We start from the raw sequence: 121,896 nt of genomic DNA on the forward strand, positions 1-121,896 counted from the left end.
ATGGTTCAACATTCGCAAATCAATCAATGTGATTCACCACATTGACAGACTGCAAAAGAAAAACCATACGATTATCTCAATTGATGCAGAGAAAGCATTCGATAAAATTCAACACCCTTTCATGATGAAAACTCTAAGCAAATTGGGTATAGAAGGAACATTCCTCAATATAATCAAAGCAATTTATGAAAAACCCATGGCCAGTATCCTATTGAATGGGGAAAAGTTGGAAGCATTTCCACTGAGATCTGGCACCAGGCAGGGATGCCCACTTTCACCACTGCTATTTAACATAGTTCGGGAAGTTTTAGCCAGAGCCATCAGACAAGAAAAAGAAATTAAAGGAATACAAATTGAGAAGGAAGAAGTCAAACTATCCCTCTTTGCAGACGATATGATTCTTTACTTAGAGGATCCAAAGAACTCTACTAAGAGACTATTGGAACTCATAGAGGAGTTTGGCAAAGTGGCGGGATATAAAATCAATGCACAAAAATCAACAGCCTTTGTATATAAAAGCAATGCCACGGCTGAGAAAGAACTGCTAAGATCAATCCCATTCACAATAGCTACAAAAACAATCAAATACCTGGAATAAACTTAACCAAGGACGTTAAAGATCTCTACGATGAGAATTACAAAATCTTAAAGAAAGAAATAGAAGAGGATACCAAGAAATGGAAAAATCTTCCATGCTCATGGATTGGAAGAATCAACATCATCAAAATGTCCATTCTCCCAAAAGCAATTTATAGATTCAATGCAATTCCAATCAGGATACCAAAGACATTCTTCTCAGATCTAGAAAAAATGATGGTGAAATTCATATGGAGGCAAAAGAGACCTCGAATAGCTAAAGCAATCTTGTACAACAAAAACAAAGCCGGAGGCATCTCAATACCAGATTTCAGGACATACTACAGGGCAGTTATAATCAAAACAGCATGGTACTGGTACAGAAACAGATGGATAGACCAATGGAACAGAATTGAAACACCAGAAATCAATCCAAACATTTACAGCCAACTTATATTTGATCAAGGATCTAAAACCAATTCCTGGAGCAAGGACAGTCTATTCAATAAATGGTGCTGGGAAAACTGGATTTCCACGTGCAGAATCATGAAGCAAGACCCCTACCTTACACCTTACACAAAAATCCACTCAACATGGATTAAAGACCTAAATCTACGACCTGACACCATCAAGTTATTAGAGAACATTGGAGAAACCCTTCAAGATATTGGCACAGGCAAAGAGTTTCTGGAAAAGACCCAGGAGGCACAGGCAGTCAAAGCCAAAATCAACTATTGGGATTGCATCAAATTGAGAAGTTTCTGTACTGCAAAAGAAACAGTCAGGAGAGTGAAGAGACAACCGACAGAATGGGAAAAAATATTTGCAAACTATGCAACAGATAAAGGGTTAATCACCAGAATCTACAAAGAGATCAAGAAACTCCACAAAAACAAAACAAACAACCCACTTAAGAGATGGGCCAAGGACCTCAATAGACATTTTTCAAAAGAGGAAATCCAAATGGCCAACAGGCACATGAAAAAATGTTCAAGATCACTAGCAATCAGGGAAATGCAAATCAAAACCACAATAAGGTTTCACCTCACCCCGGTTAGAATGGCTCACATACAGAAATCTACCAACAACAGATGCTGGCGAGAATGTGGAGAAAAAGGGACACTAACCCACTGTTTGTGGGAATGCAAACTGGTGAAGCCACTATGGAAGTCAGTCTGGAGATTCCTCAGAAACCTGAATATAACCCTACCATTCGACCCAGCCATCCCACTCCTTGGAAGTTACCCAAAGGAATTTAAATTGACAAACAAAAAAGCGGTCTGCACCCTAATATTTATCGCAGCACCATTCACAATAGCCAAGACCTGGAACCAACCTAAATGCCCATCAAAGGTAGGCTGGATAAAGAATTTATGGGATATGTACTCTTTAGAATACTATACCGCAGTAAGAAACAACGAAATCCAGTCATTTGCAACAAAATGGAGGAATCTGGAACACATCATGCTGAGTGAAATAAGCCAGTCCCAAAGGGACAAATACCATATGTTCTCCCTGATCGGTGACAACTGACTGAACACCAAAAAGGAAACCTGTTGAAGTGAAATGGACACTATGAGAAACGGTGACTTGATCAGCATAGCCCTGTTAATGAACAACTTAATACATTATCCCTCTTAGTATTTTTTTTGTCTGTTCTACTTAATATGACTGGTTTAATTCTGTAATTAATACACAGTTATTCTTAAGTGTTGAAAATTAACTGAAATGTGATCCCTGTTAAACATAAGAGTGGGAATAAGAGAGGGAAGAGATGTATAATTTGGGACATGCTCAAGCTGACTTGCCCCAAATGGTAGAGTTAGAAACATACCAGGGGACTCCAATTCAATCCCATCAAGGTGGCATGTACCAATGCCATCTCACTAGTCCTAGTGATCAATTTCAGTTCACAATTGATCATAATGAAAGGACTAAGAGTCAAAGGGAGCACATAAACAAGTCTAGTACCTGCTAATACTAACCGATAGAATAAATAAAGGGGAGAGTGATCCAACATGGGAAGCGAGATACTCAGCAGACTCATAGAATGGCAGATGTCCTAAACAGCACTCTGGCCTCAGAATCAGCCCTAAAGCCATTCGGATCTGGCTGAACAGCCCATGAGAGTATTTCAGGCATGGAAAGCCAAGACACTCTGGAAAAAAAAAAAAAAAACACCTAAATGAAAGATCTCTGTGCGTGAGTGAGATCCCAGTGGAAAGAACAGGTCTTCAAAGAAGGAGGTACCTTTCTCTGAAGGGAGGAGAGAACCTCCACTTTGACTATGACCTTGTCTAAACAAGATAAGAGTCAGAGAACTCAGAGGGCTTCCATAGCCTTGGAAACTCATGACTGGTGCATAGGGAGATTACTGATGCCATAGACAGGAGTGTCAATTTGTAAAGTCAACAACAGGAGTCACTGTGCACTTACTCCTCATGTAGGATCTCTGTCCTTAATGTGCTGTACACTGAGGCTTAATACTATAACGAGTACTCAAACAGTATATTTCACTATGTGTTTCTATGGGGGTGCAAACTGTTGAAATCTTTACTTAATGTATACTAAACTGATCTTCTGTAAAAAAAAAAAAAGAAAGAAAAAAAGAAAGAAAGAAAAAGAAAGAAATTATCAATTCCCAACTTGACTCTCACTGGGATTAAACATGACAATAGGTCTGATCTGATTTCATCATCATTTAAAAAATGATCTATTATTTTTCACTTTATATTTCTGTGTGGGAGCAAACTGTTGAAATCTTTACTTAAGGTATACTAAGCTGATCTTCTGTATATTAAGAGAATCGAAAATGAATCTGGATGTGAATGGAAGGGGAGAGGGAGTGGGAAAGGGGAAGGTTGCCGGTGGGAGGGACGGTATGGGGGGGGAAGCCATTGTAATCCATAAGTCGTACTTTGGAAATTTATATTCATTAAATAAAAGTTAAAAAAATGATAAAAAAAAAACAAATAAGCACCCTTCTCCATAATTATTCATTGCATTCTTGAGGAAAATTCCTTGTGCCAATCTAGTTTCAATAAGATAAAACTCTGCTTGGTTCCTGGTGTTGTTTTATTTGGGGTTGGGTGGCTTTGGCAGGGGGGGACAGAGTAATCTAGTTTATCATTAATCCTATGAAAATGCTCACCCTGGTGTTTCTCTGAACCTGTCAGTCTACAAAAGGACCTACGGGGCATGTACCATGAGATATTTTGAAAATAATTTTCCAGTCAAATGAGTATGGGGTACAATTGCACTTGATAACAGCATAAAAATATCAGATAGTAAAGGACATTTAAGATAATATTTTGAAACCTGTGTACTTTTTACATCTTAGCCAAACATCTCCACTTGAATCATTGACAGGAGCTTTAAATTTAATCAGACCAGTTCTATCTCTTGATCCACATACCAGCTCCCTTCCCCCAGATCTGCTCCTCCAGGTGTCCCTTCCAGGAAATTCAAATCCATTACACATTCCAAAACTTTGTGTTGTTTTGTCTCTTCTCCATCAAACCTCAAGTTCAGCATCAGCAGATCTCTTTGGCTCAGCCTTCAAAATGCATTGGACTCTCACCAGATCACTAGAATCTGGGACTCTCATCTCTCATCAGATCACTGGGACCATCTCCAATTCCTGCTCCTTGACCTGTTTTTCTCCTTGGTCCACATACAGAAGCATGAGAAGACTGCTGTCAGTGAGAGCCTCCTGCGTACCTTCCCAGTCCCTCCCCAGACTCACTGTGTCACAGCCTCCAACTGACTTAGTGTCTGCACAGCCACCTGCAGAGCTCTAGCCTGCAAATCATGGCCCTTGATCGACCTCCCACCAGGTCCCTCCAAGTCCAGCCATCACCTCCTAGTCAAGCCCTCCTGGCACCATGTCTACAACTGCAGCCATGCCCCTGCTACTTCCTTTCCTGGAACTCTGGCTGGCTTCAAACAGGCATCACAGGTCAGGTTCCACGTCTTGCTATTATTTCTGAGGGAGCTTGCTCATCACCACCTGCCATGGAGTATGCAGTCAACTCTCTATCCTCATGTTACACATCTGCATATTCAACTCTGTGGTTACATTATTCCCTAAACAGTATAGAATAGAACTATTTGCCCAACATTTACATTGTACCTGGCATTATAACTGGTTTATTAATGATTTAAAGCATAGAGGATGATGTGTGCAGATTATATGCAAATACTAAGCCATAGTATATAAGGGGCTTGGACTTCCATGGATTTTTGTGTCTGTAGGACTCCCAGAATAATCCCCTGCTGATATACAGGGATCACTGTACTTAGCTATCCATGTATCTTCTTCCTTCTCCCAACAACATGTATATGTTTCATGAGAGCAAGGATATCACCTAGCTCACTATTCCACCCCTGCACCTAACAGACCGCCAGGTCCGTAGTAGATGATCAAAAAACACTTATTGAAATAAGAGTGTTGTTGTGCCTGCTTTGATCAGATGGAGAGAATATTATCTTAAGAGCATAGCTAGGACTTGAGTTCTGAGGCTGATTTTCTCACTTGGTGTTTTCACCCCTGCTTTGAACAGACTACCAGGAGGTCTATTTGTTAAAGGGTCTAAAACACATTGTGACTGGGCTAATTTCAACACGGTGATACTCAAATCTCAATCAAAATTCTGGATTCAGATGCTAGAGTGGTGTCCTCACAGTTAACTAGTAGTTTTCCCAAGGTGCTCTGATCACAGTGGCTCCTCACTGCATGGAGAACTCTTCTTCCCAAAGCACATTCCACAGGATATTTCTTCTACATGAGACAAGACAGAAACAGGGCTAACAAAATGAAGGCCCTCCAAGCCTGTTTTTGTACCATTTCTGACCACATGCCACTCTACCCAGCTCCAAACCAAGCAGGAGCATGTTGGCTCCACACCCTAACCTCAAAGTTCACCTACTGCCCTGGTAGGGACCTTCCCAACCCTTCTGCATGCCCAGAAGAGCTCAGTTTAACCAAAACATGGCCTTCCTGGGGAGGTGGTAGTGAGCAGCTCCAACATTTTGAGTGCGCCAGACTTACAGAGAGGGAGAAACAGACAGACAGAGAGATTGGTCCTCCATCCACTAGTTCACTGCTCAAATGGCCACAACAGCTAGGGCAAGGTCAGACAGAAGCCAGGAGCCAGAAACTTCTTCCAGACCTCCCACACAGGTGCAGGGGCCCAAGCACTTGGGCCAATTTCTGCTGCTTTCCCAGGCACATTATCAGGGAGCTGAATCAGAAGTAGAGCAGCAGGGACTTGAACGAGTGTCTACATGGGATGCCAGTGCTGCAGGTAGTGGCTTAACCTAGTGAGCCACCATGGAGCCTCCCACTGAACACTGTTCTTAGTGCGATGAAATCTTGCAGTGTCTGCTCTGTCCCTCCCAAGATGTACCTCATCCTATTTCCCAGCACATCCACACTGTATACCTGTCCATTAGTTACTCAGTAGCCATATGGGTTGTCGGATCAACTGTTAAGATATTTCAGAGCTTGTGTTCAAACCACCCTCACATAAAAGCCTAATGCTATACCACAACATCTACATCATTCACTTCACTTCATCTCATTGCGTTGGCATTGTATCATTTCACATCTTCATAACAAGAATGCTGACTTAAGCATAAGATATTTAGAGAGGGAGAAAGAGAGAGAGAGCAACATCCACATAACTTGTAAAAATTTTATTTGAGAGACACAGAGAGAAAGAGACAGACAGACAGACAAGCAGACAGACAGACCTCTCATCCACTTGTTCACTCCCCAGATACCTGCAACAGCCAGAGCTCAGTGGGGCCAGCCCAAATTCAGGAGTCAGGAACTCAATTCAATTCTCTCACATTAGTTCCAGGAACCCAACTGGTTGTCCTCACCATTGCCTCCCAGGTTGTGCATTAACAAGAAGATGGAATTGGAAGCCAGAGCCAAGATACAAGCCCAGACACTCCAATATAAACAAATTTGTAAAGAAGGTATTATTACGATTCTTATTCTTTGACTATTTTTCCAAAGATTTAATTCCCTGAAGGAGCTAAAGGTAAATTCTACTTCATAAATCTCAAAAGGCAGGTACCAAGAACCACAGCATAGCCAGGTGCTAAGCCTTGTGAGAAAGAAAAGTTGTTGAGCCATATTACGATCATACAAAAATTAGCAGCTACTCCATCTCACCAAAAAAAAAAAGCTTTTTATTCTAACTGAAAAGTTTTACTCTAGTATTTTGATAATTGTCTGTAATGCAAATACCTGGGGCTGACTTCTTATAGAGAAAAGAGATTTATTTAGATTTATTTAGATTACAGTTTTGGAACTTAAAAATTCAAGGTTGGGTGGCCCCATCAGCTCAGCCTCTGATAAGGGCCTCATGGTTAATAATATCACGATGACAGTGGGAATTTGTGGAGAGATCACATTGTGAGACAGGAAGCCAGTCTGATATAATAAAGAGGGGCCAGCCTCACTCTAACAATTCACTCTTTTATTTCTGTTTTTAAGATTTATGTATTTATTTAAAAGGTAGAGGTTACAAAGAAAGAGGGAGAAATAAAAGAATCTTCCATCTGCTGTTTTGCTCCCCAAAATGGCCGCAACAGCTGGAGCTGGGGCTGGCAAGGTCAAAGCCAGGATCCTGGAACTCCATCCATGTGGGTGCAGGGACCCAAATACATGGGCTGTCTTCCAAGGCCTATTAGCAGAGAGCTGGATCAGAAGTGAAGCAGCCAAGACACAATCCGGCACTCATATGGGATGCCAGCTTCACAGGTACCAGCTTAACCTGCTGTGCCACCAAGCTGACCCCACTAACAACCCACTTTTGTGAGAGCTAATCCAGTCTGTGAGACCAGCACTAATCCCAACTAAGGACAGCACTTCTGTCACCAAACTACCTTGTACTCACGTCCACCACTGGCACCACCGCACTGAGAGCCAAGCAGCCAGCACATGGACGCTTTGGCCACACACTCAAACACCATCCCTACCTTAACAGTATTATCAGTTCAGTTTTGCCAGTGACATCCTTCCCCTAATGACATATGCCCAGGTCACACAAGAAAAAAGGAGATTCCACTTTCATGAAGAGCAGAATCTGGATTGACCCACTTGTTCCATTCATGAGCACACAAAAAAGAAAAAAATGTAGTGTACATGAGTGAAATTCACATTTTGAGATTTAACTGTTGTTCACATCCCTTATTTATATGCTTGAGGAACAGTGTTTTTTGCTACTTACCACTTGTTGAATTCTTTGTTTGGTGGAGGGTTAAGCTTGTGATTATAAAATAAACTGAATGTTTGTCACTGTAAAAATTAAAAGAAAAAATAAGAAAGGAAGGAGGAAGGATTGGAGCATGGTGGGGAAGGGAGGAAAGGATGGAAGGATAATTGCACACTTAAATCCGTCTATATGAAATACATGACATCTGTTCAGCTTTTATAAACTTAAAACATGTAAAATTAAAAAAAGAAAAAAATTAAAAATAAGAGTGTAGTCAGTGGGCAAAGAGCAGAAACGAAGCGACAACTCGATCCTGTTGTGGGGGTGAGTGTGTGAGGCTGGGAAAACTCCACTGCATCATGAGGTGCGGCAGCTTCAATGAGCCGAGGAGGTGGAGGCATCAGAGAGTGCCCAAGACCAAACAGCATAGTTTTATCCTTACATAGTACAAATTCTTGCTGTTTCCAGAAAAATATATCACTAAAGCATTTAACAATTTTGATTAATACTCATACTACCTATGCTCCTGAAAAGATTCCTTTCTTTTTGTCTCTTCTAGAAGCTTCTTATTTATCCCAAATGTGGTTGCCATATTTAACAAATGATAATACAGTATATCTGGTTAAGTTTGAATTTCTAACTAACAATAAATTGTTTTTTGTTTAAATATGTCCACATAGCATCCTGAACATAAAGTAAAAAATTATTGCTTATCTGAAATTCAAATGAAACTGGACAACCTATATTTGTTCTGGCAATAACAACAACAAAAAAAGTATTCTCATGTAGGGATTTTAATTCTTCTGCTCATTGGATGCACTATGAGAAAGCTCAGCAGTCTAGCATTCTATTTATCTGGAGAGCAGATCTGTGAATTTACTTAATGAATTAGAAATATCTAAATCTTTCATCAGTCAGATTAGGTTTTTGTTTTGTCTCTTACAGTCCTTTCATTTTATCACATCTCGTTATTCCAACGGAAAATATGGTTACTTTGTCCCTTGAAGCACCTGCCTCTTGATATCATTATGTTTTAAGACTTGGAACAGCTAACTGGGGTCTATTCTGCTGACTGCACAACAAGAAGCCCCACTGGCAAAGAAGAGGCCACATTTTATGGAACAACTCAGAGGAGTTGACTCAGGAACAATCACCATTTCTTCATAGCCCATAAGAAGGTTAAATGTCCTATTGTGCCCATGATGCAGATGAGACAGTGGGCACCCCTCCTGAAATCACTATTCCTGAAATTCTGCTAGCTACAACTTCCGTGACTTCCACATGCTCACATACTTAGTATGATACCAGTTTTTCCAGGGGCCATTGCTTTGTTAACTTTCCTTTCCTTTAATTTTTTTAATTTTAATTTTAATTAGCTTTTAACAGAGTCAATATGATTTGTGGATACAATTCTAAGAACAACATAATATATCCTTCCTCCCTCCCTTCTGCCCTCCCTCCCCATCTTCTTCCTCCCACTCTCCTTCCTTCTCCCTTTCTTTCTTTTCTTTCAGTTTTTGAGATAATATATTTTAAATTTACATGACAGTGAATGGGCTTAATACTTCACCAAATAATTTTAACAGGTAAAAAGCAAAAAGACCTTAGTTTAGTGGGAATACAGACAATGGCTAAAAACAATAATTGAATGGAAAAATGACCATTTCACCCATATACAGTAAGTTTTAAAATAATCACAGATCATTAAAACTATCATGGTATAACATTCTTAAACATTGGTTTAACAAAGCCATGAAACAAAGCTTTACAAAAATATATTTTCAACAAAACTGAAACACACAGACATTTTTTCTTTCTTTTTTTCCTTTTTTATTTAATTTTAGCTCCCACATACAACAGAGAGCATGCAATATTTGTCTTTCTCAGTCCAGCTTATTTCATGCAACATGTTTTCTTAACTTTCAATATTACATGTTCCCCCTCCAATTCTTGAGTTTCCCATGTCGCATTATTTCCACTGATTGTCTTAATCTTTCATAATTTTTTGAGTCCTTTTCTTCTGGGACATACAGTACTATTTTAATCTACAGACTCCAACAGTCCTTTATTTTGAGAAAGTTTCTTACTTTTTATACCCTCTAAACTTTCTGCTTGGCTTGTATTTAGTGTTTTAGACTTCAGATGCATTAATTGGAAGTTAATATCCCTTAGTAACTGTTATAAACCTTTGTGCATACATGGTCTCTCTTTTATTATTTTTGACTCTTTTTCTTTATTACACCATTACTCTTCTCCATAGCCATCTATTCTATTCTATTTCATTTATATATACTTCTTATAAATTATCCTAAGTTTACTTATTTAAATATGTGTACTTAAAATATATAGTGCTCTACTGTGTGCAATTTGTAGCCTACAAAAAATAATACTGTGAAATAAATCTGTAAATCCTGCTTCTTCCTGTTTTACACTATGGTATGTTTTGAGAGCTATCCAGTGCTATGTGTCAGTCCTAGTCTGTTATTTCTGGTTGCTGCACAATATCCTACAATAAGTCCAGTGCCTTACTCCCCAATTCTTCTGCTTCCACCCACCCAGCCTATTTCCAATGCTTGATAAAACAATGATTTAATGATCATTTCTGTACACATTTCTTCCTTGCCTTGTACAGAATTCCCCTGTAATGTGTCAGCAGGAATTGGTTCATGAGTCCCAGAAATATGCACATTTTTGATATAACTAGGATGTTGTCCTGTTTGGGCAACCAGTTGAAGCTGCCACTGATGGTGTTTGAAGATTGCCTGCTACTCATACTTCAGTAGCACTTACCAATGAATCTGTTTTCTGATTTTTGCTGTGCACCTGGGTGCAAAGTTGTGTCCTGTTGGTGTTACTTTACATCTATCATTTTCCAGGAAAGCCAAACAGCTCTTCACATGCTTATTACTCATTCAGATTTCTCTTTCTGCGAAATGTTTTTTTATACCCCTGTCCATTTGCTATTGAGTTTACTATATTTTTATTTCTGAATTCTATTGATCTAGATGTCAATTGCTTATTAACATTGAACATTGCAAATAGCTTTATCTAACCCAACATTCACTTATTAATTTATAGAGTAGAAATATTACTGCTTTTTATATGAATCTACCTTTTCACTTAAAGTTTTGACATTAGTTTCTTTTAAAAGAAAATGTTCCTAACTGTTGAAATCCTTACTTAAGGTATACTATGCTGATCTTCTGTATATTAAGATAATCGAAAATGAATCTTGATGTGAATGGAAGGGGAGAGGGAGTGGGAAAGGGGAGGGTTGTGGGTGGGAGGGACGGTATGGGGGGGAAAGCCATTGTAACCCATGAGTCGTACTTTGGAAATTTATATTCATTAAATAAAAGATAAAAAAAAAAAAGTGTTGACTGCAGAAAAAAAAAAAAAGAAAAAAGAAAATGTTCCTGCTTGAAACCCACAAAGATATTCTCTTATATTTTCTCCTATTTGGCTTGCAATCTCATCTTTCATATTTATTTTTTTAATTATTTATTTATTTATTTGAAAGATAGAGCTACAGTGAGAGAGGGAAAGACAAGACAAAGGAGAGAGATCTTCCATCCACTGGTTCACTCCCCAAATGGCCACAATGACCAGGGCTGAGCCAGGCTGAAGCCAGGCACCAGGAACTCCATGTGGGTCTCCTACATGGGTGCAGGGGCCCAAGCACCTGGACTATCATCCACTGCTTTCCCAGGTGCATTAGCAGGGAGCTGGATGGGAAGTAGAGCAGCCTGGTCTCAAACTGGAGCTAATATGAGATGCTGGCACTGAGGACAGTGACTTAACCCATTGTGCCACAGAGCTGGCACCCACATTCAGGATTTTAATTGATTTGGAGCTCACCCCCATATCCAAAGTTAAATGGTATTTAATAGCCAATTTTCCAAAGATCATCAACATTGAGACATACCTCCTGCCAATTTCTGTTGCTTCGGCTATCACATATCAAGTTTCCCAAATAATGAGTTTTCTCTCTGCTCTGCTGGATTCTTGGCTGGTCTCACATAGAATCACACTTTTCATGATGATAGCTTTGTAAAATGATCTGCACTCTATATCTTTGCTCCACTTTTCAAAAGTGCCTAACCTTGTGTAACTTTGCTATTTTTTCTTTTTTAAAAAATATTTATTTATTTGAAAGAGTCACAGGGGTGGGGTGGGGAGAGAGAGAGAGAGAGAGAGAGAGAGAGAGAAGAGAAAGAGAGATCTTCTATCCATCAGGTCACTCCCCAAATGGCTACAATGGCCAGGACCTCCATCTGGGTCTCCCATGTGGGCCGCAGGGACACAAGCACTGGGGCCATCTTCCAGTGCTTCCCCAGGAGCATTAGCAGGGAGCTGGATCAGAAGAGGAACAGCTGGGACTTGAACCAGAGCTCACTCATACGAGATGCTGGCATCACAGGTGGCTACTTAACCCACTGTACCACAATGCCAGCCCTGACCCTTGTTCCTTCATATGAATTCCAGAATCAGTTTCCCAAGGGTCCAGAAACATCTGTTTGGATTTTAATTGAAACTGATTGAAATGTGTAGACTAAACAGTAATGTTTTTATCATTATTAAGTATTTCATCTGTGAGTTTACTGTATACAATCATACATTTAGTGTGCAGATAAAACTAAGACACTTTTTTTTTCTAAATAATTTTAATACATTTTTTACCCAAATATATAGTTCATTGTTTGCTAGGTAATTTTCTAGAGCTATTATTTCATTTTTACCTTAATTGATGCTGACTTCTTTCCACTATTTGTCCAGATGATTAGCAGTGGTGTGTAATGATCACATCCTGCTTCCTTTCTCTTGTCCTGGGTGTCACGAGGGTGTGTGTTGGGGTGGAGACTCGATGCCTACAAATGCCTGTGGGTCTGCACGTGAACAGCAGCCTCAAGGCTGATGGAGCCCTGGCACTTGTTCCTTATAGATATACACTGGAGTTTCTGCCTATACCAGGCACCTTCCACTCTGTGTCCAGCAGATAACTATGGGCCCAGACTGTGGGACCCTCCCACCAAAACTGCAAAACCAACCACTGGAAAATGTGGCCTGAGAAGAAATTCTAGAAATACGCTTCCACTCCTGTGTTCTTCCTTCATTCAGTTTGAATTTTCCTGTATTGGGCAACTATGTTTATGTATAAAATGAAAAGGCTCTTACGAAATGAAAAAATACAATGCTCTTCTTTCTCTTTTCTTTTTCTTGCTTTTAGCCATTTCAGAGCCATTAATATCTTTATTCTGCTGTTTCTGACCAGAATGTCTCTTAGCATCTTCAAGTCCATGTTTCTCCCTGTCCACTGCCTTCTCTGGAGTTTAATCCGTTGATGGCAGATGGACACTCAGCATCCACTCTTGCTCCTGCCAGGCTGCTGCCCACCCTACAACCAGAGTGATCTTTCCTAAAAAGGCAAAGCTAGGGGCCAGTGTTATGGCATAGCAGGTTGAGCTGTTGCTTGCAATGCCAGCATCCCATATCAGAGTGCAGCCCTTGGATTGGAACTATAGTTCCTGATAATGCTCCTGGGAAAGCAGCAGATGATCCAAGTGCTTGAGCCCCTGCTACCATGTCAGAGACCCAGATGGAATTCCAGGTTCCTGTCTTCAGCCAGTTCCCAGCAGTTGCAGTCATTTAGGGAATAAAACAAGAGACTGAAAATCCCCTCTCTGTCTCTGTCTCTGTCTCTGTCTCTCTCTCTCTCTCCATATATATATATATATATATATATATATATATATAAATAAATGTACAAGGAGAAACGCAAGTCTGCTCCCATCATATGCCCTCCTGGAATGGCTTGTAGGATAAAATGACAACTTCTCCAGGGCAGTCATGCCTTCCATAGGGGGTCTTTGTCTCCTGCCTCCCTGCTGTGCTCTGCTCCCCACCCCCCACCTCCTCTGCACTTCCCACCACACTGGACTTTTCTCACTTCCTTAAACCCGCCAACCGCCCCCTCACCCGCTTCCTTCTGGCTAAGACATCACCCCCAATCCTTTTCCCTTGTTACATTCCTCAGATTTCAGCATTAACAGCTGCTCCCCCAGAGTCTCTGGGGACCCTGTCTTCCCTAGCCCATGTGCTTCCACAGGGCTGCGTGTTCTCGAGATGGCACTGTGCTCCCTGTTTGCACGTCTGCTCACGTGGACAGCTGGCTGAGCCTGCCCAACGCGTCGTTCTCCGACTTGGCAACCTCTACATGCCCCAGGTCTGGAGTGGGACTGCAGCATTGTCAGTCATTAGCAAATATTTACCGAGGACAGAATGAGCTGCACAGCACACCAAGCCCTCAAGACCCATAGATAAATAAATTAAGATTATTTTCTTCATGGAGCTCACATTCTAGTGATATAAATGAGAGATTATGTAACAAATAATATAGCAAACTGTGAGAAAAATCCATGAAGGACTTTCTATTTATAGCAATGCACCTGACATATATTAATGTAATAAAGGATAATGTTTTTAAAAATAGTTCTAATGGGAAAGCTAACTGAATAAACTTCATAAATTTTTAGAATAATGACCTCCTGAGGCTGGCCAGCCCACAGCTGCCCGCTGTAGTTGGTATTCTCGGTCTTCCTCAGCCCTCTCCTTCTCAGACCTATTTGCATCATGCCTTGAGCAGAGCAATTTGGTGGAACTAGTTTGTTGTCTCTGAACATCATTTTAATGTGTAAGAGAGGCCTTCAAAAAGTTCATGGAAAATGCATGCAATGAAAAAAGTATGCGTGGCCTTTCGAAAACTTTTTTGCACTAAAATAGACTTCTTTTTTAATTTGATTTTCCCTTGCACTTTTTGAAGTGCCCTCAAAGATTGTTTCCAAACTAGACTTAATGGCAAGCTTCTGAAAACTCAAATTCCATCCTGGAGGTTTATTTCAGGAGGATTTTTAAAAAGGCCAGTCACACTTGAAAAGGGTCCCAGTGAAATGCCTGGAATGGAACTAACAAGAAATCCCATAAAATTGTGTGCTACCACCACCATCCACAGTATACCCTAGTGGTGGCCTCTGGAGTGGGCATTGTGGCATAACAAGGTAAGCCACTGTCTGTACACCTGAATCCCATATCAGAGGGCCAGTTCCAGTCCCAGCTCCTCTGCATCATGTTAATGAATCCAGGGAGTCAACAGTTGACAGTTCAAATGTTGGGGCCCCTGCCACCCATGTGGAAGACTTAGGTGGAATTCTGGGCTTCTAGCTTTAGCCTGGCCAGCCAGGGCTATTGTGGATATTTGGGAAGTGAACTGATAGGTGGAAGATGTGTCTTCTCTCTCTCTCTCTCTCTTTCTCTCTCTCCCTCTCTCCCTCTCCCTCTCTCCCCTTCCCCCTCTCTGCTTTTCTCGCTCTCTCCCTCTCAATCTCTGCCTCTCCCAATCTCTCTCTCTCTCTCTCTCTCTTCCCTGCCTCCATAGCTCTGCTTTCTTTTTTAACTTTTATTTAATAAATATAAATTTCCAAAGTACAATTTTTGGATTATAGCAGCTTTACCCCCATATCCTCCCTCCCATCTCCCACTCCCTCTCTCATTCCATTCTTCATCGAGATTCATTTTAAATTATCTTTATATACAGAAGATCAACTTAGTATAGACTAAATAAAGATTTGAACAGGTTGCACCCACACAGATACACAAAGTTTGAGTAGTAGTTTTACCATTAATTCGCATAGTACAACACATTAAGGACAAAGATCCTACATGGGGAGTAGGTACACAGTGACTTCCGTTGTTGATTTAACAATTGACACTCTTATTTACGACTTCAGTAATCACCCGAGGCTCTTGTCAATGAGCTGCCAAGGCTATGGAAGCCTCTTGAGTTTGCCAACTCCAGTCTTATTTAGACAAGGCCATAGTCAAAGTAGAAGTTCTCTCCTCCCTGCAGCATTGTGCTGCTTTTAAAGTAGATGAAAAAATAAAATAAATAAACATTTAAAAACTAAATAGTGGCCTCTGCCTCTTGTCGATTTGTTGGGATCCTTCTTAAGCACAATTTCATTGTTTGACCCTAAATATGGGCTTATGCCTAGGAAAAGAGGAACACACACATCTGGTTTCAATAACTACTATTTAAGAATAGAGCTCTTGGTCACAGCCTTTCTCAACTTCCCATTTAAAGAAACTATGGAAAAAATAAAACAAGAAAGATGAAAATTTACACTGTCTCCAGAGTATGAAGACTATTCACTAAAAAGACTTTTCACCCCTCCAAGAACTTCCTAATCCTCTAAAAGCAATGCTGAAGACAATGAATTCAACACACATACACACCACAACATAAACAGAGGCTCCTAGAAATAGAGGTTTCAAAGGGCATATGATTTCTCTTCTCCCCAAACCCACACTGCTGGAAGCTACCTGGATTTGTTACAAAGAAATTTCTACACAATTATGTAGGAGAAAATAATTACCAAAAAAAATAGCTGCTTAGTTTTTAAAGGAAAGAATTATAACTCCAAGATAACATCATTAGTTGTGCCCTCAAGTATGACACTAATTTATTTTAATGATCTTCAGTTTCATCCATTTTGCTACATATGTCAGGATTTTATTCTTTTTGTGATTGACTAATATTCCATCGTACTTATGTGCTATATTTTCTTTATCTCAGCCTTTTGGCTAAGAACAAGTGTAGTATACGTTCTTATCAGTTTAATATTTTCTTTATCCATTCAGCCTTCAATGGACACCTACATTGATTCCATATCTTGGTTATTATGAATAGTGATGCAATGATTATGCAAGTTCAGGTATCTCTTCTGTATGTAAATTTCATTACCCTCAGATAAAAACTCAGAAGTGGGATAACTGTGTCATCTGGTAGATTTATTTCTAGTTTTCTGAGGAACCTCCATACAGTTCTCTATAATGAATGTACTAATTTGCATTCCCACCAGCAGTGTGTAAATGTTCCCTTTTCTCTACATTATCACAATATTTGTTTTTTTTTTTTTTTGGTAATAGCCATTTTTAAGTTAAAGACATTGACATAGGCAATGAGGCAATGATTTTTTTAAAAGATTGCAAAAGCACAGTACACAAAAGCAAAAAATAGAAAAATTGGGTTATATAAAACTGAAAAGCTTCTGTACATCCAAGAAAAGGATAAACAGAGTGAAGAGACAATCAACAGAATGGAAGAAAATTTTTGTGAACTAACATATTCAGAATATGTAAACAGCTCAAAAAATCAATAAAAACAAAATTTTAAAATGTTAAAAATGTTAAAATCTGAAAATGTTGGCCCGCGCCATGACTCACTAGGCTAATCCTCCGCCTTGCAGCGCCAGCACACAGGGTTCTAGTCCCGGTCGGGGCGCCGGATTCTGTCCCGGTTGCCCCTCTTCCAGGCCAGCTCTCTGCTGTGGCCAGGGAGTGCAGTGGAGGATGGCCCAAGTCCTTGGGCCCTGCACCCCATGGGAGACTAGGATAAGCACCTCATGTTCATATGTTATGGGCTCACAAAATTTATATGTTAATATTCTAACCCCCCAGAACCTCAGACTGTATCTGGATACAGGGTCTTTACAGAGTGAATTCAGTTAAAATGATGTCATTAGGGTGATTCTTAGTGCAAGGTGACTGCCGTTCTTGTAAGAGAGTATCTGGGCTGGTGCCACAGCTCAATAGGCTAATCCTCCACCTGCAGCGCTGGCACACTGGGTTCTAGTCCCGGTCGGGGCACCAGATTCTGTCCCGGTTGCCCCTCTTCCAGGCCAGCTCTCTGCTGTGGCCAGGGAGTGCAGTGGAGGATGGCCCAAGTGCTTGGTCCCTGCACCCCATGGGAGACCAGGAGAAGCACCTGGCTCCTGCCATCGGATCAGCACAGTGCACTGGCCGCAGCGCGCTAGCCGCGGCGGCCACTGGAGGGTGAACCAACGGCGAAAGGAAGACCTTTCTCTCTCTCTCACTGTCCACTCTGCCTGTCAAAAAAAAAAAATTAATGTTAAAAATAAGCAAAGGAATAAATGGACAATCTCAAAAGAACAAAAGAAAGTGGACAAAAATACACGAATAAAATTCTCAATGTCACTAACCAATAGGAAAACACAAATCAAAACCACAATGAGACACCATCTCACTCCAGTTAGAATGACTATTTTCAAAAGACCCAATATGCTCTTAAGACAAAAATTGGAATATATGCCAAGCAATTAAGTTACATATCAAAGAATTGAAATTTCATTTTAAAAACCTAGTTATTAAATACAATAATCAACAGAACAAGATCTTGGTTATCCTTTGAGGCTGGCCAGCCCATAGCTGCCCTCTGTAGTTGGTGTTCTCAGTCTCCCTCAGCTCTCTCCTTCTCAGACCTCCCTCTCCCTCTCCCTCTCCCTCTCCCCCTCTCATAATCAAATAAATACATTTTTGAAATAAAATACATGTGACGGGGCCAACGCTGTGGCATATCTGGTAAAGCCGCCACCTGCAGTGCCAGAATCCCATATGGATGCCGGTTCTAGTCCTGGCTGTTCCACTTCTGATCCAGCTCTCTGCTATGGCCTGGGAAACCAATGGAAGATGGCCCAAGTCCTTGGGCCCCTGCACCCACGTGGGAGACCCAGAAGAAGCTCCTGGCTCCTGGCTTCAGATCAGCTCAGCTCCGGCTGCTGCAGTCAATTGGGGAGTGAACCAGTGGATGGAACACCTCTCTCTCTCTGCCTCTCCTCTCTCTGTGTAACTCTGACTTTCAAATAAATAAATAAATCTTTAAAAAAGAAAATACATGTGACTGTTTAAAGCAAATATAACATCATTTGGTGAGATTCAAAATATACATAAATGTAATACATAAAACAACTAGAGCATAGATAGTAGCAGAAAGGGTAGTTATATTGAACATGATTACAAGGTTTCTAAATTTCATGAAGTTTAGAACTACAATTTTAAATAGGTTGTGAAAAGTTAAGAAGACATGAGTCTTCCAAAAAAATTAATGAGAAATACATAATAAGAAGATACTATGCCTGGATTTCAAAATTGTTTTGCATCAAAAGAACTCCAAATTCCATTTTTCCACAGACTTTTCAAATCTCCTTGTACGTTCATAGACCCACTTACAAAGATAACGTAAAAGGGTAGAGATTAAATGGCTTGAAAGTTAATTAAAGATGTAAAAGTCTAAAATAAGACAAGAAAGAAGAAACAAATTAACAAAACCTAGAGTATGAATAACATATCAATAATAACAATTATAATCATTTTTAAAGTCACTAAATGCTCCCATTAAAAGGCAGAATTTAAAAGATTAGGCAGAAAAAGCAAGACCCAGCTACATTCTAGCTTAAAAGGCACATTACAAAAATAAAGAACTAGGTAGATTAAATGTGGATATGTAGTGTGACAGCTAATTTTATGTGTCAACTTAAAGAATATCCAGATATCTGAGCAAGTATTACTTCTGGATTTGTCTATGAGGATGACTCCAGATGAACTTAGTGCATGAGTCAGTACTTTAAGGAAAGAAAATCCACCCTCACCAATGGCATCTTCCAATCCCTTAAAAGCCTAATTAAAAGAAAAAGAAAAGGCTAAGGAAGGGCACATTCGCTTCCTTTTCTAGAGCTGAGACACCTATCTTCTCCTGCTCTTGAACATCAGAGTCCAGGTTCCTAGTAGAATACTTGCATCAGTAGGTTACCCACACCCACCATCTTCCTACAGTGCCACAGTCCAATTTGCATGTGCTTGAGCTACAACTGAATTACACCATTGGCTTTCTGGGGTCCCTACCTAGCAGATAGCAAATCTTGGGAATTCTGTCTCCATAACCCACAAGCCAATTCCTGTGTTAAATCCCTTCTTATAAATCTCTATCTATCTATCTATCTATCTAATCTACCTACTCATCGAACTTATCTATCCATTTATTCTATCATCTATCTATCCTTCCACTCATCTTTTCTTTCTTTTCTTTCTTTATTCCGTCCTTCCTTCCCTCCCATATCCGTGCACCCATCCTATCTATCCATGCATTTATTCTATCATTTATTTTCTTTCTCTCTTTCTTTTATTTCTATTTTCTTTCTTTCTTTCTTATCTATCCAAATCATTTATTATATTATCTATCTATCTATCTATCTATCTATCTATCTATCTATGTATCATCTATCATCTATCATCTCCTGTTGGTTCTGTTCCTATGGAGAACCCTAATACAGATAGGAAGAAGATGAACTGTGAGAACAGTAAGTGTATTAGGGCTGAAGTGACAACATTAACATCAATGGAAACATACTTTAAGACAAAATCAGAAGTGAAGAGGTATATTTCATAATGACAAACAATTCAATGCATTACGAAGACACAACAAACATAAATGTTCTTGAGGCTAGTATGGAGTTTAAAATACTCTGAGCAATCATTTACAGAAGTAAAAGGAGAAATAAATAAGTTCCACAATGATCATTTAAAATGTGACCACTACTCTTCAGTCAGTTAATAGAACAACTAGACAAATTGTAAGTACATAGATGATCAAAGATTATCAGCCATTTTTCCTTGTTTGGCAATTAATTTTCTTTGATTGGCAGGATATTAATATGCAGTATTCAAATACCTATAATGTGTTCAAAAACTGACCAGGTGCAGGGCCACAAATTAAGTCTAAATAAATTTTTAAAATCTTAAAATAGCAAAGAATTTTTTCTGACCATAAAACAATAAGATTAATTTAAAACAGATAATTAAGAAATCCATATATATTTGAAAATGAAAGTGCATACTTCTAATTGGTCCATAAAGCAAATACGAAATCAGAAGATAAATTAGAAAACATTTGTAGCATGTGATTTAAAGAAGTGTTTACAAAGCAATTCATAGCTTTAAACACCTACATTAAAAAGAACACTCTAAGCGTTGTTATTTTTATTACAGGGGGCTTCCATAACCTTGGCAGCTCATGACAAGAGCCTAGGGTGATTACTGATGCCATGTCAATTTGTTAAGTCAACAACAGGAGTCACTGTGCACTTACTCCTCATGTAGGATCTCTGTCCTTAGTGCGCTGTACATTGAGATTTAATGCTATAACTAGTACTCAAACAGTATTTTTCACTTTATGTTTCTGTGTGGGAGCATACTGTTGAAATCTTTACTTAATGTATGCTAAGCTGATCTTCTGTATATAAAGAGACTCGAAAATGAATCTTGATGTGAATGGAAGGGGAGAGGGAGTGGGAAAGGGGAGGGTTGCGTGTGGGAGGGACGTTATTGGGGGGAAGCCATTGTAATCCATAAGCTGTACTTTGGAAATTTATATTCATTAAATAAAAGTTAAAAAAAAATAGGAGCAGCAGTATTAGCTTCCTTCCTAGAACTGACATGATGCTCTAGATGAGAACATCAAAAGAATTGTGGATGTCATTCAGCATTGCCAGTATTACAAAGATGTGTTGATACTGTAGTCCAGTGACGTCAGAGCCCTCATGATATGAACCTGAAACAGCCACCCTGCTGCTTTCAGTAAGAAAAGCTTTGCTGACCTTGAGTGCCTGGATTATCTGCACAGGGCTAGCGAGAATATTCTAATTGTCTGCTGCAAGGGAGCTCAGAGACAAATTTATATTGCACCTCCAGAAGCCAGCCCTCCAGAAGAATCCTAGAATCAAACAACTCCCTGCCTTTGTTTCTCTTATCCCTATCTTCTATTCACATTTCTTGTTCTAGGTTGTGTTATGTCCTTCATTGTGACAGTTCACATTTGTTTAAAAGCTGCTTTTATTTCAAAATAAGTCCAATTGTATTGTCACTAACACAATTAGTGATCACCATCTTATTAATACAATTAGTTATCACCATCTTTGGCACTGTGTTTCAAAAGTCATAAAAATAATATCATGCAGCCATTTTAAGTAACTGAAAAATATCATATAAGACTTTTTTAAGGAAGAAAAGAAAGGAGAGAGGAAAGTAGCGAAGAGCATTCTAGAACTCCCACCCATCAGAAAAGAATGTCACTTTTTGCTGACTCTTTTGAATCCAATCAAATACAAATGCAATGAAGCACCTGCACTCGGCAGCCCATTAACCCAGTGTCTCCACAACCAATGAAGAAAGAGCAGACTTCAGGCCCACTGACAGTGAGCATCTGAGATCATATATCATGCAGTCTTTCCCTGCTAGTTTTAATGAGATTGCTGTTTTAATGAGAAAAAGTAGTGACTTCACCCCTTTCTTTCTGTACAATGAAAACGAGATAGACGATATTTTTGTCACTAACTCTACATGGATTATGAGATAGATACTATGCCACCAGAGTCAAGAAATTAATAAACTGAAATTCCAGCACAAAATATTATGGTACCAAAAAAGCAAGTGTTTCCAACAAACAGACATTTAATTTGACTCTTTACCAGTAACACTTTGAATATCTATGATTCTTGCAACACAGTATAGATGGAAAGGGACAAAAATGTGCGAAGTAGACAACTGTGCAACAAGACCGGTCAGGTTCCCAAGTGTAGATCAACAGCCCAAACCCAGATAGGTGATAATGCCAAGAGCATGTGTAGGAGAGACAGTCACGAGGACCACCGCAGGCAAGCACTGCAGGGAAGTGAACAAAAGGCACCAGCTGTCCAGTCATCCAAGGAGACCGGCCTCAGGCTGCGTCCTGGGACTTCTAAAAGCCTAGTGGCAGATGTGCCCTGAGTAACACAAAACAGTTCCATCAGGGCAAAGTGACTCACTGGGACTTGGAAAACAGACATAAGAGGGTACTTCCAATAGTTTGTGGAAAACAGAATGCAAAGATAAAGTTTGTTTTGTGCAAAACAAATTTTAAATCCACACAATGCTTTTTTCATAGTATACAGTTTTCATGAACATAAAAACAAGAAAAAAAAACTTGTATATGCATGGAGTTCAAAAAAATGTTTGCTCCAAAATAAACTTGTCTTTTCATTCCATTTTCCATGAACATTTTTATGTCCCCTGGTATTTTTCAGAACTTAGTAAGAGCAGCAAAACGCTGTGGATAATGTTCTCCTTACCCGGAGGCCAGTGAGGATCAGGTATTTCAGTCCCGGAGATCTGCTTTTGTGGACACATGGAGCGATTTTCACCTAGCTTTAATCACCAAGTATAAACAACCCAGTGGCTTCTGTCCAGGTGTTATATATTAAGTTCCCTTTCAACTTAAGCACAGACTAGTCAAAAATAGCAAGAGGCAGAGAAAAGGGCTTCTCAAACTAAATGTAATCAATCTTGCACTAAAAAAGAAAAACCACTTTTTACACAGGCACTAAAACTTTAAAATACCCTTATCACTTTGTGTCAGAAGGAAAACGAACAGCAGAAAGAGGAGCATTCTTAGAAATGAAATCCTGGCGACACTTCTATCTGATTTTTGAATGAAAAAAAAAAAATAAAGCCAGAATAGAATTTCTTTAAAACTGTTTAAAATCTTACTTGTAAAAGCAGTTGGGAAAACAGCTCCAAATTCGCTGAAGGCTGACAACTTGGAAGAACTCTCATCTATACACAGAACATTAAAAAAAAAAAGGGAAAAAAAACTTTCCACAAACTTTCAGCCCACGTGATTCCAACTTTAGTCCTGTAGAAACTTCTCCTTTTTCCTTGTTTATCCATATTCAAAACTTTCATGCTAATGTACCCAGATTTATTTATGATAATCAGGTAGTTTGCATCTAGTTCTTCTCTGGGTAAGACTGAATCTGAGTAATATCTTTTTGTGAAAAAGTTGAACTTCTGTTCTAAAACAGTCTTACGGTAAAGACAAAGACTTTTTTTAGTTGCTGTTTGACATCTTTGTCATTACTCTCTCTTAATTCCAGGTGTCATGGTTCAATGGCATAAATAGCAAACAGAAAGCCTGGGAGAGGAGGAAGAAGAAACCCTGGCACCAGCAGCTTCAGATGGAACCTCCTTCAGGGGCTGCCAGCCCCAGCAGAAAACCAGACCAAAGGGGAGGGGTCTTCCACAAAGCACTCTTTGGTGTAGTTTTTGACATTTTGCATCACCTTTCTTTATGTAGATTTTGCTAACAAGATAAATTCCATACATATATTTTAAATATTTGAGACCTGAACAAATTAGTAAGATAAATCTGTTTTTAGAAATCAGTATTCATGCATCAGAAGAAACAAAACAAAACAAAAAACCCACACCTAAGCACTAGAATGTCTCTGGATTCAATATTATTTCTCTAGTTAGTTTTAACCATGTCCCATTGGAGCAATATAGAAATCCTTTTCTCTCCAGTTTTCAAAAAGAACCAATATTGTTGTGATTAGTGGAATAATTGAGAGGAAAAAAAATCTTAAGAAATTCCTTTTGTTATATAAGAACTTCACACGTTGCCAATAAATTTGACTATGTAAATGAAGATTATTAGTTTTTATAATTGTTATTCAATTTGATCAAAAGGAATTTGTCTAGAATAAAAGAAAAAATAACTCTCCTTAATGTTTGCCTCAGAACATGGAATTTTTGTCTCTAAATGCAGCCCCAGTTTTCAATATCAATAACATAGTTTGGCCAAAACTTATTGACATCACTAGTGACATTGACGGATCACTCAGTGCTTCTAATTCTGAGAATGCTTTTCCAGAACAATGATGAAAACTATGTCAAATTTATTCTTCAAAAGTAGTTCTTGGGATCAGTGCTGTGGCTTAGTAGACTAATATCCCATTGGCAGCACCCACTGATGTCCCAGCTGTCTGCTTATAGCCTGGAAAAGCAGTAGAGAATGGTGCATGTGCTTGTGCCCCTGCACCCACTTGAGAGGCCTGGAAGAAGCTCCTGACTCCTGGCTTCAGATCAGCCTAGTTCAGCCACTGCGGCCACTTGGGGAGTAAACCAGCAGGTAGAAGACCTTTCTCTTTGTCTCTCCCTCTCTGTGTCTGTGGCTGTGCCTGTCAAATGAATAAATAAAGTCTTTCTAAAAAATAGTTCTGAAATACAGAAGTACAATAAGATCCACAATCGCACTACTGGGATTTCCAAAGAAAATGAAATCATATCAAAGAGATGCCTGCACTCACATGCTTATTGCAATATTCTAGCTAAGATAATCAATCAAGGTATCCATCAACACAAGACTGGATAGAGAAAATGTGGTGAGGGCAGGAATTTGGCTGAACAATTGAGAAGCCCACATCCCATATTGTTCAAGTGTTGGCTCTGCTCCTGATTTCAGCTTCTTGCAAATGCATACACTGGGAGGCAGCAGATGATAACTCAAGCAGTTGAATCCCTGCCATTAACATGAGATTGAATTCCCAACTTCCAGCTTCCATCTGGCCTAATTCAGGCCTGGCTATTGCAAGCATTTGGGAATGAACCAATGGATCTCTCTCTCTCTCTCTCTCTCTCTCTGTCTGTCTCTCTGTCTCTCTCTCTCTCTTCCTCTGTGTATGTGTATGTGTCTTAAATAAATAAATTATATTTTAAAAAATATGCTGTATATACAACGGAATATTATTCAGCCATAAAAAAGAGTGAAATCCTATCATTTGTCACAAAATGGATGAAACTGGAAAGCATTATGCTAAGTGAAATGTTCTCTCATGGGTGGAAATTTTAAGGGAAAAAAAGTTTATCTGAATGTAGAAAAATGATTACTAGAGGCTGGGAGGGTAAGAGGAGGTAGAGATAAGAGGGAAATAAGATAACAACTTCCAAACACAGAAAGAATGAGAATGTTCCAGTGTTCCACAATACAATAGGGTCACTATGGTTTACAAAAATTTACTATATGCTTTATGACAAACCAGAAGAGAGGAGCTGGAAGGCTGAAACATGAAGAAATGAATACAAAAAATAGAAATGCCAATTACACTGATTTAACCAATATACACTATGTACGTGTGTTTTTGAAATATCAAACTTTTTTCCATAAGGATGTACAATTATTATGTTAGCAAAATTTAAGAAAAAAGTTACATTGTACTCCATAAACATGCACTTATTTGTCAAGTAAAATTAATTGAAATGAAGTGAGGAAAAAAGGAGTTTCTAGAGATGCTAGTTTAACAATAACGATAATAACAAGCAAACAAACTAAACAATCCTAAAAGCTAAGCCAAAGCATTTAGGCTGGAATCTTTCCATTAAAGTCCATGCTGTTGACAATAGATGGCAATATCAAACAAACTTAAAATATGCAACTTCTAAGAAAACTGCAGTGGGAAATTAGGCAGCACCAGCTTCAATCATTTGGTCATGCACTTTCATTCAGGAGCAAGATATGTTTTCCAAAAATGCACCAACCCATTTTTCCCCTCTTTTCTTTCACAGTTTCAGCACTGTCCTTGTTTATGAAGTCTGGAAAAGAACAACATAAAGTTATTATTGTGGTTTCTGACAGGTGCTCATGGCCAGCTTTAATGTTAAGCAGTGTGGTCCCAGCTTCAGCTGGGATGAATACCTGTAACCAAATATATTTGAAAAACAAACACCTAGTGCTCTGTTGCTATAGAAATAAAGCAAGCAATAACAGAAGATAAGGTTCTCTTTCCGGATATGCTGCCCAGGTTCTTTCTTTAAAAGTGCTCTACTTCTGCCTCAAGCAACAATCAGAGAGTCAAAAAGTAACTGACTGTAAAATTTTCAAGTTCAAATTTTACAGTACTCCTTGGCAAAATTCAAATAAGGTCCCATACTATTATAAATTCTAAAATGTAAATGATGCTTAAAATACCCTTTGCAACCCAGTCGGATCAGAATTTCTTGGTGCATAACTGAAGTGCTATTATAGATTCAAGGAACAATATTTTGAGGTGTACTAAACCTTGGAAATTTCCTCAGAATCCAGGTGTCATTACAACAGAACAGGGCGGAAAAAAAAAAACAGACTATCAATCAAATAAGTCAGAGTAATCATTACTCCAGCAATTTCAAAAACATTTGCATGAGGAGCTTTGCATTGCTTTACATGTACAAAGCTGTCCTTCCCTGCATAGTTAGGAATGAGAATTCCACTGTAAGCAAGAAAATAAATATTAATTCCAATAGTCAAAATGGGCCTTCATCATATTTTTTTCACTTGGGTCAAGACAATTCTAGACAATGATTACTTTAATGGAGACATTTTGAAATGATTCAACTTTTAAGTATGGAAAGCAATATAATGACACCTAAATAAATTTAAGCAAGTTAGAGACTGGTGCTGTGGCGCAACGGGTTTACCACCCTGTCCTGAGGGGCTGGCATCCTATATGGGCGCCGGTTCTAGTCCCAGCTGCTCCTCTTCTGATCCAGCTCTCTGCTGTGGCCTGAGATGGCGGTGGAAGATGGCCCATGTCCTTGGGCCCCTGCACCTGCATGGGAGACCCAGAGGAGGCTCCTGGCTCCTGGCTTCGGATCGGCACAGCTCTGGCCAATGTGGCCATCTGGGGAGTGAATCAGCAGATGAAAGACACCTCTCTCTGTCTCTACCTCTTTGTAACTCTGTCTTTCAAATAAATAAAATTAATCTTTGAAAAAAAAATTTAAGCAAGTTAAACACAAAACAATATATCTGGGCCAGCACCATGGCTCACTTGGCCAATCCTCCACCTGTGGCACCAGCACCCTGTGTTCTAGTCTCAGTTGGGGTGCAGGATTCTGTCCCGGTTGCTCCTCTTCCAGTCCAGCTCTCTGCTGTGGCCCGGGAAGGCAGTGGAGGATGGCCCAAGTGCTTGGGCCCTGCACCTGCATGGGAGACCAGGAGGAAGCACCTGGCTCCTGGCTTCGGATCGGCGCAGCGCACCGGCCATAGCAGCCATATGAGGAGTGAACCCACGGAAGGAAGACCTTTCTCTCTGTCTCTCTCTCTCACCCTCTAACTCAGCCTGTCCAAAAAAAAAAATACATCTGGTCTTCTAGTATACTGAATAATTCCTTTTATTCTCAGGGTGGACAATTTACCTAGTATTTATGACACTGGTTAAGATGTCCATGTCTCTTGGGGCCAGCGTTGCAGCATAGTAGGTAAAGCCATTACCTGCAGTGCCAACATCCAATATGAGTGATGGTTCAAGTTTTGACAGCTCCAGTTCCTATCCAGCTCCCCTCTGATGTACCTGGGAAGGCAGCAGAGGATGGCTAAGTGCTTGGGCCCCTGCACCCACGAGGGAGACCCAGAAGTTCCTGGCTCCTGTCTTCAGATCGGTGCGGTTCCAGCCATTGCAGCCATCTGGGGAATGAACCAGCAGGTGGAAGATCTCTCTCTTTCTCTGTCTGTTCTCTCTGTCTCTCTGTCTCTCCCTCACTCACTGTGACTCTGACATCCAAAAAAAAAAAAAAAATGCCCATGCCCATGTCCCATTGTCTCATATCAGAGTGTCTCAGTTTGGTTCCTGGCTCCGACTCCTTTCACAGCAGACTCTGGGAAGCAGCAGTTGTGACTCAGTGGAGTTTCTGCCAGCCACATAGAAGACTTGAACTGAGTCCCCAGCTCCTGGCTTTTGCCCTGACCCAGACCAGCCCTTTGCAGATATCTGGAGAGTGAATCAGCAGATGGGACCTTTCTCTGTGTCTCTCTCTGTGTGTGTTTATCTGTTTCTATCTCGGACTCTTGAGTAAAACAAATAAATATTGTCATATTTTAGAGGCAAAGCAAAGAGCAGGTGCGCTACAGGTGCTCATGATGGACAAAGTAAAGATTATGTGCAATTCTTCAACAAAAGCTGTGGTTTAGGTTAATTACTTTTGCAGGACCTGGTTTCATTTTCTCTCTCTGAGGTCGGTGGATCTGTGACATTTCCAAACTGCCTGGAGGATGAAGTGAAAGCAGATGAAGGAAGTGGTTCAGTGTTGACTACAATTCAGATGGAGTTGTTAACCTCATTGCTTATGGCTTGGAGAATTTAAAACTATGAACTTGGTCTGGTAGTGCCTGGAGTGTTTTGGTAATTTTCACATTAGTATGCCACTATCGTACTAGTTCTCCTATTTCCTGTTGTAGTTGACAACATCACCATGTACCCAGAAGAAACGCCCCAGGGATCTCAGTCCTCCTTTTTCCCTTTGTAGGCAACTATGTGTTTGCCAACAAGTCACACAAAATCCATCTGTGACACAAATTTCCCTTATATTTGCTTCCTTCTCTTTCAACTATTTTAATTGAAGCCTTCAAAACATTTTGACAGGAATTTGCAAAAATCTCTTATTCCCTTCATAGTCCAACTCCCCTCTTCCTGAAGCTAACAATGTATGAAATAGGCAAGTCGTGCACCTAGAGCATGAGAGCCACATCGCTAAACTCCGGGTAAATCTGGATCCAGTTCACCCTTCCTGGCCCTTTTTATTGCTTCTCAGCCACCCTGACTCTGGGCACCACACCCTCTCAGCTCCCTGATCTCACTTCATCCCTGCCTCTGGCTATGCTGAGAACCTCACAGAAGAGAAAACAGTTACTTAAATATATGAGGGTAATTCAAAAAGTTCATGGAAATGGGATTAAAAATGTGAGTTTATTTTCATGCGACTTTTTTTTTGTAATTTGTGGAAACTATGCAGTATGAAAAACTCATGCCAAGACTTCAAAAAAAATCACAACAAAATGAACTCATACTTTTAAACCCATTTTCCAAGGAATTTTAAAGCACCCTCACAGTCAAGACATTTGTTTCTGTTTTAAAGTAATAAGGCAAATAAGATGAAAGTTATGTAGTCCCGGTCAGGGCGCCGGATTCTGTCCCGGTTGTTCCTCTTCCAGTCCAGCTCTCTGCTGTGGCCCGGGAAGGCAGTGGAGGATGGCCCAGGTCCTTGGGCCCTGCACCCCATGGGAGACCAGGAGGAAGCACCTTGCTCCTGGCTTCGGATCAGCGCCATGCGCCGGCCGCAGCATGCTGGCCGCGGCGGCCATTGGAGGGTGAACCAACAGTAAAGGAAGACCTTTCTCTCTGTCTCTCTCTCTCACTATCCACTCTGCCTGTCAAAAAATAAAAAATAAAAATAAAAATAAAAATTAAAGTTATGTAAAGCATTAAGTACAACAGGAGCCAGCACACATATGGGATGCCAGCACACAGGTCAGGGCTTACCCTACTACGCCACAGCACCAGCCATGTAATGGACGCTCCTTACCTGTCCTACATGGATATTTTCATAGCAGACAACAAGATAAAATTGGTTTAATTTGCACCAAAGCCCAGGTAGTTGGGCAGAAGGAAAAATGTTCAAGAATCAACACTCAGTAGTGAGTCCTTCAATATTCATTAATGAACTCAATAAATATTCAGAGTATAATTTACAAAAATCATAAGTAATATGTATTAATAAGCCAGAAAAGCATTCTATCTAAACAGTTATGTTTCAGATCTAGCAGAGAAAATTAGCAACTGACTTTAAAATGAAGATATCCAGGCAAATTTAAAGACCTCATTGAAAAATATTTTCCTGATATTTTCTTCTTAATTGACCATCCTCCTAGAATGCTGAGAGAATTTAAATAATTTGAGGTGAGTTACCAAATTGTCTCTGTCATTTTCATTTTACAAGCAATACACTAAAAATCTTAATCAACTACTAAAATCTGGTCAAAAGTAATCTGTTAATAAAAATTTTGCCATTTTATTATCACATTATCATCATAAACTAGTATTATCAGTTAATATTTGCTCATTTTACTTTATCTGAGCATGCTTCAGAAAGAATGTGGAAATGGAATGAAGGCAGAAATATATTTTGATGCAAAAAAATTTTGGATTCATGCATAATTTTTTCATAATATGCATTTTTCCAACAACTTTTATTTTCTTGAAGAGGCAGAGAGACAGAAGAAGAAATCTCCTACCCACTGGCTCACTCCTCAAATGCCTACAACAACAGCTGAGGCTGGGCCAGGCAGAAGCCAGGAGTTGGAAACTCAATCCAGGTCTCCCATATAGATGTCAGGGACCCAACCACTTATGGCCATCACCTGCTACCTCTCAAGGTGTATATTAGCAGGAAGCTGGACTGAGGAGTGGAGAAAACCTGGAACCCAGGCACTCTAAAGTGAGACACTTGTAACCCAAGTGGCATCTTAACTGCCCCACACAAACTTTCTGAACCCCCCTCATATTAACAGCATGAGTAATCTCCAAAAGAAATTCAGTTCTTGCAACGATGCTGGAGCTTGAGTTTCCCTGGGATTTCAAAAATATATATTTCAAGGAGGGAGGTTATGGGGGGAAAAGCCGCTATAATTCAAAAGTTGTACTTTGGAAATTTATATTTATTAAATAAAAGTTGAAAAATATATATATTTCGATTTTGAAACAAAATTTAGCATATACTACTTCAAATTTGAAGATGAAACTGTCTTCCTTTTCACTTGATCCCACTGTCTGTTCTATGGGGCTTTCTAAGTCTGTAATGACATACAACTCCACGGGGATGGCTGGTGAAGCTCTCAGTCATATGATCAACTGTCTTGAGGAATTTTGAAATGTATTATTCCAGGGCCGGCACTGTGGCCAAGGAAGGCAGTGGGGGATGGCCCAGGTGCTTGGGCACCTGCACCCACGTGGGAGACCGGGAGGAGGCACCTGGCTCCTAGCTTCCTATCAGCGTGGCTCTGGCCGTGGCGGCCATTTGGGGGGGTGAACCAATGAAAGGAAGACCTTTCTCTCTGTCTCTCTCTCTCTCTCACTGTCTAACTCTATCAAATAAATAAATTTAAAAAAAAAAGCAGGAGATGACCCAAGTCCTTGGGCCCTTGCACCCACATGGGAGACCCAGAGACGCTCCTAGCTTCTGGCTTCATATCGGCTCAGCTTTGCCATTGCAGCCAATTGGGGCATGAACTAACCAATGGAAGACCCCTTTCTCTGTGTGTGTGTGTGTCTCTTTCTCTGTGTAACTCTGACTTTTCAGATAAATAAATAGGGCCAGCACCATGGCACAGTAGGCTAATCCTCCACCTGAAGTGCCTGCATCCCATAAGGGCTCTGGTTCTAGTCCCGGCTGCTCCTCTTCCAATCCAGCTCTCTGCTGTGGCCTGGGAAAGCAGTGGAAGATGGCCCAAGTCCTTGGGCTCCTGCACCCATATGGGAGACCAGAAGGAAGCACCTGGATCCTGGTTTCAGATAGGCCAGCTCCAGCTGTTGCAGCCATTTGGGAAGTAAACCAACGGACAGAAGACATTTCTCTCTGTTTCTCCCTCTCACTGTCTGTAACTTTACCTCTCAAATAAATAAATAAAATCTTTTAAAAAAACAAACAAATAAATAACTCTTTAAAAAATAAATAATAAATAAAAAATATTATTCCAAGATAGGAATTTAAATTTGAAAGCAGAATACAGCAATATTATTACTTTTGTGTTTAATTGTAGTTATATTGGTTTATAAAGTTATAGATGTGTATCAGATGACTAGTCTATAAATACATGAATTTAAGAAAAGGATTTTCTTAGTTCTTTTAGGTTGTACTACATTAAATTGATCTCTGTGAAAAATAAAAATGGGAAAGGAAGAGGAAGGAGGAAGAGGAAGAAAGGTGGGAGTATTGGGGGAAAGAATCATCATGTTCCCAAATCTGTATATACTAAATGCATGAAGTTGTATTCCTTCAACAAAGTAAAAAAAATGGAAAAAAAAACTTGACAGAGAAAATCTCAAACCACCCTAACCTGTCTTTTTAGCATAGTAACTTACACTCGGCTCAACTTGAACTCTATAAACTTTCTTCACTCTTCCATTTTAAGGCAGTTTAAACATAAAAAGGAAAACAAGGCAGAGTTTCTTATTTCTCCTGAAACAGCTCAATGCTGAGTCATTTGCCTAAGAAACTACTTCACTAGGGAACAAAGGAAAACTCTGGGCTAGACAGATGGCTTTATTGGCTTAGGTAAAGTTCACATCTGAAGAGCTTGCCCAACTTGTAAAACCACATTGTCCAAATGAGACCATGGTGCAGTGCGGGCGGCACACAGATAACTAAGCTGCTTAAACAGCCACCACCACGGGGCACATCTTTCTCCCTGTCTCCTGGGAGAGTCCGAGTGGACTCCCCTGAACCAGAACCAGGCCAACAGCTCCTGTGATCACAGTGCATCTCCTACTGTCATTCTAAACACCTGGAAAATCTTCCACCCCAGACCCTTGTGTTGATCTTCCCCTCTCCCGGCATTTCTTTCCCAATGGGGGGGGAGGGGCACTGTTTCCCAAGGAAGCATTTCTCCTTCAGACCCGGGGTATCTGGCCACTGCATCTACCTCCTTGGCAAGTGAGAAGAGGGTTTTCAAAGAGCCGCTCCATGTATTGCATTCAGGAACTGGAACAAAAGATTAATTATGCACACCTGGTGCTGCCTGTGTGCACACAAACCCACAAGTTTCACTCATGTTTGCTGATGGAGACATGTTTCCACCCTTTATATCAGCTCCGGTACATCCTGCTGTCATGTTCACCTAGTAAAATAAACTGATATTTAAGGAGCAAATGTTCTCTATCCAGTCGTTCATTGATATTTATTCAATTGATATGTGTATTTTATTTTATTTTTTATGTTCACTTTATTTGAGAGATAGATACAGAGAGAGAGAATCTTCCCACCACTGGCTCACTTCTTAATGCCCACAATAGCCAGGCCTGAGCCAGGCCACACCAAAGCCTGGAAACTGGAAGTCAATCCCATTCTCTCACATGGGTGGTCAGGAACCAGTCACTTGAGCCATCACTTGCTGCTTCCCAGAATATGCATTGTCAATAACCTGGATTGGAAATGAAGGAGCCAGAACTTGAATCACACACTCAGGTAAGGGATGCAGGCGATCCAAGCAGCATCTTAACTGCTGTACCCAATGCCCACCTTGTATATGCATGGTTGTAAACTGTGATTTGTTATTTCAGTGGCAATTATTTCCTTTTCTAAATATATCAACTATTGATAATAAAAATTATAGTTGTTGAGCCCTTATATATACATTTTTTAACTTTATTTCTTCTGAGTGACATCAGGTTCATAGCAAAATTGAGCAGAAGTTACAGAGATTTTCCATAACGCCTTGCCTCCACTCTGCCTTCCTTTGCACAGCTTCCCCCACTATCAACATCCTCCAGTAGAGTGACACATCTGTTATCACTGAGGAACTTATTACAACTGATGATGCTAAGAACTATAGCCAGAATTATAGTACCATGTAGTTTCACTGCCAAAAAAAATCATCTGCACTCCATCTCTTCATACATCCCTTCCCCATAACTCTTGACAAACTGTCTCTCTTTTTTTATTTATTTTGACAGGCAGAGTTAGACAGTGAGAGAGAGAGAGACAGAAAGGTCTTTCTTCCATTGGTTCACCCCCCAAATGGCCACTACAGCCGGCGCGCTGCGCAGATCCGAAGCCAGAAGCCAGGTGCTTCCTCCTGATCTTCCAAGCAGGTGCAGGGCCCAAGGACTTGGGCCATCCTCCACTGCACTCCCGGGCCACAGCAGAGAGCTGGACTGGAAGAGGAACAACCGGGACAGAATCCAGCACCCCAACCAGGACTAGAACCTGGGGTGCCGGCACTGCAGGTGGAGGATTGGCCAAGTGAGCCACTGTGCCAGCCCAAACTGTCTCTTTTTTTTAGTATATCATGTGCTTAAAGTCATAGAGCACATTATCTATTAAGATAGGTTTCTTGGGGCTGGCGCTATGGTGGAGCGGGTAAAGCTGCCACCTGTAGTGCCAGAATCCCATTTGGGCGCTGGTTCAAGTCCCGGCTGCTCCACTTCCTATCTGGCTCTCTGCTATGGCCTGGGAAAACAGTAGAAGATGGCCCATGTCCTTGGACCCATGCACCCACGTGGGAAACCTGGAAGAAGCTCCTGGCTCCTGGCTTTGGATCGGCTCAGCTCCAGCCTTTGCAGCCATCTGGGGAGTGAACCATCGGATGGAAGACCCATCTCTCTCTCTCTCTCTCTCTCTCTCTCTCTCTCTCTCCCCTTCTCCTCTCTCTCTGTAACTCCAACTTTCAAATAAATAAAAAATGATAGGCTTCCTTTACTTAGTGGTATATGCATTTAAGTCTCCTCCGATTCTTCTCATGATTTCATAGCTCATTTCTGCTTAGGGCTGAATAATTTTCCAGTGTCTGCATGTACCACATGAATACATTTGCTACAGGACTTCTCAACATTTTTAACATCATATTCTCAATATTCTTAACATGTGATCTAACACCACAGAAGAACAATCCACACAGAAAGTCCCCAACTGAACTAACCATGGAACCCTTTGAATACAGGCAATACTCCAAGGCATACCTCAGCACAGGCTGCAGCTTCCTGCAATGTCTTGATGACTAAGGCATGAAATTAGGCCACTTCTTCTCAGGGTGATTTTTTCCAATGGTATTTTTTAAGAATGTATTAATCACTAAAGGTCAGCTTCAATTCCATTAGTAACAGGCTGCAGAGAGAGCTGCCTGCAGCTTCGATGAAGTACCTGCCAACCTGATGAACTGTGGTGTGCTTTGCTGTGTGCTGCCAGGTTGCTCATCCCCTTCAGCATGGTGTGTGGTAAGCCATGCTCGGTTGTGGAACTCCCCATTCCCCAGTCTGATCTCCATCCTGGGGTCTTAATGCCCACCCTCAGGAACTCCAGCTCTCCAGGGCCAACGTCTCAGCACCTGGAGAAATCTCTTTCCTTCGGCTTTGAGTCTCACTGCTGTGGATTCTGTTGCAGTCATCTGATTAGGATTCATAACTGACAACTAATCGAAGTCCTTCCCCCCACACATCATTTCAGTATCTCCCACAACACATTCCAGTGTCTGGATGGAAAGGACTGTACAATGTGACTGTTAAAGATCAGCAATAGGGTAAGAAAAGGGAATGTGTGACTGGAAGCAAAAGGGGTATAGTGTCCCTCAGTATCCTTGCAGGACTAATTCTAAGACTCCTTTGGATACCCAATCCACAGATGCTCAAGTCCATTATATAAATGGCATAGTATTTGCACATAACCTATGCACATTCTGTCTACTTTAGATCATTTATAGGTTAGTTATAATATCTAATGTAATAAAATCTTATGTGGAGAGTCATTATACTGGTTTGTTTATGAACAATAATAAGAAAAATGTCTACATGTTCAATATACAGGCCATTAAAAAATAAACACTGGATGGTTGACTCCACAGACACAGAATCTATGGATGTGGAGAGCTGACTGTAACTCCCGTTCCTCCCAGACATTCTGGTATTTGAGGCCCTGCTGTCCTGCCAAGAGCTACACAAGGCCTTTATTCTCACAATATCTCTAATTCTCATGAGAACCCTCTAAGAATATTGTTATATATATTTCACATTTTTAAATTTTTTCTTTCTCTCTCTCTCTCTTTCTTTCTTTCCTTTTTTGCTTTTTTCTTTCTTTCTTTTTTTATTTGAGAAACAGAAAGAACTCTATCTTGTTCCACTTCCAAATGTCCGCAGCAGCCCTGGACTGGAGACAGGAACTCCATCTGGGTCTCCCACATAGGTGACAGTGACCCATCACTGCTGCCTCCCAGGATGTGCCTTAGCAGCAAGCTGGAATTGGTAACAGAGCTGGAATTCCAACTCAGGCACTGCAATGTGGGTGTAAACACTAGATCAAACACTTACCTATCTAGAGAAGGATACAGAGGAACAGTGAGAACTTGAGGTCTCGGCTCAATATGGAATTCTAAACATGTCACACCTCACTCAAAGCCCACTGCCTCTCCTGACAACACCCAGGTTCTTCAGAGCAGATCCCACCAGGAACAGACCTCACCATGTGCCAGTCCCTGCACAAAGCACCTGGACATTCTCTTGGGCAAAGCCATTTTTGAAAGCATAAATATTGGTAATTAGTAAGTGAGGACAGCCCCTTCTTGATGTAATTAGTCCCATTTTACATATGAGGAAGCTGAAGCTAGGAAGCTTAAGGAATGGTCACAAGGCACATGACAAGAGCTCCATGGCCTCACAGACATTGGCCTCTGGGAATCATGCCATGCCATGTATATTTGTGGAATTAGAAGTAATAGATTAATGGGTGGATGGATAAATATATGTACAACTTGCTTTGCATTCTGTTCTCTAAAAGGTGTGAAAATTTACTTTCTTGATGACAAACTGAAATTAAAAACAAATGGGAATATTTAATAAGTACAACAGAAGCTATGCATAAATAAACTGTAATGCTCTTAATGAATGCTCATATAATTATCCTCATTTCTCACTATTATCTATGTCATACCTGTCTTTCTCCCATCCTTGGGTGTATGAGAATTTCATCATTCCTGTTCCCTGCTCTGTGGTATTCATGGCATTTTCAGATATCAGGGCATTTTGTGAGAGTGTCAAATGGTATCTTAGGAAATATGGCAGAAATAAATCCTATTAAGAGGAATGTGAACAGGAATGTCTGCACTCCTATGGCCAAATGCTACTTAGACCCTAGAGCTAACATTACACTTGCCAGGAGGCCCTTTGGCCCAGACCCAGATTCCAACACTTTGAGCTTGGTGACTGAATAACAGCTCTGGAGTGGAAGATAGTTGTACCCAGCAGGAACAGGAAGGATGTAGTGGGTGTAGCACAGTTCTTCATTCATTTCGTGCTCAGAATTTGCTGTTGTGCAGCCTGTCTTCTCTGGAAATAAAATTTTGTTAAACAAGAAAGCAAGTTGAACAGTTGGAGGCTGCTTCCACCTCAGAAACTGGTGAGGAGGCGCCCATGCCATGGTTGCTTGCACCATCTGTAAATCACCTGCTGCCTGGCTTCCACCAGTCAGACATTTCCCCTCTGTGTAGCCCCAGCTACCAGGATGGATCAAGCTCCTCAGTGGGGAGAATGTTAAAAGCATTAAAAGTATGCCCCGCAACACAAAACTTTGTTTATAAACAAATATAAATACAAAAGGTTTTCAAAAAGTTCACAGAAATATGTATTAAGAAAGAACTATGCTCTTGCTCCCAAATTAACTTTTAATTTCACTTTCCCACAAATTTTTTTCAAGTTTTTTCATGTTAGGTGAGTTTAAAAATTGAGACTCTATTTAGCAAAACAAGTACACTGTAAAACTCAGTGCTGTTTTGCTAAAATTTTGGATTATTGTGTACATAAATAAAAGTAGAAATGAAACATTGATTGGGTTTCCACCAATCACTTTGACTCCCTGACATTCCAGTTGTACATGCTGATAGAGCCACTTACTGGCTAGACCAGCAATCTTAATGCCTGTGTCCTGGTCCAAACACTGGGAAGCTCAAGTTGAGCCTGCCTTGCCCAAGAAGCAGGGCTATCAACCCCTGTGAAATCCCCTTGATGAGTGGAATTGAGAGTCAGAAGGTAGAATGTTCCCAGAAGTGTCTGAAAACTGGAAGGGTCATAAAAATATAGAGCTTGGCTAGGTAAGAGTCTCAATAATACTTACCAAGCTCAAATTTCTACCTTGTTTTGTGCTAAACATTTATACTTCTTAAAGCAAAGATCTAAAGCCCAGAAAAGTTCAAAAATAGTTCAAATCATGACCAAGTCGCTGAGTCTTCTCCCTGAAAACAGCAGCCCTTAGTGTGCATCAGCTAGCACCAACAAAGCCAAAGTCAGCTGAGTTTTGTTCCCTTCTTTCTCTTTCCTTGTCTCAGTGGTACGCCACTCTTGCTGCAAAGTATCCAAATGACAAGGGCTTGAGATTTATACAGAGATCAGTCATGAGCTGAAAAGTGGTTGCTTTAAAACATACCTTTTTCCATGAACATTTTGAAGATCATGTGCAGGAATGGATTTCAAAATATTTTTGCACGAAAACAAACATTTTTAATTCCATTTTCTCTGAAGTTTTTGAAGAAACTCCATATATTAGATCCCCAGAATTTACTCATCTTTTAACTTAAATTTGAAAAAGAATAAAAACATTTAAATAAATACTATAAAGCACCAAATTTGAAAAAGAATAAAAACATTTAAATAAATACTATAAAGCACCAAGTAGCTGTGAGGTGTCCTTGTTCAATTATTATGTGCATGGTGTTATATTTTTCGTGTAGTGTACATATAGATGACTTCATATGATTCACAAAGCAGCTACACCATAAAATTCCAAACCCTGGAAAGAGGACAACTATTCAATTCAATAGTTGAATAATCCAATTCAAGGATTAATAATAAATCCTTATTTCACATAGTAATAAAACCAAGTTCACCTCGCTCTCTTTTTCATTGCTAAATCTCATAATTGACTACCAGAACTACTTCCTCTCAAATATCTTTAATTTCTTCATGGTTCTTCTTCTTTCATACTTTCCCAATGCTAAGGAAGAAATTCAGAAAGTCAGGCAGAATGGTGCCATTAACATGGTGGTCTCCAACCCAACTGGACAACGATCACTGCTGGTCATGTGTCCATCCTTGCTTCATTTCTATCCTAGTCTAAGTATTCCAAATGTCAATGACTTTGCTCAGTTGCCAGTGAAGTCCCTAATGTCCTTGTCCTCAAAAATGCACTTGCTTTTGATTTTGTCCCTTGCTCCCAGAGACCACCAGGCTTTGAGAACACCAGACCACAGAAAAGAGAAAGGACTTAAAAGCCACCACCTCAGGGGAAGCGAAAGGCAAGGGGTGGAGAGGGAGGTCAGACATAGCAGTGAAGCAGCAATCTTGGGAGAGGGGCCTCCAGCTCCAGCTCATTGAATGTGTCCTTTTCTAAACTTTATCCCTACTCAGCTATTCTAGAAGGGACCAAGTACCTATCCCCATGGTGCTTTCACCACAGAAGTTCGTAAAATGCAAATGAGGTCTTTGCCTATGCTTTCTGTATTGCCCATAAAGACCAGCTCTGACCAACTGAACCTGAGAGAGAATCCGACTATGACAAGGAAAAGGCTGCCCATGCTCAATACAGATGCCATTTTTTACAAGTATGTTCCGTCTGTGACTGGTTGAATGGTTGATCCCTCAATGCAGAACCCACAGGCACAAAGGGCCCATCAATGCTACAAACTAGAATATATTAAATGCTAAGAAAAGCCGGCGCCGCGGCTCACTAGGCTAATCCTCCGCCTAGCGGCGCCGGCACACCGGGTTCTAGTCCCGGTCGGGGAGCCGGATTCTGTCCCGGTTGCCCCTCTTCCAGGCCAGCCCTCTGCTGTGGCCAGGGAGTGCAGTGGAGGATGGCCCAGGTGCTTGGGCCCTGCACCCCATGGGAGACCAGGAAAAGCACCTGGCTCCTGGCTCCTGCCATCGGATCAGCGCGGTGCGCCGGCCGCAGCGCGCCGGCCGCGGCGGCCATTGGAGGGTGAACCAACGGCAAAGGAAGACCTTTCTCACCTGTCTCTCTCTCTCACTGTCCACTCTGCCTGTCAAAAAAAATAAAAAAAAAAATAAATAAATAAAAAAAAAAGTTGCTATAAATGCTAAGAAAAAATATGAATATTGAACAAGAAAGTAAAGGAAATACGATGCCTAGGAATGATATGGGATTTGTCTGGCAGCTCAGTGACCCAGCAGCAAGGGCAATTCCCAGGTGCTTGTTAGGAGAGCATGATCTGAGAGCAGTCCCAGAAAGACTGACCCAGAAGCTGTGGAGCGGGGTTGGGAGGGCCTGGCCAGCTGTGCTTTGACAATGCTTCCCAGCTCCCATTTCAGAGCCAACTAGCTGGGGAGAGGCTAGTTAGTTCTCTGCTCTCAGAGAAAGAATGCTGTAGCATTCAGGAAATGATCTGAGAAAATGTCCAGAGACCATACTACACTTGATACCATTGGAGCACTTCTGTTAGGCTAATCTGTGACTTGTGTGTGGTTATCACTGTAAACACACAAGCCCTTTTTCCCCAAATAACTTTGGGATGTGCATTGTATGCTCAGCCTCCTATGGCCCTAGTGAAAAACCAGTCCACACACAGAACAGTTGCTCTTAGTGATGTTTTGTCTAAAGCACAGCCACAGAATCAATCATAACCGTATCTAAAGACCACTCTAAGATGGTACTATGTTTTACAGTGCTTGTTCAGTTTACATTTAGCATTCCATCTGGACCAATTAAATCATAAATTTGTTCAGATACTGGAGGAAAAAAGTGTTCTTTGAAAATGGTAATAAGCCAACAGGTTTCAAAGCAGGAATGCTTAATATACTACATGTGCATCCAACATGTTATGTGTACAGAATGATGGATAATGATTAAAGAGGAGATGTAATTAGTAATAAAAAATAGAAAAATGTGTTCACTGAATTGCATTATCAAGGTATATTCATCATAAAAACCTTTATTTCATAAATCCATTTGCATGGTTTGATCTACTAACAAGAAACAATTCAGGAGTAGGCATTTAGCTTAGTGGCTAAGATGTCCATGTTCCATATCAAGTGCATGGGTTCTATTCACATCTCCAGCTCCTGATTCTGATTTCCCACCAATATAGACTATAGGAGACAGCAAATGATGGCTCAAGTATTTGGGTCACTGACATACTAGAAAATACTAATCTATTCAGTTAGCCATTAGAATAATTCTATAACCAGAATTATGTTTCCTTCCCAAATAAAATAATTTAATATAAAGTAGATAATAACCAGAGGTTCCAGATAGGGTGTTTTGACTGCCAACACCTGCGTTTTTTACTTTGTAAGTCCTTTCAATTTATTCCATAAATGAAAAAAGAATTTCTGCACCACCATTAAAAGATATCCATTTTATGAAGCATTAATTTTATGTCATTATTATTCATCATGCCATTTTCTGTGAATGTGGTAATCATTTCTGAGAATGTCCATGAGGAGGAGTTCTTGCTACAATATAAAAGAATACATGGTGTTTCCTAATTGCCAATTGCAACCTTTAGCATTTGTCTTATATTTTTCTGTACACCGAGATGTGCATCTAGCACAGTGGTGAAAACACTGGATAAGATGCCCACACCATGGGGCTGGTATTGTGATGCCGACATGCCATATGGGCACTGATTCAAGTCCCAGCTTTTGCACTTTCAACCTAGTTCCCTGCTAATGTCCTGGCAAAAGCAGCAGAGACGGCCCAAGTGTTTGTGCCCTTGCAACCCACGTGGGAGACCTGAATGGAGTTCCTGACTCCTGGCTTTGACCTATCCTAGTGCGGGCCATTGAGGCCGTATGTGGAATGAACAAGCAGATGGAAGGTCTCTCCCTTTCTCTCTGTAAGTATGAACTTCAAATAAAATAAGTAAATCTTATAATTAAAAATGAATCTTAATGAAGAATGGGATGGGAGAGGGAGTAGGAGATGGGAAGGTTTGCGAGTAGAAGGGTGGTTATGAGGAAAAAAACTATAACCCAAAAGTTGTACTTTCAAAATTTGTATTTATTAAATAAAAGTTTAAAAATAAGTAAATCTTAAAAAAAAAGATGCCCATATCCCACACCAAAGTGCTCAAGTTCAATTCCCAGCTGCAGCTCCTGACTCCAGCCTCCTGCCATGTAGACCCTGTGACACAGCATTGATGGTTCAAGTTCTTGGGTCCCTACCACCTACATGGGAGATCTGGACTGAGTCCTCAGTTCCCAGCCTGGGCCTGGCACAGCCAGAGCCATTGTGGGCATTTAGGAAGAGAATCAATCGGTAGGAGATATCTCTGTCTCTCTTTATCTTTCTCTGTCTCTTTGTCTTTCAAATAAATAAATAATTTATTTAAAGGTTTGTTTCTGTGTACTTTACCTGGCATAGGAGGTACAGGTTCCCATAGCCATAGATGAAATGTGAAAAATTTTCGACTAAGAGTTAATTAAATAAAAGTAGCAAAGATGATGATGTAGACCCATTTTAGAAGCTATCCAAATTAAGACTAAAATATTATGTACAACTGCAGACAATCTAACATGACTTAATATTCTTCACAAGAGTAGTACATTTTAGCAGGCAAATACAAAGCTGAGATTTTCTTAAAGCTTCAGTTAAATATTTTCATTTCAAAACCATTCCCTTTGTATTCACTGATAGTTATTAAGCAGCAGTGATAAAACATGTTCCTGTCACATTCTTCCACAGGATTCAAAAGCTTCCCCACAAACTCATGTCATTTTCACTCAAACGACCTTGACACTCCATCTTTTAATGTATTGATTCTCTCCATTTCCTGGGTGAGAAAGATATTTTATCATAAATTATGCCTTGACATTTATAAAGAAAAATAAAATGTAAATATATTCTCACATAGAGGTGTTTTTTTTTTTTGGACAACAGTGTGTGTGTGCGTGCACATGTGTGTGAGACGTGTGTGCATGCATACCCACATATGTATATGTATAACATGTTTTCATATGTGCAGGTGTTGGCACTGTCATGTTGGCCCATTAACAGTAGCAGGAACTGTCCATATTGCTTCTTTTTCTTCATTTGAGTCTCAGTGAAAGGTATGGCTTCACTGGAAGAAAAAAGTGCCTTGAGTCGTCCAGGACAGGGTGGATGCAGAGAAGGTAAAAGACTGCAGGAGAGAAAGAGCAAAGCCGTATTTTTAACCTTTCTTGGCACCGTGAGCCTGACTTCCAGGCCTTGCGAAGGAGCCAGGCTCCACGAGTGAGCAGCAGATGGAACAGGCAGTCATAAGACATTATAAACATTTTTGAAAATGAGTCTACATAGCCAAGCGGCCTGTGGAGAGGTGGTGGGGGAGGGGCACTGTGGGGGGGGAGCAATGCTGAGATTTTTCAGCAGGTGGCAAACACAACTGAATGAATGGTGTGCAAAACGTGGCGCGGGGCAGCCAGCAGAGCAGGGCGAGGGCAAGCAGATGCTCCCCTGTTCCCCAGTCCCTTGTCTGCCTGTGCGGCTGGCAGCCACTCTTCACACTACACCCATTGGTTTAGCGCTCATCCCAGGCCAAGAGCTACAGTGGACTCAACCTCGCCAAAGGCAGAACATTCCATGGAAGTACCCAAGATGCTATTCAGACTGGTACTAAAATCCTCATTACCTGCAGGAGAAAATCCAACTCCTTAGCATGGCATTCAGGGGGCTCCCCAATCCAATTGTATATGAGCTTTCCAGCGTGGCCTCCCACTGCTCCAGTTCCTAAAAGCCACGCTGTGTTGGAGTAATCATCATTGTGCACTCACGCCATGCCCTTCCCTACCTCCTGGCCATCTCTCAGCCCGAGCGGCCCTCCTGCCCACCTGTCAAAATCCTTCAAGCTTCCGTTGAAGAGCCAGATCCTGTGGCAGCTCCTCCAATCTCCCTCACTTGGCCAAATTGCCCTCTCCTATGCCTGAAATGCACTTCGCTCCCTCATTACATCCTTGGTTCCAGATGTTTCTCTGCCCTTCTAATCTTCAAGAACATGAAGAGAAAGTGCCTGCTGAGCCCTGCTCACTGGCAACTTGGTATTCCATGCAGGCCCTTTTGGCTGCCTCTGCTACTATGTATCATCTATTAAACACTTACTGTGCACATCATCTCATTTAGTCTGCCTGGATTTGAATCTTCCATTCACCACTCAGCAGCTGCACAACTTTGAACATGCTTAAACTAGCAGTGCCTCAGTGACCCCATCTGTAAAAAAGGGTCATAGGACAATGATCGTGCCCAGTGGAAAACTGAAGATCAAAGGCCTTATCCCACCAAGTGTGTGGTTATTTCTTGTCCTACAGTAAGAACTGAGAACCCATCACCTATGTTTTTATTATCACTGTTGTTATTATTTACTGTACATGGCCATACTGTAAGATCAGTGTCATCTCAACCTTTACCCAAAGTCACACAGCAATAAAGTTGGAGTCAGGACTCAAAGTCAGGTCTGACTCCCAGGAAAGTGCTCTTGACTCCTTCTGCCTGACCATGACATTTAATATTGTCTCTTAAACACAAGACAAGAATCTCTGATAAGCTTATTGAACATGTAATAAAAGAATTAAAATAATAGACCTAAAGTGCTCTGGGTAAGAATATTAGAACCTGAATAGACCATTAAATCTGAATTTCATCCTTTACAAATAAGGATGTTCAAGTGCATTTATGCATATGGAAAATTTACTGATAGCTACTAAGTGTGGACCCCTGGCATAGACATTTGGATGGGGAAAAAAATTCCAAAGATGTGTGGCTTGTCCCCAAAGAGCTTAAGGGTTAACAGAAAACCTCCAAATCACCTGAGCCTGAGAGGGGCATGCTATGCAGACCTCACCAGTGACAGTCCACACTCTGACTTCTTGCTCAGAAGGCTCTGCGTGTTACCATTGCATCATAGTATTGCAGTAAAATAAGTAATTCAGCTTCACTTGGAAATTTCTGTAGGAAAATATTCTGCTTTAACAACTCTCATATCCTGAAAATTCATCTTTCTTACAGCAAACCTGATGGCTTGAATGTGCCTTAAAGGACCAGTACTTTATAAGGTTAAATATAAAACATCTGAATTGAAGCCAGGCCCTTCTATAATGTCTTCAATGCGAGGCTAGTACTATCAAATCCCATTTTCTGAGCCTCCCTCCCTTAGCTTAAAGTGCCCTTGCCCTCCTCCTACTAAAATTAACTCACCAAATCGAGGGAGTACAGTAGCCATCCCTGGACCATCCCTTAACACAGGACTCCTGAGGTCTTTTATCTCCCCTGTAGAAAAAAATTTTGATGTCTGGTTTTGTCTTGAGGGGTTTCTTGTCCAGGAATTCCAGGCCCTGAGAAGAAACTAACTTCCACCTGCACATAGCCCCAGACTGACTGAAATCCATGTGCCATCATCAAAATTCTCAAAAGCACAATATCTCCAATCTCCAATTAAACGAGAACCAAGAGCAGTATAGACCAACCAGGGACTTGGACATGAGCTAAGAACCTTTACTCTAACCCTTCAGGAAGCCTGGGAATTAAGCCACAGCTACACAGGTCCTTGCTCTGCACGTTATTACAAATACCTACTGTCTTCCACCACTGTGTCAAAAAGACCATGGCTGCCCATACCCCTCCTGTGCAGTTTCTCTCTCTCTCTATGGACTCCTTGTGAGTGAGTCTATTGCAGTGGGAACAATATGAGGATTAAGCAAATCAGACTTCAAAGAAGCGGCAATTAAGTGGGTCAATAATAAAGGTTGATTTGCTTAGCAGTAGATGATGGAAGTGCATATTAGTGCCCCCTCACTGAACTGGCAATGATGTTCATCCAGGTAGAGATCTCCTTCAGGTTTTTATCAGTGAACTTTTCCATGTAAAATGTAAATCTGGGTTTATGCTTGTGTGATTGATTGCTACAACTGATTATAGGTCAGAGAATGGGTTTTAAAATTACAAGTAAAAATACATATAGAGTGATGTCAGCTATGTGGCAGAATAGAGACATCTCTCCCCCAAAACACTGAAACCTTGGCAAAAACTGTCAGAATCAATCTTATCAGAGCTTTGGAAGCTTGTCAAAAGCTTACAGCAACCAGGCGACCTCTGAGCCAGGAGAAAGGGGCTGAAAAAGGTAGGAGATCTCCGTGGCATCACCCCAGCCTCCACTTCTCCAGTTTAGAAGTGGTCTTGAAGACAGCAGCCCATGTTCCCAGCAGCCCATGTTCCCGGTGTGGGTACATGGCTCTGGAGAGAGCAGAGCAGATGTCATTTCCAAGGTGTTGGGTTTGTCTGCTCTAACCTGACACTAATCTCCCCATAGGAATGTTGCAAAGACTTCCTGTGATTTGCCCAATGTGGGGTCATCAAAACAATGAAAGCCAAATGAATAAGCTGCTGCCACCTAGGCCAAAAAACAACACTTGAAGCAAACAACACAAATGACAAAATCTGGGACAAGTATTGTGGCACAGCAGCTTCCACATCTCCTATCAAGGTGGCTGGGTTCAAGTTCATGCAACTCTGCTCCTTTGTTTTCTATTCAGCTTCCTGTTTATGCACACCCTGGCAGACATCCAGTGATAGTTCAAGTACCTGGGTTACTACCACATACATGCAAGACCCAAATGAAGTCTCTTGCTCCTATCTTGAGTCTGGCCCTGCCCTGGCTGCTGCAGGCATTTAGGGAGTGAACCAGTGCATGGAAGATGCCTCTCTCTCCTCCCCTTCCCCACCTCGTCCCATATCTCTCTCCAACACACTGCCTTTCAAAAAATAAAAGTTACATGAACTTTAAAATGACAGTTTAAGAGAAATAAATGACAAAATCCAGGACAGAAAATCAGAGAATGAAATTTGAGGCAGGAATAGAAGTTTTGAAAAGCAATCACATACAAGGGAAACTCAAAAAGCACGTGCTTGGGCTGGGATATAGAATGAGAAAAAAACCTGAAAAGAGCCTAAGTTTTGATCTCCAGGTGGTGGCTACACTCAGTGCAGAGCAAGTCAAACTAAGGCAAAATTGTAAGTGATCTGGCTAAGCCATTAAGAGTGCTCCGGCACCAAGCTTATCTTCAAAGACCTGGAGAGTGTATTTCCTTTTCTTCCATCTTTTATTTTTCTTTACTTTTTCTTTTCTTCACATCATTATATTCAAAATGTCCAGTTTTTACAAAAACTTATGAAACACACAAAGAAGCAAGGAAGTAAGCCCCCATTCACAGGGGAAAAAGATAATTAACAGAAGCCATCACTAAGAAACACACTCCTATACTTACTAGACAAAGACAATTGTCTTAAATATAATCAAAGGGCTAAAAGAAACTGTGAACACAGAATTAATGATGTGAAACTAAAATTCTTGACATAAGGGATCTCTAAAATAAGAGTTTATTGAGCCATTACAGATGCTAATCAGGAAAAGAAAGGACTAGATCCTGGCACGAGTTCCTGCAACTATCAGCAGCAGGGCTACACTGCAGTTGGAAAATATCCCCTGGTCCAGAGCTAAGAGAGAAGGAAACTACACTGGCTGTGGTTGGAGAGATGGGTCATATGAATCAGCAAAGTTTGGGAAATGAAGGGCTGCTAAGGAAAAGTACTTACAGCTTCTTAATTGGCTGGCATTGTAAGTAGAATGCAGGGGTGCCTTGATGATTGACTGAGATTCTGGATCAAAGGTTTCAGCATGGAGTTGTTTTATTGTTGCTGTTGGTTTGGTCTGAAGTTTTTAGTCGAATACCTTCTCTTACCTGTGCCTCATCTCCATCTTCAGCCTTAAATAAATTAAGGACATCTCAAAATTATTCTCTGATCAAAGGAAATCAGGAGAGAAATAGAGTAGCAATAAAGAAATACAAATTATAAAAAATACGTATTATATAAAGAAGCAAATCGAATTTTTTGAGCTGAAAAGTATAGTAACTAAAATGAAAAAATTCACCAGAAGAGTTCAATAACAGATTTGAGCAGACAGAGGAAAGACTCTATTAGCTCGAAGATAAGTCAAATGAAATGATCTAGTTTGAAGAGCAAAAAGCAAAGAATTTTTTTTTAATCAGAGTTTAGGAGACTTACCAGATTCTAAAAAGTATGCCAACATGTAAGAGGACACTTCAAAATGGTCTTGGAAAATGAAATTAAAAGTTTATATTAGTATCCAAAATTTTAAGATTTAGGTAGTTTTTTTCATAATTGTTATGAGCTTTCTGAGGAATCACTCATATGTACAGATTTCAATCATTTTGGCAGCAAAGTAAACTTATCTTTTAATCCCAATTTCCACTTACTTTTTGAAATATCCTTATGTCTAATGGGAGTCTCAGAAAAAGACCAGAAAGAAAGGGACAGAAAAATATTCAAAAAATAATGGTCAAAACCTCCCCAGATTTAATAAAAACCATCAAGAAGTGCAATGGATTGAAAGCAGGATAAATTCCAAGAGGTCAATAACAAAAGTTTAATGTTAGAATCAAATTATCCAAAAGCAAAGATAAGCAGAAAACCTGTGAAGCACAACCATGGGTAAGGGAGGACAGCTGTAACTACTAACCATTGGCTCCACAAAGAGAGCTGTGCAGTTAAACTAAGGAAATCTAAGCTTTGGACCTTGCCTTTCCTGAGCCCTGAGTAGGGTTCTAGCAATGTTTTCATGGGGACATGCTTTCAAATGAAGGAAGAATAAGGTATGCTAACTACGATTGCTGGGACCAGCGCTGTTGGTGCAGTGGGTTAAAGTCCCAGTCTGCAGAACCAGCATCCTATATGGGTGCCAGTTCCAGGCCTGGCTGCTCCTCTTCCAATCCAGCTCTCTGCTGTGGCCTGGGAAAGCAGTAGAAGATGGCCCAAGTCCTTGGGCCCCTGCACTGACATGGGAGACCCGGAAGAAGCTCCTGGCTCCTGGCTTCGGATCAGCTCAGCTCCGGATGTTGCGGCCACTTAGGGAGTGAACCAGTGGATGGAAGACCTTTCTCTCTCTCTGCCTCTGCCTCTCTGTAACTCTGACTTTCAAATAAATAAATAAATTTTAGAAAGGAAGGAAGGAAAGGATGGGAGGGAGGGAGGGAGAGAGGGAGGGAGGGAGGGAGAAACTTAACTATGATTGCTGTGATCACTTGCCTGGAACCCAGCTAAGTGAAGGTGGGGGGGGTGTATCCAGGCTCATGTGGGATGTATTTAGGGGGTGGCAGTCACTTCCTCGTGTTAGCAGAAGGCAGCGGCCCTGCTTGAGGAGCCACTCTGAGGAGCAGCATCTCCACTCCCCACGTCGGTGATACCATGAGGGCAAGGAATCCCTTGAGATCTATGTATGTGACTCAGTCTTATAATCTCATCAGAGAGAAATTGCTTCCACTGCACTTGAGCATGGAGAATGGAAGTTTGGTCTGTTTTCTTCCAAGGTTAGAGTATTCTGTATGTGCAAGATTTTTCTTTTCTGTTTTTAAAGATATAAATTTTATTCAAAAGGCAGAGAGAAAGCGAGACAGAGAGAAAGAGAACTTCCATCCACTGTTTCACTCACCAAAATGCTACAGTGACGGGAGCTGGACCAGTCTGAAGCCAGGACCAGGGCTCAAGTATGCTGCTTTCCCAAGGAGCTGCATCAGGAATAGAGCAGCGGGGACTCAAATCGGCACCTATATGGGGTGCCGGCTTCTCAGGCTTCGCTTTACCCCATGTGCTACAGCGCTGGTTGCACATTTGTTTATTTGTTTGATTCTTCTTTAATGAGTTTAAATGGAACAGGACAATCTGCTCATTTCAAAGGTGACTGAGCTGTTCCATGAAGCAACAGCAACATTGTAAAGATCAAAGAAGTTCTCTCTAAAATTAGAAAAGAAACAGGAACATAAAAAAGATCCAAAAGTTCATCCAAAAAGTTTATAATGTTTAACTGTGCAATTCAATTTACAAAAAAGCCTTGGAATGTTTCTTTGAAATGAATAAAAAATTACAGCCTTCTGACTTGGATAAATATGAAGAGTAACTTCTTTCATCTTCTTTACTTATATAGAAAATAGTCAAGTAATAACAGCATATGAAGTGAAATGAATATAGTCCTCACAATATATAATGCTCATGGTGTGAACACCTGGGGGGCTGAGATAGTTCCCTCAAAAATCTTACCTGTCTTCAATGGAATTGATCCTTTTGTGCTCTTTCTGAAGATAAATAATTACACGGAGCAGCAATCTATTGGTACAAGTTGTTAAAAAACATGTTCCATTCCAAACCTGCAACTGGAACAGTGTTAAGTATCAAGGCAACTGGGAGACTGCTGGCATCCAGAATGCTTCCCACTGTCAGAGCAAATCTGACAGCAAGGCGCCATCTTGCGGGAGATTGTGGGATGTGTATGAAAAAAACACTTGTAAGGGAGCAGTAGACAAGTTTGTTTTGTTTGGGGTTTTATTTTGCCTACAACTTGTCACGTGCTAAATCTACTTTTGCAAAAGCCAATGATATTACTGAAAAAAGTAAAATGAAGAAAACAAAAAAGTACATGAAACATGAAAAATTTTTAGATTTGAATTGCTGTGGAAGTTTCCAATGCTGCTTCTCATGTGTGTTCTGTAACCAAGCACAGAGCAGCAGAGGTGCAAAGTGGGAGCAGCATTATGCTGCTTCACCACCCAGGGCTGCAAGCTGTCCTCCTAAAAATGATTATTGTTGTAGAAAGGGTTTGCACTTTTAAACTGAAAAGAGAACTAGCATACATGTCAAAATGCAGATTCTTCATTGGACCCAAATTCACTACCACCAGTCTGAGAGAAGCATCTTATCCAATCACCACACACTTGTCAGATTTCTGATATTTATTTAAATTATTTATTTTTTGCTTATATTTTGTTTTATTTTCCTCTTACAGAGGAAAAGAGTTTCTGTTCCTAAAACAATGTGTTGCTAAGGACATTTAAAAAAAACCTCTCTACATCTCTTCTTCTCATTATTTACATGAACTTGACATTTCAGTCATTTATACAATGTTACAAGTAGGTGGTGAAGAGTTAAAAATTCATACAATGGCTAAGGTGAAAATATTTTGAGCTTTTTTTTTTAATTTATTTGACCAATGACCTGGCTAATTAGTAGAAATGTAGTCAGCATTGCAGAAGATTGATCTACATATCAACTTGCATCACTGAGAATGAAAAACCAAAACTTGAAATAAAGATCAACCATTGGCTGTCTAAAAATGAAGTTGAAAAAATTAACAGAAGCAAATTGTAAATATTCACATGTAATGATTGAGCAGAAAATTTATTGTAACTCTAGTAGAATTTGTTTTAAAATGAAACTTCTTCTTTATCTCTAAAACACAAGCATTCACAAATTTTAAATCATCTCTGGAAGAGGAATGGAAACTCCTAACCTACTCATTCACACTTTAATTGTATGAGATTATAATTCAATATTGATGAAATAAATTAGCTTATAAAAATCATTTTCTCATTAACAAATTGAATCAATTTTTATCAAAATGCTATTTCCTTAAGCTTTTAACTAAATTTCAAAGAATATTGAATTCAACTTATTTAATTAACCCTGAGAGAAGTACTTTTTTTTATTGTAAGCCACTAATTGTTAAATAAAGCCTGTTCAATGACACTTTGAAGCACAGTAGACAGAGTTTATTCAGGACCATCTTATGTACATCTTCATGTACATATCACTGCAATGAGATTTTGTGCTGGGAGAAAATTGAGCTTATCTTCAAATACAAAGGCAAGTGGGGGTTTACAGCCCAGAGCAGGCCGGAGCTGGGTGGAGGGAAAATTACTAAGAAGAATCAGGATTAAGAGAGATGCTAGCTAACCTGACCTAACAGGATTCTTGCTGAAGACAGGTCAAGGGAGTCAGACATCACTTGGAGAACTGGGAGGGTTCAGAAGCCCAATTAGAAATAGAGAATGGGGGCCGGCGCTGTGGCTCACTTGGTTAATCCTCTGCCTGCGGCGCCAGCATCCCATATGGGTGCCGGGTTCTAGACCCAGTTGCTCCTCTTCCAGTCCAGCTCTCTGCTGTGGCCCGGGAAGGCAGTGGAGGATGGCCCAAGTGCTTGGGCCCCTGCACCGGCATGGGAGACCCGGAAGAAGCTCCTGGCTCCTGGCTTTGGATTGCAACAGCGCCAGCCATACTGGCCATATGGGGAGTGAACCAACAGAAGAAAGACCTTTCTCCATGTCTCTCTCTCTCTCACTGTCTATAACTCTACCTGTCAAATAATTAAAAAAAAAAAAAAAGAAAGAAATAGAGAATGATTGGATACTGATGGTGTGAGATTCTGACCAAACTGACTTTTTAAGGTTCTTCTTAGAACTAGGTTGTACAAGGAGGTGCTTACAAAAAAATGGAGGAGCCTGACTACTATCAGAGTAAGACTAATTTGTTTGCACGATAATTCTAGTCTCATTAACCTTGGCCTGACTTTTTATATAAGAACAAGGTTTGTGGTTAGTCAAAGACTGGCTTAGCTTGCTTTGTGGAAGCTAGCAATGACTGGAGTGTGTCCCCCCACAGTTCACATATTGGTAACTTAACCCGAAGTATTTGGAGGTGGGGTCTTTGGAAGGTAATTGGGATTGGATGGAGTCATGATGGTGCCCCATGATGGCATTAGTGACTTTGTAAGAGGAGAGCTCTATGCTCACACACTTGCCCTGCACACCATGTGAAGCCCTCTGTTGCATGATGTTATAGCCAAAAGGCCTCACCAGATGCCAGCTCCACACTCTTGGGCTTCCCAGCCTCCTTAACCCTAAGCCAAATAAACCTCTCTTCTTTGTGAACATTTCTTTGGTATTTTATTATACCAACAGGAAATAGTCTATGTGAGACTTTTCAAAGCCTCTTGAAGTTAGGCAAGCAAAACAAGAACTCATCACCAAACTTCATTGGCAATACCCATAGATTTGGGTGAATTCCTCTCTTCCAAAGGTCCCTAAGAAGTTTTAAGTTTCTCTGGACCAGCCAGGAAATGACTTTCCTTTCTCATTTGTATGATAGGGGACAGTAAGCCAGGTCCCAGGCTAATTTTCCCTCAGGAGAACTTTGTAGGCATTGGCTCCATCAAGTCCATCTTTATTTATCTATTTAAGTATGTATGTATTTATTTATTTATTTAATTTTTTGACAGGCAGAGTGGACAGTGAGAGAGAGAGACAGAGAGAAAGGTCTTCCTTTTGCCATTAGTTCACCCTCCAATGGCCGCCGCGGCCGGTGCACTGCAGCCGGCGTACCGCGCTGATCTGATAGCAAAAGCCAGGTACTTATCCTGGTCTCCCATGGGGTGCAGGGCCCAAGTACTCGGGCCATCCTCCACTGCACTCCCTGGCCACAGCAGAGAGCTGGCCTGGAAGAGGGGCAACCGGGACAGAATCCGGCGCCCCGACCGGGACTAGAACCCGGTGTGCCGGCGCCGCAAGGTGGAGGATTAGCCTAGTGAGCCGCAGCGCCAGCCTTAAGTATTTATTTATTTACTTATTTACTTTGCATCTACTTGAAAAGCAGAACAACAGGAGGAGGCACTCCATCCTGGTCTCCCACATGGGTGGCAGTGTATCAAGTATTTGGGCCATCATCGTCCGCCTCCTAGGATGTATTAGCAGGAAGCTAGATGCGAAGTAGAGCAGCTGGGACTCAATCTGATTCTCCAATATGGGATGTAGATGTCTCAAGGGGCAGCTTAATCCACTGTGCCACAACTTCCATCCCAACCTTAGTTCCTTAAACCTGTGTGGTCATATGTGACTCTATGCACATCATTCCCAAATATGATCTTGTAGTCAAAGCCTTGGTACAATAATCAAAGTTTCCACTGGTTATAAGAAGAAGTTTTTGGGTCTGGAGCTGTGTCCCAGCAAGTTAAAGCTGCAGCCTGCAGGGTCTGCATCCCGTATGGATGGCAGTTCAAGTCCCTGCTGCTCCACTTCCAATACAACTGCTTCTAATGTTCTGGGAAAACAGCAGAGGATGGCTCAAGTGCTTGGGCCCTGCCACTCACATGGGAGACCCAGAAGAAGCTATTGGCTCCTGGCTTTTGTCTGGTCCAGCCCTGCCTGTTGTGGCCATTTGGAAAGTGAACTAGCAGATGGAAGATCTCTCTCTCTCTCTCTCTCTCTCTCTCTCTCTCTCCGTGTGTGTCTCTCCTTTCTTTCTTGGAAACTCTGTCTTTTAAATAAATAAATAAATATTTTTTAAAAAAATAAGCCTTATCAAATTTATGTAAATAACTATTTTGCCAAGAAAATAGAGATTCTAAAAATAATTTTCAAATGCTGGTGGGACCAGGCAAAATAGGAAAAAAAATAATCATTTTTGTTTATAAAGGCATATTTCACCAAATAGTTATAAACTATAAATGGTTTAAGAGAAAAGGGAAAGGAGTTTCTTAAATCTGGAAAATAAAATACTAAAGGACAAGCAATGTTTCCAAAAAGCCATGTTCACCCTTTGTCAGTTGGTTCACTCCCATGTTGATCAGTAAGCTTTCCATTACTTTAAATAAAATACCAGAGAAGAGCTTGTTGGAAAGGGAAAGGTTTACTTTGGTTTACAGTCCGGAGGTTCACAATTCAGGAATAGGCAGCCTCATTAGTCTGGCATCTCGTGGAGGCTGGCATGGCAGAGCAGGTGCAGAGGAATAATCTCACAGTAAACCAGGAAGCAGAGAACTAGGCTGAATACACTTCACACATAACCAAACTTCTTGCAAGAACCACCGTCTGAGAGCACATCCTCAGTCACCTAAAGACTGCTCACCAGCCCACCCTCAGGGGCCATCCTCAGATCAAGCCTCAACCCTTAACCATCAACCCTTGACATAGAACCTCAGATTTCAAACATCTGCCTGGGCTTGGAGCCAAGTCTTATTCAGTCCGTAACATCATATGATTAACTCTCATTCTGCTTGATCCTGAGTTGGGTCTCATGAACCCATCAGTTTCTTCATTAGAGTTCTGGAAATTCTTACCTGGTCCAATGGTATGATCATTTGTACATTTTATTTTTTTAACAGACTTGCTTGTTCTTTTTTATATAAATATTTATTTATTTATTTGAAAGGCAGACTTACCCAAAAGGAGAGGGAGAGAGGGAAAGAGGGAGAGAAGGAGAGTGAGAGAGCGAGAGAGAGCTCTTCCATCTGCTGGTTCACTCCCCAAATACTTGCAACAGTTGGTGCTGGGTGGGCTGAAGCAAGAAGCTAGAACTCCATCCTGGTCTCCCATGTAGGTGGCAGGGGCCATAGCACTTGGGCCATCCTTGCTGTATTAGCAGGGAGTGGAGCAGACAGAGCTTGAACCAGTGCTCATAGAGGATGCTAGCATCACAGGTGGCCATCTAGCCAGCTGCACCACAACACCAGCCCTATTTTTTTTTTTTGTATTTATTTTTCAAATGTATTTATATGAGAAGCAGAGAGACAGACAAATAGATGCCATCTGATAGTTTCGGCTCCTGCAATGGCTGGGGCTGGGCCAGGGCTGAAACAAAGAGCCAGGAACCCAAGCCAGGTCTCCCTGGGGGGTGACAGGAAACCAGTTACTTGAATTACCATCTGCTGCCTCCCAGGGTCTACACTGGTGGGAAGCTGGAGTCAGGAACTGGAACTAGGAATCAAACCCAAGTACTCCAGCACAGGATGTGGTGTCGTAACTGACAGATTATCTGCTAGACCAAATGCTTGCCGCTAATAGTATGAACTTAAAGTTTGCAGAAAACTATGTTTTTCAGAGTCTTTTCCATGAATTTCTTTAAAGATAAAGCACTCTGGGATTATAGCAAAAGGCTTTTAGGAAAGCATCCAGGAAAAAAACTGCCTGTGAATGACAAAAGATTTTAAATGCCTAGAGTTAAAGATATGATGAGAGTTCACTTGATAAGGAAACTTAGTTATTTCTGTGACATATGACTGCTTAACACAATAACTGGAATTATAACTGTTTACATTATGCCAGACTTACTATGAACAGTGAGGGTATCCACACATTTCTATGAACTTCACACAATTTCAGAAACACTTATATTAATAAAATGTACCTATACAAATAGAAGAGAGGGGAGGTTTAGCATCACTTTTTATTTGACAGTGCCTTCCATGCCATTTAACATGTGAAATAAACCTAAGAAATTTCACTTCTCTCCTTCACAAGGTGAGAGACAAAGCCTTTGAGTTTTTCCAGGAGCCCTCTGCTGGCAAATCTGTGAAATTTTAAAGGAAAGAACTTCCTTACTGAGGTACTATGACAGTGATCAGGAACACGAAACTCATTGGGTGCAGCCCTGCCCTCAAAGAGATCATGGGGAAGGGGGTGTGTGTTCAGGAGCAACACCTGTGCATGGAACACCTTTAGGAGAGGTTTGTCTCCCAGGACACGCTGAACCGGCTGTACCTGAGCCTGGCTAGGAAGCCCATCCCATGAGGAAGACTCCAGGCAGAGAAATCCTGCCCCCTTTGTGCTGTGCAGCCGCAACTGGCACCAGGGCAGAAGGCAATAATCTTGGTGCAAAGGTTGCTGGCCGTGAGGGCACAGACTCCCAACACACACATTCACATTCACAGTCATACAGCAACACAGTCACTCACAAACACACTCATAAGCACACAGCCATACTCCAAAATACACATCAGTAAACACATATATTCACAAGCATACACAAACACACAAAAACACACAGGCTAAAAAACATACACACTCACTCAATAGTCCTACAAAAATACATATACCTGTCCACACAAACACACACTCCTAAGAACACACAAAACACTCACAATACACAGACTCACACACATACCCATGTTCATAAGAATACAGACTCATAAGCCCACATGCTATAAAAATCCCAACAGCTAAGGCAACCAACCATCCCTCCATACTGAGAATGGCCCCAGGAGCCCACCATCCTGGGCAAACCTGGAGGTTGCTCTCCACTGTCCCTCTGCCCAAGGCACTCTGAGAGGAAGTAGCCTCCAGCTGTCACTTGTCCGGCTCCCTCTCTGCTTTCCTCCCTCTTCCTCTGGCACAGCCTTAAGGGCATAGGAATCACCGGGAGAGGACAGAGCTTACAACCTCCTGACCCTCCTCCAGAGAAGAGGGCTGGAGAGTGTAGTGTCCAACCAGCTCCCAACGGGGCTGATGCTGCCCAACTTCTGAACATCACTGAGCAGCCTCATAGTCCCCAGGCAGAGTATCCCTCAAGCATGCCATGCCTTGCCCACTCAACTCCTGAGCTCCCATCAAGCCAAGACACAGGGAAGGGGAGGTGTGAGAAGTCAGGTCGCTCCTAAAACAAGAGCTTGTTCAGACCGAAATGTTTTCTGCAACCCAGGTATATCCATCAACAGGAGTCAATGAACAGAGTGTGGTTTCTGCACACAATGGAGCCTTTGAAAGAAAGGACATTCTAACACATCCCAGTCTGTACATGAACCCTGACAACCTTACAGTAAGTGGAAGATGGCTGTCACAACCACTGACTGAGGCACCTGGAACTGTGAAAGCTATAGAGAGAGAAGTTAATACGGTGGTTGTGCTGGGAGCTCTGGTATGGGGGAGGAAGAATCAGTGTTTAATTGGCCCAGAGTTTCAGTTTTGCAAGAGGAAAAGAACTTTGGGATGGACAGTGGTGGAGATGATTGCACAACATGTGAATGTACACAGCATTTTACAACGATTACTGTGGTCAATTTTCTGTTATGCATATTTTACTGTAATTTAAAATGTTTTAAAATGTATTTGAAAAATGAAATACCTTGTGAGGGAAGCTACCACTCTGTCACTTAATCTCCTGCATGAAGTCCCTTGCTTATGTGGTTAATGAATCTCAGCAAGGCTCATTTCTCCTAAACTCTGAAGGCCTCCTCTCTCATTATTTTGCAAGAAATCAACTTTAATCTGGTCCCCATTATCAGGCTTATGTAAGGTAGAATAATACAAATATATTCCATTGAACTGTTTTCCTTGAAGAAAACTCATCAAACAGAATTTATCACACACACACACACACCCCTCCCCACAATGTAGTGATTGAATCACCCGATTCTGGCCTGGGATATCCAAGAGGAAAGTGCCACAGCTTTAAAAGTTTTATTTACTTATTTATTTATAATTAGCAAATTGCAGGCTTTCCCAGCTGCTAACAGTGTGACATATGATTTTGTTTAAGTTTACAATGATGTAAAAGTCATGGGCATGCAAGAGAAACTGGACTTCAGATTTTGGATTTGGTGCTTCTCCTTGGCTAGCACTGTGCTGTCCAGTCCTCTCTGGCAATGCCAGGCAATGGGTGTGAGTGCAGCTCTCTGATGGCCCTCCAGCCACCAGAGGAAGAACCCGTGCTCTGTGGCGGGCAGAGCTGCTGGGCTGGGCTGTGCGGTGGGCTAGGTGGAGTCAGACATTTTTGACTTAACAGTATTTTTAACTTACCATGGATTCTGGGGGGTGGGCACCATCGTGAGTCCAGGAGCCTGTGTGTAGCTGTACAAACATAGGTCATACAAACTGATGTTATGATTTAAATACAATGGGGAATGTCCAAAGCAGGCCAACCAACCCATCCATCTCCTGAAGCACTTGACGTCTCCGAAATGAGAACATTCATGATCCACCCTCCAGTAACAGCAACACATGCACTATTATTGAACAGTGACCGTTCTTGCTGCCTTCCCTGGCACTTTGCTTTCCAGCCCCCTCATCCTTTTCACCTTCATTCTCCCAGCAATGTAAACTTGGGACCTTGGGAGTATCCTGACTTCACCCTCAGATGAGGATCCATGTGCTAAGAGTGGAGAAGCCTAAACCATAGAGAAAGACTGAATTCTCTTTCCTAGCTCTGGACATGAGCTTAGTGCATGAGATCAGCATGCTGTGTGGTGGGCAGTGGACATGGCACACAGGTCCGCTCTGTCAGTCCAGGCTGTCTGGTCCCCAGCCACTGAGAGTGTTGCCTGCCAGCTGCTCACAGAGGCCTTGGGTGTCCTCAGCTCTGGAGATGCTGAAAGCTAAAGACTGTCACATGCAGGAATTGACAGAGTCCCTCTGTGGCACTGTTCATACCCTGGAACCCCATGGGCCAGGCTGACCTCTGTTCCTCTTTTTAAAGATTTATTTATTTATTTATTTATTTATTTGAAAGTCAGAGTTACACAGAGAGAGGAGAGGCAGAGAGAGAGAGAGAGAGAGAGAGAGGTCTTCCATCCACTGGTTCACTCCCCAGTTGGCCACAACTGCTGGAGCTGTGCAGATCCGAAGCCAGGAGCCAGGAGTTTCTTCTGGGTCTCCCATGCAGGTGCAGGGGCCCAAGGACTTGGCCCATCTTCTACTGCTTTCCCAGGCCATAGCAGAGAGCTGGATCAGAAGTGGAGCAGCTGGGTCTCCAACCGGCATCCATATGGGATGCTGGCACTGCAGGCAGCGGCTTTATTCACTACACCACAGCGCCGGCCCCCCTACCTCTGTTCTTGCCCAGACTCTTCCCACTCTCCTCAGTCCCTTGCAGATTTCTAGAAGCTCTCCCACAATTGGCCACTTAACTCCAAAACCGCTGACTTGGGCTCTGCCTCTCTGAAAATAGACCTAACACAAACTGTACACCTGTTCAGGACATTTGTGGGTTTTGTGGTATCTTCGCGTACTTTTTGAATTCCAGGTTTTGTGCAACTTGAAGCTAAATGCAATCCTGATCCCTACCCTCTCTGGATGCCAGAATGGACAGCAGAGGTAGCTGAATAACTGGAAGACATTCAGGGGCCAGAAAGGCAGAGCAAGCACCGAGACCGTTTCACCTCCTCAGCTTCAGGTCACAGGGCTGTGGGCCATGGCCCCCATTGGCTGGGCCTGCACCTTCAAGCCTTTCCCCTTCGACTCCTCTGGTTCTTTGGTTTGTTTGTTTGAAGGGGGAGGAGGTTATTTTTGTGTTCTGCTCTTGTTTTTATTGTGGTAAAATATACATAACATAATGTTTGCCATTTTAACCATATTTAAAGTATACAACTCAGTGGCATTAATTACATTCACAATGTTATGCAACCATCACTACCATCTACTTCCAGATCTTTTTTTTTCTTTTTGTTTACTTGAGAGATGGAGAGAGAGAGAGAGAGAGAGAGAGAGAGAGAGAGAGAGGACATCCATGATTAAAGCCAGAAATTAGGAATTCAATCTGGGTAGCAGATACTCAGGTACTTGAACATCACTTGCCACCTCCTAGGGTGTGCATCAGCAGGCAGTTGGGATCTGGAGCAGAGCTGGGACTCAACTCAAGTGCTGTGATATGGGATGCAAACCTCACAAATAAGGGCTTAACCTCTATACCAAAAGCCCAGTCAATTGCCAAAACTTTTAATCACCCCCAAAGTGAAACTCTATCCATTAAATAACTCCCTTTTTCCCCAACCTGCAGCCCCTGGCAACCACCATTGCAGACGTTTTCATAGTAACTCTGTGTTTCTATGCATTTGACTGTTCTAAGTATCTCATGTAAGTGAGATGGTGCAGTATTTGTCCTTATGTAAGGAGTTGTTGCACCTTTTGGCTGTTGTGAGAGAGCCTCTGCAGTCTTGCACTGTATTTTGGCAGCATGTGTTCGTGTGTTGTGGCTCTAGAGTGCTTATTACATTCTGAAGAGCCTTCTATATTTGGGTACCTCCCAACACTTTGAATGTCATCTTCCCTGCCTACGAACCAGAACTCTCAATCGTGTGAACTTGGTTCTATCAATGGATTCATCAGGTGAGGATGATTGAGATGGGGGCAAACAGGAACAAAACTAAGCACAGCCATTCCTTTGGCTGGACCCATCACAATGGGTTTCTGTCTTGGGGTGTGAGAAAGTGGTGCTGGCAAAAGGTTCAGTTGCCAGAAAGCATAGTTTCTGGGAACAGTGCCAACCACAGCTTCTAGTCCAGGGCACAGACAATGTAATAGCCTAAATTATGTCCCCCCAAAATTCATATGTTGAAGCCCTTACCACCAGGACCTGCCTCAGAATGTGACTGTACTTGGAGATAAAGAGGTGATTAAGTTAAATGAGGCCATTAGAGTGGGCATTAATCCGATCTGACTGGTGTCCTTCAAAGGAGAAGAAATTTGGACACAGAAAAAGAGAAACCAAGACTGCACACGCACAGAGGCAAGGCCATGTCAAGACACAGGGAGAAGACAGCCATCTGTAAGCCAAGTAGAGACCTCAAGGGGACACCAACCCTGCCGACAGCTTGATCTAGGACTTCCAGCTTCCAGAGTTGTGAGAAAACAAATTTCTGCCATGTAAGCCACTCAGTTCATGGTTTGTGTTAAGGCAGCATTAGCAAACATATAGGTGCAACATCTGGATGATTTTCTTAGCCAGGATGATACTGCAGCTTGGTTTCTTCTGTTTTCCCTGGAGGCTAATGAAAAAAAAATTTTTTTTAAGATTTCTTTCTCTTTTTCCTTCCTCTCTCACTCTCTTCCTCCTTTCCTTCCTCCCTCCCTTCCTTCCTCCCTCCCTCCCCCCTTCCTCCTTCCCTCCCTTCCTCCCTCCCTCCTTTCCTTTCTTCCTTCCTCCCTCCCTCCCTCCCTTCTTCACTTTCTTTCTTTGAAAGGCAGAGTAACAGAGAAAGAGGGAGACACACACCCCAAATACTCACAGCAGCCAGGACTGGGCCAGGCTGAAGCCAGGATCCAGGAACTCCATCTGGGTCTCCCACAAGTGCAGCAGATGCCCAGGTACATCAACCAGCATCTACTGCCTCCCAGGTGCAACACAAACAGCAGCTTAACCTGCTGCATCACAACATCTGCTCCCTAAAATCCTTTTATAGCCATGTGTTACCTGACAAATACTTTGTAACAAATGTTGAGGTTGTACAAGCCTCATCCAATTCCAAAAAAAAAAAATATAGATTTTCATACTTAAGGATATAAGGATATAGCAAACATTTTCTTAAGTTTATTTTTATTCATTTTCATAAAGTGATGAAACTATAAACAATTTAACCCTACATTTCCCTTTTAGAGTTTGTTTATTCATTCAACAAATATATATCAAGCACCTTCTATAGGCCAGGTACAATGCTATTATGTACTAAGAAGCAATGGTGAATGGTCTCTGATCAAACAGTCTGTGGGGCAAAGTACTATAACAGAAGAACATAATATTGTGACTGACAAATATTAGTAAACACTGAAGCATGCAGAGGTGTATATCTCCAATGGGTCTTTATGAAATACTAATAAACACAGGCAATCCCAAAATTATCATGGTTCAACTTAAATTTTCAACTTTACACTTTACAAGAGGGATACTATTCAATGGAAATTGCACTTTGGATTTGAATTTGATCTTGTCTTGGGCTAATGCTGTGCAGTCTGATCCTCTCTGGCGATGCTGAGCCCTGGTAATGAGCACTGCTCCCAGTGAGCCCCATGGTCACTAGTGGAACAACCCACACCCTACAGTGCACCATACTGCTGAGCAAAGATGTGCAGTGAAGTAGGAGAAATCAATGCATTTTCCTCTTAGGATATTGTCAACAATATGAGGCAGGACATAGCCTCATGGCAAAATGAGGAGCATCTGAGCAAGATGTTCACCTAAACCACTGAGAAATAGTTTGCTTGTCTCAAATACCAACCTCTGGGAACACAACCCTGTATGGTGGAGCTCTCTGTTGACCACATAAACTGGTTGTCATAATGATACTCCATCCTTGTGAATTTGTTAACATCAACATGTGTGTGTGTGCATGCGTGCCGTGTGTATTTAAAAACTAATCAGCAAATATGTGCCTTTGCTTCCTTGGGGAGTATAAAATTCGTGGCAGCAAAAGAAATCACCATAAGCCAAGTTTAGAGGCTAAAAATGGTATTTGCTTAATTTTGCAGAGCCAAGTCTCTCAGCCAAATTATTCTAATTCCAGAGTTGAAGGAGGATAAGACACCATCTTCCTTTTTATGGGTAGATAAAACTGCAGATTTTCTTCGAAGTGATCCCATCACTGCTTCCCTCCTATTTGGTGTTCTCTTTGAAGCCCTTTAAGGTTCTCTATCTCTCTGAAAAATAGGAGCCTACTATTGTCACTTTAAGGACAAATACTATCTCTTTTCAGCTTGTCTTGGTCTCACTTTAAGAAGGCTAGAGCATCCATTTGACGAAGACATAGTGTTGCAATAGCTCAAATAACTCCATTTCTTTTTTTTTTCAACTTTTATTTAATAAATATAAATTTCCAAAGTACAACTTTTGAATTATAGCAGCTTTTCCCCCATAACTTCCCTCCCACCCGCAACCATCCCATCTCCCACTCCCTCTCCCATCCCATTCTTCATCATGATTCATTTTCAACTGTCTTTATATACAGAAGATCAACTTAGTATATATTAAGTAAAGATTTCAACAGACTGCACCCACAAAGACACACAAAATATAGAGCACTGTTTCAGTAGTAGTTTCACCATTAATTCGCATAGTACAACACACGAAGGGCAGAGGTCCTACATGGGAGGCAGGTGCACAGTGACCCCCGCTGTTGATTTAACAATTGACACTCTTATTTATGAAGTCCGTAATCACCCGAGGCTCTTATCATGAGCTACCAAGGCCATGGAAGCCTCCTGAGTTCACCAACTCTGATCTTATTTAGACAAAGCCATATTCAAAGTGGAAGTTCTCTCCTCCCTTCAGAGAAAGGTACTGCCTTCTTTGATGGCCCGTTCTTTCCGCTGGGATCTCACTCACAGAGATCTTTCATTTAGGTCATTTTTTTTGCCACAGTGTCTTAGCTTTCCATGCCCAAGAAACTCTCATGGGCTTTTTAGCCAGATCCAAATGCTTTAAGGGCTGATTCTGAGGCCAGAGTGCTGTTCAGGGCTTCTGCCATTCTATGAGTCTGCTGTGTATCCCACTTCCCATGTAGGATCATTCTCTCCTTTTTAATTCTATTCATTATTTTCAGACACTAGTCTTATTTATGTAATCCCTTTGACACTTAATCCCATCTTTTTTATCAATTATGAACTTAAACTGATCACTTTAACAAGTAAGATGGCATTGGTGGGATTGAATTGGAATCCCCTGGCATGTTTCTAGCTCTACCATTAGGGGTAAATCCAATAACTCCATTTCTTAATAAAAGCTGACTGCTAACTTTGTCACTAACCAGATTTAGGTTTCAACAGGCTTGCTGGAGAATTCTAGAAATTGACCCTGAGAAAGATGGCTGAAATGGCAAAGTAATGTGGCCCCAATCATTATGACCAGAGGGTTGGATTTACAATGGCAAGCTGAAAGTAAACACTGTGACTTCATCCATCCCCTTATCACCTTGCCAGAGGCCACCATACAGCTGCTCCTATTCACTGTTCTTGCTCCTGGCCTCCTCCCACTTTGCCTTCCCTTTCTGCTGCCTTCTAAAACTCTCCTACTACCCTGAGAACCTGAGGTGGTCTTGATGACAGTTATGTTCTCCATCTCCCAGGACTGCCAGCATTTTGAATAAACTTTATTCCCTTGTATCAGCTCTTTTCTCTTGAGGATTGGCTTTTGAGTGGCAAGCAGCCTGACCTTTTTTTCTGTAACTCTAAGGACTTGTCAGATATCCACATCACAGAGGCTACTGGTCCATTCTCTATGTTCTTCAAACACACATTTCCAAAACAGTCCAAGTGGAATGAAAAAGTCTTCTATCACAAAGCTTTCTTATAGGAAAATTCAAAATAACAGAAGTAGAGATTCCCTTGTCCAATAGGTAGAGCTTAAACCACATCTCTTGGGGGCTGGCACTAGCAGGTAAAACCACGACCTACAGTGCCGGCATCCAATATGGGCACTAGTTCAAGTCTTGGCTGCTCCACTTCCATTCCAGTTCCCTGCTAATGTGCCTGGGAAAGCAGCAGAAAATGGCCCAAGTCCTTGGGCCCCTGAATCCACATGGGAGACTCAGAAGAAGCTCCTGGTTCCTGACTTTGGATCAGCACAGCTCCAGCCTTCGCAACCATTTGGGGAAGTGCACCAGTGGATGGAAGACCTCTTTCTCTCTCTCTCCCTCTCTCTCTCTCTCTCTCTCTCTCTCTCTCTATCTCCCCCCCTCCCTCTCTGTAACTCTGCCTTTCAAATAAATAAATCAATCTTTTAAAAGATAAAAATAAATAAACCACAGCTCTTGGGTTTGGATAGTTTTAGCAACTGGTTTCCTTATAATACAGTAGGGGTGGGGAAAGCAGGGACTCTGCAGCGGTCAGAGGTAGCAAACACCACCTTCACTAAGTGATGAGGGTGTGCATCACTGGTGACACCACAGGATGATGTATTCATGTGATGGGGAGGGCGTTTTGACTCTGCGGTATTCATTCCCCTCACAACAACCAGTCTAACCATGAGCAAAACATCAGACAAGCCCAGACTTGGGGTACATTCTAAAGGGTCCCTGGCCTCTACTTCTCAAGCCTGTCAAGATCCTGAAAGACAATGGAAGACTGAAAAAGTATCACAGAGGGGACTAAGACTTGTGGATATTAAATATAGTCTAGTACCAGGCATTCAATCCTGGAGTAACAGGAAAACATGCATGGAAAACCTAATGGAATCCATATTAAAGTCTGGAATTAAGTTCTTAGTGATGGACTAATGTAAAGTTCTTAGTTTTTAACAATCAGACCATGGAACTATAAGATTTTAATGATGGGAGTGGCTGCCTGAGGAGTGTATGGGAAGTCTATACCATCTTTGCAACTTATCTGCTAATCTAAAATTATTCTGCAATAAAGTTTATTTTTAAATGTCTGCTCTTGGAGAAGTTAAATTGGCAATTGAGAAAGGATAAGATAACAAGAAAAAATCACAGAGTAGTGTTAACTATTCATAATTAAGGTGAAGAAAAACAGATTGAATATTTGAAGGTATGACTAGATTATTAAACACGAAAATTTGATTCTTTAGTTCTGAGCACAGAAATGCATGACAACTCTCATCATTTCATTACAGAATTTGGGTTTCTTTCTGGTCATTTCACCTTCAGCCATAACTGGTACGTCAAGACAAAAAAAATTTTTTGCTCCTCTGTTTTTCTAGATATTTTTAATTGTCTCAGTAAAGCAGAAAGTTGTCATCACGAACATTTCTACTCTACCTGTGGCTCTTTGGCTTTCCAGTATGTATTTGAAGTTATTTCAACAAAGCACCTCAATTGCTTTGGAGAATTACCTTGCCCTATTGTGTAGTGTCTCATAAGATGGAATTCAATTGCAGAGGTTCCCTAGCCAGGGATGGATGCATGGCCAAGGTCAGCACAATCCAGTGCCTCCCTAGAACCTGAAAGTTCAACAGAACAAAAGGTAAGTCCCACTATTATCCCAGCAGCTGGGCTCTATCAAGTCTGCTACCTAGATCACTTGAATTCCCCAAGTTTTAATTCTTACTCTAGTTCTCCAATCTTCTGTCACTAAAAGAGCTCTCTCTATTCCCCTAAACAAATTATCTCCCACATCAGCCTGTTGTAGAGCCAGATGTTCACAATGTTCCAGAAATGTGTGAGCATGTTAAGTAAATACAGAAATAAACATAGGTGTAATATGTGCCCCAGTGAATGCACTGAAGTGCATGACGAGGTTGCTCAAAGACACAGTGGAAGCCATTCAGGCGGCATTCTTTCCCTGCACCTGCCAAAACAGGTTAGGCAGAGCTAATATGGGATGCCAGCATCACCAGCCACACCATAACCCTTCACACCACAACACCAATCCCTCCATTATTTTTTATAGTTACTATCAATATGAAAGATTTTGTGCGATTTATTTGCAGGGTTGAGAGAGAGAGACGATTGCCTCAAGCAAGTCTTCCTGCTCTCCTCACATCCCTGGCCAGCTTACAAGCAACATCCTGGGCTCCAAGGAGAAAAAAAGAAAGCTCTCAATGCCACCTCCCTTTCTCCTCCTAAGGGACCCATTTTTAGCATCTAGTCAACTATGAAACTCTTGGTGGCATTCTAAGTCTCTGAGTTTATTACATGCAATGCCAGTTAGGAGATAGATCTACTTATGAGAAAGGGAACCAACAGCTCACATTTTACAAAAGGCATTTTGACCCTAAATTAGTTAGTATAAACAATATCTTTTAACACATGACTTTTACATAAACATGTACATTTTACTAACTTTAATTTTGGGGAAAAGCTAATTGGGCCTGTGGTTGCAATTTTTCTTTTAGTCTTCAATTTTTGAACCTAGGAGAAGTGTTTTCTTGCCCTTCCTGATACAGATGACATCATGATTGAAGGGCACAGAATGCAGCCTATGGTGGCACTGGGGTTTATCAGACTCTGCCAAAGCTCCGCTGCCTGAATATTATGCCCCTACAGCTTCCAAGTTGGCATTGGGGTGTTAAATAAGCTTATCTCAGCCATATCTGGCCACTTGGCTCTAATCTGGTACCTTATTGCATTTCTCTGTGAGTCTACTTTCACTGTTTTAAGATTTCAGGGGTGATAGTAATGAGTTGGGTAAATGCATTCAAATAATTTCCCACCTTGCATGAACCCAAGGCTTCTTCTTTCACCAAGGCCCCCACCAGGGAGACCAGAAGATATGAAACACATGGAGGCAGCAGCATCCACTCAGGGACTCTTACCATTTTTAGTTCTTTCTTCAAATCTATGAGCTTGGAGTTTCCTTTTCTTTCTGAAAAACCCAGCTACACATCTTAACATTTTGGCTATTCTGTCTCCAGCACTTTTAGCTACAGCAAGAGGGTTTTTATTTTGTCTGATCACCATCCTGCTAGAATTCATGACAGGATGAAGCTGCACTGTGTCTCTCGCCCTTAGAATGGGAGGTTGGTGAAGACAAGACCCATTTCCTTACTCTTCTCATTAGCAGCACATAGGAGCCCTTCAAGCATAAATGGTGAATGGAGCTATAAACTAACTTTCATTTTAGTGATATGTGGAATGCCAATCATTTGCCTTAAAATTTTTTATTGTGAACCATATCACAAGAAAAGGATCACTTGGGCTGATCAAACCATTCCAAAAGATGCACTATTCAAGGACTGTATCTCCTATAAATTTTTCAGATCATCCATTTTGTAATCATAAAATGCTAACCACAGATAGACTGTGCTAGATCTAGCCTTATTTTGTCTAAATGTGAAATGATTAAGATTTAAAAAACAATAAACATCCACTTAAAATCTTCCATTTCAAATAAAAACAACTTTGCAAAACTTAAATAGGCTGCTGCTTTCTTCAAACAAAGTCTCCTTCCTTTCCTTCTAGGATTATCTATTATCTTGACATTTTTTGTCTTCATGGTTTTGTCGCTATGTGATTGTGACTCTATAAAATATACTGTAGTGTGTGAATAATAAACATTTGTCCACTTTGTCCAGCTTAAAAGTAATCCAAAAGGGGGCCGACACTGTGGGGCATTGAGTTAACGCCCTGGCCCACATGGGTGCCAGTTCGAGAACCAGCTGCTCCACTTCTGATCCAACTCTCTGCTGTGGCCTGGGAAAGCAGTATAAGATGGCCCAAGTACTTGGGCCCCTGCACCTGCATGGGAGACCCAGAAGAAACTCCTGGCTCCTGGCTTCCGATCTGCGCAGCTCGGGCCATTGTGGCCAATTGGGGAGTGAACCATCAGATGGAAAACCTCTCTCTCTCTGCCTCTCCTCTCTCTGTGTAACTGTGACTTTCAAATAAATAAATAAATCTTTAAAAAAATTTTAAAAATTTTAAAAAGGAACACTAAAGAAGAAAAACTAAATTACAACACACAGCAATTAGGCATACAAAAGACCTCTCAAGGGCATCAAAAGAGACCAAAAACAGAATAAAATCACAAGTGCTGGGGGAAAAGAACCCTGCACCTTTGTCAAGCCTGTGTACAAAACCAAAGATTTAATTGAACTAACAAAGACTAAGAAGTAACTACTCCCATATTCTAACTAGAAAATCTTCAAAGGGCATGTCTCAGGAAGAAAAAAAATCAAACCCCAAAGGATGAGTGGGTTGCACGGAACCATGGTGACCAAATGTAACAATTAACATGTGAAAAATCAAAAAGAATATAGGCTCAACAACCATGATGCTTAATTTGGGAATATCCAAAGGTGAAACTAAAATTCTAAATAACAATTACATGTCATCTTGAGGAAAGTGATTGGAGTTAAAAAGTGTTCCAGTGTACCATTGTCATCCCAACACATGAAGCACAACAAACATTGTGGCATAGTAGGTTAAACCACTATTTGGGACACCACATCCCATATCAGAGTCACTGGTTCAAATCCTGGCTACTCCACTTCCAATCTAGCTTCATGTTAATGCATCCTGGGAGGCAGCAGATGATGGCTCAGGTGCTTGGGTTCCTGACACTCATGTGGGAGACCTGATTGGAATTCCAGGCTCCTGGCTTTGTGCACCTTGGCTGTTGCATGGAATTGTGGAATAAACAAGCAGATAACTCTCTCTCTCTCTCTCTCTCTCTCTCTCTCTCTCTCTCTCCTGTTTCTGTGTGTGTATGTGTGTGTGTGTCTTTCTCTTTCTCTACCTTTCATGAAAATAAATAAACATCTTTTTAAAAAATCAGAGAGAAATATTGGTTAGCATTATTGATGTCTAAGTTGAATAATTATGGCAAGAAAAGCTTGGGGTTTTTTTTCTTACAGTTGTTAATATGCCTGCAGCCTGGTCTACACTAGATGTGTGCCAATCATAACGTTAATATGCAGAGAAAATACTAGGTGTCCTCTTTGCTGTTGGAAGTGGTGGCCTCCTGGCTTCTCCCATCTCCAATTCCTGTTTCCAGCCTCCTGTTTCCTTTCACCATCAATGACACTCAATGCTTCCCCTCCATGTCCCAGTGTATTCAACCTACCCCTATTCACAGGCTATTTCTTAAACAAAGCCTCTTCAAATCTTCTCTGCTCCCTCTTCACTCTCCCAGATACCAAACTCTTGTCCCTATTGTTTCCTAGACTCACATCTAAGATTTTCTGCATGCTTTTGCCTTTTCTGGTTATGCATTTGACTTGTTTTCTTTTGCATGGAACTCATCCTCTCTGCCCAGGCTGACTTAAGAACGCCTCTTTCACTTAGATCTGCCCTACAGATACCAGCACCAGTCCAGCACCCCAGGAATGACATCCACTGGACTCACTTAGACCCAACTGAAAGAATCTGTACTATTTGAGACATTGTGATAAGGTCCAAATAACATCAGGCTTGGAGTCAGTAAACCTGGGATCAAATCCTAAAACTATGAAACTTGTTATTTATATAACCTTGAGGAAGTTATTAAAAATCTCATCTGCATGCCCTATTGTCAAAATACAGCTGAACACTAATATCTACCTTCTAGAATCCTTTTGAGATGAAATGGCACAAGAAACAGTTTAATCTGATGTTTTGAATATGATATACATTTAAAAACAAATAATCATTGTGTATGGTTTAATAAACATAAAATACTTTCCATAAGAACATAGTTTAGAAATCCTTTCACTTATTGATACTTCATATTTTAAGCCATTCCACTAATGCTTTAAAGCTGCTGGACTGAAATTCTAAATTTGGAAGTTGCTATTTTAATAATGATAACAGAACTTCACACAATGATGGAGGGAGATTCTAGTTCTTTACAGCAAACTGAGTACATTCCAGGAATCCCTGAAGGCCCTTTTGCACAGGGATGATAAATCAGCAATGCAGAGGAATTAGTAAAATAAACAGAAGTCAACTTCTTCCTCCTTACCCCTATTATGGCTTCTCTTCTTGGCATTTAACTCAAGCAAACGAATTAAAGAGACATTCAGTATTTCACAGAAGCAGGATCTTTGACAGACTGCACATCTAAGTGCCCTCTCCAAGCACATTTGCCAGCAGATGACAATGAGAAGCTTACCTTTCGATCCAGTCTGAGTCATTGTCAGATCCTACCACCAAGAACTTTCACCTTGGAACAAAAAACAAGGTATTTCGTGAGCTGAATTTGATCAAGGGAAGCAGTCTCAAGGAATTTCCGTACTTTCTTACTGTTATGGGCCCAGGAGCTTCCTGAATCCCATCCTTCTCAAGATTGAAGTTTGAATCTATGATTACCCAAATAACTCACACCCATAATTGATCTCTCGGTTTTTAAGGATTCATTTATTTATTGGCATGCAGAATGACACAGAGAGAAAGAGACACAGAGAAAGAGAAAGATCTTCCATCTGTTGGTTAACTTCCCAAGTGGCCTCAACAACCAAAGCTGAGCCAGGCCATAGCCAGGAGCCAGGAGCTCCATCCTAATGGGTATCAGGACTCAGTAGTTGAACCATCATTTTCTTCATTCCAGGTACATTATTGGGAAGCTTGACTGGAAGTGCAGAGTAGCTGGGACTTGAACTACCACTCAATATGAGATGCTGGCATCCGAAGTGGCGGCTTAATTCACTGCACCACAACAATGCCCTCCATAAATGATCTTTGTTGCTAATCTAAATTAGGCTGTTTCTATTTATTTGAAACCCAGGTAGTTTTGAATACATACATAAATATATTTGATATAATAGAAAAGCTAAATATTTATGTGAGATATTTTGCAGCAAAAAGCTAGAAATTATTTCATGTGTTTTGGATTTCAAATCCACTAGGGGGCAGAAAAGATTTCCACTGAATTTTCGCCAATCAGTGAAAAGCAAAACTCTATACTAAGTCCATATTGCATTTTAAGTGAACAGCTAGTTTCATATCAATTAAAAATAATGCTCATTATCACATTTTAAGAGAGATAAACTGGTTCTTGAGAGTTTGAGCCTGATTCAAACAGATTTTCAAGCTTTCTTTTTAAAGTTGAAAGAGTTCGTGGCTTTGCCATGAGAGCATCTAGCTGTGGTTGCTGACCTGACCTTTTACAAACCTTACAAGCTGATGATTATGATTCCACTTGTAGATTGGAAAACTGAAATCTAGAAAGACTTGGTGGCTTCTCAGGATTCCCTAGTTGGAAAGTGGCAGAACTCAGATCTAGCTTCATGAGCCAGTGTTCCTAACCACTGCCCCACACAGCTTCTTTGTAGCTGCAGAAAAGTGTCCATGTTCCAGTCTTTCCCATGAAAAACACCTATCACATCAGCATACTAACCAGGGCATAAAAAGACAATCAGTGAGAGATGAAATATGATTAATAAACAAGCAAGAAAATGTTCATTCTAAAAACGATCTCCGTTTCACCATTGTCAGAAGCAGCATTTTGCAAATGATAATGACAATGATTTATGATATTACAGATAAAGCTCATAAACATAACAGTGAGCAAAGGAGTACAGACACAAAACAGAATAACTGGACATTTCCTATACAAAGTTCAAAAGGAGAAAACACTACTCTATGGTGTTAGAAGAGCATTAATCCTAAGCATGACGTAGGGAACGAGCTGGGGAACAAAACAGCTTCTGGAATTTGGATCATGGTACCCTGATGTGCTCATAGAACAAAAAGTACCATCATGCTTTGTTTACTTTCCTTCCAGTGTATTACACTTCAACAGGTTTATTAAAAAATGAAGACACTGGGGTCAGCGCTGTGGCGTAGTGGTTGAAGCTGCCACCTGCAACACCAGCATCCCATATAGGCACCTGTTTGAGACTCTGCTGCTCCACTTCCGATCCAGCTCTCTGCTATGGCCTGGGAAAGCAGTGGAAGATGCCCCAAATCTTTGGGTCCCTGCACCCGCATGGGAGACCCGCAAGAAGCTCCTGGCTCCTGGTTCCTGGCTTTGGATTGGTGCAGCTCCAGCTGTTGCGGCCAGCTGGGGAGTGAAACAGCAGATGGAAGACATCTTTCTCTCTCTCTCTCTCTCTCTCTCTCTGCCTCTCCTTCTCTCTGTGTGTAACTCTGAGTTTCAAGTAAGTACATAAATCTTTAAAAGAAAATAACCTTAAATATGCTCAAATCGATAGCTACCGTTGTATAGTCTTACTGTTTCTTCCATGTATACTTATTTTTGTTGGTGAATGGTCAACATTTTCATGCCACATTTGTCTGCCATAGAAGCTTCTATTCATGGTGTAGAGAGTGCAAATAGGAGGGAAAATGGGAAACTTTCCCAGAGAAGGTAAAATCTGCCCCAGCAAAGATAAGCCAGAGCCAGCCAACACCTGAAACAGTTGAGGCTCATAAAGAAAAAAATAAGCAAATGTTCACTAAAATTAAACCAATTTTTAAGATAAGCTTTGAATGGATTCTGAGGAAAATTTACTTTGATTTTCTAGAGTGGGATGTTTGATTACCAAACACATGGCACGACTTCTGGAAGCTCTCTAGAAGCATCTGGAGCTCCTGTCCAGTGTGCACTCAGGAAACGCGTCTGTCTGCCTCTCCTGAGGTCAGCTTGGCTCCGCAATGAAGACAAACTAAGCAGGTCTGACTGGAATTCATTTTTCTGCCAACGTCCATGTTCTATAAAGAGTCTATTTGGGTTTCCCAACTGATCTTTTTTTGTCTAGACATCCATTTGGAACAAATTATATTACAGGTTGAATATCGCTTATCTGAAATGCCAGGGAGCAGAAGTGTTTAGAATTTTGAATTTTTTTGGATTTTAGAATACTTGCATATAATTGTACATGATGAGGCATCTTGGGGACAGGAACCAAGTCTAAATATTAAATTAATTGTTTTATATACACCTTACAGACATAGCCTGAAGGCAATTTCATAAAATATTTTAGCACACTTTTATCTTTGTAAAGATTTATTGATTTATTTATTTATTTGAAAGGTAGAGCAACAGGGAAAGGGGAATGGGGGTGGGAGGGAAACATTGCTCTTCCATTTGCTGATTTACTCCACAAATGCCCACAATATCCAGGACTGGCCCAGACTGAAGCCAGGAGCCTGGAACTCCATTCAGTTCTCCCACATGGGTGGCAGGGACTCATGAATTCAAGTCATCATCTGCTACCTCCCAGGATATACATTAACGAGAAGCTGGGTCAAAAGCAGAACAGTTGAAACTTTACCCAGGCACTCCAATATGGGATGCAGGCATTGCAAGTGACAGCTTAACCCACTGAGCCACAAGGCCCATCCTGCCTGCATCTTGTTACGACTATCCTATGAGGTCAGCTGTGGAAATTTCCATGAGTGGCATCATGTCAAATTGTCAAAAAGTATCAGATTTTGGAGAATTTCAGATTAGGGATGCTCAATCTGTTTTTCCTTTTTCCAAAGGAAAATGGCAGATAACTACAGTTATCCATTGGGCACATTGCTTTCAACATAGGTTTGTTAATAATAATGATCTCTTTCCTCTGTCCATGATACTTTAATGTTGCTCATGAATATCCTGGTTGATGCTCTCAAGGGCATCAACAGCACCAAAATGATAAGCAAATGCTACTGTCTTACCAAGCTCTGCTCCAAAGTCATCCTCCAGTTGCTAACTATGATAAGACATGGTTACACTGGAAAGCTTCAAATCATTGATGATCACAGAGTTGGGGAAATTCTCTTCAACTTCAAAGGCAGGTTAAACAAGTGTGGAGTTAGTAACCTCAGACATGATGTGCAAATAAAATATCTTAAAAAAAAATGCCAGAATGATCTGCTCCAATCCCATCAGTGTGGTTTCATTGTACTGCAACCTCAGACAGTCTAATGGACCACAAAGAAGTGAAACAAAAACCCACAGGAGGGAAAATATTGGGATTCTCTTTGTAAAGATATAATATATACATACAAATAAAATGCCTCACTGGGGAAAAACAGCAATAATAATCAAATGTAGTTCATCTGTCAGTCTTTTTTTATTATGATATTATAGAAGCAAAAAAACAGAATACTGGAAGGACAGACAAGGGGAAAGAGGATACTCCCATCCACTGCTTTACTCCCCCAGATGCCTACAACATCAGGAATTGAACTAGGCTGAAGCCAGGAACTCAGTCCAGGTGTCCCATGTGAGTGCCAAACACCCAACTACTTGAGCCATCATCCTATCTACCAGGATCTACATAAGCAGGAAGCTGGAGTCAGGAGCCGCAGCAGACAATCAAGCTCAGGTACTTTGATGTCGGATGTGGGCATCTCAACCACCAGGCTCAGCACCCATTCCTCTTATTGTTGTTGTTGTTATTTGAGAGGCAGAGTGACAAAGAGCATCCTTCAGTTCTGAACAGGTAAGTAACACAAAGATTTTGTAAGCAGACTACAACAGTTATGAACCAACTTACTTATGTTGAGTGCTGCTGCTTCCTACCCCATCACTTTGTTTGCGCTGTCTGGCAGAAGTGGTGGAAACATCTGTGTTCACAGTAGAGTCCTGGGGAGCTGGCAAACCCAGGCCAAGCACTAGTCAGATCACTACAGTATTTTAGCAACAAGGCTCCCTGAGTCCATACTGGCAGGTGTAGTGCATACTAGGCATCAGGAATGCTACTGCACTTATTTAACATTTCGTGGTGCTTATTTTATCCAAGGCACTCTTCTGAGCACTTTGATACTAACTGATCTGTTTCTTTATGAAGTTGGCATTTTATCCTCATAGAGATGAGAAAACAGAGAGAAAGAGATTCGACATTTCACCCCAGGTCATACACCTGATAATCATTTATTCAAAAAATTACACAAGAACTTTCATATAACGAATGTGTTAATGTTCTCATTTTTTTAAAGATTTATTTATTTATTTGAGAGGCAGAGTTACAGGCAGAAAGGGAAAGACATAGAGAAAGGTCTTCAATCAGCTGGTTCACTCCCCAGATGACTGCAACAGCCAGAGCTGGGTGGATCTGAAGCCAGAAGCCAGGAGTTTCTTCCAGGTCTCTCAGGCATGTGCAAGGGCCAAGCACATGGGGCCTTCTATTGCTTTCCTAGGCCATAGTAGAGCTGGATCAGAAGAGTGGCCAGGATTCAAACAAGCGCCCATATGGTATGCCAGCTCTGCAAGTGGAGTGCCAGCCTACTATTCCACAGCACCAACCCCTTGATGTTTTGATTTATTTATTTATTTATTTTTGATAGGCAGAGTTAGACAGTGAGAGAAAGAGACAGAGAGAAAAGTCTTCCTTCCATTGGTTCACCCCCCAAATGGCCGCCACAGCCTTCGCGCTGTGCCAATCCAAAGCCAGGAGCCAGGTGCTTCTCCTGGTCTCCCATGCGGGTGCAGGCCTCAGGCACTTGGGTCATCCTCCACTGCCTTCCTGGGCCACAGCAGAGAGCTGGACTGAAAGAGGAGCAACTGGGACAGAATCCGGCACCCCAGCTGGGACTAGAACCCGGGGTACTGGAGCCGCAGACGGAGGATTAGCCAAGTGAGCCACAGCACCGGCCTGTTTTGATTTATTTAAACACTATAATATTCTCTAGTTCTTCTGTCTTTGTTTTAGAACTCATCTCTTGACCCCTCAGAAATCTGCTCTCCTGATAGGCACTTTTCTCATTAGTATTTAAAGGGGACCAAAAGTCTTAGCAAAAGCTCCTGGGATCTTACACTGCCCTGACTCTGTCTTCACTCTCATCTCTCTTGGACCATTTCAACTTCATACATATGATTTACACTCAAAATCCAGTTCAGGGCTCTTATATTTGGTTTGGTCCAGCCTGGGCTGTTGTAGGCATTTGTGGAGCAGAAGTGAAACAGTGGATGAAGTATCTTTCTCTATCTCTCCAATACATTTTTAATGATTTATTTATTTATTTGAAAGGCAGAGCTACAGAGAGGGAGAGGCAGAGGGAGAGGCAGAGGGAGAGGGAGAGGGAGAAGGAGAGGGAGAGGGAGAGGGAGAGGGAGAGAGAGGTCTTCCATCCTATGGTTCAGTCCCCAAATTGCCACAGTGGCCAGAGCTGAGCCGATTCGAAGTCAGGAGCCAGGAGCTTCTTCCAGGTCTCCCATGTGGGTACAGAGGCCCACGAACACAGTCCATCTTCTATTGCTTTCCCAGGGCATACCAGAGAGCTGAATCAGAAGTCAAACTGGCACCCTGGGATGCCGGCACTAAAGTGGCAGCTTCACCTGTTATACCACAGTGCCAGCCCCCTCTCCAACACATTTTTAAAATATTTTTTAAATAAAAGATTCTTTGGGTGCAAAAATTTTGAAACCCATGCACACACATATAGTCTTCAGAAAGTTCCAGGAAAATGTGTAAAATGAAAAACTTATACATAAATTTCAAATATTTTTGCATCCAAACAAACATCTCTTAATTGTATTTTTTGCAAACTTTTTGAGGTACTCTCACATTTGCTTGTGTGTGTGTGTGTCTGTGTATCTGTGTGTGTGTGTGTCTGTGTCTGTGTCTGTGTGTCTGTGTTCCGTTAAGTTTCAGAGGGGATCCGGGCCAGCTGCAGGCATAGTACTGGCCTGAGTAGACAGCGCCTCTAGACCCTAAAGGGTTCTTCATAATCATCTACTTTCATCCCTAATCATCCTCATATAAATTCACTTTGCTTTCTGATCCCCATCTCTCTTTCTATGCTTCTGTAACACCATAGCACAAAAATATCAAAAGCATGTTTTTCCTGAAATTGGAGCCTAAGGCTGAAGTTCTATCATGTGGCATTGGTTGGATGAGGCTGCTTTACAAAAAATCAGTTAGTGTCTCTGAATTTGACCTTGTCATTTAGTGAATGTACCAGTAGACACTGGCTCTCTGATGTGTGTGCAGCTGCTAATCATGACTACAAGACTCACGAGTTTCTTTCATTTGTTTTCCTTTGATTTTTGCTTTTGCTTTGTAGCAGAACTGGAGAAACCTGCATGGATACGATCTCATATTTAAAGAGATTGGCTGCATTGTTGAAATTTAATCCTCCAACAATCTTTATGTGACCTCCCTGTGGTGGAATGAGAAGGTGAAAAGGTCATGCCAATATGGCTGCTGAGGTGAGCAGGTCATGCCAAGATGGCTGCTGAGGTGAGAAGGTCATGCCAAGATAGCCACTGACAACAGAAATTGGCAACAGGCTATAATTGGATGACTTCGGAAACCACATGACAACAAAGCCTGACTAACAATAGGCTATGCTTGGATGGTTTCAGAAACTGCCTGGCAGTAAAGCCTGACTGGCAACAGGCTGTGATTGGATGGCTTTGGAAACTGCCTGGCAGCAGACTGTAATTGGTTAAGGCATAGACCACCCCTTGACTGGATTGGCTGCCTTGGCTATATAAGCAGCTGTAGCAACTGAAATAAACGAGTCTGCAGGCTGCTCACCTCTGGCCTGCTTTCATCTGACTCCCAGGGTCTGTGTGGTGACTCCGCGCCTCTTGCCCCTACCACGCTCCTCTCAGAACGAATCTTCTAAGAATGAATCATCTCAGAAGAAATCAACCGCAACACCTCCCAACTACAATTATTTTATTTGAGAGGGAGAGAGAGAATGATTCCATTTGGCTCCCCAAATGCCAATCTTAGCCAGGGCTGAGCCATGCTGAAGGCAGAAGCCTGGAACTCAACTCAAGCATCACCTACATGGGCAGCAGGACCCAGTTACTTGAGTCATCACTACCTCATAGTGTTAACATTAGCAGGAAGCTGGAATCAGGAACAGAGCAGGGATTTGAACCCAAGTAGTCTGATACGAGATGAAGTCTTTCCACCCAGCAGCTTAACTGCTATAGCAAATGCCTGTCCCCAAGCATAGCTGTAATTGTTTGGGAAAAAAAATAGCTCCTCAACTAAGTTGAGAAAAAGGGTCACAAGAAAGATTTTTCCCAGTATTTATAACTGACCACTCCCTCAAATATATATCTTTTATACCAAGCCCCTAGGATGTGCTTGATAGACTTGAGGCAGATAGGCAAATAGTCTCTGTACCTCATGCTCTCCCTTCCTCTCTCTCCCCTCTCTGCCCCTCTTCATGGACCTCCCCACTCACTACTAGTAAAACCTGCGAAATCAAGGGGCAACTCCACGTCCTGTGAAAGGTGGAAAGATGGGGTTTCCCTTGCCCATGACCATAAGCACAGATGGTGCCCAGGAGGAATTTCCAGGAGCAAGACTTTAGGGGTCTGTAAGGTCAAAGCCAAGGCAAAAATACCAACCCATCTCCAAACTGCCATAGGAACCTGACAGAAGAGGGATCCTGTTCTTCAAAGGAGATGACAGGAAACCAAGCTACAAAAATCCCCAAGTTAAAATACCCATCAGATGTCAAATGATGGCAGTTTATGACTCAAACAGGGCTGAAGTTTTCTATTGGACTGGCATGGTATACTCATACTAACATTTTTCCAATGAAATGACAAGGAAACTGAGATATTTCCCGTATACACAGATTCCAAATCTCCCAGAGAAGCCAGAATTGTAACCTGCAGTTGAGCCAGGGCTGAAACCTGTCCCCACCTACACGCTGTGGGAGCTGCGGCTAAGTCTAATCCTTTGTGTTAATCACTGGGCTTATAGGCATTTGTATTTCTGCCTCTAAGGTTAAATGGCTCTATCTGTCAATATCTGTGACGGGGTAAACGGAAGTGCTTGCAGGGAAGGAATTAAGCAGACAGCTTATCCTGATGAATGAACACAGTGGATTCACATAAAACATAGAAGAGTTTTGGTGAGTAACTGAACAATTTCTCAATAGTGATCCCTAAATACTCTGCTTTTATTGTGAGTTACAATGTGTTCTTTATCTCATTCATTGGCTTATATGATACAGTCATGCACAGCATGAAGACATTTCAGTCCAACTGTGGACAGCATAAATGGTGCTGGTACTGTAAGATTTTACTGTTCAGTGATATTGTTGCAATTTTTAAAACTTGTGTGTATGTACGTATTTGAGTGACACAGGGAGGGAGGGAGGGAGATGGGGAGGGAGAGAGACAGGAAGTAGGGAGAGGGAGAGAAAGGAGAAATGGGAAAGGAGAGAGAGAGAGAATCTTCCATCTGCTGGTTCATTTCCCAAAAGGCTGCCACAGCCAGGTTTGGGTCAGGCTGAAGCCAGGAAATCCAGGTCTCCCACATGGATGGTAGAGACCCAAGCACTTGGTCCTATAGCAGGAAGCTTTTAAATCAGAAAGACAAGACACTTAGGCTTTTAGCAAGAAGCAGCTTTATCCATGCTGGCATGAGGCCAGTGGATTCACTCCCAGAAGACTGTGCCCCAAACACAGAGAGGCATTTCCTTATATACCTTTTAGCTCCTTTGTCTCCCTTATATGGCTGCATACATTCCAAGTGGATGCTTTAATGCTACATGACAGCTATAGGGATTGCTAAAAGGTCCTGTAGGTATACAGTTACTGATGTTTTAAATTTTTTAAAAGATTCATTTTATTTATTTGAAAGGAACAGTTACAGAGAACAAGATCTTCCATTCACTGGTTTACTCCCTGAATGACCACAATGGCAGTAGCTGGGCCAGTCTGAAGCCAGGAGCTAGAAGCTTCTTCTAGGTCCCCAACCTGGGTGCAGGGGCCCAAGCCCTCCTCTACTGCATTCCCAGGTGCATTAGCAGGGAGCTGGATCTTAAGTGGAGCAGCCACGACATGAACCAGCGCCCTTATGGATGCTGGAACTACAGGCAACAGCTGAACATGCTAAGCCACATTATTATTGATAATGTTAAGCAGTTTCCCTTACATCTAGAGCTTCCCCCCATATATAGCAAACTATACCTGAACTGGCTAACACTACAGCACTGTGCTGACAGGCAGATGTTGAAGCTGTCAAAAGCAAGTTGATACTGCCAGCTTCTTTTCCCAGGACAGGTCCTGCTTCTTTATCTCAGGAAGCCCCTATCACATTCCATGTTCTATCTCCTTCCCAGATGTGTTTGCTGGGAACTGAATCAGAAGCAAAGCAGCTGGGACTTGAGCCAGCACTCCAATATGGGATGAGGCATCGCAAACGGTGGCTTAACCCATGGTGCCACAATGCCACCCTAGTGTAGCCATTTCAGTTTTTGCAAGTCCACCCTGTGAGTTTGGTGCAATGATGAAACTACCTCAAGTGACTCTTACTGTTTACTTTTTATAGTAGTATGAGCCAGACACAGTTCTAGCAGCTAGAAATGTGGGGAGCAACTCGGACTAGACTAAGTTACTGGAATTAAGACTTATTCTATGCATCTGCTCTCCCACAATATGGCGCTGAGAAGGGAGAAACAGCTTCTACTCAGCTGCCTCTTGCCAACTTGAGTGATGACCTCCAGGAGCTGATCCTGCTCCTGATTGGAGGAGAGCAGCGTACTCGGCGTGTGGGCAGCCGAGTTGGGATTGGCGGAAGAGGACTATAAAGGAGGAGAGAGACAACATGCACCAGGAACATCTATCTGAAGGAACACCTGTGCAGCCCCCGAGAGAGCCGGCCGGCGGTGTGCCACTCCCCCGCGGAAGTGGGGAAAGTGGCCAGGGGGAACCGCCCTTCCACGGAGGTGGAAGGGTCGGTAGCCAACCCGGGAAGAACCAGCAGCAAACCCGGGGAGGGCCGAGCAGACGAAAGAACAGCGCAGGGTCCTGTGTCGTTCCTCCACGAAGACGGGGAGCGACAAGAAATCCTTCGGAAGACATTCTGTCTGGTACACCTTATTTACTGTGGAGGAATATGCAGGGAAAGGGGAATCCAGGCAGGCCTAGAAGAGCTGGCAGGCTGAGGAAAACTGACTGACCCAACTACAAGGCTGCATTAGACAGAGTCAGCATGGTAGCACAGGAACGTTGGAAAGGCAAATCACAATCACTTCACGGCGCTCGCACCCAGGCAAGGGACCCAATCATACCCAATCGCACCAAGCCTTCCTGGTGCATGATCAGAGGAAGGCCCAATCTGAGAACGAACATTGGGGATGAGAATTAAGAGAGACAAGTGCAAGAGGGGAGAAAGGGAGTAGGGGGGAATGATCAGGGACACCCAGCTCTGGAGTCCCTTGTCTCCCAGAGGAGCCTGTTCTGCTTTTCTCCACAACAAACGAACTTGCTTTTGCTTTGCAACCTGTTGGACTCCACTCTTTCTGTACTGAGACAAGAGGTCCAGACCAGGAGGGCAGGTCTTTATGGCCAAATGCATAACAATACATAAGAAACTAATTTATACCACATAGACTGATACACAATATTAAACAAATTAAGCAAGGAGACGCGAGGGAAAGCTACTCTAGATAGGCTTGGATTTTCCAATCAAGTAATCAATTGGTACCATGTACAAAGCAATAAGACAAAAACATGTATCAGGGCCCCCAAATGGAAACACATTTCCTATCTTCTAGAAGCTCTCAAGGGCTAGCTTTAGGAAATGCATCTTGCTTTTCAAGGCAAAAGATGCAACATTCAATAGAAAGTGAAAAGGAAGCGTAAGAAGTTATGCAGTTTCACTACCTGGAGAAAGCATTGCTAACCTCCTGCCTTTCTGCTTAGACGAGAGCTTTCCTCTGGTGTGCAGATGTTACTTTGCTAAGGAACCACTGAATGTTTCACCCTGTTTACCTTGAAACACCAACGACCCTGGGTGAGAAAATGTTCTCTGTTGGGACAAATTGAAAGTCTTCGATTCATTATCCCCTCAACTTCGCTATGTTGAAATTAGTTCAATGAGCAAATGAGTGTCATGTAGTAAACATTATTGCAATACGATGCTTTTATTCTGTGGACTTTATAGAAATATACATCATAGAATACATTTTGAGGCACATTAGTCATCTATGAGAAGTTTAAAATTTAATTTCACAGAATTGCATCTGAAATAACTTACTTTATTGAAACTATACTAATCATGAGTGTCCTTTGGTCTATTTTTAGTATTTTAGCCAAATGCATTTCACCGTAAGTTTTTATTTGTCGTTATTCAATAACCTCTTCACTTTTATTTTTTTAAAAAAAGGCTCTCAGCTCTCTAGACAGTTATAAGCATAGAATTCATTTTTCTAAATGTATAATTATAATTACCAAAATAAAAAAAAACAACTAAAAATACAGCATTCTTCTCATTCTTTATTACACAGAATTATTGCCAAATTTCAATGCCAATCCCCTTTCAGGTTTTCTGAAAATAATTACTAGATCTTGGCCCATAGGCCACAACAAATAAAAGGATAATTTAGAATATCATTTCATAGAATTCCTGAAGCCATCAGGCATCTTTGAGCTTGGCTTTCTAATGGACAAAGGAGAATGGATGTTTACAATCATCAATAACTGCAATGCACACAGTTATGGAAGAGATCAAAGATGCTAAAATTGGGATGATGGCTTCCATACAACAGAGATGCAAATGTCTTCATGATACCAATATAAATCTGGAACCAAAGTGATAAAAAGTCAGTTAAGTAACTTGTGCTTTGTCTACTCCTTAAAAGGATGGAGGTTGGGGCAGTGTTGTGGCACAGCTGAGGCCACTGCCTATGATGCTACCAACTCATATGTGCACCAGTTCAAGTCCCACCTGTTCCACTTCTAATTCAGCTCCCTGCTGATGCACCTGGGAGGGCAGTGGAGGGTGGTGCAAGTGTTTGGGCCCATGCAGTCACGTGGGACACTGGGAAGAGGGTTGAGGCTCCGGGCTCCTGGATTCAGTCTGGCCCAGCCCCGTGGTTGCAACATTTGAGGGGTGAGCCAACAGATGGAGGATCTTTCCATCTCTCCTCTCTCTCTCTCTCTCTCTCTCTCTCTCTCTCTTTCTCTCTCTCTCTAACTATGCCTTTCAAATAAATAAATGAATCTTGAAAAAAAAAAGATGAGTGGTTTTTCATTATAGATTTCTGACTTCCCAAGTTTTTCAGAATGAAACTAACTGAATATAATAAGGTAATTTGTTACATTCTAACCATTCTAACCAAAGCATGCAGGCAATCCATACTTTCTTCTTGCTCTTTCACAAACATCTCCCCAGCCCAACAACAACCAGACTTCCTTTTATTTAAGACAGTAATACCACATACTCTAACTTCAAAAGACAGAAGCTGTCTTAGGATTCTAGCTATCAGTTCAGAAAACGTGAGGTACACCAAAGAATTCATGGAAAAAATGGAATTAAAAATAACTTTTAGTACAAAAACATTTTGAAATTATGTGTATGAACTTATATATATACACACTTATATTTGGTGATATTTTAATAGTATAATTTCTGCCACAAATATTTTTCATTCAAAGAAAAAAACAGGTTTTTTCATATTTTTTGCTTTAATAAAATTCACATTTAAAATTAATGCAAATAAACACAATAAATTCTGAATAAAATTATTTAAATATTATTAAATAGAAATTATAAAAGTGGACTTTATACATGATGGTTTGACGAACATATTACTAAGAGCAAACACAAAACACATCATTTTTCACAGGTACTCCGAAACATAATTTACATAATTAAATGTTTAACATGGAATGTTAACCATATAAGAAAATTATATGCCTAGCAAAAATAAAGTTGAATAGCATAACTTAAAATATTCTATTTGCAATATGTGATTTAAACTCTTAAAAAATTATAAATTATAGTATACACATGGAGGGTAGTTAATCTGTTACTCTGGAGAGTCTCTTATTTAACTCACATAAATATCCATAAAATTACAATTTTCATCTGTTTTTACATTTAAAATGATTCCAGGCACTTTTTTCTTCATATTAGTATTACACTGTTAAGAAATGCCTATAGAAGGAAAAAGAAGAAAAATATTTACAGTTTGGTTTTTAACATATTTAAAAATACATACAGTTTTTCTTTTTTAGGATTTATTAATTTACTTGAAAGGCACAGTTAGAGAAAAGGAGAGACAGAGACAGAGACAGAGACAGAGACAGAAAGAGAGAGATCTTCCATCTGCTGGTTCACTCCCTAAGTAGCCACAACTGCCAGGGCACTGTAGGCAGTGGCAATCTACTGCTCCACAACACCAGACCCCAAAATAGAATTTTGATAGTTACATTTACTTTATTTTGCTTAAATAATATGTGGATGGGGTCAGCATTGTAGCATAACTGGTTAAGCGACTGCCTGTGATGCCAGTTCAAGTCTCAACTGCTCCACTTCTGATCCAGTTCCCTGCTAATGTGCCTGGGAAAGCAGCAAAAGATGGCCCAAGAGCTTGTGCCCTTGCAACCCACATGGGAGACCCGGATGGAATTCCTGGTTCTTGGGTTCATTGCAGCCTTTTAGAGAATGGTCTATTGGTTGCATGTATCAATGCCATCTCACTAGTCCAAGTGATCAATTTCAGTTCACAATTGATCACACTGATAGGTCTAAGAGTCAAAGGGATAATGCAAACAAGACTAGTGTCTGCTAATACTAACTGATATAATAAAAAAGGGAGAGAATGATCCAACATGGGAAGCAGGATACACAGCAGACTCATAGAATGGCAGATGTGCTAAACAGCACTCTGGCCTCAGAATCAGCCCTTAAGGCATTTGGATCCAGCTGAAGAGCCCATGAGAGTATTTTAGGCATGGAAAGCCAAGACACTCTGGCAAAAAAAAAAAAAAAAAAAAAAAAGAGGACCTAAATGAAAGATCTCCATGAGTGAGATCCCAGTAGAAAGAATGGGGCCATCAAAGAAGGAGGCACCTTTCTCTGAAGGGAGGAGAGAACTTCCACTTTGACTATGACCCTGTCGGAATAAGGTCGAAGTCAGCGAACTCAAAAGGCTTCCATAGCCTTGGAAACTCATGAATAGAGCCTAGGGAGATTACTGATGCTATAAACAAGAGTGTCAATTTGTTAAGTCAACAACAGGAGTCACTGTGCACTTACTCCTCATGTAGGATCTCTGTCCTTAATGTGTTGTCCAATGTGAATTAAAGCCATAACTAGTATTGAAACAGTATTTTACACTTTATGTTCTGTGTGGGTGCAAACTGATGAAATCTTTACTTAATGTATACTAAATCGATCTTCTGTATATAAAGATAACTGAAAATAAATCTTGATGTGAATGGAATGGGAGAGGGCTGGGAGATGGGAGGGGTGTGAGTGGGAGGGAAGTTATGGGTGGGGGGAGAAAGCCATTATAATCCATAAACTGTACTTTGGAAATTTATATTTACTAAATAAAAGTTAAGAAAAAAGAGAATGATCTATTGGATGAAAGATCTCTCTTTAACTCTGTCTTTCAAGTAAATGCATAAAACTTTAAATTCAGTGGATTCTTAATTTTCAATCTAATCTTAACAATGTAGACTAGAGTATTTGTGGAAGGGGAGAGGAATAATGAGTACTTTTAGAGGTGTAAAATGATGATTTCCCTATTAAAGTTTTATATCTAGACATATCAAAAGAATAAACCTGAGAGGCCAGCATTGTGGTGCAGGTTAAGCCACCACTACTTGGGAGAATGGCAATACATATCAAAGTACCAGTGCTAGTCCAAGCTGTGCTGCTTTTGCTCCAGCTCCCTGCCAATGTCCCTCAGAAGGTAGGGAAGATGTCCAAAGTACTTGGGCCCCTGCCATCCATGTGGAAGACCAGGATAATGTTCCTGGCTCCTGGCTTCAGCCTGGCCCAGACTGAATATTGTCGTCACTTGTGGGATGAACCAGGAGATGGAAGATCTCTGTCTCTCCCTCTGTGTCTCTTTGCCTTTTAAAGAAATAAGTAAGCCCTTTTCAAAAAAAATTTCATGGAAATAGAATATAAATTTATTTTAATAAATAAGTAAATGTATAGTCCTCAAAATTATATATAATATACCCTTAATATTACTAATCTATAACATTTATTGTAATATCTTGTTAAATAGTTAAAATCAACAATATCATAGAAAATTCCTACAGAGAAAAATCACTAAATGTCTAAACTCCACAATTTTTTTTTGACAGGCAGAGTGGACAGTGAGAGAGAGAGACAGAGAGCAGAGAGAAAGGTCTTCCTTTTCTGTTGGTTCACGCTCCAATGGCTGCTGCGGCCAGAGCGCTGCGGCCAGTGCACTGCACTGATCCGAAACCAGGAGCCAGATGCTTCCCCTGGTCTCCCATGCGGGTACAGGGCCCAAGCACTTGGGCCATCCTCCACTGCACTCCCGGACCACAGCAGAGAGCTGGACAGGAAGAGGAGTGACCGGGACAGAATCCGGTGCCCTGACCGGGACTAGAACCCGGTGTGCCAGTGCCACAGGCAGAGGATTAGCCTATTGAACCGTGGCACCAGCTTAAACTCTACAATTTTAAAAAGACATATTTGTCAGCTCTGTCTTCTATGGATTTGGTCCCAGGAGAGTGTAAGTTGTGTAAGAAGTAGTTTCTTGGGGTGTGAACTTTTCCAGTTATTAGTTTTTTATTTGCATAAATATATTAAAGACAAAAATGGATAGCTATAGCTTGATTTAAATCATTTCAATAGTCAAATTAATTTTTATTGATTTATTCATATTTTTCATTATTCAAAAATCTTTGAGACAGGCTAAGAGTAATTGACTCAAATAACCTAATATTGAATATTGAAATAATTTAGCACATTATCTAATTTTTTTAATTAATTTTCATCTACCTAAAAGTCAGAGTGACAGAAAGACCTTCCACCCATTTGGTTCATGCCCCAGATGCCTGCAACAGCCAAAGATGGGCTAGGCAAAAGCCAGGAGATCCATTTAGGTCTCCCACAAGGATAGCAGGGGCCCAAGCACTTGAGCCATTATCTGCCCCATCCCAGGCACATTAGCAGGAATTAGCAGGAATTTGTATTGTAAGCCAAGTTGCCAGGATTCACACTGGCTCTCCAATATGGGACACAGGTGTCAAAAAGTGATACCTTACCCTCTTATGCCACAATACCCACCCCAAACTCATTATCTTAATCTAAAACAAGGGAAAATCTTAAAAACTGTAAATATGCAGAATTAACAGGGCTAATTATCATTAATTTGCAATAATAGCTTTTAAATAAAAAATAAGAATGGCCACAAAAACAGCAGATCAAGATAGTCTCAGTAATTGTCACAAGAAATCTATGATATGGACTAAGTCCCCCATGAAGTTATTTGATATAGATTGAGTTATACTTGTGGGTTCAAGATAGTCACAGATATTTCTAGACTACAGGTACTCCACCCAAGACTTTCACTCCCACCTTCACAACCTGGGGAACCAGTGTCCTTAAAGGGACTTGTCCGTGGTACTGAAATGCTGACCAAAACACGTTGACTTTGTATTATGCCAGGAAAGAACTACTCTTTAGAAAAATATGTGCAAAGAAATTAATATCTTCAAATATTTTAATAGATTCTACTTTTATATGTAAATGTTATAATTTATATTAAGTTTATTTAAGATTTTACAAATACCTATTTCTGTACTTAGGACTCCTGGGATAATCCAGTCAGAAAGACAATTCTGACCTACTATTTCACTCTTGTAAAGAGGTTAGAGCAGAGGATTACATGTTCATTACATGATTCTTTACTTTAAAAGAATCAAATACACACTGCTAATATCTTTCAGCTGTTCCTTACTTACTCTATGTAAATCAAAATTTTAAGACCTGGTTTCATTTTCTATTATAGCTTTTGTACAATTAAGGAAAGATAGACCTGTAAATAGGTTATTCAACTAATGTTTATCTAAATAATGTTTCCATATAATAATAAAATAACAGGAAACATTCAATAATTTTTTAAAAAATTACTCAGGAATGGTAAGATTGTCAAAAAGTTATTTATCTATATTCAATATCTATAAGGATATTTTAAATTAACACAATAAAGGGTTTAGTGTATTTAGAGCAAGTTTTAACACTAACAGCAACATCCACAGATTAAGTTCAGTTGGTCCTGGTAAGATCAGCTGCTTGGATTTTTGTATAGCTCAAAATTTTCTTAAGAAAATTAAACTATTGAACATGGTAAGAAACATAAACAATTGCATACTCACAGAAGGGTTTTCTAGGTCTGTGAGCACAGTGGACTCACTGCCAACCTTGTTAATAACCGAGCACATCGTTTATAATCTAGGAAAAAATATTTAAAGGTAAGTCATGCATGTAGGTAATACAAATATGGGAGCAATCATGTTAACCACGGTCACTAATTCATAAAATAATACACATAATTTAATAAACACCTAATATATCAAGAGCTTAACATAGATTTTCTCATTAGTTCTCCTAAGAACACTATCAAGAAGATATTATTGCTATTATCTTCACTTTAGAAATGACAAAAGAGCCTCAGGATGTTAATTATCTCAGAGTGAATAAGCAGTTTGATCCCAAAGCCTACACTCAATCCACCACATGTGTTAATGTTTAGTCATTTGCCCTAAATCCAATGTGATTAAGTTTCCCTTATCATTAAATACAAGTTGTTTTTGAACCAAAAAAGCTGTAACAAATCTGACTCAACATCCTGAATAAAATTAAATATAACTCAAAATGAGCAGCATAATTTAGAAGAAACAAAATGCTTCAAATTCCTTTTCTTCAAAAGGAAAGCTTAGCCTTAGAAAGGAATTTAAAAACAACAAATTGACTTACTACACATAATCATAATTTGGTCACTTTAAATGATAGCCCTTAAATATTATGTTTAGAATTATTAGTAACTTCAACAACTTAAGTATGCAAAGGAATTCATTAGAGCAAGCAACTTTTCAAACTCATTCTATCATTACTCAGAAAAATCTAGCACCCATTGTATAAATGATGTGACATAAAATATATTTACTTTAAAATAACTTAGGAGGAAATTTTGACTTATGCTTCATGGTCATCTTATGCTTCTCACTTTATGAGAGAACATCTTACTTGTGCCAAGGAATTTGAATAATGACAAAAGGCTTCCATCTTGACAACACTTTGTTCTTTCAGGAAATCTGGCTATTTTCAGATCTGGACATAGTCCCAACAAGAATGCAATTTCACCCCTTATCTCTTCAAAAGCACACACAAACCTTAAGCACTGTCAATGTTATAAATAGCATCTCATACAATGTTTAGTCTATCACTTCCCACCCACAGACAGTTCAAGTTTAAAATCACATACATTTATTTCTAGATAAAAAATTTTAAAAGCAATAATGCCAAGCTACTCACAAGCTGGCGTTGAACAATCCCTGGTATTGTGATACAGTCGATGGAAATGTTTGCTACATTCTGCTGAAAATGTGACTGGCCCTGGAGGACAGGAAAAGAATTCTTATGATAAACATAGGCGTGTTTCCCAAACAAATTTGCTAGCACTTTATGGGTGGAGATATAATATAACTGTGGTTTACATCCTACCATGCCCTTAAAAGAACTTGCTGGAGAGCTCTTCCCCTCACCCAGACTCTGTGGGAGGTACTGTGATCTGTGAAAAATAATCTAAATTCATTCCACATTCTCAACATCTCACATAATGGAACCTTAGCTTCCAATAGAGCTCTTTAGAATGGTTAGGAGGGAAACACTCTAGAGAGAAAAATAAAATCAAGTGGATATGAAGAATAAAAAATAAACACCTTTGATTTCCACTTTCTGTTCCCCAAGTTTTTTTAAAATAGGAATGAATGTTTATGTGCAAAAACATTTGTCCTGTTTTCTCACTCAAGTTATTTGTGTCTTCTTTGCATCAAGGACTATTGTAAAGGGTGAGAGGCCTTAAGATGCCCTTATCTCTACCCATAAAATGAAGGAGGACCCAGCTGGGTCTTTCTCCCCACCCTCTGAAAGTGGGAGAAGCAGGAGGATGCACAGGCAGGCCCCTAATGGCATGCCTAAAAACATTCAACATCGTGTGTGACACGGGCTAGTAAATGACTCACAGGGTTGATAGGAAGAACAGAACAGTGTCATGAGAGAGTATTTCATCCCTGCAGGAGATATGGCCTAAGAATCTCAATATCTATTTATCTATCTATCTATCTCTTTCTTTCTTTCTTTCTCTCTCTCTCTCTTTCTCTCTTTCTCTCTCGCTCTCTCTCTCTCTCTCCCCCCCCCCCCCGCCCTCTGCTGAAAAACACTTCTATTGTCTCCATTGGCTGGGGAATGCTGTCTAGATTTCTCAGCATGCCATTTAAGGCTCTCAGAATGAAAATACAGCCTACACCTCCAGTTGTATGTTTACCCAGTGGCCAAACAGAGCCCTGCTTTGCCTCACTTACATCATTCCACATCTGTGCTCCCCAAATCACACCACAAGCTTTCAAGCTTGGCTCAATGGCCTCCTCTTGACCGAATGCCCTTCTCATCCTTAGCAAACTTAGTCTCCTCCTACAGCCCAACTGAAGTATTTATGTTCACTGCAAGCCTCTCCTGGTAGTTCTTGGCTAAATTATTCACCTCCTACACATCTCTAAAACTTTGGGTAATTCTACTACTTGTCAAGATCTGGTTCACATGACAGTTTATAGCACTGGTCCACATCTCCAGCTGGACTCTTACTTATTTTACTTATCTTCATATCCTCATGCCTAACATAGTCCTCTATGTCTCTAAGTACAATCCTTTTATTTAATGAAATCATTAATAAATTATATGTTTACCTGTGAAATGCTTGATGAATTTGTCTTTTAAGTTCAAATCTCTTGGAAATATTTCTGCAAAGAAAAAAATTAGAATGTCTGACTGCATTGCTACCATTAAAAAAAACATGCTTGGGACAGGCATTTGACAATGGTTAACCACCACATGGAATGCTCACACTGTATATTGTAGTCCATCCTGGGTTTGAATCCCAGCTCCCTGCTAATGCACACCCAGGGAGGCAGCAGGTTATGGCTCGAGAGTTTGGTTTCCTGCCACCCATGGTTCTTGGCTATGGCCTTGCCCAGCCCCGCTATTGGGGCTTGTGGAGAGTGAACCAATAGATGGAGGAATCTCCATCTCTACCTTTCAAATAAAATAAAAAATAAATAATGTGCTACAATTTCAAGCACTAAACTCACAAACTCATGGTGGTTTATGTCATTGCTCTCACTTGTGCAGTCCCACCTCTGACCATTCCCTGGGACTGCACACTCCAGTAGTGCTCTCTGCTCTACATCAGGGCTCCTCAACAGACTTCTCATAAGGGCACAGCTGGGACTGAATGTTTGATTTTCCCTCTGCCTCAGATTTATTCCTCCCTCCGGGCCCTCCCGTGTTCCCCAGCTTCAGTAAATGACATCACTCTTTGCTTCTTGCTTGAGCCCAAAATAAAGAAGCTACCCTGACTTCCTCATTCCCTAACCATGACAACCTGGCCACGAGTTCACTTTTGTATTTTCCACCTCCAACACCTTATTCCAGGCCTGTGTTCTCCTGACTCCTTCCATTAACACGAGGCCAGTCCAAGCCATCATATTTCTGTGACTGTACTTTGGCAGCAGCCTCTGGACTAGTCTCCTCCTCCCTGTGATCCTTCTCCCCTGATGCCGCCAGAGCAAATGAATTGAATTGCACTTCAGGTCATGAGACTCTGCCACTGGAAAGGTTTTTCCCTTAAAATAAAACACACTTTCAAAATCAAACTACATCTCAGACTTCATCCTGTGCTCATTCAAAAATATGTCACCTGGAAAACACAATTCTTAAAAACAACCAAGAGTATGTGCAACTTTTTTAAGGGAAAGGAAAACTTACACTTTAACAAAACACTTGAGCCTCACTACACATTTAAACTTCTCATATTTTTATATGCAAGGATGCTTCCAAAAGTTTGTGGAAAACTAGAATTAAAAAATAAGTTAATTTGGGTGCAAAAAAAATGAAAAGCAAAGCAGTTTTCTTATAACATGCATTTTCTATGAACATTTTGAAAATCCATTCTCGGACTGACTTCTGTCTGTGTCAAACACAACACCAATATGAGGAAGTGAAAGTTTTTCACCTCCCCAGTGCATTGGCAGGGGAGACTTCATTGAGACAAAGCAGCAGTGACTGAGTCTTGGAAAATGCAGACACAGGAATCCTAACAGCTCTCGACATCCTGGAACCTAATAAGGACTGTGAGAGCCCTTCCCTGCACAGGCAGTTCCCCAGCTCCTGACAGCCCTGCAGGAGCTCAGAGCAAGATGGGGAGCAGGCAGCAGGAACACGGAGAACCGAGCTCCCCCCACCCTGGAAAACAAACACCTGCATTTCCCGAACAACTCAAACTGACCCAGAAAGAAAAGCAGCAGTAGTGAGGATAAGTCTTGTTTCATGTGAATCTTTGGGTGTTTTCAGTAATATTCCAGCCCCATTCCTGTCTGACGCCAAACACAGCAAGGAAGCCCCTGTGGCATCAGCACTTCCTGAAATGATCCAGGAGAGTGTAGTAGAAGCACTATGGCTACGGGGTGTTCAAAGGCTTACAAATAATTCTGTTTCCAAAAGCACTTTAGACTAATTGTAATCTGTAGACTATGTCATGATCAGGTTTGTGAAGAATTACACATTTTAAGTAAAGGGCCCCCTCTTCACCCACATAACATATGTGTAACTTTAATCAAAGTAGATGTTACCTTGTGATTAGCCTGTGACTACAAGGTGCGTATGCTTGTGTCCACTACAATATTGTGGGCTTCTAGAAGAAATGGGTGCTGTCTTGTTCACTGAACACCCACTGCAGGGTGTTCAACAATGCTTTGCTAACAGAGGGCACCATGCACACATTCAAGGAAATGAAACCTACCAGGGTTGTTACTCTTGCCGTGAAAATACTCAGTGCCTCACCTGCACTCAGGATATGGCTCCAAGGAAACAAGTTTTAATACATTTGAGTTTCAGTTTCAAAGTATAATCACAGAGGAGTGCAGGAATATATATAACAACTGATGCAACTGAAACAGAGAAATGGTGTTGAACTTGGTTCCCAAAGTCATGAGCAAGGGGCAGTGCTATGGCGTAGCGGGTAAAACTGCAGCCTGCAGTGCCGGGATCCCATATGCGCACCGGTTCAACCCAGCTGCTCCACTTCCAATCCAGCTCTCTGCCATGGCCTGGGAAAGCAAGCCCAAGTCCTTGGGCCCCTGCACCCACATGGGATTCTCAGAAGAAGCTCCTGGCTTCGGATTGGAGCAGCTTCGGGCATTGTAGCCATTTGGGGAGTGAACCAGCAGATGGAAGACCTCTCTCTCTGCCTCTCCTTCTCTGTTTAACTTTTTCAAATAAATAAATAAATCTGTTTTTTTTAAAATAGAATAATCAGGAGAGGGAAGGAGACAGTGTGCTTGAGTATAGTGACCCACAGAAAGGAATGGGTGATGAGGCCGCAGGTGTAGAGAGGCTGTGTAGTCCTTTACAAACTGTGTACTGCATTCTATAGGAGATGAGAAGCCAAAAGTTAGGCAAAAGAATGATGTGGTCAAGCTTCATTTAAAGATAATAATAATAAAATAAATCTGGGTCAGCATTATGGTGTATCAGGTTAAGCCATTGCCTGCAGCACTAACATCCTATATGGGCACCGGATAGAGTTCCGGCTGCTATGCTTCCAATCCAGCTCCCTGCTAATGTGCCTGGAAAAGCAGCAGAAGATGGCCTAAGAACTTGGGCCCCTGTACCCTCACGGGAGATCCAGAAGAAGTTCCTGACCCAGCCATTGCAGCCATTTGGGGAGTGAACCAGTGGATAGGAGACCCTTCTCTCTCTCTCTCTCTCTTTCTCTCTCTCTCTCTGAACTCTGATTTTCAAATAAATAAAATTTTTAAAAAATACCTTTATTGGGGAGAAGGTAAGGGAGGGAATAGGAAGATATCAGTCAAGGGGTATCAGGTGCGGAGATGTAGGAGGAACAAGTCTAATGTACTCGTATATTTAACACTATCATATCATATTCAGGGCAATTACTAGGAAGTAAATATTGGATGTTCTGTCTACCACAAAAACAGCAGGGAGGGTAACTGTGAGATGATAGATAGTTAATTTGCTGGACACTACCAACCATTGCCCTATGTATTCCAAAACATTATGCGGTGGAATTTCAATATGTATATTTCAAATAATTTATGGAATATGGAATTTTAAAAGATAAATGTGGTACAAAAATATTTTAAAATCTATGCAAACAAGGGGTGGTCTAAAATTTCATAGAAATAAGTATTATGATAAAACTGCATAAACCTCAAAATTTTATGAACTAAAACTTATCCTTAAATTTCATTTTCCATGAACTTAGTGAAGTACAAAGAAAATAACGTATGCTATTCTAGGAATTTTTAATAATTTGTTTTTAATTTTTTATTTTATTATTATAAATTTTATTATACATTTTTAAAGAAAGCTTTTATTTAATGAATACAAATTTCATATGTACATCTTTAGGAATATAGTCGTTCTTCTCCCCATACTCAGCCTCCGCCTTCCCCCTCCCACCTCCACTCCCATCTCAACTCCTGCTCCCTCTCCCATTCCATCTTCATTATGATTTGTTTTCAATTAACTTTTTTTTAACAAATAAATCTTTTCTTTAAGATTGTATTTACTTACTTATTTGAGAGTTAGAGTTACAGACAATGAGAGAGAGCCAGAGAGAGAGAGAGAGGTCTTCCATCTGCTGGTTCACTCCCCAAATGGCCACAACGGCTGCAGCTGAGCCGATCTGAAGCCAGAAGCCAAGAGCTTCTTCTGGGTCTCCCACGTGCCTGCAGGGACCCAAGCACTTGGGCCATCTTCTATTGCTTTCCCAGGCCACAGCAGAGAGTTGGATCAGAAGAGGAGCAGCCGGGACTAGAATCGGCGCCCATATGGGATGCTGGCACTACAAGCGGAGGATTAACCTACTGCACCACAGTGCTGGCCCCTTAATTAATTTTATATACAGAAGATCAACTCTATAATAAGTAAAAATTTCCACAATTTGCACCCACACAGAAACACAAAGTATAAATTACTGGCCGGCGCAGCGGCTCAATAGGCTAATCCTCCACCTAGCGGCGCCGGCACACCGGGTTCTAGTCCCGGTCGGGGAGCCGGATTCTGTCCTGGTTGCCCCTCTTCCAGGCCAGCTCTCTGCTGTGGCCAGGGAGTGCAGTGGAGGATGGCCCAAGTCCTTGGGCCCTGCACCCCATGGGAGACCAGGAGAAACACCTGGCTCCTGCCATCGGATCAGCGCGGTGCGCCGGCCGCAGCGCGCCAGCCACGGCGGCCATTGGAGGGTGAACCAACGGCAAAGGAAGACCTTTCTCTCTGTCTCTCTCTCTCGCTATCCACTCTGCCTGTCAAAAAAAAAAAGTATAAATTACTGTTTGAAAAGTTTTACAGTTAATTCTCATAGTACAACACATTTAGGACAGAGGTCCTACATGGGGAGCAAGTACACACTGACTTCTGTTGTTGATTTAACAATTGACACTTTTATTATGATGTCAGTGATCATCTGAGGCTCTTGACATAAGCTGCTAAGACTATGGAAGCCCTTCGAGTCCACAAACTCCATCAGTATTTAGACAGGGCCATAAGCAAAGTGGAAGTTCTGTCCTCCCTTCAGAGAAAGGTACCTCCTTCTTTGACAGCCCCTTCTTCCACTGAAATTTCACTCACAGGGATCCTTCACGTAGATCATTTTTTGCCACAGTGTCTTGGCTTTCCATGTTTTTAAATAATTTCTTAAAAGATAATTATGCCTCGTGCTGCAGGGCAAGAATAGATGGAGGAAAGATTAGTGAAAAGGTTTACAAAGGAGTAGTTGCATTTCTGTTGAATAATGCCAGCTATTGCAGGGGTTCAAAAATGACCACTCCTAAGCCAAGCTCAGCCTGGTACTATATTTGTAAAGTTAGAGTTAAATATATTTAAGTAGAGGAATGTATGTGAGCAACACTTTTTATGATGCCTAATGCTATTTAGGCTACAAATTACACAAAGAATAATTAAATCAATTTAAATAGGTTGCTTCTCATCTTCCAAATGTTTGTTATTCAAGTATACTCCACAGATCAGCAGCAATAGCATCTTCTAGGAGCTTGCCGGAAATACAAACCAGATCCAGACCTGTGCAGACTTTTTTTAATTGGAACACAATATACTGGGCATACTCTAATTTGTATACAGACAGTCTCTGGCTGCTTTGGGCCATAGTGGCCAACTTAAATAGTTGTAAGTTCTTTCTCATCCTTTACACTCAGATGTGTTCTGGCTTAAGAAAATACAACATACCATGGATTTGTTTCCTGCCATAACAAAGTTCCCCTGATTATATCACAGCTGTCTTACAGCTCTGGAGGCCAGCAGTCAGGGTCATGCTCCTCTAAAAGGAGCCTCCCTTTCCTCTTGCAGCCTCTGGGGGTTGCTGGCCATCCTTGATGATCTCTGTGCCTTAGCTTGGCTGTCTTCTTGCAAGGAGAGCAGTCATAATAAATTAAGGGCCTGTTCCACTGCACTATGATCTTGACTTATATAATTACACCTGCATTGACCCTATTTCCTAGTGAGGTCACATTTTGAAGCACTGGAGCCCTAGACCATCAATGTATCATTTTGGGGGACATGTAATTCAACCAGAAATCTGAGTTTAGCGAACAAATACATTGGAATTGATTATTGGCATTATGAAAGTTTCTTCACAAAAATTTGTTGAAAATTATTTTTAAATTATTTAACCAATGTATGGAAAGTGTAACTTATTTACAAACTTCAATGTGTGAATTAACTTTTAAAAATAAATATTTATTTATTATTTGGAAAGTCAGAAAGACAGACAGAGAGATCTTCCATCTGCTCATTCACCTCCTTCCTCCCCAGATGGCAACAACAGCTGGGGCTGGGCCAGGAGCCAGGAATTTCTTCTGGGTCTCCCATGTGGATGTCTGGGGCCCAAGTGCCTGGGCCATCCTCTCCTGCTTTTCCCAGGACATTAGCAGAGAGCTGGATAGGAAGTAGAACAACAGAGACATGAACCGGTGCCCGTATTCAATGCCAGCAACACAGGTGGCGGCTCTACCCACTACACCACAACGCGGGTCCCATGGATAACTTTTAAAATTGGGTAATGTGAGGTTCTGTAACAATTCCTTGTAAAAGAAATCAGTTGGTCAGTTTGGCCAATATAAGTTGTAAAGACCACACTACAAAGAAAATCCCACCTAAAACTCTAAAAACTTCTTAAAAGAAACATTTTTAAAACATCAGTCAATCCAAGTTATTTAAATGACTTAAAACTGATATAGTAACATTATTTAGATTTTTCTGATTTCCTAAATGACTTTTGAAAAACAAAAGATTATCATTTAATTTATTCTTTTCTCTTTCACAAATAACTTCAAAACATAAGGATTCAGGCCCAGCACTGAGGTGTAGCGGGTAAAGCCGTGGCCTACAGCACCAGCATCCTCTAGGGGCACAGGTTCAAGCCCACTCTGGTCCAGCTCCCTGCTAATGCCCCTGGCAAAGCAGCAGGGGATGACCCAAGTCTGGGTCCCTGTACCCACATGGGAGACCCAGATGAAGCTCCTCACTTCAGCCTGGTTCCCGCCATTGCAGCCACTTGGAGACTGACCCAGTGGATAGAAGCTCTCTCTCTATCTCTTCCTCTGCCTCTCCTCCTCTGTAACTCTGAATTTCAAATAAATAAATAAATGTTTAAAAAAACAACATAAGAATTCACATCTTAATATTGAAAAGAGATATTTTGGAGGATTTCAATTGCTTTCAAAAGTGATATGACTTTTAAATGAACTTTTTATTACTTAATAAATAATATTGAATTTAATATTGGCCACCAGTAAAGTCATGTGTGGAAGCCAACATTGGGGCACAATGCACTAAGTTGTTCTTGAGATTCTGGAATCCCATATCAGAGTGTCAGCACAAATCCTGAGAGTCTGCCATCCTATATCAGAGTGTCAGTTCAAATCCTGGCTGCCCTGCTTCTGATCCAGCTTCCTGCTAATGCATCTGGGAAGGCAGTGGAAGTTGTATTTGGGCCACTGCCATCCATATGGGAGACCTGGCTGGAGTTCCTGGTTCCTGGCTTTGGCCTGGCCCAGCCCTAGATGTTGAGGTCATTTGGGAAATAAACCAGGGAATAGAACATATCTCTCTGTCTCCCGGCCACTCTGCCTTTCAAACAAAAAAAATATTTTTTAAAAAAAGAAAAATTATGTGATATGGAGCATTCCCAAGTACTCCACACCCGAAACTGGTTGTAGAGTACCTTAACATCTTACATTAGTGTAGCACACTTCTTGCAGTTAAGGAGCCAACATTGGTCCATTACCACTCCCTCAGGTCCACAGTTCATCCTGATTGCCTTAGCTCTTACCTAATGATGATTTTCTGTCCAAGGATTCCACATTACATTTAGTCATCAAGTCTCCTTAGGCTCATCTTGGCCATGACAGTTTCTCAAACTCTGCTAGTTTTTGAAGACTTTAACAGCTTTGAGAGGCCAGTGCTGTGGCAGAGCAAGTAAATCTGCTGCTTACGGCACCACATCCCATAGGGAAACTGGTTCCTGTCCTAGCTGCTCCAATTCCAATTCATCTCTCTGCTATGGCCTGGGAAAGCCATGGAAGATGATCCAAGCTCTTGGGCCCCTGCTCCTGGCTTCAGATCGGCCCAGCTCTAACCATTGTGGCTATTTGGGGAATGAACCAGCAGATGGAAAACTTTCTCTCTCTCTCTTGCCTCTGCCTCTCTGTAACTCTGCCTTTTAAATAAATAAATAAATCTTAAAAAATAAAACAGCTTTGAGGCGTGTGGGCCAGGTATTTTATGGAATGCCCTTCTTTCAGGATTTATCCATCTCAGGGATTTGGGGAAGAAAATCCACAGATGAAACATGCCTTTTTTATCCCATATCAGGGGTCCATACCATCAACATGAGTTATGCTTGTTGACCTCGATCAACACCTTGCTGATGCAGTGTCGCATGGGTTTCTCCACTGTGTGGGGCTCTCCCCGACCTGCACTACCCTCTGTAAGGGTAGGTATGCTCGACCCAGGATTAAGTAGGAAGCTGTGCTTCCTCTCCTTGAGGCAGAAGTGTCCACATGGGTTATTTAGAATTCTTCTACATGTGATATCTGTCTCTTCTCCACAGGTCATCTATTTGTTTAATCATCTATTTTTACCAATGTAGACTCATGGATATTTATTTGATAATTTGAGTTATAATCTAAAATGACTTGTTGTTTATATAGCTCCAGCTTTGGCCATTTAATTGGCTCCACTGTCTCTCTGACATACCCCTATCACTTTTGGGGTGACTGCTGCTGTTGTTTTCTATTTTCTACTTTCTGAAGCACAAATGCCCCACGGGCTCATCATGTATTCTTTCTTGTTTTATTCCTAGTCCCAAGGATTCCTCTAAAGAGTCCTGGTCTCCTTTATTGGAAAATGCATTTGGAAACCAAGACCTGGAAGCCTAGTGTGCCCTGCTTCTAAACCCTCTACTAACAAAACAAGGAAATGTGAGTGCGGTAAATGTGTGACCTACTTTTTGATATACCCTAAATTTAAATTATTGCTAAAATTATAATCTGGGGCTTGATAGAATACATTTGTGAAATGTACAATATCAGGGCTGGTGCTGTAGCATGGTAGGTTAAGCCTCCACCTCTAGCGCCGAGATCCCATATGGGCACCAGTTCATGTTTTGGCTACTCCACTTCTGATCCAGCTCCCTGCTAATGTGCCTGGGAAAGTAGTGGAAGAAGATCCGGGTGCTTGGACCCCTGCACCTATGTGGGAGACCCAGAAGAAGCTCCTGGCTCTGGCCTGGCCCAATCCTGGCTGTTGCAACCATGTGGGGAGTGAACCAGCGGATGGAATCTCTCTCTTTGTGTCTCTGTCTCTGTCTCTCTCTCTCTGATTCTGCCTCTCAGATAAATCTTAAAAAAAAAGAAATGTACAGAATCTGCAATATTTCACTGGTGACATTGCAAAGGTCACATAAAAATGATTTTAAGTGATCTGAATTTAAACATAGTCACATTGAGTCATCCTCTGTACCCAACTGTGCACTGTGCCCCTCCACACACCTCCCCTTCCACCACCAAAGACCTAACATTCATACTTGGCTTTCTCAACCAAAGTAAAATCCTGTATCAAGCCAGATACTTCCAAAGATGCCTTGGGTTTCTTCTTTTATTAATTACAGTAGACAAACTACATAATCTCTAAAATCCTTCCCATGTCCTGTGTTACAAAATATTATGACAAGTTCTAACATTATACTGTATGTTTACCAAAGAACAAAATATTAAATGAGTCCAGAGAACTTTAAAAAATACAAAACTGTATTGCAAAGGAGATTTCCATCTGGTTTTAAACCACAGGCCAATGTATATTTAATTTAAACTTTAGCCATTTCATTTCAAAGACTGATCTCATGAAAATGATTTATGTAGTTTCTGGTTTAATCTGGTTAATCCCCCCTCCCAGATTTAAAATTCTCATTCCCATAAACTCTTAAAAAGACAAATTAGAATCTTACAAAAATGCTAAAACATTTCAAAAACAAATAGTTGTACAGCATTTTACACTGTGATAACATTTTTATGTACAATCAGTTATTGAGAATGACAACCAAATGACAGTGGATTAGCACTAGCAGAAAACACAGGCTCCAGCCCTCATGAGGTTCTTGTTGGATCAGGCAGCTAGAATGCCATCAACAAACTGAGCCATGGGGAAATCGTTAATCCAGAGAACTAGCTTTTGATCCAGTAGTCAATTCACACCACCCTGGAAACACAGTCTCCAAGATGCAAAACCTCACCTTTCCTCTGACGAGAAATAAAGGACAGAGGCCAGGTCTGAAGGCTGAAGTGCAGGTTCTTGTTAGGGGAAAAGATCAAAGCCTGGGATTCCTGTGTGTAGACATCCAGCAGGCAGTTGGTATGTGAATTTAAAGGACAAGAAAAAGAAAAGAGAAGGCAAGAATGCTCTGGAATCCATCAGAGAGGCAATATTAAAACTAGAAAAGCTTACACAGGATGGTCCTGGGGAACACTCATCCCTGAGCATGGAACCCTGGGGTGTACTTACAAGTAAGGAGGTGTTCAGGGATAGATGGAAGCTCAGAATGGTCATAGAATAAGGAGAACAAGTGAGAAGAGCTGTGGGTACACAGGAATCACTTACAGAGGATGGAGAGAGGGGCCAGCATGGTGGTGCATTGGGTTAAGTCACCGCTTGAGACACTGGCATCCCTTACTGGAGCGTGGGTTAGAGTCCTGGCTGCTCTCTTCCAATTTCACTCCCTGATGATGCATCTGAGAAGCAGTGGATGATGGTTCAAGTATTTGAGCCCCTGCCACTCATGTGGGAGAGCCACATGGAGTTCCTGGGTTCTAGCTTTTATCTGGTTCAGACCTGGTTATTATAGCCATCTGGGGAGTGGATCAACAGATGGAAGGTCTATCTCTCTCAAATAAATACATCTTTACAAAGATAAACATGATGGGGAGAGGTCAAAAGCAGCAAAAGCAACCAAGAGGCTGAGAAAGATAAAGGTTGACCACTGGCCTCCAGGAATCAGCTAAAGTCATGGGTTCAGTGCTATAGAGAGGACAGGTAAGGAAGCACAGGTGTACAGGCAGCAAAATCAGCAAAAGAGGTTAATTTTTGTCCTGAAGGTTGTATTAATCTTTTTTTTAAAATTTCAATAGTTGCTTTGACACTGTGGGGTCTTGCTGACCCTGGAGGGATTCCTAGAGATAAAAAAGGAGTCAACTTTTTATATGCAAACCAACCAACCTGAATCCATACAGGTATCACACCCTCTATCAAGGTCTCACACTCAGGGCCAATTCCCACATCCTAATAACCAGGGCCAGGAACCAGACAACTAGGGGCGGCCCATTTGTCCCAGAGCCTGCTGAAGTAATCCAAGCCAGTAAATCCCAAGCCTGCTTACCTAGCTTTTGCCTTGGCTTTCCTGAGAAACTACATTACAATGAAAGCTCCTGCTCACAATTGGCCCCAGAGAATCCTCTTGGGGGATTGTATAATGCCCCATGCCTCCTCTTTCCGGGGCCTATAAAGAAAATAACCTTTTTCCTTCATGACAGTTACTTCCATGTCTCCCCATACCTGACTGAAACAACACCAGCCACATTTTTTTAACTTTTATTAAATAAATATAAATTTCCAAAGTACAACTTTTGGATTACAGTGGCTTTTTCCCCCCATAACCACCCTCCCAACCTCAACCATCCCATTTCCCACTCCCTCTCGCATCCCATTCTTCATCAAGATTCATTTTCAATTATCTTTATATACAGACAATCAATTTAGTATATATTATGTAAAGATTTCAACAGTTTGCACCCACACAGAGACACAAAGTATAAAGTACTATTTGAGGCCGGCACCGCAGCTCACTAGGCTAATCCTCCGCCTTGCAGCGCCGGCACACCAGGTTCTAGTCCCAATCAGGGCGCCGGATTCTGTCCTGGTTGCCCCTCTTCCAGGCCAGCTCTCTGCTGTGGCCAGGGAGTGCAGTGGAGGATGGCCCGAGTACTTGGGCCCTGCACCCCATGGGAGACCAGGAGAAGTACCTGGCTCCTGCCATCAGATCAGCACAGGCACCAGCCGCAGTGCACCAACCACAGCGCGCCGGCTGCAGCGCACCGGCTGCGGCGGCCATTGGAGGGTGAACCAACGGCAAAGGAAGACCTTTCTCTCTGTCTCTCTCTCTCACTGTCCACTCTGCCTGTCAAAAGATAAAATAAAATTAAATTAAATTAAAATAAATAATAAAAGAAAAAAAAGAAAGTACTGTTTGAGTACCAGTTATACCATTAATTCACATAGTACAACATATGAAGGACAGAGATCCTACATGGGGGAGTAAGTGCACAGTGACTCCTGTTGTTGATTTAACAATTGACACTCTTATTTATGACGTCAGTAATCACCCGAGGCTCTTGTCATGAGCTGCCAAGGCTATGGAAGCCTCTTGAGTTCACCAACTCCAATCTTATTTAGACAAGGTCATAGTCAAAGTGGAAGTTCTCTCCTCCCTTCAGAGAAAGGTACCTCTTTCTTTGATGGCCCATTCTTTCCACTCAGATCTCACTCACAGAGATCTTTCATGTAAGTTATTTTTTTTCCCACAGCGTCTTGGCTTTCCATCACAGCCACGTTTTAAAATGTGAGTGGTGGTAGACGCTAGGGGGATGGCCACCCAATCACAAGTTGGACAGCCTCTGGAAACAATGCAGGGAAAGATTCCAAGAAATCTTATCTCTCTCCTTGTAATCTATAACAACTAAAAACTAGCTCTAACCATGAACAGACCTCAAACAGTTCATGAAAAATAGTGAAAGAATAAGCTTATTTTGATACAAAAAATGAAATCTATGCATTTTTTCATAATATGTATTTTCCTTGAACTTTTGTTTGTTAAACATTTATATGTTCATTTGAAAGGTACAGTTAGAGAGAGAGGATGAGAGAGAATCTTCCATCTGCTGGTACCATAGCTGTTCCAGGCCAGAATCAGGAGCCAGAAGCATCACCTCAGTCTTCCACATGGCTGGCAGGGTCCCAAGGACTTGGGTCATCTTCCACTACCTTCCCAGGCACATTAGCAGAGAGCTGGATTGAAAGTGAAGTAACTGGAACATGAACTGGTGCCCATATGGGAGGCTGGCATCACAGGTGGTGGCTTAACCTGCTATGCCGCAATATCTGCTCCTTTTCCTTGAACTTTTTGAAGATCCCTTTTATGCATGGATTTCAAAATTTTCAAAAATAATTTATTTAATTTGCTTAAAAGATAGAAATGGGGAGGGTTGAAAGCGGTGGAGAGAGAAAAGAGGGTGGACCCAGACAGAAATCTCCTATTCACTGGTTCATTCTCCAAATGCTTACAACAACCAGGGCTGGGACAGGCCAAATCCAGGAGCCCAGAACTCAACCCAGGTCTCTCACATGGGTGGCAGAAACTCAAGTACTTGAGCCATCACCTGCTACCACCCAGGGTACACTTTTGTAGGATGCTGAAACCAGGAACAGAGGCAGGACCTGAACCTACACACTCTGATATGGGATGTGGACATCTCAAGTGGCATCTTAACCACTATGCTAAATGCCTGTCCTTGATTTAAAAATCTTAGGGGCATAGCTACATTGTGGCATAGCACATAAAGCCACTGCCTGCAACACCATCATCCCATATGGGCACTGGTTTGAGTCCTGGCTACTTCACTTCCAATCCAGCTTGCTGCTAATGGCCTGGAAAAAGCAGCAGAAGATGGCCCAAGTACTTGTGTCCCTGCCAACCACATTGGAGATCCAGGAGAGGCTCCTGGTTGCAACCTAGCCTAGCCCCAGGCATTGTGGCCACCTAGGGAATATATGAACAGATGGACGATCTCTCTCTGTCTCTGCCTCCCTCTCCTTCTCTCTGTAACTCTGACTTTCAAATAAATAAATAAATCTTTAAAAAGAAAGAAAAAGAAATGCCTTTTAATTTCATATTCTATGAACTTTTGGAGTATCCTCATATGTTGTTTCCAAGACAAGACAGAGCTGCCAAACCCTGGTTTATTCCCTAAATGCCTACAACGACCAGGGCTGGGCATGAGGCCAAGTTGGTAGCGGGAACTCAATCTAGGTCTCTTATGTGGGTGGCAGGAACCCATTTCCTTAAGCTACCACCACTGCCTCCCAAGATCTGCACTGGCAGGAAGCTGGAGTCAGGAGCCAAAGCCAGGAATAGAAGCCAGGTACCCCAGTGTAGGACACAGGGGTCTTAACCACTAATCCATAAACCTATCTTTATTTTCACTCTATGAAGAAATTTTTAAGGAGTAGCTATTTTAATACTTCATCAATCAATGCAGTAGTGTGAATAATTCTTTAATAAAATAATTGTTATTCTTTTCACTTAAAATTTGAACTATATATCTTGCCCTATTTAAACAAGCTGCTGTTTTTACATTTATAGAGGAAAACAGGGGACAATTGCAGGAAACACTTACACAAATGGATGATATTCCAAATCCGAGATGTCAGTTGTGTTTTCCCTTTCTTAGCAACCCCACATCTTTTGACAACAGAAAATTTCCTATAAATAAATACAGCCAAGCTTCAAAGCGGCCATGATGACAGTCATCTTTTCAGATCACCATTGCTCAGAAACTCAGACTCTCTTCAAGAGAGCAAGAAGCCACACACCTGCTGCCTTCTGGACAGGAGCCCTGGCAGGTACTTCACATGCCTCCTCAGTTGTACCCTCTTCATAAGAACCCCTGAGATGTGCTCTTCCCCATGGCACAGATTCCTGGAGCTCAGAGATACACTCTGTCCAGGGCTGCAGTCAGCTATTCTAGAACCAGTGCTGTCTCTACAGGGACCCATGTCATGGGTCAAGTTGATGTAATCAATAAACTTTTTACAAAACTATCACTTGGAAATAATTACCTTTTATGGCTTAAGACTTAGTATTTTTATTTTCCTAAAATAAATTACTATATAATAAAAATAAGACATTTAAATAGTCGGCTCACATCATTTGTCTTATGTCCACAGAGACCATAATTTGAATAGATAGGCAGCTTGAATAAACTGAATAGTAATCATGGATTCTGGGGATGTAAGCAAAGTTAAACATCATATTCTCTACCAAGGGGCATGTGCTTTGTGCATATGCCTGCATCCCATATTGGAGTGCCTGGGTTTGACGCCCACCTCTGTGTCCAGTAAAACTTCCTGCTAAGGCACACCCTGAGAGACAGTAGTGATGACTCAAGTACATGGATCCCTGCCACCCACTCACTGGGAGATCCAGATTGAGTTCCAGGTTCGTGGCTTTGGCCTGGCACAGCCCCAGCTGCTGTGGGCATTTAGGGGAGTTGAACTAGTGGATGAAAGATCTCTTTCTACCTTTCAAATAAAATGAAAATAATTAAAATATTTACCAAAGTAAAAAAAAACTCTCAATAGGCACACACTCTAAGAAGAGCAATTGCATTTTAGATGAATAACTTCCATTCTTTCTCAGGCATTTCTCTAGATATTTTCTTTTCCATTGTTGTATACACTGCCATTGCAACTGGCACTGGCATGTCATCCTGTCTTGGTGACCCTGTTGCTGTTGCCCTGGCCCACCTCTCCGCCTCCTCCCATTCACCTGTCCCTCTCTTCTATATTACTTCACTCCAGCTCAGTCTTGTCTTCCCAATGTCCCCAGGTACTGAGGAAGGGCTGGCCTGCATGCAGTGGCTGAAACCAGGTTTTCAAAGTGGACTCCTTCAAAATCTGGTCCTTTGAGATGCAAATAAATGCTAAATGAAACAAAGGGATATGGATGATACTAATTTACATAATTCCCTTTTCAGCAGGACTTCAGAGTGCTTGTTTGAGGATTCTCTAAGAAGGGGCTTGCTGGCCACATTCCTGAAGCCAGTAGACCAAGAAAGCTTTTCTTCACAGATTATCTTTCAAGACACATTGGAATATGTGGCTACAGAGCTGTGGGTGCACAGGGATAAAGAGAGAGCAGACTCGGAAATGTGGTTGGGTTGGGAGGGCAGTCAGAAACTGTCTATCTGGAGGAAGTTTTCCAGAAGATTCCAATATACCACCTTTCTCTTCCTTACACTCCCCAGTTAAAAACTCTGTTGGCTGCAAAAATTCAACGTACATGAAAATTCTCAACTTGCTTAATGAAAGGCAGACTCAAAAGCTGCACTCAGAGATTTACTAGGCTCAGAGGAAAATCCAAAAATTACACTTGAAATTTGCCTTCCCATTGGTTCTGGGGCAAATAGTCACCAGGATTCTCATTTTAAGAATCATATCTTGGGGCAGGCGCCATGGCTCACTTGGCTAATCCTCCACCTGTGGCGCCAGCATCCCATATGGGTGCAGGGTTCTAGTCCCAGTTGGGGTGCCAGATTCTGTCCCAGTTGCTCCTCTTCCAGTCCCGCTCTCTGCTGTTGCCCGGGAGGGCAATGGAGAATGGCCCAAGTGCTCGGGTCCCTGTACCCGCATGGGAGACCAGGAGGAAGCACCTGGCTCCTGGCTTCGGATCAGCACAGCGCCAGCCATAGTGGCCATTTGGGGAGTGAACCAATGGAAGGAAGACCTTTCTCTCTGTCTCTCTCTCTCACTATCTATATCTCTACCTGTTAAATAAAAAAAAATCATATCTTTAGGATTGGCATTGTGGAGCAGCAGGTTAAGCCACAGCTTGTGATATCAGCATTCCATTGGGTGCTGGTTGGAGTCCCAGCTGCTCCATTTCCATTCCAGCTTCTGCTAATGCACCTGGGAAAGCAGAAGATAGCCCAATTGCTTGGACCCCTGCCAACCACATGGGGGACCCAGATAGATTTCCAGACTCCTAGTTCAGACCAGCCCAGTCCCAGCCACTGTAGCCATTTGGAGAGTGAACCAGGCAAAAGATCTGCCTTTACATCTCTCTGTTTGTAATTCTGCCTTTCAAATAAATAAATAAATCTTTCAAAAAAACACTGCTTTGGTAGGTATTAAGAGACGCAAAAGCTGAATGCTATAAATATAAATGCTATGGTTTATAGTTTGTCCCCCAAAGGTTCCTGGGTTTGGTCTCCGGTATGGAAGTGTTGAGGAGGTGGTAGCTTTAGAAGGCAGAGCCCAGTGAAAGAGGCAGGGCCTGGTAGGAGGTGCTTAGGTCCTCAGGGCTCCTCCCTCAATTTGTGTTGACAGATACAGAATTAGAGTTATAAACAATGCCAAAACTCCAGAACACGCTAAGTAGCCTTCCTTATCAAGTTCCAAACACCCAATGGTTGCCTAAAACCACAGATAGTACCAAATACTATACTTTTTTTTCCTAGATAGACACATGTTTCATAAAGTTTAATTTATAAATTAGAAACACTAAGGGACTGTCAATAATTATAAAATAGAACCATTATAACAACATACTCTAATAAAAATTGCTGTGTTCTCCCCCTGCCAAAAAAATATCTTTTTTAACTAAAGGAAAAATTTTACAGCTTCATTCTGGCATTTCCAAATGGCCAGCATCACTACCCTGGTACTTTAGGACACTCATCAAGTAAAACAAGGGTTATCTGAACACAAGCACTGCATCCTGTGACAGGCAATTTGATAACCAAGATAGATATGTGACTGATGGGCTGGCTGTGCACACAGAGCGGATGTGCTCAGCAAAAGGACAAGAGTAACAAGATCTCATCACACTGCTCAGACCAGCATCCGCTGAAAAGCTTATGAAATGCTTCTTTCTGGAACTTTCTATTTTGTATTTTTGGCACTTGTGGGATGTGAAATCATGGATAAGGGGGCACACTGATCTCCCACTGCTGCGGTGCTTTCTGTTAGTTGCAGATGCAGGAGGGAAACAGCTCCTGGCCACAACTTTCTATCCTTTCCTACACAGCAACAAGAAATGGAAATCTGCTCTTAAACACTTCATTTCCAGCAACAAAGCTGAAGGACAAAGGGGAAAGTCTAACATTAAAAAGTAATTTTAAAAATCCTAGTTTTCTTAGCCAGCACAGGATAAGAGAGTGGCTTCCTAGGATTATGCCATTCCAGGCAGGCAGAAGTCACCCTGGGTGATTTCTGTCAACTTCTTGCATAGAAGTCCCTGCTCAGCAATTCAACAATGGGCTCCCACAGAGAGTTTGTGCCTATCTGTCCTGGCTTCTCTTGATCTTCCAAGGAAGTCTTAGGAAGTCTTCATTTCTCTGAAGCCAGGACACATGAGTCCCTATGGGACAGGCCCACCAGTACACTGTGGCTCTCACGGGCGCTGCCTGAAGTGCCTCTATGCCAGCCTCTCATTGGGTCCCGGCTCCTTACAGGCACTGTTCTGCTTCAGCTTCTGCTATTCCACCACACTGTGGAATGTGCTTCCCTCCCCTTTGCCTGTTGGAACTCCATCTCTCCGTCATTGTGGGGAAAACACACCATTGAGCACAGAAAGCTACTGTGAGCTAGAAAGTATGGGGATTTCTCCCACCAGCAAGCAGGTCACCGTCCTGCAGCCAACACCAGCTGGATGTCCTTTAGTGCAATTCAACTCCAACTTTGTCTACCTGGATCTGGTCTCAGATCCTGCAAGCCGGGGGCTCAATCCCCAAGGCTTCCTCCAGTTCAGACCCAGTTCAAGTCTGAGCCCTTGGAACTCCTGGTCAACTAGCTACAAATTGGGTTCCTGTGACCTCCCCTGCTCAGGCGTGATGAACTTGCCTGATCAGCTCCCAGAACTCAGGGAAGCCCCTAGTTAAGTTTCCTGGTTTATTATAAAGGATGTGCATGGTGTGGAGTTTCCCTGGCCTCTGGACACACCACCCTCCAGGCACCTCCATTTGTGCTGCCATCCAGAAGCTCTCTGAACTTGGTCCTTTCAGGTCTTTAGGGAGCTTCATCACAAAAGCAAGATTGATTAAATTGTTGGTCATTGATGACTAACTTAGCCTTCTGCCTGCTGCCCCATCCTCACCCCTGTAATCCTGCCATGGCACTTTAGGCATCAGCCCCCTCCTGAATCAGTCAACTCTTTAGCTTACAAAAGGTGCCATCACTTTCGAGATTCACAAGGGTTTTAGGAGATGTATGCCAGGGAAGGGGAAGATGACTAAGCCGGTATTTTACAATATCACAGCCCTCTTCCTTTTTGATATCTTCACAGTTATTTCCATGTTCAGAAATAGAACCCTAAACTATCTTTACAGATCTTCCCACAGTTCTGATAGTCTTAAGGAACCCCAGATATACTTGCATTCTGCTGAGACTTTTATAATAATGGAATTTTGTTTGTGTACTCCATATTCCCTCTATCTTAAGTGTGTTCTATCTGCCCACATAGGCTGTCACACTCTGTGAGTAACAATTTCTTCCATGTAAATAACAACAACAAAATAACTTTTTCTACTTTACCACAGCAGAGGGGAATATAAATGGGCAATTTTTTAAAATTGATTTCTATACAGGTTTAAGGTATGCAACATGACATTTTGAAATGTAATACATAGGAAAATGATTGCTACAGTCAGATAAATGAACATATCTATCACCTTTCATTTTAATATTTTAAAATGTTATATTTGCAAAATTAGGTAAAGCTATTTGCTTCCTTGAAAACTGTTAGCATGTAAGAGGTAAAGGTAAAAAGGTTATGTGTGTGGGTGGGTGTTGTGGAATAGCTCGTTAAGCCACCACCTGCAATGCTGACATCTCATATGGGCATCGGTTCAAGTCCCGGCTGCTTCACTTCTGATCCAGCTCCCTATTAATGCACTTGGAAGACAGCATAAGATGGCCTAACTGCTTGGGCACCTACATCCACCTGGGAGACCCAGACAAAGCCCTTGGCTTCAGCCTGGCTCAGCTCCAGCTGTTGTGGCCATTTTGGGAATGAACCAGTTAATGGAAAATCTCTCTCTCTCTCTCTCTCCAACTCTGCCTTTCAAATAAATACATCTTTTTAAAAATAAATAAAAACAAGTTTATATGTGATTTTCTCCCAGGTATGTATGGTAGGTGTTGTGACCAGAAGTGTGTTCAGCAGAATAGCTAGGCTACTGACCATGACCAGAAGTACTGTCAGCAGCCAGAGCTCACCTACAGGAATGGCGTTCTGCCCAGTCACAGTGTATCTGTCATGGCAAAAAAAAAAAAAAAAAAAAAAAAAAAAAAAAAAAAAACAGATTCGTGACTAGAGTGCCCAGCACCACACGACTCAGTTAGAATGTTCATTTGCAGTTGTTCCGAACCACCTCACCAAAACCACTTCACATTCCCTTCCTAAGCTCCATGTCAGCCAGGTTCTACATAAAACAATGCCACCAACCTGCCTCTAGGGAGTCTACAGAAATCATGCAGCTGTTGATGAGACTTCTTGAAAAGGCGAAGGTGGCACAGGGAACCTAATGCACAAGAAGACAGCAGTCCCCTTCCCCTTCATCACAATGCACACCAATTTTTTCTGTCTCAAGTTTCGCCAAACCCCTTCTCTACTCCCACCACCACCAATTCCCCACCCACCCTTCTAACTTTGGCTCTACTTCAGTGTGTAAGAACTCTGATGCCCCCTTCTATGGGCAAAGTCTGAGGCAGAACTGTGTGTCTGCTCCTCTCTGCTGGTGTGACTACCAGGGACATCAGGAGAGAACAGGTCCAAGAGGGCAGGTGTACATATCACAAAAACATGCCCTCTCCAGTTCTGACTCCAGTCAGGCAGCCTGGCAGGGGCACAAGTAAAGTGTTAGTGAAGATCAGCATTAACACTCTTGTGAGGGCTTGAACTTGGCTGGTGGCAACAATGGCCAAAAGCAAGAGCCAGGTTCAAGAGACTTTTGAGGCAGGATTTATTGGGGAACGGAGCCCCTGAAGAATAGTGCTCAAAGTATTGGGTAGCTTTGCATTCGTAAGCCATCATGGTAACCTCAGGAATGTGGTAGAGGGACTAAAGGCATGGAGGGATGCATGTCTGAACAACACTCAGGCTGCAGAGAAGGAGGAGAGCCAAGGATGGTGACTCACAAATGTCTCCACCCACTCCCCAGCTCTCTACAACCCTCAAGGAATCTTCATGGCCCCCTTTGCTTGCACATGCACTGCTCCTGATCCTTGGAACCATCATGCGTGTCCAGGGAAGAGGTGGAACCTACTGAAAAGGAAATGCAGCAAGAATTGCAAAGTCCTGGGCACCTACATTAGGCCTGGTTGATGATACTACAGAGTAATGGGGACAGAACTGCAGCATCATCTGTTAGGGATGAGATTCCTCAGCCTCCAGGAGCTGGAAGATGCCCCCTGATGAATGAACTATGAGCACTGCCACACTCTGTGTCCAGAGGGGTCCTTTGTCCTTTTCTCACATCCTGCTTGTATCTGATTCACATCCAAGTGTTCCATACACAGAGATAGGATTGTAATAAGCCATCATTTTTCTCCCCACATCAATAAAGTACAGTGATCCAAAGAGGAGGCCATCATGAGCAGTTACAGAAAGCAATGGATAGAGCCAGTGTTGTGGCACAGCAGGTTAAGCCACCACTTGCAGTGCTGGCCTTCCAATACTGGAGTGAGTGCCAGCAGGAGTCCAGGCTGCTCCACTTCCAATATAGCTCCCTAATACATTTGGGAAGGCAGTGGTGATGGCCCAAGTGATTATGCTCTGCCACCCCCATGGGAGACCCTGATGGAGCTCCTGGCTCCAGATTAGCCCAGTACCTGTTGTTGCAGTCATTTAGGGAATGAAGCAGCAACACACTCTCTCTCTCCCCTTGATGCTGTCTTCAAGTAAATAAATAAATTTTTTAAAGATTTATTTATTTATTTGAAAGTGAGAGTTACACAGAGAGAGAAGGAGAGGCAGAGAGAGAGGTCTTCCATCTGCTGGCTCACTCCCCAGTTGGCTGCAGCGGCCGGAGCTGAGCTGATCTGAAGCCAGAAGCCAGGAGCTTCTTCTGGGTCTCCCACACAGGTGCAGAGGCCCAAGATCTTGGGTCATCTTCTACTGCTTTCCCAGGCCACAGGAGAAAGCTGGATCAGAAGTGGAACAGCCAGCTCTCAAACCAACAGCCATGTGGGAAGCCGGCACTGCAGGCAGGGGCTTTACCCGCTATGCCACAGCACCGGCCCCAATAAATTAAATCTTAAAGGAAAAAAGCAGTGGGCTTTGAAGGTGACCCACAGGTCAGTTTCTGCCAGGCTCCATTGTTTTCTGTAAACTTTCATGATTGCCATTATTAATAAAATTCTCCATTTTCTCTCATAACAAACTCAACTTCTCTTGAAACCAAGGAGAAAATATCTACTTGACTTCAACAAAACAAATGGTCTGGATTAAGTGACATCTTGGTCTCTGAAATAAATATTTGGGCTCACACCTGTTCTAGTCCCAAGGGCTCTCCACTGGCAGAGTGACAGGCTCTGCCCAGGTCCTCCACACACCAGCTTTCCAGGCCTTCTCACTCCCCCTCAACAGCCCACTCATTCATTCTCTGTGTGCAGCAGCCTTCCCCACCCACTTTCACACCCAGAATGTGCTGGGGCACAGCAGACACCTGTCACCTGCTCCTCTGGGGAGCCTCAGCCCTCTACATGACGGCATGTAACAGGGACTTGATGGACATTTCTGGAGGAAATATTGTTTGTATATTCATAACTATGATGGAAGAGAAAACGATAGGAAGAAATCCTTCTTTGCTATCTTAAAAGGGAAACAAGTGGCCAAAGGGGCCTTAGGAAAGTGGCACATTGGCCAGGTGGAAGCTGCCAGGCACGCTGAGGTGCTGAAAGAGGGGTCCTTCTGCTCCCAGCCAGGGCCAGCAGCTCCACCTTGCTCTGTTTTTGCAGAGTCTAAACAACAATCATGTTGGAGCTGCAATTTTTGTTTCCTACAGCCTGCCTTCCTGCCCCTCCCCTCCATCCAACAGCCCAGTCATCCCCTCTGCCCCCCTTTCCTCCTCATGCACACCACTTCTTCACCTTTGGGTGTCTCAGGACCCTCCCTCGTGTCTGTAGTGTCCACTTTCTCTCCCTCCTTGTCACCCCCTCCTCCTCAAGCATCTAAGGAGCAGAGTTGATTTGGGAGCAGCCAGCAGCATTTGGGACCCTTGTACAATGACCTAAGTCAGAGCAGTGGGTGGCCAGCCAACCACTTCATGGGGCCAGCTTGAAGGCATGGAGGAGAGGAGCCTATCTGGGCACGTTCAGGTGTCTGGGGGCAGTAGTCTTGGCTAATTCTCAAAACCCCAGCAGACCAAGAAATGAGGCAGTCACAGGTGCACAATAACCTGTCCACTACCCCCTTGGCCGGTGGGATGGAAGCCCAGGTCTTTCGGCTGCTCGGCCAATTATTTCCAAAAAAGGCCTCTCTCACACCTAGCAAGGGGGCATATCAAGTTGATTCTTTTTCCAGCTGGATTTCGTTACTTAAGTGTCAACCATGGTAAATCGATTAAGTCTATTATCTCTTCGTCTAGGAGCTGGATATCTGCAGAGAGTTTGTTCTCTGCTTGCTTAATTCAGGCTTCCCAAAACAAGCGCCCTGCCTGGTTTCTAGAGTAACCCAGTAACACCCAAGGGTTGGGCAGACGACGTCCCTCTTACCTGCGCTCCGGGAGGCGCTGGGAGCGGGGCCGGCCCCGGCCGCGGGGACAAAAAGCAACGTCTTTGGCTCCTCGCCCGCCACACGCGCTCCCCGGCGCCCCTGGGGCCTTCCCTGCGTACCGTGTGGGGACAAAGCCAGAGTCAGAAGGAGGAGCGCGGGTAGCGGGGCGCCTGGCTTAGCCGGCCGCATGTCCGCGCGTGGAGGAGCGAGAGTGCCGGAGGTTCCCGGAGGATCCCGAGGCGGGGACCGCACAGTCTGCAGCCCAGGAGAGTGGTGGCGGGAACGAGATCTCCGCTACCTGGCCGAAAGGAGTCCTCCCTGCCCGCCTGCGTCCGGAGCACGTCTGGCTGGGGAAGCACTAGGACTTAGCCCGGTGCGTGCCGGAGCATGTGCGCCCCGGGGGCGCGGGGCGGGGACGGAGGCGGGGCGCCCGGGGACCACGGGGTAGTCCGGGGGGAAAAGGGCGTGTCCCGGCACAGGGGACCCTCGGACAGAGCCTCTGGCTCAGCCTGATCGTCGGGGCTCCCTCCGAACACCGCCCGGGGCGCGGGACCACGCACTTGTATCCCCCGTCTCCGTGTCCCCCGCGTCGCACCACTGGTTCTCGTGGGACTGAGTCCCTCGCTCGCCCAGCTCTGTTGAGTCTCTCTCAGTTCACGGCTTCACGGGACCGGCGGGGTGAACAGAACAGGCAGCTTCCAGGTCTGGATGGGAGAAAACTGCGCCAATTTTCAATCTGGGAGCAGGCGGAAAGGTGTGGAGTTCACTTTCTTCAGCAGGGACCCCGGGTTCCGAGGGCAGCGTTCTCCCCGGGGCAGGGCGTCGCTGAAAGCGCAAACCATAGGCGCCCAACTGCCCGCCACCCTAGGCATCCACGGGAAGCGTCGGTTTGAGCGCTTCGGCAGGTGAAATCGCTGAAGTCGACCAGAACCCCCAAGAACGCAGTGTTTCCAAGTTAGGGAATTCTCGGAGATTAAATCCACCTGTTCTTATCAAAATAAAGCGAGCAACTGTGATCAAACTGTGTTCTGTTAATTATTGGGGACTGCTTTGTCAAGAATATTGAAAAGTGTTGGAACTGCTTGTCAATCAATGGATTGCCAATGATCTCATATGCAAAGTGGCAAATAGGGGGTCCAGGGAAGGAGCAATCAAGAAAAACCAAGGTCTCTTCACTCATGAGTCCTTGCCCAGCATTACTCTACAAAGAGACCTTGTCCATCACAAACCTTGAAAAACATAGCTCAACTGGTACAATAGTTTATCTAGGCTTGGCAATTCCATCAGGCCCAGGAAACTAGGGGCAAGAGCAAGTTTTACAGAAGTCTTAACTGCAATGCTTGGGGGAGTTACACAGGTGGAGACAGCAGCTTCCAATTTCCATTTTTAAAATCAAACATTTTTAAAAGAAGACAGAATTTTAAAAGGCATAAGTATTCAAAAAAATCTATCACTACATCTTCCCAAAATTGTTGATAAGCATAAATTTTGTTTAAATCATCTCTATTTCCATACATACGTATTTTGTACCTTCTTGGATAAAAAGGCTACTCTCTCGGAAAAGATGAGTAGAAGTCTTGTTTCACGTTAGCTTTCACTATTGATTCAGGGATTCCTGTTGGAAATTTAGAGTCTTGATTCAATTATGAATTTGTGGGACAGAATGGTAGCATAAAAACCTACGAGAACTTCTAAGAAAAATTAAATAATTTTGTAGAATTTATGGAATCAGACTCCTTCTTACAGCAATACATGGATACTTCTAAAGACTGATAGAAATTGGAATTAAAAGATAAGTATATATTGGTGCAAAAAGATTTTTGAAACTTCAATAAGTACATGGAATATACATTTTATGAAAAAAAACTACACATAAACTTCATGGCCATTATTGCTAGAACTTATGTTAATTTTTTCTAATCGTTTTTTTCTGTATAATTATGACTTCCTACACAACTTTTAAAATAATTTCTTTTAGAGCTTTTTCTTCTTATATTCATGGAATTTTGTTGACACTTACATCTAGTCTGCAAGATTGTTACTTGGGGCCAGCATTGAGTCATAGTGGGTAAAGCTGCCACCTGTAATGCCGGCATCCCTTGTGGGCACCACTTCCTATTCAGGTCCCTGCTAATGGCCTGGGAAAAGCAGTGGAAGATGGCCCAAGCGCTTGCTTGGACCCCTGCTACACTTGTGGGAGACCTGGAAGAAGTTCCTGGCTTCAGCCTAGCCCAGCCCCTGGATGGAAGCTCGTTCTCTCTCCCTCCCTCTCTCTTTTCTGTAACTCTTTCAAATAAACAAATAAAATCTAAAAAAGAGAGAGATTGTTACTTAATATTTTACTCTCTATTTTTGCCTAAACTTCATTCAAAACACAAAGGGTATTCATTGAGAAATATATAGCATTTTCCATAAATATGATTTCAAAATCACATATGCTTTTCCCATATTGTACTTATATTTTTCTTCATTTTAATATCATTAAGAATACATAATAACCTGTATAAAAGTAGGTATTCCTTTTGATGCTCAAATAGCACGGTCTGGCTTGGAGACCAGCTGTCTCCTTTCTCGGCAGTCCTCCACAACAGCTGTGAGAGCAGCCTCACCTCCTAGCAGCAGCCACAGGGCTGGGCACATCCCATCGACTTCTACTCCAGAGAAGAGTGCGGGGCCGAGGAGGATCAGATTGCTTCACCTGAGGAAGCACTGCAGGCATCAAAGACTTACGTTTCAACAATAATGAAGACAGTCGGAGCTTAGCCTTGCAGCTAAGACATAAGAGGTCCTGCTGGTTCTCTCCTCAAATGGCCACAATGGCTGGAGGTGGGCAGATCAGAAGCCAGCAACCAGGAGCTTCCTCCTGGTCTCCCATATGCAGGCAGTGGTTCAAGTGGTACGATGCTTTCCCAGGTCATTAGCAGGGAACTGGATTGGAAGTGGAGCAGCTAGGACTCGAACAAGTGCCCATATGGTATGCCGGCACTCCAGGTGGCAGCTTTGCCTGCTGCACCACAGCGCCAGCCCCTCTTTGGTATTTTTTATCATTGGAAAAAAGAAATATTTTATAAATGTGGCATCTAAACATAAAAGAGATTAGCAAACTGCTTTCTCTCTGTGCAGTACTCCTTGTCCATATTTCCTTTTAATCAAGACCAAGCAACAGATTTTGTGATATATAAAAATATTTCCAAAAGTTTGTGCAAGGGCAAGCATTTAATGCAAGCAGGTCAGCTATCACTTGGAATACCTGCATCCCTGGATTGCTGGGGTTAGACTCCCAGCTCCAACTCTCGATTCCAGGTCCTTGATAATTTGCGTCTGGGAGGCAGTAAGTGATCAAACCCAAGGGGGAAACCCTGATTGAATTCTTGGCCCTGGCTTTGGCTGGCCAGGCCCTGACTTTTGTAGACATTAGGTTAATGAACCAGCAGATAAGATCTCTCTCACTCTCACTCTCATTCTTTGCCTTTCAAATTAAAAAAAAAAATTAAGTTCATGATAAATGGAATCCATGATAAGTTTATTGTAGTGCAAAAAAAATCAATATCCATGCATACAAGTAGTTTTCTAAAAATCTCATGGAAAGTACATATTATGGAAAAACTATGCATGGATTTCAAAATATTTTGCACCATAATAAGTATCTTTTTTTCCATTTTCCACAAACTTTCTGAAGTACCAGTGTGTCTATACCAGACCTTTCTTGTCAGGTGAAGTGTGCTTGGGGATTCCACACTGACAGTCTCTGCCAGAGCACATATCATAATCTGGACTTCAGGAAGAAGCTGCCCCGGATTCATACTCAGATTGTGGTGTTGTAAAAAGTGGCTGCTGTAAATGCATCACATGCCATTAAAATAATGAATCAAGTGACAGTTACCCTTTTAATATATATGACTACTGTAAAGTGTACTAGTGACAATGCTCTTGAATAACTAGAAGACTGTGCTTAACATAATAAAAATTAGTCGTAATACAAAGTACTGGCACAGTACTAGTTAACAACTGCTAACTCAAGTATAGGGTACAACAGAGATTTTGATGGTGTTACTCATGTAATGTCAGAATTGTAAAAAGCTTAATTTATAAATGTTTGTGCATGTCCTCTCTCACATGTTCACCCTGAGCTATCTTCACATCCCTTTTATGATTCTGAGCAAGCTAAATGGCATACTTACGTGAAGTGGGAGGAAAATGATAATATTTATAACTCTAAAGTAAGTGTATCATAGCACATTCTATTCATATTTTTGAGCTGAGGTACAAAGACTAAAAAAAAATACCAAATTGTTATATTCTTAGGTAAGCGTTTGAATCATCATAAACTTTAAAAGGCTTTCCTACTGTGAGCGCACATAAACCTTTCAAATAACAAGGATTAACTCACAAAAGTAAAAGAGTGAAATCTAATTTTAAGGTATTTGCTATTCAGGGCAGAATTAAATTATAAGGCACCACCTTGATCTTAAAGGAGAAACAAGACAGCATATACTGAAATGCCAAAAATGTGAGGCTAAGGAAAATCTAAAGGGACACTAGATAAGAGAGTCAGGGGACACATATCAATAATCTATGTACTGAGGTGAGAGATTAAATAAGTAAGAAGAGCTTCCAACAGTTCATGAAAAAAATAATAAGAAAAGAACAAGCAAAAGGAACAAACAAAAAGATAACTTTGAAGGGCCAGCATTGTGACATAGAGGGTAAAGCCACCCTCTGCAACGCAAACACCTGACATGAGCACCTGTTCGAGTCCCAGTTACTCCATTTCCAATCCAGCTCCCTTATAATGGCCTGGAAAAAGCAGCGGAAGATGGCCCAAGTGCTTGGGCCCCTGCACCCACATGAAAGACCAAGAAGAAGCTCCTGGTTCTTTGCTTTGGCCTGCCCCAGCTCGTAAGCTCGCTTGCTCTCTCTCTCTCTCTCCCTCTCTCTCCCTCTCTCTCTCTCTCTCCATGTCTTTCCTTCTCTCTATGTATTTCTGACTTTTAAATAAATAAATAAATTTTTGAATGAAGTTCCTGGGTTCCAATGCCCTGCTCTTGTTCCTGACTCCGGCTTCCTACTAATGCTCACCTTTGGAGGCAGTAGTGATGACTCAAATGATTGGGTTCCTGCCACCCATGTGGGTGACCTTGATGGAGTTCCCAGCTCTTGGAGTCATCAACATTTGGGAAGTGTGCCAAAGGTCTCCCTCTGTCTCCATCTGTCTGGCTCTAAAATAAATAATAAGTAAATAAATAACTTTATTTTGGCACAAAATTGTTTGAAATCCATGCATAAAAGGTATTTTCAAAAAGTTCATGGAGGGGCTGGTGTTGTGACACAATGTGTTAGGCCACTGCTTGAAATGTAGATACCCTATATTGGAGTGCCCTGGTTCGAGTTGCAGCTGCTCTGATGACAACCCAGCTTCATACTAATGCACTTATGAAGGCAGCAGAAGATGGCCCAAGTGCTTGGGCCCTGCTCTCCATGTAGGAGATCTGACTGGAGTTCTAGGCTCCTGGCTTCCACTTGGTCCAGACCTAGCTGCTGTGGCCATTTGGAAAGTGAATCAGCAGATGGAAGGACCTCTCTTTTTTTCTCTCCCACTTTCTGCCTGTCACTCTGCCTTTTGAGTAAGCAAGTAAATAAATATTTTTAAAAGTTCATGGAAACTATACTGTTAAAAGACTTTACACGGATTTCAAAATTTTTGTAGCAATATAAATGTATTTCTATTAATATCATTTTTCCTTTTTTTAAAGATTTATTTATTTATTTGAAAGTCAGAGTTACACAGAGAGAGGAGAGGCAGAGAGAGAGAGAGGTCTTCCATCTGCTCGTTCACTCCCCAATTGGCCGCAACAGCTAGAGCCGCACCGATCTGAAGCCAGGAGCCAGGAGCTTCTTTCAGGTCTCCCACATGGGTGCAGGGGCCCAACAACCTGAGCATCTTCTACTACTTTCCCAGGCCATAGCAGAGAGCTGGATCAGAAGTGGAGCAGCCAGGTCTCAAACCGGTGCCCATATGGGATGCCAGTGCTTCAGGCCAGGGCGTTAACCCACTGCACCACAGCGCCGGCCCCTGTTAATCTCATTTTTCCACACATTTTTGGAAGTGGCCTTGTAGTTTTTCAAAATGTGAATTTTCCATGAACTTTCCTATGAAAAAGTTATGCACATATATCAAAACTTTCTGCACCAAAATAACTTATCTTTTAATTCCATTTTCCATGAACTCTTCGAAGTATGATGATGTCATCAAAATAATGAAATGTTATCTATGGTTTTAGCAGGTGTTTACTACCTTAAAATGTGTCATTGATAATGCTTTTAAATACTTTAACAATAATTAGAGGCTGGCATTGTGGTATAGTGGGTTAAACCACTGCCTGAGACACCAGCATCCCACATGGATGCAAGTTTGCAACCAGCTGTTTCACTTCGAATTCAGCTCCCTGCTAATGTGCCTAGAAAAGCAAGAGAATGGACCAAGTGCTTGGGCCTCTGCACCCATGTGGAAGACCTGGAAGAAGTTCCAGGATCCTGCTTCAGGCTGGTCCAACTCAAGTGATAATAAAACATAGGATGCAGCCAAATGTAGTAGATGGGGAAATGAGGTGTGAGGCCAGGCATTGGGCCTGAGTTAAGATGCCTCTTGGCACACCTGTGTCCCACATCAGAGCACCTAGGTTTGCATCTCAGCTCCACTCCTGATTCCAGCTACCCACTAACGTACACCCTAGGAGGAAGCAGGTGATGACCCAAGTACTTGGGTTCCTTTCAGTCCTGTACTAAATTTCTGCTTCCAAGCTTTGACCCGGCCTAGCCCCACTGTTGAAGGCACCTGGCGAGTAAACTGCAGATAGGAAGAATCTCTTTCTCTCCCAAATAAATGATTAATGAGAAAAAGAAGGGAAATAATGAATTCTAAAATGGGTCTACTTGTGCTCAAATCCAAACTTCCTAAGGGAGTGCTTACCTCTCCCCACCCTCAATTTTCTTACAGGAAAACAGGAATTATAACCCTCCCCCTGGGGCTGGCTGTCATGTCTAGATTAATGGCATGCTCCTTTAATAAAGCAAGCT

The 121,896-nt window shown here is 41.8% G+C and overlaps 1 protein-coding gene and 1 pseudogene across 3 annotated transcripts; one reads left to right on the top strand and one right to left on the bottom strand.

Annotated features, from left to right (window-relative positions):
* The first annotated feature begins 16,421 nt into the window (after positions 1-16,421).
* Positions 16,422-16,557, top strand: LOC127490901 (U2 spliceosomal RNA; annotated as a pseudogene).
* A 42,598-nt stretch (positions 16,558-59,155) lies between these two features.
* ALKAL1 (ALK and LTK ligand 1) lies at positions 59,156-115,183 on the bottom strand. 3 transcript variants are annotated; one of them, XR_011389474.1, is made up of 7 exons: positions 114,819-115,183; positions 91,370-91,423; positions 89,940-90,020; positions 88,781-88,856; positions 84,469-84,566; positions 70,889-70,939; positions 59,156-61,398 (listed from the first exon to the last, which is right to left on the bottom strand). XR_011389474.1 is itself a non-coding variant. In XM_070075826.1 (5 exons), the coding sequence occupies exons 1-4, from the start codon at positions 115,006-115,008 to the stop codon at positions 88,792-88,794; spliced, it is 390 nt and encodes a 129-aa protein (XP_069931927.1). In that variant the 5' UTR covers positions 115,009-115,183; the 3' UTR covers positions 83,613-84,566; positions 88,781-88,791. The 3 variants fall into 3 exon arrangements, 1 of the variants encoding a protein (XP_069931927.1); XR_011389473.1 differs by lacking the exon at positions 59,156-61,398 and adding an exon at positions 65,093-66,299; XM_070075826.1 differs by lacking the exons at positions 59,156-61,398; positions 70,889-70,939 and having other exon boundaries at positions 83,613-84,566.
* Positions 115,184-121,896: the final 6,713 nt, after the last annotated feature.

Source organism: Oryctolagus cuniculus, chromosome 6, assembly GCF_964237555.1.
Source record: "Oryctolagus cuniculus chromosome 6, mOryCun1.1, whole genome shotgun sequence".
Classification (NCBI taxonomy): Eukaryota; Metazoa; Chordata; class Mammalia; order Lagomorpha; family Leporidae; genus Oryctolagus; species Oryctolagus cuniculus.

Excerpts from the sequence above, each read along its gene's own strand:
- ALKAL1 (XM_070075826.1), bottom strand. The coding sequence starts at position 115,008 with ATGCGGCCGGCTAAGCCAGGCGCCCCGCTACCCGCGCTCCTCCTTCTG. Across the intron at positions 90,021-91,369 it reads ATTCATCAAGCATTTCACAG|GGCCAGTCACATTTTCAGCA; the intron begins GTAAACATATAA and ends CCTGTCCTCCAG. Across the intron at positions 88,857-89,939 it reads GGATTGTTCAACGCCAGCTT|ATTATAAACGATGTGCTCGG; the intron begins GTGAGTAGCTTG and ends ATTTTTTCCTAG.